Source organism: Saccopteryx bilineata, chromosome 2, assembly GCF_036850765.1.
Source record: "Saccopteryx bilineata isolate mSacBil1 chromosome 2, mSacBil1_pri_phased_curated, whole genome shotgun sequence".
Classification (NCBI taxonomy): domain Eukaryota; kingdom Metazoa; phylum Chordata; class Mammalia; order Chiroptera; family Emballonuridae; genus Saccopteryx; species Saccopteryx bilineata.
This window is the reverse complement of record NC_089491.1, coordinates 65,066,701-65,183,074: the sequence shown is the minus strand read 5'-3', so window position 1 is coordinate 65,183,074 and position 116,374 is coordinate 65,066,701. Positions and strand designations below refer to the sequence as shown.

At 41.7% G+C, this 116,374-nt stretch overlaps 2 protein-coding genes and 1 non-coding gene across 4 annotated transcripts; 1 reads left to right on the top strand and 2 right to left on the bottom strand.

Annotated features, from left to right (window-relative positions):
• Positions 1-42,290: 42,290 nt before the first annotated feature.
• AK3 (adenylate kinase 3) lies at positions 42,291-77,378 on the top strand. The gene is made up of 5 exons (XM_066257191.1): positions 42,291-42,591; positions 60,528-60,647; positions 61,585-61,757; positions 65,123-65,241; positions 76,702-77,378. The coding sequence occupies exons 1-5, from the start codon at positions 42,441-42,443 to the stop codon at positions 76,820-76,822; spliced, it is 684 nt and encodes a 227-aa protein (XP_066113288.1). The 5' UTR covers positions 42,291-42,440; the 3' UTR covers positions 76,823-77,378.
• TRNAS-AGA (transfer RNA serine (anticodon AGA)) lies at positions 74,578-74,653 on the bottom strand. Its single transcript has one exon. It is a non-coding gene; the product is annotated as a tRNA-Ser (tRNA).
• A 638-nt stretch (positions 77,379-78,016) lies between the features above and the next one.
• CDC37L1 (cell division cycle 37 like 1, HSP90 cochaperone) lies at positions 78,017-109,622 on the bottom strand. Of its 2 annotated transcripts, XR_010729085.1 has the most exons (8): positions 109,364-109,622; positions 103,716-103,997; positions 99,878-99,971; positions 92,790-92,905; positions 92,358-92,480; positions 87,890-88,054; positions 79,320-85,028; positions 78,017-79,134 (listed from the first exon to the last, which is right to left on the bottom strand). XR_010729085.1 is itself a non-coding variant. In XM_066257190.1 (7 exons), the coding sequence occupies exons 1-7, from the start codon at positions 109,493-109,495 to the stop codon at positions 84,927-84,929; spliced, it is 1,014 nt and encodes a 337-aa protein (XP_066113287.1). In that variant the 5' UTR covers positions 109,496-109,622; the 3' UTR covers positions 78,017-84,926. The 2 variants fall into 2 exon arrangements, 1 of the variants encoding a protein (XP_066113287.1); XM_066257190.1 differs by having other exon boundaries at positions 78,017-85,028.
• Positions 109,623-116,374: the final 6,752 nt, after the last annotated feature.

Genomic DNA, 116,374 nt, shown 5'->3' with positions numbered 1-116,374 from the left:
TCCGGAACCCACCCACTCTTGCACAGAGCTAATAGATTTCCTTAGCAGACCCCGAGATGGATGATCAGATTCTCCTTTAAAAGATCCAGATCTAATACTCTTTGTAGATGGGAGCTCTGTACAGGGACGACGACGGGCGGCCTATGCGGTGGTCACCACCTCCTCCACCCTAGAAGCCCAACAGCTGCCAGAGGGCACCACCTCCCAGAAAGCAGAGCTGATTGCCCTCACGCGGGCACTCACTCTGGCCCAGGGAAAACGCGTAACCATATATACTGACTCTAAATATGTTTTTCTTATCACCCACAGCCACTCTGCCCTCTGGAAAAAAAGGGCTTCCTCACTACCAAGGGCTCCCCCATAATCAATGCTATCCTCATTTCTAAACTTTTGCAGGCATTACAGCTACCTGCTGAGGTGGCCGTGGTACATTGTAGGGGCCATCAAACCTCTCAGGACCCGGTGGCCTTGGGAAATGCTCGGGCCGAGGCGGTGCTCAAAACCTCACTACGGGGACCTCTCCCTACTCCTCTCATGTTTCTCTCCACCTCCTTGAAACCTTCCTACTCTCCTGAGGGAGAACAGGTCTTCCTCAAAAAGGGTGGAGATGTGTGCAACCAGGGATGGATATTTCTGGGAGATAGAATTGCCCTACCAAAAGAACAGGCTGAAACTCTCCTTTCTGATATTCATTGTTCCTTACAAAAGGATCAAAAACTATCTATTCTTGCAATCACTCTTTTTCTTCCCAGGCCTCCAGCAGATTATCGAAAAGGTACACGCAGCATGCACTATCTGTTCCAAAGCCTCTACACAAGGGGGAGTCTGCCCCCGCTTCCCTACTCATCAGCTGAGGGGACACTTACCAGGCCAAGATTGTAAATCAACTTCACTCACATGCCCCCTCACAGAAAACTCTGTTATCTCTTAACTTTTGTCCACACCTTTTCAGGGTGAGTAGAAGCCTTTCCCACCTCTCTAGAGACGGCAGACACCGTTGCCTCCATTCTCATTGAAAACATCATCCCGAGGTTTGGACTGCCAACTACCATCCAGTCAGACAATAGCCCTGCCTTCACTGCCCAAATAGTCCAGCAGGTTGCCATCTCTCTCAACATTACCTGGAGACTCCTCATACCCTATCACCCTCAATGGTCGGATAAGGTGGAAAGGGCTAATGGCATCCTGAAGGGTCAGCTAACCAAACTTTCCATCGAGACCAGACTCTCCTGGCCAAACCTCCTCCCCCTGGCACTCGCCAGAATCAGAGAAACCCCACTGGACTCAGCCCTTTTGAGCTGGTTTATGGTAGACCATTCCTAATTAATCACAACTTACCTATTAACCCCCCTCCTCTTGCCACATATCTCCCCTTTCTATCCTTACTCCGCCATCTTCTCAAGGAACATGCGGACCAGACCCTTCCTTCCATAAGGGGTCCAGATGAAGTTCACCCATCAATTCCCTTTCAGCCAGGAGATAGGGTTCTTCTGAGGGAGCTCCAGCCCAGCTCCCTACAGCCTAGGTGGACGGGACCCCATACGGTAACATTGACTACTCCTACTGCAGCCCAGCTTTTAGGGCAAACACCTTGGTACCATGTCTCTCGCCTCAAGCTTGCCCCCATGCAGGACCACTGGCAGTCGGAACCACTGGGCCCCACCCGTCTTTGGCTCACCAAAAGGTTGGGCCCTGCAGATCCTCCTGTTACTCCTGTCCCTCCCACCAGGAACCTGCCGCCAAAGTGAATTAAAGCAGGAAGCAATGCTGTTACTATATCAATGAGACTGGCCTGATGGAAGAAAACATCAATGTCCTCAACCGTCTGCAAGAGAAACTGCGCAAGGACCTCTCTTCCTACAACCCGCTTAACTCCTGATGGCAGTCACCCCTCCTCACCTGGGTTGCCCCTATCTTAGGTCCTCTTATAATTATCAGCATATTATTCATGTTTGTTCCTCTTTTTCTTAGATTCTTACAGGGCCACATCCACGAGGTTTCTTGAATCATAGTCAATCAGATGTTCCTAAACCCATATACGTGACTCCCCTCAGAGCTACCACCTTCCGACCTCCCTTCCCCATGACGCCCCTAACCAGCAGGAAGTAGCCAAATAGCGGTGCCCCTATCTAACATAAAAGGTTGGAATGTGAGGTCGGTTGACAATGGAGGAAGGTCACATGAGGAACCACACACGCCCATGTCCGCCAAAAGAAACAGCCCAGGAGCATTTTGAAAAAGAACAACTGTCTGTCAGCAAATGAAATTTCGCCACCCACCACCACCCTACCAATGCTATAAATTACCCCCAGGCAGAAGAAGCTGCATGACTTCCCTGGCCCCTGTCTTGAGGACCAGAGAACCTCACCTGGGAGCACTCTAAATAAAGCTTTTGCTTGTCCACACTTGGTAGCTACGTCCTTCTTTCTTCCTCGATGTAAAATACCTTACACCAACCTCAGCTGCTCTAAACCATAAAGCTTACAACCTGTACAGGGTTGATGGGGTGAGGCCAGTCTGAGCCCAAACTACAGTGTTTTGCCAGAGGCCTCTATGGGAAGACCACACAGCTTCAGGAGGAGGTGGAGCAGCTGAAAAGTAGAGGCAAATCTTACAGAGCTTGGGGCTATTATGGAGCTATGGTCATCTTTAAACAGGAGGAAGCTGATCCCTATACACACGTTGGCCCTTCCCACACTACCAAGGCACAGAAAACACAGACACAGACAGCAAACAGAGCAGTAGCTTCAGACAGGTAGCCCATGGCAGGTTACAAACAATAGCTGATACCAACCCAAGAAGACCCAGAACCAACACAAGGAGTAGTGGGTGGCAGACAGCACCAACACTAGATTCACCTAGCTCTACAAGCAGCAAGCCCAAAGGAGGAGTCCACTGGGGAGCCATTGGGGAAAGTAAATATGCTCAACAGGACAGACACTGCACAGAGTCTAATACATATGATCAAGATTGACCCTTAGAACCAGCCGGTCTGAAGGAATAACCACACCCACAAAAGGGCCAACTGCATTCAATGCTCACATACAACAGGAAGGTAAATACTACCCTCAAGAAGCATTTCTAGAGCAAGGGACTCAGGTGGCTTGAAGGTCAGTACTACTGAGCCCATCTTCCTCATAAAGATACCACAACACATTTTAAAGTCAAGCAGCACTACCTAATACACAGACAAAATAGGAAGACAAAGAAATAGGACCTAAATGAATCAACAGAGGAAATCCCCAGAAAAAGAAATAAATGAAATGGAAGTAACCAAACTACCAGATGCAGAGTTTAAAATAATAATTTTTTAGGATTCTCAAGGTTCTTAGAGCAACACTGGATGGTCATAATAAGAACTCAAACAGGTCCTGGCCGGTTGGCTCAGCGGTAGAGCGTCGGCCTGGCATGCGGTGGACCCGGGTTCGATTCCCGGCCAGGGCACATAGGAGAAGTGCCCATTTGCTTCTCCACCCCTCCCCCTCTCCTTCCTCTCTGTCTCTCTCTTCCCCTCCTGCAGCCAAGGCTCCATTGGAGCAAAGATGGCCCGGGCGCTGGGGATGGCTCCTTGGCCTCTGCCCCAGGCGCTAGAGTGGCTCTGGTCGTGGCAGAGCGACACCCCGGAGGGGCAGAGCATCGCCCCCTGTTGGGCAGAGCATCGCTCCTGGTGGGCAGAGCATCGCCCCTGGTGGGCGTGCCGGGTGGATCCCGGTCAGGCGCATGCGGGAGTCTATCTGACTGTCTCTTCCCGTTTCCAGCTTCAGAAAAATACAAAAAAAAAAAAAAAAAAAAAGAACTCAAACATAAAAAAATAGCAACTATCAAAAAGAACATTGAAATCACAAAAATAATCAGTCATAAATGACAAATACAATATCAGAAATGAAGACTGCACTAGAAGGAATCAACAGGCTGGATGAAGCAAGGAATCAAATTAGTGATTTAGGGGACAAGATAAATAAAAGCACATAAGCAGAGCAGCAAAAAAAAAAAAAAAAAAAGGAAATAAGAGGCTCAAAAAGACTGAGGAAACTCTAAGAGACCTCTGTGACAAAATGAAGAGAAACTACATCTGCATCATAGAGCTTCCTGAAGGAGAAGAGAACAAACAAGGGATAGAGAACCTGTTTGAAGAAATAATTAACTGAAATTTTTTCTAAATTGATGAAGAGAAAAGTCACAAGTTTAAGAAGCACAGAGAGTACCATTAAAGAGGAACCCAAGGAGGCCTACAAGACACATCATAGTTAAAATGCCAGAGTTTAGAGACAAAGAAAGATACTAAAAGCTGCAAGAGAAAAGCAGTTAATTACCTACGGAGGAGCCCCCATAAGGATGACATCTGACTTCTCAACAGAAACACTTGCAGCCTGAAAGGATTGGCAAGAAATATTCAAAGTGATGCAAAACAAGAACCTATAACCAAGACTACTTTAGCCAGAAGGCTATCCTTTAAAATTTAAGAAGAAATAAAAGGCTTCCCAGACAAAAAGAAAAGACTCAAGGAATTCATTACAACCAAACCAATACTGCAAGAAATGTTAAGGGGCCTGCTTTAAAAAGAGCAAAGGAAAAAAGAAATCGAGAGAAAGAGGATTGTAGTTTTAAAGAATAAAATGGCAATGAATGAGCACATATCAATAACATCCTTAAATGTAAATGGATTTAATGCTTCAATCAAAAGACATGCTGCATGGATAAGAAAACAGAACTTGTACATATGTTGTCTACAAGAGACCTACCTCAGAATAAAAGATACACAGAGACTGAAAGTGAAGGGTTGGAAAAAAGTATTTCATACAAATGGAAACGAAAAACAAGCTAAGGTAGCAATACTTATATCTGACAAAATAGCTTTTAAAACAAAGGCTGTAGTAAGGGGTAAAGAAGGTCAAACTACACAAGATAAAGGGAGCAATCAAACAGGAGGATATAATCATTGTAAATATTTCTGCACCTAATATAGGAGCACCTAAATATATAAAGCAGATTTTGATGAACATAAAGGGCAAGATTGACAGCAATATTATAATAGTCGGGGATTTTAATATCCTACTAATATCAATGAATAGGTCCTCCATACAAAAAATTAAAGAAACAGAGGCCTTAAATGACACACTAGATCAACTGGATTTAATTGATATTTTCAGAACCTTTACCTCAAAGCAGTAAAATATACATTCTTTTCAAGTGCTCTTGGTACATTTTCTAGGATAGATACGTTAGGACACAAAACAAGTCTCAATAAATTTAAGAAGATTGAAATCATATCAAGCATCTTCTCTGATCACAATGGCATGAAACTAGAAATTAACTAAAATAGAAAAACTGAAAAAAAAAACACTTGGAGGCAAAATATCATGTTATTAAATAACAGATGGGTTAACAAGGAGATCAAGGAAGAAATAAAAAATTTTCTTGAAACAAATGAAAATGAACATACAACAACCCCAAATCTATGGGACATAGCAAAAGCAGTTCCAAGAGGGAAGTTCATATCATTACACACATACCTTAAAAAGCAAGAAAAAAGGTGGTGCAGCAGATAAAAGTGTCGACCTGAAATGCTGAGGTCACTGTTTGAAACCCTGGCCTTGCCTGGTCAAGGCACATATGGGAGTTGATGTTTCCTGCTCCTTCTCCCCTTCTTTGTCTGTCTATCTCCTCTTTTTAAAATGAATAAATAAAATAATAAAAAAAGAAATCTCAAAAAAATAAAAGATAAGCAAGAAAAAGCTCAAGTAAATAACCTAACCCTGCACCTAAAAGAACTAAAAAAGGAACAACAAATAAAGCCCAGAGGAAGTAAAAGGAAGGAAACAATAAAGGTCAGAGCAGAAATAAATGACATAGAGGTTTAAAAAAATACAAAATATCAATGAAACCAAGAGCTGATTCTTTGAAAAGGCAAACAAGATTGATGAACCTTTAACCAGACTCATTGAGAAAAAAAGAGAGAAGACCCAAATAAATAAAATTAGAAGTGGAGAAGTAACAACTGACACCACAGAAACACAAAGGATTGAAAGAAAATACTATGAAGATCTATATACCAAAAAATTGGACAACCTAGGTGAAATGAATGCATTCCTAGAAACATACAATCTTCAAAAACCAATCTGGAAGAATCGGAAAACCTAAACAGACCAATTACAACAAATGAAATTGAAATAGTTATCAAAAAACTCCTAGCAACCAAAAGTCCTGTACCAAATGGCTTCAAAGGCAAATTTTACCAAATATTCAAAGAAGAATTTTAACACCTATCCTTCTCAAGCTATTTCAAAAAAGTCAATAGGAGGAAAGACTTCAAAGCCCATTTTATGAGGCAAGCATTATCTTCATTCCAAAAGCAGGTAAAGACACTATGAAGAAAGAAAACTATAGGCTGATATCCCTGGTGAACATAGATGCCAAAATTCTCAACAAAATATTAGCAAACCAGATCCAGCAATACATTAAAAAGATCAAGTGGGACTCATTCTGGGGAGGAAAGTCTGGTATAATATTCACAAACTAATAAATGTGACTCATCACATAAATCAAATGAAGGATAAAAACTACACGATTATATCAATAGATGCAGAAAAAAAGCTTTTGATCAAATCCAGTACTGATTTTTTTATCAACACTTGGAGTAAAGTGGGAATACAGAGAACATACCTCAACATAATAAATGCCATATATGACAAACTAACAACCTACATCAGATTCAATGGGTAAAATCAAAAGCAATCCCTTTAATAACAGGAACAAAGCAGGGTGCCCCCTTTCACCTCTCTTATTCAATATAGTTCTGGAAGTCCTAGCCACAACAATCAGACGAGAAGTAGTAAAAGGCATCCAAATTGGAAAAAAAGGAAGTAAAACTGTCATTATTTGCTGATGACATGATACTGTACATAGAAAACCCTAAATAAAGTCTCAGTCAAAAAACTATTAGGGCCTGACCTGTGGTGGCGCAGTGGGATAAAGTGTCAACCTGGAAGTGCTGAGGTTGCTGGTTCAAAACCCCGGGCTTGCCTGGTCAAGGCACATATGGGAGTTGATGCTTCCAGCTCCTCCCCCCCTTCTCTCTCTGTCTCTCCTCTCTCTCTCTCTCTCTCTCTCTCTCTCTCTCTCTGTCTCTCCCTCTCCTCTCTAAAATGAATTAAAAAAGAAATTATTAGACCTGATAAATAAATTCGACAAGGTGGCAGAATATAAAATTAATATTCAGAAATCAGTGACATTTTTATACATCAACAATAAACAGGCAGAAAGACAAATTAAGAAAACAATCGGCCCTGGCCGGTTGGCTCAGTGGTAGAGCATCGGCCTGGCGTGCAAGGGGTCCCGGGTTCGATTCCCAGCCAGGGCACACAGGAGAAGCGCCCATCTGCTTCTCCACCTCTCCCCCTCTCCTTCCTCTCTGTCTCTCTCTTCCCCTCCCACAGCGAGGCTCCATTGGAGCAAAATGGCCCCAGGCGCTGGGGATGGCTCCTCTGCCTCTGCCCCAGGTGCTGGAGTGGCTCTGGTCGCAGCAGAGCGACGCCCCGGAGGGGCAGAGCATCGCCCCCTGGTGGGCAGAGCATTGCCCACTGGTGGGCGTGCCAGGTGGATCCCGGTCGGGCGCATGCGGGAGTCTGTCTGACTGTCTCTCCCGGTTTCCAGCTTCAGAAAAATACAATTCCTATTAAAATACCAATGGCATACTTCACAGATGTAGAACAAATATTCCAAAAATTTATATGGAACCAAAAAAGTACCCGAATAGCCTCAGCAATCTTGAAAATGAAGAACAAAGTAGAACATATCACTCTTCCTGATATCAAACTATACTACAAGTCCAAGTCCATAGTGATCAAAACAACTTGGTATTGGCATAAGAACAGGCATACAAAGACACATGTAGCCCTATGTTCATTGCAGCACTGTTCACAGTGGCCAAGACATGGAAACAACCAAAAAGCCCTTCAATAGAAGACTGGATAAAGAAGATGTGGCACATATACACTATGGAATACTACTCAGCCATAAGAAATGATGACATCAGATCATTTACAGCAAAATGGTGGGATCTTGATAACATCATACGGAGTGAAATAAGTAAATCAGAAAAAAACAAGAACTACATGATTCCATACATTGGTGGAATATAAAAACGAGACTAAGAGACATGGACAAGAGAGTGGTGGTTACCAGGGGTGGGGGGAGGGAGGACGCAGGAGGGAGGGAGGGAGAGAGTTAGGGGGAGGGGGAGGGGCACAGAGAAAACTAGACAGAGGGTGACGGAGGACAATCTGACTCTGGGTGAGGGGTATGCAACATAATTTAATGACAAGATAACCTAGACATGTTTTCTTTGAATATATGTACCCTGAAATATTAATGTCATCCCATTAACATTAATAAAAATTTATTTAAAAAAAAAAAAAAAAAAAAAGAACAGGCATACAGATCAATGGAACAGAACAGAGAACCCAGAAATAAACCCATACCTTTATGGTCAATTGATATTTGACAAAGTAGGTAAGAACATACAATAGAGTGAAGACAGTCTCCTTAATAAATGGTGTTGGAATAATTGGACAGGTGCATATAAAATGAAACTAGACTACCAACTTACACCATTCACAAAAATAAACTTAAAATGAATAAAAGACTTAAAAGTAAGTTGGAAACCATAAAAGTTTTGGAAGAAAACATAGGCAGTAAACTCTCTGATATCTCTCATAGCAATATTTTTGCTGATATATCTCCATGGGCAAGTGAAATAAAGGACCAAATAAACAAATGAACTATATCAAAGTAGAAGGCTTTTGCATAGCAAAAGACTCCATTAACAAAATTAAAAGAAAATCCACACAATGGAAGAACAAATTTGCTGATACGTCTGATGAAGGGCTAATAACCAAAATTTATAAAGAACTTTTAAAACTAAACACCAGGAATGTAAACAATCCAATTAAAAAATGGGCAAAAGGGCCCTGGCCAGTTGGCTCAGCGGTAGAGCGTCGGCCTGGTGTGCGAGGGACCCAGGTTCGATTCCCGGCCAGGGCACACAGGAGAAGCGCCCATTTGCTTCTCCACCCCTCCCCTTCCTCTCTGTCTCTCTCTTCCCCTCCCGCAGCCAAGGCTCCATTGGAGCAAAGATGGCCCAGGCGCTGGGGATGGCTCCTTGGCCTCTTCCCCAGGCGCTAGAGTGGCTCTGGTCGCGGCAGAGCGATGCCCCGGAGGGGCAGAGCATCACCCCCTGGTGGGCAGAGCGTTGCCCCTGGTGGGCGGGCCGAGTGGATCCCAGTCGGGCGCATGGGGGAGTCTGTCTGACTGTCTCTCCCGGTTTCCAGCTTCAGAAAAATACAAAAAAAAAAAAAAAAAAATGGGCAAAGGAACTGAATAGACACTTCTCCAAAGAGGACATACAGATGGCCAATAGGCATGTGAAAAAATGTTCAATGGCACTGATCATCAGAGAAATGCGAATTAAAACCACAATAAGATACCACCTCACACCAGTCAGAATGGTGCTCTTTAACAAATCAACACAAAACAAGTGCTGGCAAGGATGTGGAGAAAAGGGAACCCTCCTGCATTGCTGGTGGGAATGCAGACTGGTGCAGCCATACTGTGGTAAATAGTATGGCATTTCTTCAAAAAATTAAAAATGGAACTGCCTTTGACCCAGCTATCCCACTTTTAAGAATATATCCTAAGAATCCCAAAACACTGATTCAAAAGAAGATATGCACCCCCATGTTTATTGCAGCATTGTTTATAATAGCCAAGATCTGGAAACAGCCCAAATATACATCAGTGGATGATTAGATTAAAAAAGCAGTGGTACATATACACAATAAAATACTATGTGGCCATCTTTCCAAAAAGAAGGAAATCTTACTTACCTCTTGCAATGGAATGATTGGACCTGGATATTATTATGCTAAGTGAAATAAGCCAGGCAGGGAAAGACAAATATAGTATAATCTCACCTATATGTGGTATCTAACGAACACGGTGAACAGAGGAATGGAATAGAGGCAGAGGCAGGGGTCATAGGGAGCAGAGGGACAGTTGTCAGCAGGAAGGGAGATCAGAGAAGGTGAAGGGATTAGTGAAACTATATATACATAACATATAGATACAGATAACAGGACAGCAAATCCCACAGGGAAGTGGAGAGGGAGGCAGGAGTAGGGGGGCAAAGAGGGTATAATGGGGTATGTTGTTTGGGGGTGAGGGTATTTTTTTTCTTTTTCTTTATTTATTTATTTATTTATTTATTTATTTATTTATTACAGAGACAGAGTGAGTCAGAGAGAGGGATAGACAGGGACAGACAGACAGGAACGGAGAGAGACGAGAAGCATCAATCATTAGTTCTTCATTGCGCGTTGCAACACCTCAGTTGTTCATTGACTGCCCTCCCATATGTGCCTTGACCGCGGGCCTTCAGCAGATGGAGTAACCCCCTGCTGGAGCCAGCGACCTTGGGTTCAAGCTGGTGGGCTTTTTGCTCAAACCAGATGAGCCCGCGCTCAAGCTGGCGACCTCGGGGTCTCGAACCTGGGTCATCTGCATCCCAGTCTGATGCTCTATCCACTGCGCCACCGCCTGGTCAGGCGAGGGTATTATATTGAGTGGGATACTTGAATCCATGTTAACGTAATAAATTAAAATTTTTAATTTAAAAAAATGTTTCAGATCAACAATATTACACTACCAACAACAGTATGATTACAGAAAAGAGTTGACAGTATCTTTTGTCTTTAGGGTATACTCTACAGGGGCTATATGCTGAAGTTACTATCGTTTCTTTTTTTAACTACTTGAAATAGTTCCTCTCTGTGTGGTTACATTATCTACTGAATATAGAATTAGACTCATTTGTTTCACCTTGCTCCCAATTTTTAGTAATATTTATTTATTTTTATTTTTTGTTTACAGAGACAGAGAGAGTCAGAGAAAGGGATAGATAGGGACAGACAGACAGGAACGGAGAGATGAGAAGCATCAATCATTAGTTTTTCGTTCCAACACCTTAGTTGTTCATTGATTGCTTTCTCATATGTGTCTAGTCCGTGGGACTACAGCAGACCGAGTAACCTCTTGCTTGAGCCAGCAACCTTGGGTTCAACCCGGTGAGCTTTTGCTCAAACCAGATGAGCCCACACTCAATCTGGCGACCTCGGGGTCTTGAACCTGGGTCCTCCACATCCCAGTCCAATGCTCTATCCATTGCACCACCGCCTGGTCAGGCAGTAATATTTATTTTAATATATTTATTTACTTATTTTTAGTGAATGGTGGAGAGGGACAGACAGGAAGGAAGGGAGAGAGATGAGAAACATCAACTCATAGTTACGGCACCTTAGTTGTTCACTGATTGCTTTCTCATATGTGCCTTGACTGAGGGGCTCTAGCTGAGTCAGTGACTTCTTGCTGAAGCCAGTGACTTTGGGCTTCAAACCAGCAATGATGGGGTCATGTCTATGATCCCACGCTCAAGTCAGCAACCTCGGGGTTTTGAACCTGGGTCCTCAGTGTTCCAGGCTGACGCTCTATCCACTGTGGTGGTCAGGATTTTTTTTTTTAAGTTTTGGGTTAGCCTAAATTTTTTTTAAAGTATATGTGTGTGAGAGAGAGAGAGAGAGAGAGAGATGGGGGTAGGGAGAGAGATGAGAAGCATTAAATCGTACTTGCAGCACTTCAATTGTCTATGGATTGCTTCCCATACGTGCCCTTTTTTTAATTTAAATTTACTTGTTCTTTATTTTAAATATTGTATTTGTTCCCGTTTTGTTTTGTTTTTTTACTTTAAAATAAGATATGTGTAGTATGCATAGGAATTTGTTCATAGTTTGTTTTATAGTCCGGCCCTCCAATGGTCTGATGGACAGTGAACTGGTCCCCTCTGTAAAAAGTTTGGGGACCCCTGCTTTAACCTAATATACAAACAAGGAAGTCTCTGATACTAAGTCACTTATCTGAGGCATAATGGGATTCCTCATGAGAGTGCACCACCCACATCATGCAATCAGTCAAGAGTGTGGGGAAAAGCTTAGTTTTAAAACTAAGCCTTAGGCTGTAACAACCCGACCTGCTTACAGTCTGTTCAACACACACAATGCAAACTATAAGTGAGCAAACATATATGTCATATTTAAAAACTTATTTGACCAACATTCCACCCCTTTTGCTCACTTCACAATCTAAAGCACAGGTATTCCTGCACAAGGAAATTAGGCACATTACACAAATTACAACAACATAACAAATCATACAATTTCAGCAATTACAAAGGTACATTTCACCAGTCTCTGAGCACTTTGCCAAAAGTGCAAAATGTCCTCTGACTTCTTTCTAGCCATGGGAAAAGCTTCCTGAGGCAGAGAGAGGTCCTTCAGCAAAGCCGCTCCCCACCCCCATCAGGGTATTTCACATTGTCCAAAATCCGTAGTTCATCCAACAAAGGAGCCAATGCCCACTCCAGTCATAGTCCAGGAATCAGTCCACACACATGGGGCCTCAGCCTTCCCCCTCATCCCTGCCATCCTGGCAGGTCTTACACTGTCCCAAGGAGGAGCACGTGGCAATGGTAGTCAGCATTTCCACCTCTGCTCCGGAGAGCATGATGTACCCACCCCAATGTCCCCAAATTGCAGACCTACCAGGAGCGTAGAAGGTACTCCTCGCTGCTGGGCTCTCACCTTCTGGAGACTGCAGATTGCAACTCCAGCCCGATTCTCCTCATCCTCCAAAGAGGAACTGAAAACACCAGCTCGCGCTGCCGGGCTTGAGCTCCGGGCCACTGCTGCCTTCTGCTCTGCAGGTCATGCAGCTCCGGCCCCGGCCTCCTGCTGCTGCTGGCTCTCCACAACGTCCAGGGCAATCTGCAACTCACGAACCTATGAATCCTCCTCCAGTAGGTGCTCCATTTCCAGGCGAATCTCACAAACCTGGTCAGTCTCCTTCTCCAGCGCTTCCTCCAGCTGCAGGGTCAGCATATGTTTTTGTTTGTTTGTTTGTTTGTTTTAATTTTTTTATTTTATTTTATTTTTCTGAAGTTGGAAATGGGGAGGCAGTCAGACAGACTCCCGCATGAGCCTGACTGGGATCCACCCGGCATGCCTACCAGGGGGCGATGCTCTGCCCATCTGGGGCACCACTCTGTTGCAACCAGAGCCATTCTAGCACCTGAGGCAGAGGCCATAGAGCCATCCTCAGCGCCCAGGCCAACTTTGCTCCAATGGAGTCTTGGCTATGGGAGGGGAAGAGAGAGACAGAGAGGAAGGAGAGAGGGAAGGGTGGAGAAGCAGATGGGTGCTTCTCCTGTGTGCCCTGGCCGGGAATCGAACCAGGGACTTCTGCACGCCAGGCCGACGCTCTACCACTGAGCCTACCAGCCAGGGCTCAGCATCTGTTTTTCCCACGTTTGCTCCAGCTCCTTCCACTGCTTGGTTTGCAGTTCCCAGGCAGCCTCTTCCACAAAGCTCTCAGTTTCCTCACGCATGGCTGTAAAAGTCAGCCAGCCTACAGCCCCCCAAAAGGACAGCCATGGAGAATGATAACAGCAGCCAGTCCTCTACCCCACCACTCAAAGGTGGTGGTGGCCGCATACTCATCTGTATCGAATCCTGCTACACACTACACCAAATGTGTGGCCAGTTGCCGTGGCCACCATCACAGCCACCTGGCCCATGCAGGTTTGCATTAGATCCAGACAGACAGTAATAAAACAACAGAGCCAAGAACTAGTGGGCCATCATCTTTAATCCTAGCTTGTACCCGGCTGGCAAGTAAAAACACACAGTGGGAAAACACTTCCCTTTCCATTCAGGGCTCCCAAAGCCACTGACTTATCCGAGTTTCCTAGAATCAAAGGTTTCTAGCTCACCAGACTTATTCACCTCTGTTCCCCATCTCCTTGTCTCTGCACAAACTCTGCACAAACTGGCATCTCACTCAGCACTCCACCATCTTGGCTGCTTCTCCTCTCCTCCACGTGGCCTTTTATCTGCCATATGTGCCTTGACCTGGGGGCTCAAGCTGAGCCAATGACCCCTTCCTTGCTCAAGCCAGTGACCTTTAGGCTCAAGCCAGCAACCATGGGATCATTTTGATGATCCCACGCTCAAGCTGGTGAATCTGTGTTCAAGTGGATGAGCCCTCACTCAAGCCAGTGGCCTCCAGGTTTTGAACCTGGGATCTCAGCATCCCAGGTTGATGCTCTATCCATTGTCACCACCAGTCAAACAGGTTAGCTTCATTTTAAAAAAATATAAGCATATATCTGCAATTTTATTCCCCCTACCTTCATCTTTCTTAGGTAAGTAGTAGCATACCACACACAATTTTCTTCCTGTTGGTTTTCAATGGACAAAAACATATTCTAGAATTCACTCAATAACAGTACATACAGTTACTTCTTTTTTCCTTTTCTTTCTTTTTTTCTACCTTTTTTTTTAAGTGAGAAGAGGGAAAATGGCGAGACAGGCTCCCACAAGCAACCTGACCAGGATCCACTCAGCAGCCCTCATCGGGGCCAATACTCGAATCAACTGAGCTATCTTCAGTGCCCCAAGCTTTCCTCAGCACCCTGGGCGAATGCCGAACCATTTGAGCCACTGCTGCGGGAGGGGAAGAGACGCAGATATTTGCTTCTCCTGTGTGCCCTGACCAGGGATTGAACCCAGGGCATCCACATGCTGAGTCAATGCTCTGTATACTGAGCCAACCAGCCAGGGCCTAGTAGTGTATTTTTAATTCACCAAAAATTTTCTTTTCTGGCCCTGGCCGGTTGGCTCAGCGGTAGAGCGGTAGAGACAACAGGCTCAGGAATTTCATCACCCTAAGACTCTGCTCAGCTACCCCAAGGATGAGGCCTTTAATATCTCCATACACTTGGAATCCATACTTGTGATAAAGCCCTGCATTGGAAAATTAACCCCATACATGATGCATGGTTTCTTGTTAATTTCCATCTCAGAAGGTTGCTTTCCCTCACCAGTGAGGTAGAACTAGATCTGACTCTGAGGCCTTCTGTTCTCTAACTGCAATAACACTGAAACTATTTAAGAAAACAAAGAACAAACTGTCCCCAATTCAAGTGAAGCATTTTGCAAGTTCTATCTACATCTGAGTTTTTTTTTAAATTAAATTATATGCTCTTTATATACTGCTCACAAAAATTGCTTTGTATTTATTTTGAAATATCCCCTAATTTTTTGTGAGCGATATATTATAAATCATTTTGATTTTCCCTTTAAAATAAGGCATACACACTTACTGCCCACCCTATTGTAGGTGTGACCACGCATTTTGATTTGGCCAATGGAATGTGAGCAGAAGTTACATGTGTCACTTTCAAGCTAAGGCTCCTTTTTCCCTTTTGCCATGTGACCAGCATTTTTCCAGGTATAGGTGCTTCATCAGCCTGGGTCTGTAGTGAAGATAAATATGATGCAGCAGTCAACCCACCACGGACATGTAGGCTGAGTGAGAAATAAACCTGTGTTGTTTTAAGTTACTGAGATTTAGGGATAGCTTGTCATTGTAACATAACCCAGCCTGCCCTATTATACCAAAGAGTCTAATGTAGTTCTATATTACGGAGACCTGAGGTTTCAATGCAGTTGAAGACATTGGAAAAGTCCACCTCTGAAATCACACAGGAATACCAAATGATTACTCTGTAACTAAAAGAACAATGTAGATCATTGGTGGAATCAAAATCAGTTTACAGACTAATTAAGTAATTAATTATTCCCTTGAAGCATTGAATTTTAGAGCTTGATAGGATCTTAGAGACGACCAAGTCTAATGCTTTATATCCAACGCACAGATTCCTGTACCATTCCCAGAGAGTAGTCTTCCAGGATCTTCTTGAAAACCCACATAGAGAGAAAGCTTATGTCAAATAAAAGCAGCATGATCCATTTCCTAATATCTCTAATTGGTTAAAAGTTCTTTGTATATTGAATTTTTTCTCTCTTACTGCAACGCATTGGTTCTATCAGTAAATTTAATCTCCCTCGCTACAAAGATCTAACATACTCTCTTTTTCTCCTGATGAAACATACCCAGTTTTTGCACTATTCCTCAAAGTGGTTATTTCCAGACCATTCTTTTTCTCAGTCACTCACCTTTGGACCACTCTTCAGTCTAGTAACTGAAAGGCAGAAACTGCTGGATGAACCGAAAACATGAGGCTAGTGTGCCCCAGAAGGAAAGATTATTTTACAAGTGTCTGGATCCTGGATACAAGCAGGCTGAGACTAGCAAAAGGGTGTCAGCACCAAGCTGCGAGAGGGAGTGGGTAGAGATAGTGGGTAGAGATAGGGGTTGGAGGGAGTGGGTAGATGTAGGGCTTCGGGCATTTGCTGGCCTGGGGTTGTCTGCACCTGGACTAGTTAGTTTAGTATGTCGGGGTTGGTTGCCTTCGTTGCCAACCGTCTCCCTTTTCCAACTCTCAGGTTCCTCATGATGGCCTTGTCTCAAGGACATTTTCCAGAACCTTTCCAGGGTAGGGAGAGTTGCTTAAGGAGAGGGGAGGTTGGGCGAGGGAAATGTTTACTGAAGAAGTTGCCCTAATAGGGGTTGGGTGAGGGCAATTTGAGTTTTAAAGGAGCCAATATAACACTAACAATAACCAGGCACTGGATTGGGCATGCACTATTTTCTCTCCCCTCCCCCTGCCATACTCTCCCCACCTACCACCATTACCTTCCCAAACTGGTTGCTGCTGGAATGGAAGCCCTATCATAGAAAAAAATACTATAAAAGACACTTCTGTTCCCATAAAAAACAATTTTGATGTGACAATTCTCTAAGAGATCAAAATCATCTCAAAAAGAATAGCTAATAGTTAGGTCTGGGACTATAATAACAACAACAAAAAGAGACAAATCCCTGAGTTTTGCCTTCAGGAAGAAGCATTAGAACAATGGACTTATTGTATAATTGCAGCCCAGTGATTTTTTGGGACCAAGACAGTCTGAAACCAGAGAAGAAAAACCAGCTGCAAGAAATTCCAAGAAACATCAACATGTGTGTACTTTTTGGAGAGGAATTTCCAGTGATTTCTGGGAACATTTAGTAACTTCTGTGCTTACATATGTTTGGTGTGTAAAGGCAAGTGATTACCTCAAATATCCATTAAAATATTGACATGTTGAATCTTTTATTTTCTTGTTTAAAAAAAGTATTTTTTGCCCTGGCCGGTTGGCTCAGCAGTAGAGCGTCGGCCTAGCGTGCGGAGGACCCGGGTTCGATTCTGGCCAGGGCACACAGGAGAAGCGCCCATTTGCTTCTCCACCCCTCCGCCGCGCTTTCCTCTCTGTCTCTCTCTTCCCCTTCCGCAGCCAAGGCTCCATTGGAGCAAAGATGGCCCGGGCGCTGGGGATGGCTCTGTGGCTTCTGCCCCAGGCGCTAGAGTGGCTCTGGTCGCAACATGGCGACGCCCAGGATGGGCAGAGCATCGCCCCCTGGTGGGCAGAGCATCACGGTCGGGCGCATGCGGGAGTCTGTCTGACTGTCTCTCCCTGTTTCCAGCTTCAGAAAAATGAAAAAAAAAAAAAAAAAAGTATTTTTTAATATAAAAAATATTACATGCTGTCACAGAAATTTTAGAAAACATGAAAAAATAAACCTAAGTAGAAATTAAATCAGCTCTGACAGTTACTCATACAATTAAAATACTTGCATACTCAATAGATAATGGTATACCTATTAGTGGTCATGTTTGGTGTATCAAAATTATGGTTCAATATTATTTGGCTGTGTCATTCAAATTTGTTTAACAGGATTTAAAAATTTTAAAGCTTTAACTTTCTCTTTTCTGCTACAATTATAGAATTTATTTCAATTCCTTGACTTTATAAATAAGGAGATCAAGAATAATATCCCCCTCAAAAAACTAAAAATCTCCATGACTCTTTTATGGTTGACCAAATTTGTCAGAGAAGTTTCCCAGTTTGGCTGTTTTTAGTGGCCCTTTGGAAATATTTATCATTTTAAACTGAACATTTATCTAAAAACTGAACTCATTTTCCACTCAAATTTGAGGTTCTTCCTCACCGAGCAATTCTTTCTTAAAAGAGATGAGGTAATGTTATTTTTCTGGTTCACCAGACTCACGTCATCAATGCTTCTTCTTCCCAACATAATTCACGAAGACAGTGATTTGCTCATTTAAACTCTCTCTAGGATCCCATCTCTTCCACTTGAATTTGATGCCACTACCTTATGACCCACCAACTGTGAAGCTGCTAATAAAGACTTTAATATATGTCCATCCAGCTATCTCCATGTCCCTCACCCCCATGTCCTTGTGTTTTATCAGTCCTTTTTTGTTAAGTGTGAGAGCTCCTCATTGTTTATTGACTCAAAACTAAACTCTTTGGTCTAATATCATTATCTAAAAACTATGTAGTTATCTATTCTCGCCAGGCACTGTGCTGTGTTGGGCAAACAAGTGTGTTAGGCTTGCTTGCCTTGTACTTTGCCTGATTGGTGCTTGCCCTCAGGGTAACAGAATGTAGATTGTGGATTGCCTGTCCCCCATTGGGAGGGGACATTTGTTGCTATTGTTTGCTGGAGAAGGGTGTCTTCCTCCCTGCCTGTTTGCTTGTCAGTCCTGAGATATATATATATCTGCCCCAATTTAATGTGAATCTGCATGACCACGGCCACCAGCCTTACACTCCATTCATCTAAAAACTAGTTATCTACTCCCGCCAGGCACTGTGCTAGGCAGGAAGTGTACAATGATGAACTTGACAGACAAGATTCCCTGCCCTATGGTGCCACAATCTAAAGGGGAGACAGACAATAAAGTGAACAAAATAAACATAACTTTTTTTCTGTTTTGTTTATTACTCAGTGAGAGGAGGGAAGGCAGAGAGACAGACTCCTGCATGTATCCCGACTGGGATCCACCTGGCAAGACCACTAGGGGGCAATGCCCTGCTCATCTAGGGTGTAGATCCATCGCTCAGCAACTGAGCTCTTTCTAGCACCTCAGGTGGAGGCCATGGAGCCATCCTCAGTGCCCAGGGCCAACTCGCTCCAATCGAGCCATGGCTGCAGGAGAGGAAGAGAGAGAGAAGCGAGAGGGGGAGGAGTAGAGAAGCAGATGAGCACTTCTCTTGTGTGCTCTGACCAATAGTCCTGGAACATCCACATGCTGGGCCGAAGAATCACAGGGAAGGTCTATTGGTTGGTGGATGATGTGTAAATTGGAGGTGGAGGGGCTAACAGAGGAAATAGGGAGAATAATAAAAAGGTTCCTCCCATTGTCTAGGCAGCAGATGAGGATGATTTGGATTATTGTGGTGGCAGCAGAGAGGGAAGTGGTCATATTAAAGATATATTTAAGAAGTAGCGCCCTGGCCGGTTGGCTCAGTGGTAGAATGTTGGCCTGGCATGCGGAGGTCCCGGGTTCGATTCCCGGCCAGGGCACACAGGAGAAGCGCCCATCTGCTTCTCCACCCCTCCCCTTCTCCTTCCTCTCTGTCTCTCTCTTCCCCTCCCGCAGCCGAGGCTCTATTGGAGCAAAGATGGCCCGGGCGCTGGGGATGGTTCCTTGGCCTCTGCCCCAGGTGCTAGAGTGGCTCTGGTCGCGACAAAGCGAGGCCCCCGAGGGGCAGAGCATCGCCCCCTGGTGGGCAGAGCGTCGCCCCCTGGTGGGCGTGCGGGTTGGATCCCGGTCGGGCACATGCGGGAGTCTGTCTGACTGTCTCTCCCCGTTTCTAGCTTCAGAAAAATTAAAAAAAAAAGAAGAAGAAGAAGAAGTAGCCTGACCAGGCAGTGGCGCAGTGGATAGAGCGTCGGACTGGGATGCAGAGGGACCCAGGTTCGAGATCCCGAGGTTGCCAGCTTGAGCGCAGGCTCATCTGGTTTGAGCAAAAGCTCACCAGCTTGGACCCAAGGTCACTGGCTCGAGCAAGGAGTTACTCGGTCTACTGAAGGCCCATGGTCAAGGCATATATGAGAAAGCAATCAATGAACAACTAAGGTGTCACAACACGCAATGAAAAACTAATGATTGATGCTTCTCATCTCTCTGTTCCTGTCTGTCCCTGTCTATCCCTCTCTCTGACTCTCTCTGTCTCTGTAAAAAAAATTAATTAATTTAAAAAAAAAGAAAGAAATAGTCTGACCAGGTGGTGGTGCAGTGAATAGAGCGTCGGACTGGGATACGGAAGGACCCAAGTTCGAGACCCCGAGGTTGCCAGCTTGAGCGCAGGCTCATCTGGCTTGAGCCAAAAAAAGCTCACCAGCTTGGACCCAAGTTCGCTGGCTCGAGCAAGGGGTTACTTGGTCTGCTGAAGGCCCGTGGTCAAGGCACATATGAGAAAGCAATCAATAAACAACTAAGAAGTCCAACGAAAAACTGATGATTCATCTCTCTCTGTTCCTGTCTGTCTGTCCCTATCTATCCCTCTCTCTGAACTCTCTCTCTGTCCCTGTTAAAAAAAAAAAAAAGAAAAAAAGAAGTAGAAATGATAGCACTTATTAATGGATTTGATATGAATGGGTAAAGAAAGAGCTGAATTAACGATCATATTCAACCTTGTTTAAACAGTTTAGTAGATGGTGGCACCAGTTCTGAGATGAGGAATATGAGAAGAGTGGATTTGAAGAATTGAAAAGAACAATTCCATGTTGGAGCTAATCAACCATTTAAGAAGGAGAAACCTGTGCTCACAACAATAGTTACAGCACTGGAGAGCAGGCTCCCCTGACCCTTCTCAACTCTCTGGGCACCAGTGGCCAATCCTCATCCCAGCTGGGGACCCAGCCCAGAGCGGCTTTGACCTTGGTCTGTTAAGTTAGATTCTATAGCCTGCAGGACAGGAAAAGTCTGGCTTTCCCCCAGAACACCCACTCATAATGCTCCCTGGCTTGAGTGGAAGGGACAAAGAGAAGGGGATTTGCCCCAAAGATGCCTCCATGTTGCAGAGCCACCCTCTCTAGACTACCTGAGAAATAGAAAGAAGGGGAGCACCTCTCTCTTATCCTTCCAAAGGTGGGGTCCCTTCCAAGAAGAAGCATTGCTCTCCACAATTCCCTGAAGATCAGGAGGAAGCAGATCTGCCTCTCTCTGACCTGGGGGATGTACCCTCCACCCTACGAGCAGAGAGGCAGAATCACCCTCTCCTTAGACCACCACCATCCTGTCTAGTCTTGCGCTGTGGGCTAGAGCTTGTCCTGTGGGGGTGGGACCTCTGGCCGATTGGCTCTGCCTCCCTTTACCCCCAACCAGGTTGCTCTTCCTGTACAAGCTTAACCAGATCTGCCTCCCTGGTCACATATCGTGTATTCTGTGGCCCCTGGCACCTGCCCCTAACTGGCTACTCCCACCTCAGCCACTCATGTCAGGCTCTCACCTTCTTAAAGAGAGAGATTACTGCAGGTGCTTCTGCAAAATGCCTTCTCTGAGTGGTCAGTCTGATCAAAGACCATGGTACTGCCTGCAGCTGGGGGTGGCTTGGCTCTTTTGCTTCCAGGGATCCAGAGCAGCTCTTCTTCCCAGGTTGGGAGAAGAGACACTGGGCAAAGACAGGAACCTCTGTCGCCTGACATACTCCGGCCTGGTTCTCCCCTACCTCCTGGCCACTGATCCCATTCCAAGGTAGCTGTGAGCTAACCCTTCATCACGAGGACAACCAAACCACATGTGGGAAAACCGGATGATGCTCTTGCTGGCAGCTGTGACCAGGAGCAGGCCATGAAGTCCCAACCTTGTTTGGTCCCCACCTAATGACTTTGAATTTGATTGTTCAAGAAATAAAACAGAAAAGGGAAAAGGGAACTGTATCTTCACTCATTCCTTTATGCACTTCCATCTAGTTTATAGTCATTCAGGATTTGATAGTTATTCCTGCCATGTATCATCCTTAATTTGTGTGATGTCTTTAAACTGTGCCTTCACAATATGAGGGAGACCGGGCTGAGAGCAGGGTTTTGCCTCCTCCTTTGTGTCTTCCACTCTTTTCCTTCTGCCCAGAGCTGGTAAGGCTGCCAGCCCCTCCCCTGCTTCCCTGCTGAGGGCCTCTGCCTGAAGCTCTGCTGGAGGGAAACAGCTCAGCCTTAGCTCTGGCTCTGTCTGATAGTCTTCCCAGTGCCCTACACCAGCCCTATCGGTCATTTGCACTTGGATGCCTGGGGGCAGAGGGGTGGGAGGGGAGGCTGGAAGGAAAAGGGACAGTTTTTATGGAGCCCTTGACCTTTAGACTGTGAGCTCACTTCCAACACCTCAGGAAAATAAAGTACTCACCCTAGGAGAAAGACTTAGGCTTTCAGACTTTGGTTTGTAAGGGAGCCGATTTTAAAAGGTTAGCCTCTCAGGCATTTGACAGTGCATAAAGGAAACAGTGGATGACTAACAGAAATTACAGGATGGCTCCACCCTCTTGCTGAAATGACATGTTCTTTTGAATGCTTTGGGTAATTTCAAACACTTAGGGCTTGCTGGGAACAGCTTTCTATCATTGAGGATGGAAATAGGAGTAATTAGAATATCCTCCCCATCTCCTTCATTAACTGCTCAGCTCGCCTCTGTAACCAGTCTCCTTCCACTTGTTTTTCTTCAGAAATAAATTTATTTATGAAAGTAGGACAATGGTAGACAAACTGAATTGAAAAAAATGAGTTCAATTATGCAGTATTTCGGGCTTGAATTTCAGTAAAACAAAACTTCCTGTCTTCCTCCTGCTCCTCAAAGAAAAAGCATTTATGTTGACACCACTCCATCTGCTGGCATCTGGAATCTCTTAACACTTTCACTCGGCACACACTGTGTGCTTACTTTGTGCTTGACACTGTGCTGAGTGCTAGGGACACAAAAAAGCATGGCCACTGCCCTGTCTAGTGTGGTGGTTCTTACAGTTGGTACAAATCAGAATCATCTCGGGAGATGTTTAGAATGCAGATTCCCAGGCTCTGCCCTGCAATATGACTCAGGAGCCTGTATACTAAACAAACATCACAAGTGATTCTGAAACAGTGAGCTCATGAATCACGTTTTGAGAAAAACTAATGATGTTGAAACAGACAGTAGAATCTATTATGGCAATGTAGTCTGGTAAATGCCATAAAGTTTGGACAGGGTCTGCTGAAAGGACAGAAAAAAAGGATATTTAATCAGACTAGAGAAAAATTGGAGAAGATGTCCCAGAAGTAAGACTCAAATAAATAGGAGTTGACCAGATGAAGATGCAGACAGAGGGTGTAGGATATGCAAAGACAAGATTATAAAAGAGTATGAAACTGCAAGGGACATGCAGTGTGGAAAGCTAGAGAAAAGGGAGACCGCCTGACCAGGCGGTGGCCCAGTGGATAGAGTGTCGGACTGGGATGCGGAAAGACCCAGGTTCGAGACCTCGAGGTCGCCAGTGTGAGTGTTGGCTCATCTGGTTTGAGCAAAAGCTCACCAGCGTGGACCCAAGGTCACTGGCTAGAGCAAGGGGTTACTCCGTCTGCTGAAGGCCCGTGGTCAAGGCACATATGAGAAAGCAATCAATGAACAACCAAGGTATCACAATGAAAAACTGATGATTGATGCTTCTCATCTCTCTCTGTTCCTGTCTGTCTGTCCCTATCTATCCCTCTCTCTGACTCTCTCTGTCTCTGTCAAAAAAAATAAAAAATAAAAAATAAATAAGGTGTCGCAACGAGAAAAGGGTGACCAAGCATCAGCAAATGAAGGCCTAGAATACGGTACTAAGCCAATTTTATCTAAAAGGCTCCTGGGAATGTGGAGACTTTTTTTTTTTTTAAACTTTTTTTTTTTTTTTAAGATTTTTATATATTGATTTTACAGAGAGAGGAGAGAGAGAGCAGGGTGGAGCAAGAAGTATCAACTCATAGTTGCTTCACTTTAGTTGTTCACTGATTTCTTGTCCTAGTTGCCTTGACCAGAGAAGCCCAGGGTTTCAAGTTTCAAACTGGAAACCTCAGCATTCCAGGTTGATGGTTTATCCATTGTACCAGGACACGTCAGGCCAGTAGTGTGATCTTAATTCTTCCTTAACTCAGCTGTACCTTGGTTGTTTTAGCTGTAAAATATGGATCACAATAGGATCTACCTTATAGGATTGTATGAGGATTAAATGAATTAATACATGGAAGGTACTTAACAAAAGTACCTAGCATATGGTAAGACAATAAAAGTTAGCTGTTGCTTTATTAATTTTTGATGTTACTTATAATTTTTTGTCAGATTGTTAACTGATTGTGGTAATTTGGACAATTGTTCCCAATGCTTCACTCCCTCCATGTTTTAGTATTTTACCTCCATGTCTTTTACTAAATGATTCTGCAGAGTACATTCCCCAGTTTGGTAGCCATGACTTGCTTTGGTCGATGCAGTGCTGGTGACACTGTGATACACGTAGAGCCTTTTTAAAAAAAAATATTTTATTTATTTATTTTAGAGAGGAGAGAGAGAGAAGGGAGAAGGAGCAGGAAGCATCAACTCTCATATGTGCCTTCACCGGGCAAGCCTAGGGTTTTAAACTGGAGACCTCAGTGTTCTAGGTCAGTGCTTTATCCACTGCGCCACCACAGGTCAGGCAACAGAGCTTTAAATGTGCTCGTGTAGTCTGGCTAGCTTTTGTGTGCTTAAGCCACTCACCAACCATGCCCTTGTTGGTCATTGAGCCTGGAATGATAAAGACCAGATGGCAGGCCTGGGCCAGACCTCTGGCCTTAAACCAGAGGGGGCCCACCCAACTCATAGACTAGTGAGCAAGAAAATAAATGTTTTTGGTTGTGTGTCACTGAGATATGAGTATTCTTACTAAAGAGCATTATGGCAACAATTGCTAACTAACACACTGATATGGAAAAACATTCTCTGATCAAATTTTTACACTGACTCAGAGGCTCTCATGTGTCTACACTAGGCTTCTTGTAAACAGAGGCTGTCTAGGATCTTAGACATCTGACAGTATACCAGGCCTTCTAGCCTTTGTCAAGAGACCTAACTTGTAGCCACTGAGGGGTTCCTTTGGGTGTCTTCATGTCCCTGAGACGAGAGGCATGAGCCAGAAGAGTGGCAGGTGCCCAGCCCACTTCTGCTCATACCCTTCCTTCCCCTTGACCAGATTCAGCTCATGGCCCTGAACACAGAATGGTCCAAAAAAGCTAAATTTAATGATATGGTTGAGACCTAGGAACAGGTTCAGCTTGACCTCCTGCATCCTAAGAGCAGCAGTGTTTGCAAGGCCATTCTCTGCGTGCAACGGCTCCTAGAGTGGATCTTCGTTCCTTTTTCCAGAGAGTTCTTGAGTCTCTGTCCATTACTCAGGTATACGTGACAGCCCTGCTTTATTCTAGATAGCAGAGTGAGAAGGACGCAGGAATCAAAAGACTATCTCTGGCATTAACTGTCTGACATTGAGTAAGTCAAACTGGCTGCCTCTCAGTTTTCCATCTATAAAACGGAGAGAATAGGACCTGCCCCAATTATTACCTAGTTGCTGTAAGGAACAAATGAGAAACAATCTCAAAACTGTAAAATGAAATGTAAGTGGTCCTATCACTAGGCACTTCATTACTGAGCAGCCATGCAGGAATGGCGCCTCCTGCTGGTTTCAGGAACTGTAACACACCACTGAGTGGCAGCCTTAACCCAGAATGGGGAGTTAGGGTCTCAGGCATCACCAGGTTTTGTCCTATTTCAGGTTTCCTCTATCAGTGGCTTTATGACTCACTCTCCTCCTGGTTTCCTTTGTACCACTCTCCCTTTCCTCAGTTTGATATCAGTCTGGTCATGGGATCTTCACAGCAACTTAGAATTTTCCCCCTGACCTATGGTAATTTCTTATTCCATTGCAAGGCCATTCATCACTGTGGGCCTTTTCTGGAAAAAAGAAGATATTTAGAACAGATTAGATTCTAACAGAATTAATTTTTTCCCTTTTTGCTTGTCAGTTAGTGCTCATTAAGAAATAGTCTCTATCTGTTTACCCACATAACCTGTGTTGTAGTCTGGACAAGTGAATTTACAAGCCCAAGGCAAAACTGTAAAGATGGGCAGGTTCAGTCTTGAGGGTCCTTCCATCCGCCTTTCTATATAGGGGTTTTCTTTAAAAGCACCGATAGCCTGGAACCAGGTTGTTCTTGAAGCCCTTCCCATTACATCCAAATCCTCACTGTGCCTCAAGGCATCACAGTTCTGCTATCCACTAGGACTAGTTTAAGTAATTTAAAAAAGTTATCTGCTCGGTGATAGTATTTTAATGTGTTAATATGTCTGTCTTCTAATAGCAATCTTTAAAATCTTGAGCCAAAGTGGGGGGCGAGCCTCACCATCGGCTCTGAGACAGGCTTGACCTCCATTTTACTACTGAGGGGAGTGGAACTCAGAAAGGTTAAGCACTTGCCCAGCTCTACAGAACTAATTAGTGATGGAACCAGGCTCTTCTATTTTACACTTCATTCTGTCACCTCCTTCTGCTGTAGGGAATATCTGATGAGGCAGAAGTTGCACATATTGACTGAAAAAAAGATACTGATATCTAAAGAATTAGCTGCAAATTTAAATTCTCCTTTGCATCTTCCTCCTCATTATTGTTATTAGGCTTCATTATTTTTTTCAGCACCCATTACTTTTTCTCCTCCCAGAAGGAGCATTTTTGTGTTCGACGCTGTATTCCTAGAACTGTCCCTGACCTTCAGTAATTACTAATTGAAACAAAATATGAATCAATCAACACTGAATGAAAAGATGATGTTATCCATTATACCTCAATAGAGCTGAAAAGAAAAATTGAGAAAAATACATTTTTTTAAAAAAAAAAGTGGTATTATATTAAGTGGGATTTATTTTAAATTATTTTTGGAAAAAGAAATTTGGGGATAAAAACTACATATGCTCATTAAATTTTTTTCAAATGAAACAAAGTTTAAAAAAATCAAATCAACATATCACACCCACTATGATGTTACACACAGAGAAAAGAGGCCATTTGAGGACACAGTAAGAAAGTGGCCATCTGCAAACCAGGAAGAGAGCTCTCACCAGACAACAATCCTGATGATAACTTGATCTTGCTTCCAGCCTATACAGCTGTGAAAAATAAAAATGTAAGACACTCATCGATGCCATTGTGTTTATGGCACCCAGAGAAGATTAATACAGGACACATGTTTACATTTCTCTTGAGTAAATACTTAGGAGAAATATTGCTTGGCTTTATGGTAGGCGTGCATTTAACTTTACAAGAAACTATCCAACTGTTTTCCAGAGTAGCTACCATTCTGTATTCACGTCAGCAATGTATGAGAGTTGTAGTTGATTCACATCCTCATCAGTATATTGGGGTGGGGCGGTTGTTTTTAACTGTTTGGTTTTGTTTTGGGTGTTTGTTTTTAATTTTAGACATTTGGTGGTACAGTATTTCTTGTGGTTCTAGTTTACATTTTCCTGATGATCAGTGATGTTAAGCATCTTTCAAGTACTTATTATTTAATCATATATTTTCTTCAGTGAAGTATCTGTTCACATTTTTTTTTGCTTGCTTTGTTATCAGGTTGTAGTGTGTTATTATTATTAAATTGTAATAGATCTTCATATATCACAAATACAAACCTTTTAGAGTATTAGCTATATTTTGTAAAAATTTTCTCCAAGTCTGTGCCTTTACATTTTCTGCATATTGTCTTTCAAAGGGCATAAGGTTTTATTTTATTTTTTATTTTTTTAAATTTATTTATTTATTTTATTTTTTTTATAGGGACAGAGAGAGAGTCAGATAGAGGGATAGATAGGGACAGACAGACAGGAACGGAGAGAGATGAGAAGCATCAATCATCAGTTTTTCATTGTGACACCTTAGTTGTTCATTGATTACTTTCTCATATGTGCCATGACCGCGGTCCTTCAGCAGACTGAGTAACCCCCCACTCGAGCCAGTGACCTTGGGTCCATGCTAGTGAGCTTTTTTGCTCAAGCCAGATGAGCCTGCGCTCAAGCTGGCTATCCTGGGGTCTTGAACCTGGGTCCTTCCGCATCCCAGTCTGACGCTCTATCCATTGCACCACCGCCTGGTCAGGCAGGTTTTATTTTTGATAAAATCCAATTTATAATGTTCTTCTTTTATGGTTTATACCTTTTGTGTGTGTTTTCTTAAGACTTTATTCATTGTATAGAGAGAGACAGAGAGAGAAAGGGGGGAGGAGCAGAAAGCATCAACTCCCATATGTGCCTTGACTGGGCAAGCCCAGGGTTTCAAACCAGCGACCTCAGTGTTCCAGGTCGATGCTTTATCCACTGTGCCACCACAGGTCAGGCAATACCTTTTGTGTTTTAAGAATCTTTGCCTAAAAAGAAGTTACAAAGGTTTTTCTCCTAAGTTTCTTTCAGAAGTTTTATAATTTTTAACTTTTACATTGAGGTATATAGTCCATATGGTATCAAGTAAGAATTGAGTTCATGGGTTTCTGCATGGATATCCTATTATTCCAGCAACATTCTTAAAATGACTATCTTTTCCTCCTTTGTAAAAAGTGAATTGAGCCTTTAAAATAAGTCTATTTTTGGACTCTCTATTCTGTTCCATTGATCCATATATCTATCTTTACGTCATGCTTATCTTTACATCAACACCATACCATCTTATTTCTGTAGTCTTACAGTAAGCTTGAAATCAGGTAAAGTTCTACATTTTTGTTCTTTCTTAAGATTGTTTTGGCTAATCTAGGTTCTTTGTATTTGTCTACAAATTTTAGAGTCAGCTTGTCAATTTCTTCTTTTTTATTTTTATTTTTAATTAAAAATTTTCTTTGAGAGACAGAGAGAGAGAAGAAGGAAGAGAGATGAGAAGCATCAAACTCGTAATTGTGGCACTTTAGTTGTTCATTGATTGCTTCTCATACATGCCTTGACAGGGGTGGGGGGTTTGTGCCAGTGACCTTGGGCTGCAAGTCAGCAACTTTTGGATCATGTTGATGGTCCCATGCTCCAGCCGGTGACCCCGCACTCAAGCTGATGAGCCTGTGCTCACGCCTGTGACCTCAACATTCGAACCGGGAACCTCAGCAGCCCAGGTTGATGCTCTATCCCCTGCACTGCCGCCAGTCAGGCAATCAGCTTGTCAATTTCCATTAAAAAAACCTGCTGAGATGTAACTGAGACTATTTTAATCTATAGATGATCTTGACATTGTAATAATATTGAGTGTTTTGATACCTAAACATGGTATATGTCTCTCCATTTATTTAGGTCTTTTCAAAATTTTCTCAGAAATATTCTGTAGTTTTCAATATTCAGTTCTTGCATTCCAATTTGTTAAATTTACCTATTAATATATTTTTATTTTAATGTTGTTACAAATGTCATTTTGAAAACTTTTTATTTACAAGTATTTGTTGCTACTGTTTAGAAATACCATTGATTCTTTGTATTTTACCTTGATTTCTGTGATTACAACTCATTAGTTCTAGCATCTTTTTCATACACTTCTTAGGATTTTCTATATACATGTTCATTTGTAAATAAGACAGTTTTGTTTCTTTCTTTCCAATCTTCCTTGCCTTACTGCACCTATTAGAACTTCCAGGACAATATTAAAGAGACATGATAAGATCCTGGCTGGGTAGCTCAGTTGGTTAGATAAGCAAGGTTGCAGGTTCAATCCCCTGTCAGGGCACATACAAGAATCAAAAAATGAATGCATAAATAATTTGGAACAACAAATCATTGCTTTTCTGTCTTTCTCTCAAATCAATAAGATAAAAATTCTAATGTCTGAGGAGATATGATGAGAGCAGACATCTTTGTCTTATTTCCACATTTGAGAGAATACATTCACCATTAAGTATGATGTTAGTTTTAGGTTTTGTTTGTTTTCTGTTTATTTATTTATTTTTTTCAGGGGTGAACATTTCTGCTTTTATTTTTATTTATTTACTTATTTATTTTTGTAACAGAGACAGAGAGGGACAGATAGGGACAGACAGGAAGGCAGAGAGATGAGAAACATCAATTCTTTGTTGCAGCTCCTTAGTTGTTCATTGATTGCTTTCTCATACGTGCCTTGACTGGGGAGCTACAGCAGAGTGAGTGAACCCTTGCTCAAGCCAGCACCCTCAGGGTTTCGAACCTGGGTCTTCTGCATGCCAGTCCGACACTCTATCCACTGCACCACCGCCTGGTCAGGCTGTTTGTTTTCTGTATTTATACAGAAACTGTTCTTTGGCATCTTGTTGAACCCTGCTGTGGGTCAGAATGTGGTTATTGTAAATATTCTGCATGTGCATGAAAAGAAAAAATTATAAATATGCACTACATTTTCTCATTTTACTTTAAAACTTTATCTCGTGTCTCTATCTATAGGTATTATGTTAATGTCTTAGAGTCACATCACCCTGATAGATATTTCATTTATTTATTTATTTAGCCTATATCTTGGAATGCATTTAGTATCAGTATAAACAGTCCTCCTCCTTCTGTTTTCCTTCTCCTTCCTTCTGAATGCCACTACATGGCATTTCATTACATGGATGGACCATACCTGAATTAACTAGTGCATTTTTTTTTAATCAGAAAGGCAACCATTTTTGTTTTTAACCTTGACCCCTTCACTCATTTCTCCCACCCTCCACCCCCCACTTCTGGCAACCATGACCAATCTGTTCTCTGTGTCTATGAGCTTGGTTTATTATTATTATTCCACATATGAGAGATCATATGGTATGTGTCTCACGATCTGACATTTTTCACTTAAAATAATGCCCTTGAATCCAAACATGTTGTTGCAAATGACAAGAATTCATTTATTTTTGTGGCTGAACTTTATGTATAATATATGTAATATGAAGTGGGATTGCTGAATCACCTGATAGTTTCATTTATAATATTTTAAGGAACCTCCATACTGTTTTCTATGGTGGTTGTACAAACAGGCATTTCTACCAAGGGTTCCCTTTTCTTTTTTTTTTTTTTTTTTTTAAAAAACACCTTTCCACTGATTTGAGAGAAAGAGAGAGAGAGGAAGGAGGGAGAAAGGGAGAAAAAGAAAGAGAAGCATTGACTCATTGTTGCACTTATAGCTGTTCTCTTTAGTTGTGTATTCACTAGCCAGGGATTGAACCTGCGACCTTAGCACACCAGGACAACACTCCATCTACTGAGCCTCCAGGCCAGGGCTTAAGGGCTCCCTTTCCTCCACACCCTCACCAACACTTTCTATTTCTTATCTTTTTTATATTAGCCATTCTTTTATTTTTTTAATATTTATTGATTGATTTGAGAGAAGAAGGGGGAGTAAGAGAGAAACAGAAATATATGTTTTTGTATGTGCCCTGACCAAGGATTGAACCAGTAACCTCTGTGCTTCGGGATGACGCTCTAACCAAACGATCCCTCTGGCCAGGGCAATAATAGCCATTCTAACAAGTGTGAGGTGATAGCTCATTGTGGTTTCGATTTGTTTTCCCTGATGATGAATGATGTTGAACACCTATTCATGGCCTTGTTGGTCACCTGTATATCTTCTTTGGGAAAATGTCTATTCAGATTTTCTATCCATTTTAAAACTTGGATTTTTTTCCCATTGTTTTGTAAGAATTCTTTATATTTTTTGGATAATATCTTATCAAATATATGAGTTGCAAATATCTTCTTTCATCCAGTAGGTTGCCATTTCATTTTGCTGATGGTTTTCTTTGTGTACAGTTGTTTTTTTTAATTTTAATTTTTTTTTTTAATTTTTAATTTTTTTTTTATAGGGACAGAGAGAGAGTCAGATAGAGGGATAGACAGACAGGAATGGAGAGAGATGAGAAGCATCAATCATCAGTTTTTCGTTGCAACACCATAGCTGTTCATTGATTGCTTTCTCATATGTGCCATGACTGCGGGCCTTCAGCAGACTGAGTAACCCCTTGCTCGAGCCAGTGACCTTGGGTCCAAGCTGGTGAGCTTTTTGCTCAAACCAGATGAGCCCGCGCTCAAGCTGGCGACCTTGGGGTCTCGAACCTGGGTCCTTCCACATCCCAGTCTGACGCTCTATCCACTGCGCCACCGCCTGGTCAGGCTTTAAATTTTTTATTTTATTTTATTTATTTATTCATTTTTAGAGAGGAGAGGGAGAGACAGAGAGAGAGAGAGAGAGAGAGAGAGAGAGAGAGAGAGAGAAGGGGGGGAGGAGCTGGAAGCATCAACTCCCATATGTGCCTTGACCAGGCAAGCCCAGGGTTTCGAACCGGCGACCTCAGCATTTCCAGGTCGACGCTTTATCCACTGCGCCACCACAGGTCAGGCTCAGTTGTTTTTTTTAATAAATGTCCTTTTTCAGATTGAGGTGGTTACCTTCTATTCCTCATCTTCTGAGTTTTAAATCATAAATGGATGTTGAATTTTTTTAAATGATTTTTCTGCATCTATTGAGATAATCACATGGTTTTTCTTTTTAATCTGTTAATATGGAGGATTATGCTGATTTTTAAAAATAGCTTTATTGCGATATATTTCACACAACAACAATTCACTCATCTAATGTATACAATTCAATCATTTTTAGTATAGTCACAGATGGGTGCAAACATTACCGCAGGCTGTCTTAGAATATTTTCATACCTCTAAAAGAAAGTCTTTACCTTTTCACTATTACCAGTCTATTTCCCCTCTATTCCACATGTTCCCCAGCCCTAAGCATCCACTAATCTACTTTCCATCTCTATAGATTACCCTATTCTGATTTATATATAATGGGATCATATAATATGTGGCTCGTTGTGATTGTCTCCTTTTACTTAATATAGTGTTTTCATTGTGGTAAGGCAGAAACTGCAGAACGAACCGAAAACACGAGGAATCTATCATAAAGATACATTGGCAGCCTGACCAGGAGGTGGCGCAGTGGATAGAGCTTCGGACTGGGATGTGGAGGACCCAGGTTTGAAACTCCGAGGTTGCCAGCTTGAGCATGGGCTCATCTGGTTTGAGCAAGGCTCACCAACTTGAGCTCTAGGTCACTGGCTTGAGCAAGGGGTCACTTGGTCTGCTGTAGCCCCCTGGTCAAGCAGATATGAGAAAGCAATCAGTGAACTACTAAGGTGCCATAACAAAGAATTGATGACTCTCATCTTTCTTCCTTCCTGTCTGTCTGTCCCTATCTGTCCCTCTCTCTGTCTCTGACACACACACACACACAAAGATACATTGGCAACAATACAAAAAGATATATTCAACCTGACCAGGCGGTGGCGCAGTGGATAGAGCATCGGACTGGGATGCGGAAGGACCCTGGTTCGAGACCCTGAGGTCGCCAGCTTGAGTGCAGGCTCATCTGGTTTGAGCAAAGCTCACCAGCTTGGACTCAGGGTCACTGGCTCCAGCAAGGGGTTGCTCGGTCTGCTGAAGGCCCGCGGTCAAGGCACATGTGAGAAAGCAATCAATAAACAACTAAGGTGTTGCAACGTGCAATGAAAAACTAATGATTGATGCTTCTCATCTCTCTCTGTTCCTGTCTGTCTGTCCCTCTCTCTGACTCTCTCTTTGTCTCTGTAAAAAAAAAAAAAAAAAAAAAAAAAAAATATATATATATATATATATATATATTCATACAGTTATTCAATGAACACTGCTCACAGTAGCAAAAGACTGGAAACAACCTCAATGCCCATGCATCACAGACTGGTAGAATAAACAAGGATCTGTACACATATTGCATAAGAAATAACTCTGTATATGGATATGACATGATCTCCAATGAAAAAAAGCTAGGTGGTGACTGACCTGTGGTGGTGCAGTGGATAAAGTGTCAACCTGGAATGCTGAGGTCACCTGTTCAAAACCTTAGAGTTATCTGGTCAAGGCACATATGGAAGTTGATGCTTCCTGCTCCTCCCCTTCTTCTCTCTCTCTCTCTCTCTCTCTCTCTCTCTCTTTCTCTCTCTTTTCTCAAAACTTTTTAAAAAGAACAAAGCTAGGTGGTAAAACTGTCAGTATTACAGGGCGGGACAATAATAGGTTTACAGTTGTGAGTATGTGAAACAGTTTATTCCTGTATTATTATTTACTTGTATTATAACTTTAATCCTATTTTTGCCTCACCCTGTATACTACCATTTACTAAAAGGAGAAAAGAATATATGTTTATATTTTAGAAAAATAAAAGGATAAAATAAAAACAAAATACAAACCGCCTGATCAGGCAGTGGCGCAGTGGGTAGAGTGTCAGATAGGGATGCAAAGGATCCAGGTTTGAAACCCTGAAGTTGCTGGCTTGATCACGGGCTCATCTGGCTTGAGCGCAGGCTCACCAGCTTGAGCAAGGGGTCACTGGCTTGACTGGAGCCCCTCAATCAAGGAACATATGAGAAAGCAATCAATGAACAACTAAGGTGCTGACATGAAGAACTGATGCTTCTCATCTCTCTGCCTGTCTGTCTGTCCCTATCTGTCCCTCTCTCTGCCTCTCTCACTAAAAATATACAAACAAACAAATAAATAAATTTTGTGACCAGTGGATGTCATATTGGTTGGTACAGTTGATGTCATCTTGGCAACTTAAAACTTGCTATGGTCATTATATAAATGTCTAATCACTGGGTTGTATATCTGAAATGAATATAATATTGTACATCAAGTGTAACTGAAAAATAAAAAGTTATTTTTAAAAACTTGCTATGGTGGGAGTATTTGTACCATGGTAATTGGCAAATGCTATGTATGAACTGGAGCTCCTCCTCACCCTCCCAAACAGAACACACCTCTCTTAATCCTCTCTTTATAAGTTGGACTATTTTTTCCCAGTTTGTAATTCATCTTTTTATTTTGCTTATAATATGTTTTACTATGCAAATATTTTGTTGTTTTGTATAATCCAAATTTTAGTCTTTTTCTTTATTGCCTCTGCAATGTGGGCTAGTTAGAAAAGTTTCTCCAGCTCCTTGCTTATAGAGCAATCTACTCATACTTTTTTTCTAGTATTTATTTAGCTTTTTAAAATTTATTTATTTATTTATTTTTGTATTTTTGTATTTTTCTGAAGGTGGAAACGGGGAGGCAGTCAGACAGACTCCCGCATGCGCCCGACCAGGATCCACCCAGCACGCCCACCAGGGGGCGATGCTCTGCCCATCAGGGCGTTGCTCTGTTGCGACCAGAACCACTCTAGCGCCTGAGGCAGAGGCCATGGAGCCATCCCCAGCGCCCGGGCCATCTTTGCTCCAATGGAGCCTTGGCTGCAGGAGGAGAAGAGAGAGACAGAGAGGAAGGAGAGGGGGAGGGGTGGAGAAGCAGATGGGCACCTCTCCTGTGTGCCCTGGCCGGGAATCGAACCTGGGACTTCCGCATGCCAGGCCAATGCTCTACCACTGAGCCAACAGACCAGGGCCTAAAATTTAAATCTTTAAGCCATTTGGAATTCATCTTGTGTGGAGAAAGATATCGTTGTATCATTGTATCTTACTCCACCGGTTTTTACTTTTATTCCCACACTATTTATGAGGACAGTCTTTTCCTCTATCGATTTCAAATGCCACCTTTATCACATGTTAAATTTTCAGATGTAATTAGGTTTACATTTGGATTTTCTATTCTATTTTTTTTCTTCTTTTCCAAGTGAAAGGAGGGGAAAAAGAGAGACAGACTCCTACATGCACCCTGACCAGGATCTACCCAGCAACCGCCTTCTGGGGCCAATGCTCTGACTATTTGTGGTCATACTTGCAACCAAACTATTTTTACCTGAGGTGGAGGCTCCATGGAGCTATCCCTCAGCACCTGGGGCCAATGCACTCAAATCAATTGAACCAACTGAGCCATGGACGCAGGAGGGGAAGCAAGAGACAGAGAGAAAGAAAGAGAGGGAGAGGAGGGGGGAGGAGAGAGGGTTGGAGTAGAGAAGCTGATGGTTACTTCTCCTGCGTTCCCTGAATGGAAATCAAACTCAGGACATCCACATGTTGAGACAACTCTATCTTTAAGCCAACTAGCCAGGCTTCTATTCTGTTTTATTGGTTTCTATATTCTTGTGCCAATACCATCTTCTTATTATATTTGTTTTACAATGTTTTACTATCTGGCAGGGCTAGCCTCTGCTCATTTTCTTCTTTTTCAGGGCTTTTCCAGATATTCTTGTTTATTTATCCTTTTAAATGAAAATTACAGTAAAATTGTCTTAGCTCTAGGGCTCCCTCTTCTGTTGCTTTTGCAAAGTGTTAAATATATATATATGGCCTTGTATTTTCTGACTTCAGGCTCTTCTCTTGGGTTTCTCCACTTTTGTCTAGACCAGGGGTCCCCAAACTACGGCCCGCGGGCCGCATGCGGCCCCCTGAGGCCATTTATCCGGCCCCCGCCGCATACCCGGAAGGGGCACCTCTTTCATTGGTGGTCAGTGAGAGGAGCATAGTTCCCATTGAAATACTGGTCAGTTTGTTGATTTAAATTTACTTGTTCTCTATTTTAAATATTGTATTCGTTCTCATTTTGTTTTTTTACTTTAAAATAAGATATGTGTAGTGTGCATAGGGATTTGTTCATAGTTTTTTTATAGTCCGGCCCTCCAACGGTCTGAGGGACAGTGAAATGGCCCCCTGTGTAAAAAGTTTGGGGACCCCTGGTCTAGACCTTCTCTTTCTTTTTCCACTAATATCCTTGTTCCGGACAATTTGAGTCCTTCTCCCAGAAGCTTTTTCTCAAGGAAAGCATTTTCTATAGTTCATCTAGCATTTTTCAAAATCACTAATTCAGTTGCTGAATAGCTATGGAATTTTGGTCAAAACTATCCTCAGATTTCTTTTCAGCTACACATTGTAAATGAAAAATAATCTATTGCATAGGTTATGTGGGGTTTTTTTCAGTTAGAAATAAAAAAATTGTCAGTCAGGTCTCAGTCCTACGTATCAGCAGAATTTGACTAATTTAATCACTTCTTTAAAATACATTCCTTCAACTGATTTCCATAACCCACATATCTTTCTTCTTAAATAACCCGCATTTCCTGTCAGGCTCTTTTAGTGTTTCCTCCTTATCCTCTAAATGTTAGAGAACCCCAGAAGTCAGATTTCAGATTTCACTTTTTCTCATCTAAACTCACTCCTTGAGTTTATACAATCTCATAAATTTAAATACACTAACAACTTCCAAATTTTATATCTCCAGCCTGTGTACTCAAAATTTGCACATCTAACTGCTTCCTTAGCAACTCTGTCTGGAGTATCCGTCCTAAAGGTATCTCTAACTTAACTTACTCCAAAATAACTCTAATATCTCTTCCCCAAACCTGTTTCTCCTGTACTCTTCCCAATCTCAGTTAGTTCTGTTCCTCTAGCAGCTCAGGGAGAAAGTCTTTGTCAACTCTCTCATCCACCTACCCCTGGGCTCACTCATGTGGACACAGCTGGCGGCTCAGCTGGAGTGGCTGAAATGACTGGGACAGCAGGGCCTCTCTTCACGTGGTCTTCTATCTCATGCTTCTTCAGATCCTGGCTTCTTCATAATTCCTAGAGGGCAATTCCCAACACACAAGCACTTCATAAATCTGTTCCTGACTCACACTTTCTAATGTACGTATTCATTAGTGTCTTTACCACTGGAGCAAGTTAAATATAGAAAAACCCACCTGTACAAATATACTGCTCACAAAAATTGGGGAACATTTCAAAATGAATATGAAGTAATAAAAAAAACAACACTTGGGCCTGACCTGTGGTGGCGCAGTGGATAAAGCGTCGACCTGGAAATGCTGAGGTCGCCGATTCAAAACCCTGGGCTTGCCTGGTCAAGGCACATATGGGAGTTGATGCTTCCAGCTCCTCCTCCCCCTTCTCTCTCTCTCTCTGTCTCTCCCTCTCCTCTCTAAAATGAATAAATTAAAAAAAAAAAACACTTGATTTTTATTTTTATTAAACAAGAACATCAGAAAAGCAAACGACAAGTCAAAGAAAGTTGTTCGATTTTGCAAACGAGATGCAAAATCAACTTTAATTTCATTGGTGAAAGCGCACTGTACAAAAGGCTGAAAGTACTGGAGTATCGGCACGTTCCCTGATCCCCTAATTTTTGTGAGCAGTGTACCTATCTATGGTGAAATGATTGTGCTAGGCAGAGTTGCCAGGAGATTTCCCACAGTTTGGCAGTTACTCATTCATAATCAACAAACTTGAGCAAAGCTGCAGTTAGTTGGCATTTTGTGGGGCCTGTTGATGTAACCACAACACTCAGCATTTCCTCCCCAGTGACGGGATGATTCCTCAGCTATTTTTATTTCAACATTCTTTTCTAAGTCAAATTTCCTCAGGGTTTTCTTTCAGGTATCTTTTGCAGCTAAAACCACAGATGTTTCCAGTTTGAGTAATTACAATGGATGTACTTTCCCTATACCTTTAGGTTTTCCAGTGTTTCACAAATTGTAGGCCTCTCCATTCTTTTTGTTAGTTCTGTTTCTTAAATTTTCTAATCCTTTTGCCCTGGCCGGTTGGCTCAGTGGTAGAGCGTCGGCCGGGCGTGCGGGGGACCCGGGTTCGATTCCTGGCCAGGGCACATAGGAGAAGCGCCCATTTGCTTCTCCACCCCCACCCCCCTTCCTCTCTGTCTCTTTCTTCCCCTCCTGCAGCCAAGGCTCCATTGGAGCAAGGATGGCCCGGGCGCTGGGGATGGCTCCTTGGCCTCTGCCCCAGGCGCTAGAGTGGCTCTGGTCGCAGCAGAGCGATGCTCCGGAGGGGCAGAGCATCGCCCCCTGGTGGGCAGAGCATCGCCCCTGGTGGGCGTGCCGGGTGGATCCCGGTCGGGCGCATGCGGGAGTCTGTCTGACTGTCTCTCCCCGTTTCCAGTTTCAGAAAAATACAAACAAAAAAAAAAATTTCTAATCCTTTCATTTATGTTTTTTTTCTTAATCCCTTTCTTTGCTTTCCTTGGATTATGTTGATGTTCTTTTTCTAACTATATGAACTGAATGTTTAATTCACTTTCATTTTTTCTTAGGTATGAGCTATTAAACTTCTAGGTACTACATACTGCACCGTCTACTGATTAAATCCATTCACTTGTCTGACCTGTGGTGGTGCAGTGGATAAAGCACTAACCTGGAATGCTGAGGTCGCTGGTTTGAGACCCTGGGCTTATTTGGTCAAAGCACGCACGGGAAGCAACTATGAGTTGATGTTTCCTGCTCCCCCCTCCTGTCTCTCTCTCTCTAAAATGAATAAATAGCCTGACAAGGCGGTGGCGCAGTGGATAGAGCGTCAGACTGGGATGCGGAAGACCCAGGTTCGAGACCCTGAGGTTGCCAGCTTGAGCGTGGGCTCATCTGGTTTGAGCAAAAATTCACCAGCTTGGACCCAAGGTCGCTGGCTCCAGCAAGGGGTTACTCGGTCTGCTGAAGGCCTATGGTCAAGGCACATATGAGAAAGCAATCAATGAACAACTAAGGTGTTGCAATGCACAATGAAAAACTAATGATTGATGCTTCTCATCTCTCCGTTCCTGTCTGTCTGTCCCTGTCTATCCCTCCCTCACTCTGACTCTCTCTGTCCTGTAAAAAAAATAAAATGAATAAATAAAATATCTTTTAAAAAATCCAGCCTGACCAGGCAGTGGCGCAGTGGATAGAGCATCGGACTGGGATGCAGAGGACCCAGGTTCAAGACCCCGAGGTCACCAGCTTGAGCGCAGGCTCATCTGGTTTGAGCAAAAGCTCACCAGCTTGGACCCAAGGTCGCTGGCTCGAGCAAGGGGTTACTCTGTCTGCTAAAGGCCCGTGGTCAAGGCACATATGAGAAAGTTGATTAATGAACAACTAAGGTGTTGCAAAGCGCAACGAGAAACTAATGATTGATGCTTCTAATCTCTCTGTTCCTGTCTGTTTGTCCCTGTCTATTCCTTTCTCTGACTCTGTCTCTGTAAAGAAAAAAAAAAATCCATTCACCCAGCTCAGATTCACCAGAGAGTAATCTTTCCTTTACCATTCCTCTCTGAAATAATTTCTATCTTTAACATCAAAAGCAGTTTTTGGCTGCTCATTTGGAACCTCTGAGGAGAATGGCATTGTGTTCTGCCTTAGCATAGTGTCCTAGCACAAATAAGTGTTGATAATAATGAATAACCTTTATTGCATTCTTACCCTGTAGCTGGTGTTATATTTGATACACATTATTTTTACAACTCCATACTGACTTTCCATGGCCTTTTTACAGAGGGAATGGGGACTAGAAGTTTGTCTTAGGCTTCTATTCCTGAAACATGCCAAACCTTCAGTTTTAGGACCTTTCCCCCTTATCTGTGACATGCTGTCCTACCTTCTCATTTAGTACACAAAGCAAATACCATTTCTTCAAAGCCTTATGATCCTGGGATGGATTTAAAACAGCCTCCCTTCTCACTTTCACACATTTGCTTTTATTTTGTTCATAGCTCTATCTCATATTATCTTGCTCATTTACAGTTTTCCTTGTTCTGATACCCCTTCACCACTAGACTTTAAATTCCAAGAAGTAGAAATTTTGTCTTGCTCATCACAGAATTTCTGAAGCCCCTTAGAACAATTTCCTACACATAATAAGCACTTAATAAATATTTATAGAATCAGTGCATTGCTGAAGGCAAACCATGGAGCCTGAGGAAGAGCCAGTGCTTTCAGGCTGTGCTGAGTAAAGGAACAGCTAGCTACCCGAGTTGTGAAAGTACCCAGTGGTGAGTCGGCAAGTTTGCACCAGTTCGGCAGACCGATACCTAATTTTTTTGTTGAGTTTGGCAAACCAGTTGTTAGAATGGCACTTGTAATCAGGGTTCTCTCTAAGGTGGGCGCCTGGGCAGCTGCCCAACATGGAAATCACAAATTTACATTCCTTACTCTTTTTTTAATGTTTATCTGTGCAACAGCATATTCTCAGTGCCGTAGTAATAATGTTCATTCCGTTCATAGGTGAAAAAAAATGGACGGAACTATGCTTGCAATATTTATTTATTCACTTCATAAAACTCATTATACCACCTGACCAGGTGGTGGCGCAGTGGATAGAGCATCGGACTGGGATGCAGAGAGCCCGGGTTCGAGACCCCGGGGGTCGCTAGCTTGAGTGCAGGCTCATCTGGTTTAAGGAAAAAGCCCACCAGCTTGAACCCAAGGTCGCTGGCTCCAGCAAGGGTTTACTCGGTTTGCTGAAGGCCCGCGGTCAAGGCACATATGAGAAAGCAATCAATGAACAACTAAGGTGTTAATAATAAAAATAAAAAAATAAAAAAACCCTCATTATACCTTTGAAGAAATACTATATTTTAATGCTCTCACGTTTATTACTTCAGTAAACATGTAACATAAAGAGAAAAAGTGCTAAACGACCAGGGGGTGACAAACTGTCATTTGTTTCAGCTTTGTGTTATGTCCAGAATTCCCCGGAGATATTATGAGTGCACTGGTGTTCCCTGAACGTCAAAACCAATAGGAAGCTGGGATGCAATGAACCAATAGAAATATAGATTTCAAGGGTTATCTTATAGCCCATTTTGGAAGTCGTGGAAGTATTAAATGTATGAAATAGTAAACTACCTTTTGGTATGTCTTTTTTTTATACTTAAAACAGTCATGAGGGCAAAGAACCGGTTATTAAATTATTTTAATCCCACCACTGAAGTCTCCCTTCAATAGATGTGTGACTTAAGGTGCCTCACTCCATTTCAAGTGGGTTTCTTCACTGTGAAATGAGGAGGAAGGCCCCTTCCGCTCCCTTTCACCTACTGGAGTTCCAGATAAGCGTACCTTAAAAACCAGGCGAGAGCAAGAGAGCCGGAGCAGGTCCTTTAAAGGTCGCTCAGCATCAGAGAAGGGGTGGGGTGGGGGGTAAGGGAAGGAGTCCCGACAGTCTGGAGGCGCTGGAAAGCGAAGGGGCAGGGGGGGGGGTGCGCCGGCTCCGGGTGGGGGGCGGTCTGCGCAGTGTGGACTGGGCAGGAGGGGCACCTGGCACGGACCACAGGCAGGCGAGGGGTGCTAGATGTTGGGGGTGTGGTGGGGCAGAGTGGCATCCGGTAACCACTCTGCGCGGAGGGAGGCCATCTACCCCGCAGGACAGAGCGCGGGAGTGGGGCTAAGGAAGTTGGGGGGCAACCGGTGTCGCCGAGGAGGCCTCGGGGGACCCCATTGGGCGGAGGAGAGCAAAGAGTGTGCGAGGACGCGCCTGCTGGAAGCAGACGGAAGCAGGTGGGTGGCTGCGGAGGAGGCGCGTTGGGGCGCAGGTGGGCTCCCCACGGCCCTGAGCCTAGCTGGGGAGGCCGAAGGGGCGCGGCCTGGCAGGCCGGGCGGGTCGCTGAGGGGCGGGCGCTGCGGCCGGGCCCCACGCGAGGGGCGGCCCCATGGCCGTCGCCTCACTTCCGGGAGCGCCTGGCCTCTGGGCGGCCGCTTGCTCGCAGTCCAGTCTGCCCGCGCTGGGGGCTGCGGAGCCGGCAGGCCGCGCAGCCAGGCCGAGTCCCCGCTGCCCGCACAGCCCAGCCTCTCCCTGCGGCTATGGGGGCCACCGGGCGGCTCCTGCGCGCAGTGATTATGGGGGCGCCAGGCTCCGGCAAGGGCACCGTGTCGTCGCGCATTACCAAACACTTCGAGCTGAAGCACCTTTCCAGCGGGGATCTGCTCCGAGACAACATACTTCGGGGCACAGGTGGGAGCCCAGGGTGAAGGGGTGCCGTGCGCTGTCACCCGGCTTGGGCTTTGTGGGCGGAGGGCCCGGGGTAAGGGATGCACGTTCCGGGAACGCGGGTCCAGGGATACGGGTGCAGGTTCTGCTCCCCTTTGCCCCCGGTGGTGGTGGGTGGCTAGACCTCCCGCTGCTGAGCGACTGACTGTTCACTGAAACTTCTGACCTCGGTGGACAGCTTCAAGCGGGCTCCTGGGGGAAGGAACTAGGAAGTAAGGACAAGTTCGAAGTTCAAAGATGAAAGGAAACTGGCTTTGAGAGGCATATCCAGCCGTACTCCCCGGCTCCTGAGTTCATGCTGTGGCTGATTCTCCGCGCGCCTTTGCGCCCTAGACAGTTGTTTGCTCTTGCTCTTTTTCTCTTCTTTCTTTTCCTTTCTCTCTCTCTCTCTCTCTCTCTTTCTTTCTCTTTTCTCTTTCTTCTGACCTTTTCCCCATAATCTGAATGAAGGCCGAGCATTGTTTACTATCGTTGTAGTCACACAGTTGGCATAATAGCCCCAGAGATTTATTAAGACACAAAAGCTATTCTTGTACGCGGTTATCTGAAAGATTATTTTGTTCTCATGCCAAATAAATTTTTATAACTCAGCACGAAATTCAGTCAACAAACTGTATACTTTACAATGGGCGATTTTATGTAAATTATATCTTAAGAAAGTTGTTTTCCAAAAGTCAACATCAGGGTGAGGTTAATGTTTTGTTTTCTTTTCCTCAAATGTGCTGACCTTTATTTTCCAAAATAGAGCTCATTTTGAAACTCCTTTAAAAAAATTATAGAAGTGATGCTTGCACAAATAAAAAAAATGATTGGAAACAGAAGTACATAAAATAAAAGTAAAGCCCTTTCTCATGACCTGTCTCAGCCCTGTTCTTCAGAGGGAAACAGTGTCATGTGTTCCCTTTTAGAATTTTTTTTTGTTGTATTTTTCTGAAGTTGGAAAGAGGAGGCAGTCAGACAGACTCCCGCATGCGCAAACCGGGATCCACCTGGCATGCCCACCAGGGGGCGATGCTCTGCCGTGACCAGAGCCATTCCATCGCCTGAGGCAGAGGCCATGGAGCCATCCTCAGCGCCTAAGCCAACTTTGCTCCAGTGGAGCCTCGGCCGCGGGAGGGGAAGAGAGAGACAGAGAGGAAGGAGAGGGAGAGGGGTGGAGAAGCAGATGGGCGCTTCTCCTGTGTGCCCTGGCCGGGAATCGAACCTGGGACTACTGCACACCAGGCCGACGCTCTACCACTGAGCCAACCGGCCTGGGCCAGAATTATTTTACAAGCGTATATGTGTGTATGTCTTATTTTAAGTAATATGTAATCATATTATACTGATCACAAAATTAGGGGATATTTCAAAATGAATATGAATGTGCAGATACTTCAGTACTTTCAGCCTTTTGTATAGTGCATTTTCATCAATGAAATAAAAGTTGGTTTTGCCTCTCATTTGCATAATTGAACAACTTTCTTTGACTTGTCATTTGCTTTTCTGATATTCTTGTTTAATAAAAAAATCAAATGCTTTTTTTTATCACTTCATATTCATTTTGAAATATCCCCTATTTTTGTAAGAGGTATATATATGTATTCTATACCAGTGTGTTTTCACTTTATGTCTGGTGTATCTTTCCACATGAAACCTAGAAATCCCTTTCATCCTTTTAATGTTTCTATAAGTATTTGCTGAATCTACTATAATTTATTTATTTATTAATTTATTTTAATTAAGTGAGAGCAGGGGAGATAGACTCCCATATGCGCTGTGACAGGGATGACAGGGATCCACCTCCAAGCCACTTATGGACTGATGTTCTGCCCATCTGAAGCCATGCTTGCAACCAAGCTGTTTTTAGTGCCTGAGATTGAGGCCACTGGAGCCATCCTCAGCTCCCAGGGCCAACGTGCTCTAGCCAATTGGGTGATGGCTGCTGGAGTGGTGGGGAGAGAGAGAAAGAAAGAGAAAGGGGGATGGGAAGGATGGAGAAGTAGATGGTCGCTTCTCCTGTGTGCCCTGACTGGTAATCGAACCCAGGACATCCACACACCAGGCTGACTCTCTACCACTGAACCAACCGGCCAAGGCCTACTATATTTATTTACCAATCCCCTATTGATGAGTGTGTAGGTTACTTCTAGGTGGAACTGTTTAGTTGTTTCAAAATACTGACATTTAAATGAAGACGAGAAACACCTCAGTGTTTTTAACTTGTCTCTTGGAGTTCTTCCTTTCAGCACCTGGTTTGGTGAATTACTACTTTTATTTTTCTCTTCTAACATTGATATTTTAAAACAATATATCATAAAGTATTTTGTAGTTAACTCTAGTTCTTCAAAAGGTAAAGTTTTTTGGCTCACTTGCTAAGCGTTCTTGGTGCAACATACTGAAGTAGTTTGGTAACAATAGATAGTTTCCAGAACTGCACCAAGTTGGGTAAGGTTATCTAAAGTGGAAAGGAGTAAAGAGAATCCTTAAGCAACTCTCTGAAAAATAACTCAGCAGTGACACATAACTGGGTGGTTAGGGAACACCTTCAGCTAAGAGTTAAGAATATGTTAATTTGTGAAAGCATAAAACATTTTTAAAAACAACAAATGAGTATACTTTTTATTTATTTACTTACTTAATTAATTTTTTTATCGAGACAGAGAGAGAGTCAGAGAGAGGGATAGATAGGGACAGACAGACAGGAAAGGAGAGAGATGAGAAGCATCAATCATCAGTATTTCATTGCGACACCTTAGTTGTTCATTGATTGCTTTCTCATATGTGCCTTGACTGCAGACCTTCAGCAGACCAAGTAACTCCTTGCTCGAGCCAGTGACCTTGGGTTCAAGCTGGTGAACTTTTGCTCAAACCAGATGAGCTTGCGCTCAAGCTGGCGATCTCGGGGTCTCGAACCTGGGTCCTCCGCATCCCAGTCCGACGCTCTATCCACTGCGCCACTGCCTGGTCAGGCAAATTAGTATACTTTTTTAAAAATTCAGAAACAATGCTCTTTGTTTATTCTTAACATCCCTGACATGACTCCATGTCCTCCTCCACATGAAAAGAGAGGCTAGAGAGGATCATAGGGAAAGACAGTTTACCTCAGGCATCTGTTCTTTCTGGAGTCTTTACAGGTACTTCTTTAACAAGAAAAATAGAAAATGGAGTTTAGGGAGGTGTCATGAGGTTGTTATTACAGATGTTTTCTATTTCAGGGATAAGTACTTATTCTCAATAAATATTTGTAAAGAGAGTGATTATTTCCCACAGGCTAAAAGCCATAGAGAGATGTTGTTGTTTATTTTTAAAAAATACTGCTTAGTGTTTTTTGATACTAAGAGTAAAGTATATTTATTATAAAGGAATAAAAACATGTCATGGTAATATAGAAAAAGAAAATTAAAATTCTTTGTAACTTTATTGCCTAGATATAATTATAATGAACTCTTAGCTGATTTTTTTTTTTTTTTAAGTGAGAGGAGGGGAGATAGTGACAGACTCCCACATGTGCCCCGACCAGATCCACCTGGTAACCCTTGTCTGGGGCTGATGCTTGAATCAACAGAGCTATTTTTACCATCTGAGGCTGACATGCTGGGACCAGTTGAGCTATCTTCAGCACCTGGGGTCCTCACATGAACCAGTTGAGCCACTGGCTACGAGAGGAGAAGAGAGAGAGAAGGGTGAAGGGAGGGGGAGAGAAGTATATGGTCACCTCTTGTATGCCCTGACCAGGATTGAACTCAGCACATTTATACATCGGGTTGATGCTCTGTCCACTGAGCCAACCAGCCAGGGCTTGATTTTTCTTATATATTTTTTCTCTGTTGCATTTATATGTTTGCAATTTTGTTATATTCTAAATTATTGCTTAGATACTCATTTTTCTCACTTACTGTGAACATGTTTATACATCATTAAATAATCTTTAAAGTATTTAGTTTCATCAACATTGCACAATTAGCCTGACCAGGTGGTGGTGCAGTGGATAGAGCATCGGACTGGGATGCAGAGGACCCAGGTTCGAGATCCCGAGGTCGCCAGCTTGAGCGCGGGCTCATCTGGTTTGAGGAAAGCTCACCAGCTTAGACCCAAGGTCGCTGGCTTGAGCAAGGGGTTACTTGGTCTGCTGAAGGTCCACGGTCAAGGCACATATGAGAAAGCAATCAATGAACAACTAAGGCATCGCAACAAAGAACTGATGATTGATGCTTCTCAGCTCTCTCCGTTCCTGTCTCTCTGGTCCTATTTATCTCTCTGTCTGACTCTAAAATAAATAAATAAAAATAAATTCTACACTAAAAAAAAAAAAAAGATTACGCAATTAATTTAAACAATTATCTGTTATTGGACATTTATGTTGTTAACCATTCTTTGCTATAATAAATACTGTAATGACTATTCTTGTACATGAACATTTGGCAGTGTTTTTTCTTCCTTCAGATAAATTCCCTAGTGTGGAATCTTTATAAATATGGTACCATCAAATAGTGCTATAGGATGGCACCAGTTTACTTTCCAAACACTATTTCATGAAGGTATTTTATAAGCCATGGCTGTATTTTATAGTAAAGTTTAAAGTCATCCCAGCAGATGTGATAAACACTGGAAACACGATGTAGCCTGTTGACAGTAGCAAACTTGGAATAGCTTTTAGAGCAGTAGCAACCTTTTTTGGGCCACGGACTGATTTAATGTCAGAAAATATTTTCATGGACTGGCCTTTATGGTGGGACAGATAAATGCACAAAATCAAATTATGCGACCGGCGTAAAACTGTGGTATTTTAAAATATAATTGTTGAACTTACGAGACAAGCATCAAGAGTGAGACTTAGATGGATGTAACAGAGGGAATCTGGTCATTTTTTAAAAAATAAAACATCGTTCAGACTTAAATATAAATAAAACAGAAATAAAGTAAGTTATTTATTCTTTCTCTGTGGACCGGTACCAAATGGCCCACGGACTGGTACCAGTCTGCGGACCGGGGGTTGGGGACCACTGGCTTAGAGCACCACTGGACCCTGGAGTCAGGAAACTGGAATTTGACCCTTAGATATTAGTCCAGCCCTTTCCTTTAAAGACAATGGAATTGAATTCAGGAGAGGTTAAAGAATTTGCACAGTAAAAAATAGCAGTTACGCCTGACCTGTGGTGGCGCAGTGGGATAAAGCGTTGACCTGGAACACTGAGGTCGCCGATTCGAAACCTTGGGCTTGCCCGGTCAAGGCACATATGGGAGTCGAAGCTTCCTGCTCCTCCCCCTTCTCTCTCTCTCTCTCTCTCCTCTCTCTCTAAAAAATCAATAAATAAAATATTAAAAAAAAAGTCTTAAAAAAAATAGCAGTTACTGGGGGACAAAGGTGAACACCCAGGTCTCCTGTGTGCCAATTAAATTATGCATTCCATGCAGCATTTCCCAGATTGAGGTGCATGAGATAATTTTAGTTAATCAAAATATCTCAAATAAAAGTAAAATTCAAAAAAAATTTTTTTCTTAAGTGAGAAGCAGGGAGGCAGAGAGACAGACTCCCACATGTGCCTCAACTGGGATCCACCTGTCAAGCCCCCTATGGGGCGATGCTCTGCCCATCTGGGGCTCCGTTGCTGGGAAACCGAGCTATTTTCATGCCTGAGGCAAGGCCATGGAGCCATCCTCAGTGCCTGGGGCCAGCTTGCTCCAACCAAGCAAGCCATGACTGTGGGAGGGGAAGAAATAGAGAGAGAGAAGGGAGAGGGAGAGGGCTGGAAACACAAATAGTAGCTTCTCCTGTGTGCCTCAACTGGGAATCGAACCTGGGACATCCACATGCCGGGCTGATGCTCTACCACTGAGCCAACTGGCGAGGGCTGTTAAATTCAAATTTAAAAACCAATAAAAATTTCATTTCAAAGGGTATTTGAAAAATAATTAGTATGACAAACCTTTAATTTCGTGAAATTATAGCTTATTAAATTAAAAATCTGAGCCACTTTAAAGAAAAGTATATGGTAAACAATAGTTCAGCTTTGACAGAAATTGTAAACTTGCCAGATGATTGCCCAAAGTTTGAGAAACTGCCCTACAGCTGAGTACTTCTCAGAGAAGTAGCCCTGGACTGGATGCCTAAACCCTTTGTTACTTGTTCTCATCTGTAAATAGGGGAAGTTAAAGTCAGCAGGTATCTTCAAAGTGTCTGTCAGATCCCAAGATTCTATTGCCTAGCAAACCTTTTATTATGTGCTTCCATGTAGCATAGGTGTGCCTAATTAGAATGACAGTGACAGTAAGACAAATTATTTTTATAATGGCAAAGGTTGGTTTATAATAGGCAATACACTACCTGGTTTGGAATTCCAAAAAAACATAAAGCAACGTTTTGTGAAAAGATCCATTCAGAGCTATTTCATGAGCATACAACTGTTTACCCATTTTTTCCTCCTGTTTTTTTCTTTTTTACACAGATGACCACAAAGTGTACATACCGTTCTGTAACTTTAACAGTATCGCTTTCCATAAGGATTGCCTCATATCCTTTTTCTAACGGCTTTACTAAAATATAATTTATATATAATTTACCCATTTAAAGTTTATAACTCAATAGATTTTAGTCTATTCGAAGAGTTCTGCTGCAACCATCACCCCAATCAAATTTATTTATTTATTTATTTATTTATTTATATTTATTTTATTTTATTTTTTTACAGAGACAGAGAGAGAGTCAGAGAGAGGGATAGACAGGGACAGACAGACAGGAACGGAGAGATGAGAAGCATCAATCATTAGTTTTTCTCTGCGCGTTGCAACACCTTAATTGTTCATTGACTGCCCTCTCATACGTGCCTTGACCGTGGGCCTTCAGCAGACTGAGTAACCCCTTGCTCAAGCCAGCGACCTTGGGCTCAAGCTGATAAGCTTTTGCTCAAAGTAGATGAGCCCTCGCTCAAGCTGGCGACCTCGGGGTCTCGAACCTGGGTTTTTCGCATCCCAGTCCGACACTCTATCCACTGCGCCAGCACCCGATCAGGCTTATTTTATTTTTTTTTACAGAGACAGAGTGAGAGTCAGAGAGAGGGATAGATAGAGACAAACAGACAGGAATGGAGAGAGATGAGAAGCATCAATCATTAGTTTTCTGTTGCAACACCTTAGTTGTTCATTGATTGCTTTCTCATATGTGCCTTGACCATGGGCCCTCAGCAGACCTAGTAACCCCTTGCTCAAGCCAGTGACCTTGGGTCCAAGCTGGTGAGCTTTCCTCAAACCAGATGAGCCTGTGCTCAAGCTGGTGACCTTGGGGTCTCAAACCTCGGAATCCCAGTCCGACGCTCTATCCACTATGCCACCGCCTGATCAGGCACCACAATCAATTTTAGAACATTTTTATCACCCCCAAAAGAAACTTCATACCCATTAGCAGTCACTCCCATTCCCTCCTCACCCCCCCAACCCCCCCTCCAGTCTGTTCCACTGGCAACACTAATCTGCTTTCTGTTTTGATTTTCTTACTTGAATATTCCATGCAAATTGTATGACACAGTATGTGGTCTTTCATTCTAGCATTTTCACTTTGCATAATTTTTCCAGGCTTACCCATGTTGTAGTAAGTATTTGTACTTTGTTCCTTTTTATTGCCGAATAATAGACCATTGAATGGATGCACACTACATTTTGTTTATCCATTGAGTAATGGACATTTGGGTTGTTTAGCCCTTTTCTGTTATTTTACGGGTGCACTAAAGTTTGTTTAAATAGTTTACAAAGAGCATTTTAAAAAGATGAACCTGATGGTAAATACCATCTCAAAGAAAACAGTTTTTTACAAGATTTTTTTCCCCAACAAAATAAGTCAGGCCTTTTAAAATTCCATTGCTAGAATCCAGGGAATCCAGGCAGCTCATCTGTCTATCTATGCTGCATGCATCCATGCATGCTCCATCCATCCATGCAGCCATGCATGCATTCATCCATGCTTCTATCCATCCATCCATGCAACTATCCATGCATCTATCCATGCATCCATCAAGCACCTAATGTGTGCTAGGTGCTGAAGATACAGAGACAAATATATTTCAGTGGAGGTGCTCACACTTGGAATGTAGGCATGGAGGATACATGGGCAAGTGGCCATTTGTATTAGTCTGCTCAGTTTGCCATAACTATTACAGACCAGATAGCTTAAACAATAGAAATTTATTTTCTCATAGTTCCAGAGGCTAGAAGTCCAAGATCAAAGTGCTGGCAGGGTTTGTTTCTGGTGTGGCCTTTCTTCCCGGTTTACAGAGGGCTGCCTCCTTCTCATTGTGTCCTCATGTGGCTTTTCCTCTATTGCATACATTCCTGGTGTTTCTTCCTCTTCTTATAAGGACACCAGTCAGATGGGATTAAAGTCCCATATTTATGAACTCATTTAATCTTATTTACCTCCTAAAGACCCTACCTTTAAATACAGCCAAAATGGAGGTTAGGTCTTCAACATATGGATTGGGGTGGGGTACAGTTCAGTCCATTATAATATATAAACAGATAGATTCAGCAGTGTGGCAAGTGCTCCAACAGAGACAAGTCTGTGACATGGAAGTCGAGAGGAGGATTTTCAGTTGCTTAGGAGGATGAAGAACACCTCACTATAAAGTACCCTTTAAGACAGTGGTCCCCAACCCTCTGGCCGCGGACCGGTACTGGTCCGTGGGCCATTTGGTACCGGTCCGCAGAGAAAGAATAAATAACTTACATTATTTCTGTTTTATTTATATTTAAGTTTGAACGATGTTTTATTTTTAAAAAATGACCAGATTCCCTCTGTTACATCCGTCTAAGACTCACTCTTGACGCTTGTCTTGGTCACGTGATACATTTATCCGTCCCACCCTAAAAGCCGGTCCGTGAAAATATTTTCTGACATTAAACCAACCAGTCCGTGGCCCAAAAAAGGTTGGGGACCACTGCTTTAAGATATATCTTGAAAAATGAACAAGAGCCCTGGCTGGAGGGCTCAGTTGGTTAGAACATCATCCCAAAGTGCAGACGTTGCCAGTTTGACCCCCCAGTCAGGGCACATACAGGAACAGATGTTCCTGTCTCTCTCCTCTCTCTCTCTGTCTCTTGTTATCTCCTTTCCACTTTCTAAAATCCATAAAATAAACATTTTAGAAAACCATTATTAAAAAAATGTAAAAAAGAAAGAAAGAAAGAAAGAAAGAAAGAAAGAAAGAAAGAAAGAAAGAAAGAAAGAAAGAAAGAAAGATTAACGAGCTTTTCAGGCAACAGAGAGGACCCAGACTATGTGGAACTCTTTACTAGGGGATATGGTTTGAGTGTTTGGTGAAAATGGTGGGGAGAAGTAGGGTGAGATATGATGAGGCCAGATCCAGGGCCTTTAGACAGTTTTTTAAGGTTAGAGGAGGAAGGGAGATAGTGAGACAGACTCCCTCATGCACCCCGACTGAGATCCACCTGGCAACCCCATATGGGGCTGAGTCTCGAGTACCAAGCTATTTTTAGTGCCTGAGGCTGATGTGCTCCAACAGAGCTATCTTCAGCACTCAGGACCACGTTTGAACCAACTGAGCCACTGGCTGTGGGAGGGGAAGAGGGAGAGAAGGGGGAGGGGGAGAGGGGAGAAGCAGATAGTTTCTTCTCCTGTGTGCCTTGATTGGGAATCGAACCCAGGATATTCATATGTTGGGCTGACACTCTATCCACTGAGCCACCAGCCAGGGCCTAGACAGTTTTTGAGTTGCAATTCTATCCTGAAGCAGAGTTGGAAGGGGAAGAGTATAAACCTAGGATGGAAACTCTCTCTGGGTGTTTCACTGAAGAGAGAGATTGGGTGTTGATTAGAGGGAAGATCAGTGGTCAAAAGAGGTTTTTATTTTTAATATAATCTTGTGATATATCTCATGCATGAAGTATTGTGATTTTTATTTATGGTTAGAAGAGTAATAAAGTGAATGCTCATTTACCCCAGGCAGAAAACCAGTACTTTTAGTGCTACCCACTATAACTTCCTAATATCTCCTTCCTGCCCCCTCCCCCAGAGGTAACCAGTATGCTGACTTGAATCTTGATTATTTGAGAAAGGTTTTTATTTAAAGCCCTTGATTGAGTATAAAGCTATCATTTGTTTCATTTTTTATCATTCTGGTAGTTTTATTTTGTTTTCTTTTGACATGGTTTTATAGTAGTTTTATGTACTTTGCCAAAAGCAGTTTTGGCAGGAACTAGGTTAATGCTCTCTAGTCATTTCTCTTGGCGTATGTAAAAGACAGTTGTAACTTACAGGGCAGCCAGGCCCTCATTTGTATGTCACAGCCTGGAACAAACTGTTGAGAGCTCATTCAGATATGAGGTGTGGTTGGTTTGGGTAATGTTATAAGAATGACAAAACTTCAAGGAAAATGTAGGATTAAAAATGGCTTTTTATATAATACAAACACATCTTTCAAATTAATGCCTGTATGTTTTAGAATTCCTGATTATTATTCTTAATATTAAAAGTTGGTTTTAACTTGCCCTATTTTCCTCTAACCTTACTTTACTATTTTTATTTGTGTATACCTTTATAGAAAACTAGCTTATTTTAAATAATAAACTAGTTGTTTGTGTTACATCACTGTGAAAATTTGTTAATTTTTGAATGAAAAAGAAAATAATATTTTTATAAGGAGTCTACTCGGGTACAATATTAAATTATAGGCAATCAAAGGATTAAAAATTAACCAGTTGTTCAAAGAAAATGCTGGACAAGAGTCCTTGCGTTTAATTTTGGGAGTCAAAAATGTGAAAAGTAATAAACTGCTTAGACTTTGACATAGGGTGTTGAATATTTTTTCTTTTTTTTTTTTAACTTTAAAAAAAAATTTTTTTTTTTTACTTTATTTATTCATTTTTTAGAGAGGAGAGAGACAGAGGAGAGAGAGACAGAGAGAGAGAAGGGGGGAGGAGCTGGAAGCATCAACTCCCATATGTGCCTTGACCAGGCAAGCCCAGGGTTTCGAACCGGCGACCTCAGCATTTCCAGGTCGATGCTTTATCCACGAATATTTTTTCTTTTAAATAAACACCATGGGGAGTATTACAGGAAATATATATATATATATATATTAAAAAATATATATATATATTTTTTTTTTCATTTTAGAGAGTAGAGAGAGAAAGAGGAAAGAGGAGCAGGAAGCATCAACTCTCATATATGCCTTGACCAGATAAGTGCAGGGCTCTGAACCGGCGACCTCAGTGTTCCCAGGTTGACGCTTTATCCACTGCGCCACCACAGGTCAGGCCAGGTTTTATATTTTAATAACTATTCTGTGCAATAGTTTATTGATATAGAAAGTTGTTAGTGATAAATGAAAAATATTATTAGATTATGCATGGGAGTATTTTTTCACAAAACAAAATATTTGGAGGTTTTTATATTATTAGTTTTAACAGTAATTATCTCTGAATAATGATGCAGTTATGAGTGGCTTTTGTTTTGTTTTGTTTTGCTTACCAAAATTTTTCATCTTTCGTTGAAAAAAATCTTGATTGACATAATAATATACAATAAAATTAACCTTCTTAAAATATATGGTTCAGTGTTTCATGTTATATTCAGAGTTGTACAACCATCACCATAATCAATTTTAGAACATTTTTATCACTTCAGAAAGAAAACCTGTTCTCATTAGCAGTCACTCTGCATTTCCCCCCAATGCTCATAACCCTAGACAACTACTAATCTTCCTTCTGTCCATAGATTTGGCTATTCTGAACATTTCTTATAAAGGGAATGATACAATATGTGTCTTCCGTGTTTGCCTTCTGTCACTTAGCATATTTTCAGAGTTCATACATGTTATAACATGTATCAGTACTTGACATCTTTTTATGGCTGAAAATACAATTTTGTATGGATATGCCACATTTTTCTTTTTTTTCTTTTTTGTACTTTTCTGAAGCTGGAAACGAGGAGACAGTCAGACAGACACCCGCACGTGCCTGACTGGGATCCACCCGGCACACTCACCAGGGGGCGATGCTCTGCCCATCCGGGGCGTCCTTCTGTCGTGACCAGAGCCATTCTAGTGCCTGAGGCAGAGGCCACGGAGCCATCCCCAGTGCCCGGGCCATCTTTGCTCCAATGGAGCCTTGGCTGCGGGAGGGGAAGAGAGAGACAGAGAGGAAGGAGAGGGGGAGGGGTGGAGAAGCAGATGGGCGCTTCTCCTGTGTGCCCTGGCCGGGAATCGAACCCAGGACTTCCGCATGCCAGGCCGACGCTCTACCACTGAGCCAACCTGCCAGGGCCGCCACATTTTTCTTATCAATTCATTGCTTGACAGACATTTGGTTAATTCCACTTTGTGGCTGTTGTGAGTAATGTTGCTGTGAACATTCATATATTAATTTTTGTGTAGACATGTTATTTTGTGTGTGACAGAGACAGGACAGAGGGACAGATAGGGGCAGATAAGCAGGAGGGAAGAAAGATGAGAAGCATCATTCTTTGTTGTGGTACCTTAGTTGTTCATTGATTGCTTTCTCATATATGCCTTGACCGGGGGGCTACAGCAGACCGAGTGACCCCTTGCTCAAGCCAGCAACCTTGAGTTCAAGCTGGTGAGCTGTGCTCAAACCATATGAGCCTGCACTCAAGCCGGTGACCTCAGGGTTTTGAACCTGGGTCCTCTGTGTCCGATGCTATTCACTGTGCCACTGCCTTGTCAGGCTGGACATATGTTTTCATTTCACTTGAGTATATACCTTTTAGTGGAATTGCTGGGTCATATGGTAACTGTTTAACCTTTTGAAACTGACACACTTTTTTCCAAATTGGCTACACCATTTATAATGCTATCAGCAATATATGAGGGTTTTAATTTCTCAACATTCTTGTCAACATTATTTGTCATTTTGATTATAGCCATCCTAGTGAGTGTGAAGTGGTTTATCATTGTGGTTACCATTTGTTATTTCCCTAATGACTAATTTTTCATGTGCTTATATCTCCTTTTTGTATTTAAATTCTTTGCTCATTAAAAAAAAACCAGGTTCTCCTTTTGTTGCTGAATTTTAAGAATTCTTTATAGCCTAGATATAAATTCCTTATCAGATATGATTTATATTGATACAAATGTATTTTAATTTCTTCATCAACCAATGAATAATAAATAAGTAGAACAAATTGATGTTTCTCTCTCTCTAAAATCAATCAATAAAAAAGAGATCATCTCGCCTGACCAGGCGGTGGCTCAGTGGATAGAGCGTTGGACTGGGATGTGGAGGACCCAGGTTCAAGACCCCAAGGTCACCAGCTTGAGCGCGGGCTCATCCGGTTTGAGCAAAGCTCACCAGCTTGGACCCAAGGTCTCTGGCTTGAGCAAAGGGTTACTCAGTCTGCTGTAGCCCCACGGTCAAGGCACATATGAGAAAGCAATCAATGAACAACTAAAGTGCCACAACAAAAAACTGATGATTGATGCTTCTCATCTCTCTCCGTTCCTGTCTCTCTGTCCCTATCTATCCCTCTCTCTGACTCTCGCTCTGTCTCTGTAAAAAAAAAATAAAGTACTCTTTAAAAAAAAAAGAGATCATCTTTTCTTAAAGGCTATTCTTTTTTATTTTTTATTTTTTTTCTGTATTTTTCTGAAGCTGGAAACGGGGAGAGACAGTCAGACAGACTCCCGCATGCGCCCGACCGGGATCCACCCGGCACGCCCACCAGGCGCGACGCTCTGCCCACCAGGGGGCGATGCTCTGCCCCTCCGGGGCGTCGCTCTGCAGCGACCAGTGCCTCTCTAGCGCCTGGGGCAGAGGCCAAGGAGCCATCCCCAGCGCCCCGGCCATCTTTGCTCCAATGGAGCCTTGGCTGTGGGAGGGGAAGAGAGAGACAGAGAGGAAGGAGGGGGTGGGGGTGGAGAAGCAAATGGGCGCTTCTCCTGTGTGCCCTGGCCGGGAATCGAACCCAGGTCCCCCGCATGCCAGGCCGACGCTCTACCGCTGAGCCAACCGGCCAGGGCTTTAAAGGCTATTCTTATACTGATAAAATTAGGTACTTCTAAGGTAGTCTCACCATCTCAACCATTTATTGTCAGTAGTTGAGGGTTTAGAAGGAGGCTTGACCTGAAGAGTTAGATGAGGGAAGGAACCAATGCCAGTTTTAGGGACTCAGCCCTGGAAGATTGCAAGTTTTTACATTTTTTTTTCCAAACACTGTTGATAGAATTAAGTTCTACTTTCTCAGAGCAGTGGTAAAAAGCCTGGGAACATATATTATGTATGTGGACCTTCCCAACAGGTTATTCTAGTGAGTCCTGAGTGCTTTCTCACTGAACCCAAGCCCTCTTCCAGATGCAGTTTGTAAACCCAGGCAGTATACCTGTCACATGGCGGCCAGTTTCCAGGCAGTTAATGTGCTTAGATAACATCTAAAGTTCATGAATTTTAGCCTGGCCTGTGGTGGCACAATGGATAGAGAGAGCATCAACCTGGAACATTGAGGTCTCCAGTTGGAAACCCTGGGCTTGCCTGCAAGGTGCAATGACAAGCAACAAACAAGCACTGAACAACTAAAGTGAAACAACTATGAGTCAATACTTCTTTCTCCGCCCCCTTTCTCTCCTCTCTATAAAACTGATAAAAAAAAAAATCTTTAAAGTTCATGAATTTGCTCTGTATTCAGTATAATAATTCATATGAAGAATTATGAAAACAATCATATACTTTGACCCTTTAATCTGACTCCTGGGAATCAGAACTAATTCAGAAGACAAGAAAAAAACAAAACAAAACAGGAGGCCTGGCCAGTGGTACAATGGATAGTGTGTTGTCCTGTTGTCCTGGAGTGCCAAGGTTGCTGGTTCTATCGTGGTATCACTGGCTCCTTGCCTACTCATCCCCAGTTTGATCCCTGGTCAGGGCTTGACCCTTAAGTTTGCTGGTTTGAGCCCCGGTCAGGGCACATATGAGAGGCAATTAATGGCACAGCTAAGTGGAACAACAAGTTGATGCTTCTCTCTTTCTCTCTCTCAAAAAAAAAAAAAAAGAAAGAAAAAGAAAAAGGGGAAACAGAAGAAAAAAAGAAGAGTGTTGCAATCTTTAAAAGTGGTAGTAGGGAAAAACAAAGACATTTAAATAATTTAAATGTCCATCAATACTGCTGTGATAGAGTGTATTTTTATATATCAAATTTGGATATGTTGCCTGACCAGGTGGTGGTGCAGTGGATAGAGCGTTGGACTGGGATTTGGAAGGACCCAAGTTCGAGACCCCAATGTTGCCAGCTTGAGCACGAGCTCATCTGGTTTGAGCAAAAAGCTCACCGGCTTGAGCCCAAGGTTGCTGGCTCGAGCAAGGGGTTACTCGGTCTGCTGAAGGCCCACGGTCATGGCACATATGAGGGGGCAATCGATGAACAACTAAGGTGTCACAACGAAAAAAAAACTGATAATTGATGCTTCTCATCTCTCTCCATTCCTGTCTGTCTGTCCCTATTTATCCCTCTGACTCTCTCTCTGTCCCTGTAAAAAATTAATTAATTTTTTAAAAAAAGAATTGAGAACAAAGTAAGGATTTCTAATGTAATTCAATTAAAAAATTAAAAAAAATTGGATATGTTGATGGAATGCAATATAGTTACCAAAATTACTGTATAAAATCACTGAAAACTTTACAAAATAATGCTGTGAAAAAAGAACACAAAACTATATGTACACATATTACAATGATATTATAATTCTGAATATACAGTGGTCCCTCATCTATCGCGAGGGTTAGGTTCCAGAACCCCCTGCGATAGGCGAAAATCCACGAAGTAGCGACCTTATGTTTATTTTATTATTTAATATATATTTTAAGGCTTTATAAACCCTCCCCACACTCATAAATCTTTCCCACACTGTTATTAACCTTTCCCACATTTATTTTGCTTATTTTACCACAAAAATAATTAAAATAATAAATATGCAAAAATACCTATATACCGCAAAATCCTGCGATATAGTGAAGAATCTGCGATACAAAATTTAATATATACAATTTAAAAAGCCACGATACAGTGAGACCATGAAAAGTGAACTGCGATATGGCGAGGGACGACTGTATATAGTCTGGAAAATGATGAGGAAATTAAAGTACTGTTGCATAAGGGTGCCATACAGTTGTGATTAATATTTTTAAATTGTTTATACAGCCTTTATGGTGTTTTATTCACATTGCAGACCAGTAGTTTTATTGCTAGCTTTACCCAGTGGCCAGATAAGTTTTTACTGAACAAGTACAAAAAAGTTTTACATAAATATTAAAGGCATGCTTTAAAATTAAATACCTATTGCATTTTGAAGTTATTTATTACATGTTCTTACAAGCTAATATCTTCTTAAAGTGTACTTTGTAAAACAAGCCTTACAACAGAAAACGCGAGAATTCTCCTGATCCGTCTGCAATGTGTTAATACAAATGTAATAGGATCACAGTGCTAATCTGGTTAAAAATTGAGTTGTGACAGCATCATCTATTTTAGAGGATTAGAAAAATCTCTACAGTACTTAAACCAGGGGTCCCCAAACTACGGCCCACGGGCCACATGCGGCCCCCTGAGGCCATTTATCCGGCCCCCACCGCACTTCTGAAAGGGGCACCTCTTTCATTGGTGGTCAGTGAGAGGAGCATAGTTCCCATTGAAATACTGGTCAGTTTGTTGATTTAAATTTACTTGTTCTTTATTTTAAATATTGTATTTGTTCCCGTTTTGTTTTTTTACTTTAAAATAAGATATATGCAGTGTGCATAGGGATTTGTTCATAGTTTTTTTTATAGTCCGGCCCTCCAATGGTCTGAGGGACAGTGAACTGGCCCCCTGTGTAAAAAGTTTGGGGACCCCTGACTTAAACCAACCCAGTTAAAGATATTAACTATTTCAAATTCTTATTTAAGAAGAAACTAATTTCAGTAATTCTATATACTTTTTCTAATAAAGAATTTAAGAAACCACACAATTCTATCACAGGAATGGCTACTGTTAACATATTGGTCTAAAGCAGGGGTAGTCAACCTTTTTATACCTACTGCCTACTTTGTATCTCTGTTAGTAGTAAAATTTTCTAACCACCCACCAGTTCCACAGTAATGGTAATTTGTAAAGTAGGGAAGTAACTTTATTTTATAAAATTTGTAAAGCAGAGTTACAGCAAGTTAAAGCATATAATAATAATTACTTACCAAGTACTTTATGTCAGATTTTCACTAAGTTTGGCAGAATAAATCTTTATAAAACAACTTACTATAGTTAAATCTATCTTTTCATTTATACTTTGGTTGCTCCACTACCGTCCACCATGAAAGCTGGAATGCCCACTAGTGGGCGGTAGGGGCCAGGTTGACTATCACTGGTCTATAGCTTTCCATTATTCTCTCTGTCTACATATTTATATATTTTTACAACATGGAGAATTTGAAATAGGTATAGATTACTTTGTAACCTTTTTTTTCCTTTTTTTTTTTTTTTTGCAAGAGAGATAGAAACAGATAGGAAGGGAGAGAGATAAGAAGCATCAACTTGTAGTTGTGGCACTTTAGTTGTTCATTGATTGCTTCTTATATGTGCCAGCCAAGCCAGTGACCCCTTGGTCAAGCCAGCGACCTTGGGCTCAAGCCAGCGATGGTGGGCTTCAAGCCAGTGACCATGGGGTCATGTCTATGATCATGCTCAAGGCAGTGACCCCACGCTCAAGCTGGTGACCTTGCGGTTTCAAACCTGGGTCTCCAGGTCAGTGCTCCATCCACTGCGCCACTACCAGTCTGGCTGTAACCTCTGTTTTTATCACAGAAGTTAATGATACACATTATCGTATGAATGTGCTATCCAAGAGGTCTTTAGGCATCCAGTTTCCTATGGGCCAGGAATGGGATAAAACAGTTGCTGATTGCTCTCCCCCTCCCCCATTCTGCTGTAGAAATTGGTGTGTTAGCCAAGACTTTCATTGAACAAGGGAAGCTCATCCCAGATGATGTCATGACACGGCTGGCCCTTCATGAGCTGAAAAACCTCACCCAATATAGCTGGCTGTTGGATGGTAAGTGAAATGCCCCTAGCATTTCAGCTGCCCAGAATGATGAGCAGCGACAGGAAAAGGAGCATTGCATGGGCTACAGACAGACAACACGAATGGTGGGCAGAGGGCCTGAGTTCTGCCACTGATCACCCGAGTCCTTGAGCCAGTCATCTTCTCTAGGCCTGCTTCTTTATCCAAATGGAAGGAGGGAAGTGGACTGCATGATTTTTAAGACCCCTTCAGATGTGACTTTAGTTCCTTTCCCCTCCATTGAGAGTATTTTATGATGAGTGAGGGTTACCACAAAAGGAAGAAGGAAGGCTGGAGGGTAATTTACAATCAACTGTAAACTGGTAGGGGTGTGGCAGAATGGGCTGATTTTTAGTTTCTGAAGAGAGAGATTTTTATAAGAAGGAATGGGCTCACATGATTTTGGAGGCTGACAAGTCCCAGATCTTCAGGGTGGGTTGACAAACTAGGGATCCAGAAGAGCTGATAGTATACTTCCAGTCTGAGGGCCAGTAGGCCTGCGATCCAGGAAGAACTGTTTCAGTTTGAGCCTGAAGGCCATGCCCATGCCCAGCTCCAACACAGGCAGGAGGAATTCCCCTTTATTCAGGGAAGGGTCAGGCCTTTTGTTCTAGTCAAACCTTCAGTGAATCAGATGAGGCCCACCCACATTACGGAGACAAATCTGCTTTACTCAGTCTACTGATTTAAATGTTAATCTCATCTGAAAACGCCTCACAGACACACCCAAAATGTTTGACTGAAATATCTGGGCACCTCCTGTCCCAGTCAAGTTGACACATGAAATTATCATAGGTGCTATGATCAGCTTGGCTGGTGTTACTGTTTCTGTTCAAATTGCTTTAACATTAATTCTCTTCCTTCTTCCCTTTCTCTCTTCCTCCTGTCACTTCCTTTTCTGTTGTTTTTTGTTTTTGAATTTCTAAAGGTTTTCCAAGGACTCTTCCTCAGGCAGAAGCCCTGGATAGAGCTTATCAAATAGACACAGTGATTAATCTGAATGTGCCCTTTGAGGTCATTAAGCAACGCCTCACTGCTCGCTGGATTCATCCAGCCAGCGGCAGAGTCTACAACATTGAGTTCAACCCTCCCAAAACTGTGGTGAGTACTTGTGGTGCAACTGGCCTTCCACATAGCAGTCTCCAAGACCTCTTACTCTCATAGACAGTTTTATGATCTTGGAAATCCTGCCTGACCAAAACTCCTAATGATATATAGATTAAGGTTATTTGGTGTAGTCTTTGGTCCACTCAGATTGTTAGTAAAGGCATCCCCAGGAATAATGGGTTTGTTATTCCTTCAAAAGCATTTATTGATTTTCTACTCTGCCAGGAAGTGTGTTAGGAGTTGGGGAAATAGGGATTAGTGACACCTTGGTTTATTTAGGGCTTGCAGTTGAGAGTCCCAGTTTGTGGCTAATTCTTTTATATATAAGGTCTACCGGAAAGTTCTGTCCGTTTTTGGAATAAAACAAAATACAACTTTTTCTTACCGTCAATAAACTTTATTAAATAATATAATTGCCATTATTATTAATGATTTCTTGCCAGCGTGAGGGCAATTTGTATATCCCATTTTTGAAAAATGTTTTATCTTTTGAGCAAAAAATTGAACCAGTGCTTGTTTGATATCTTCTTCATTTTTGAATTTTTTGCCCTTCAAAAAATTTTGTAAGGACAAAAACAAGTGATAGTCAAAGGGTGCTAAGTCCGAGGAATAAGGTGGATGCGACAGACATGCTTCTGTAGCATTTCTTCCTTGTTGAAATTTGTAAAAATTACAGTGGCATAAATGAACTTTATCAATAGCCATGGGTACACTATCGCTTCACACATAAGACTAACGTGAATCAACTTTGTTTTAGTTAATTTGCTATGTCAGTATGTATACATTAAGTGATAAAAATAGACACACATGCGCCAAATAAACATGTGCTTACATGTTGAAACTTGTTGTGATAGAAACGGACAGAACTTGGCCCTGGCCGGTTGGCTCAGTGGTAGAGCGTCCTGGCGTGGTAGACTTCCTGGCGTGCAGAAGTCCCGGGTTCGATTCCTGGCCAGGGCACACAGGAGAAGCGCCCATATGCTTCTTCACCTCTCCCCCTCTCCTTCCTCTCTGTCTCTCTCTTCCCCTCCCGCAGCCAAGGCTCCATTGGAGCAAAGATGGCCCGGGCGCTGGGGATGGCTTCTTGGCCTCTGCCCCAGGCACTAGAGTGGCTCTGGTCGCAACAGAGCGACCCCCTGGAGGGGCAGAGCGTAGCCTCTGGTGGGCGTGCCGAGTGGATCCCGGTCGGGCGCATGCGGGAGTCTGTCTGACTGTCTCTTCCCGCTTCCAGCTTCAGAAAAATACAAAAAAAAAGAAAAAAAGAAATGGACAGAACTTTCTGGTAGACCTTATATATAACTAGATTATATATATATAGATTATTTATATAGATATAGATATAGATATAGATATAGATATAGATATAGATATATGCAGAGGACAAAGTGTAGAAAAGAAAATTTATTGCAAATACCTGGGTGCAAGTGAGCTGAGTCTGATAAGGGGGTCAGTGCTAGACAGGGGTGAGAGGGTTAGTTTTTTTTTAATTTTATTTATTCATTTTAGAAAGGGGAGAGAGAGAGAGAGAGAGAGAGAGAGAGAGAGAAGAGAGAGAGACAGAGAGAGAGAAGGGGGGAGAAGCTGGAAGCATCAACTCCCATATGTGCCTTGACCAGGTAAGCCCAGGGTTTCGAACCAGCGACCTCAGCATTCCAGGTTGACGCTTTATCCACTGCGCCACCACAGGTCAGGCAAGAGAGGGTTAGTTTTATACTCTGCTGCCACCCTCTGGCAATTTCTGTTGATGCTGGTTACGAGGCCTCTGGTCCGGGCTTGTATTCTGTTTCAGTCCTTGCCCCCATTGGTAATGGGATCCTTCTGCTGTTTTGCCTGCTGCCTCTGTTGGTAATGGGCTCCTGTTTGGTCAACTTAAAGATTAAGTACAGTTCATCATGTACTGACTGAGGAAGGGTTGGGAGGGGGCAGTTTTGAGCCCTGAAGATACATTTTTCCCTACCAATATCAACTAAGAACGTCCAAACCTGTAGAGAATTTCTGTACAAATTTGAGCCAGACAGAGGTACTCCTGGAAGCAAGATCTCAACAGACTAAAAGAAATGCTCCCTAGAAAGGCAGTTTGCAGCTTCTTTTATTCATTTTGAATTAAGGAAGGGAATATAAGGAAATTACATGAAGGAGGGAGACAGCAAGGCAGGGACTGAATTACAAGATAGTTAAGATTATGTACTCTCTCGAGGGTGGCTTCTGAGGGGTCTGAAAAGAGGCATTTCAAATTTATGTTAACGTAGATGTACAGAAACAATGGACAGGGCTTAAGGCAAAGATAAGACTTTTACTAAGAAGTTATAGGCCCTGGCCAGTTGGCTCAGTGGTAGAGCATCAGCCCAGAGTGTGGAAGTCCCGGGTTCGATTCCCAGTCAGGGCACACAGGAGAAGCGCCCATATGCTTCTCTACCCCTTCCACTTTCTCTCTTCCCCTCCTATAACCATGGCTCAAGTGGTTTGAGCAAAAATTGACCCCAGGTGCTGAGGATGGCTCTATGGCCTCACCTCAGATGCTAGAAAATAGCTCAGTTGCTGAACAACAGAGCAGCAGCCCAGAAGGGCAGAAAATCTCCTGGTAGGGGGCTTGCCAGGTGGATCCTGATTGGGGTGCATGGGGGAGTCTATCTCTACCTCCCTGTCTCTCGCTTAATTAATTAATTAAATAAATAAATAAAAGGCCTGACCAGGCGGTGGCGCAGTGGATAGAGCATCAGACTGGAATGCAGAAGACCCAGGTTTAAGACCCTGAGGTCACCAGCTTTAGTGCGAGCTGGTTTGAGCAAAGCTCACCAGCTTGGACACAAGGTCGCTGGCTTGAGCAAGGAGTTACTTGGTCTGCTGAAGGCCCATGGTCAAGGCACATGAGAAAGCAATCAATGAACAACTAAAGTGTTGCAACAAAAAACTGATGATTGATGCTTCTCATCTCTCTCTGTTCCTGTCTGTCCCTATCTGTCCCTCTCTCTGACTCTGTCTGTATAAAATATAAATGAATGAATGAATGAATGAATAAATGAATGAATGAATGTTATGACCTGCCCAGTTAGGAATTTATGATCCGGTCACCTTGTGAGCTTACTTTCTGTAGAACCCTATTTTTGTTCACAATATGAAATTATTTAGAAGCTGCTTAGAAAACCTTTTCCTCTGAGGAGAAGGTAACTGACACTATAGAAATGATCCCGGGGTCTTATGGCTCTGTGTTGCAATGATCTGGGTTTGCATTTGCTTCCGTTTGTTTAAAAGCACATTTGTGTGCTTGATATTTGCATAGAGAAGGCATCTGTTTTGAAATCATATAACTGTTTATAAAACTAAGATGTTTGATACTAACCTATTCTAACCCCTGTTAGGGCATTGATGACCTGACTGGAGAGCCTCTTGTGCAGCGTGAGGATGACAGACCAGATACGGTTGTCAAGAGACTGAAGGCTTACGAAGCTCAGACAGAGCCAGTCTTGGAATATTACCAGTGAGTTTGTCACTTTTCAGGACTTCTCTTGTGTGATGTCCATGCTTTACTGAAATGCTAAAACATCAGAAGATCCAATTCAAATTGATTTAGACAATAAAGGAGATTTATTAGCACATTAATAAAGAAGTCCAGACAGTGGGTTGGGCTTCAGTCACCCCTTGGTTTGATCAGAGTTTTGCCATTTTCTCAACTTTGTATTGATTTGTCCTCAGACTTCCTACATAGTTGCAGACAGATGCCAGGAACAACCCTTTCATGAGAGGATGAGAAATTATCTTTCCCACAGTGAACAAAAGCCCGAGTATCATGCAGACTGAACCTACTAGAATAGTCACTGTGGTCAGAGAATACCCTGCACTAACTGTTGTAGGCCTAGGTTACTGCCCATTCCTAAGTCACTGGGATGGGAGTGATTACATTGATTGGTCCACACCTGGGGCTGGGAGTGGGTCAGTCTCACCCATATTCTGCTGTCTGATGGAGGAAGGGCTGGAATGAATGCAGGTGACGCAAACCCAACAATGTCCACTACCTGTGCCAATAGGGCAGAAGACTAAAATGGCAACTAATCCTCAGATCCTTTATTTGGCTAATCGTCTTTAAAAGCTTATATTCTAACATAGCTTTGTCTGCTCTTCAGGGAATTCCACAAAAAATATGGGATCTATACTCAATATTTGACTCAAGCTAAAAAACAATCCAGCTTCCTTCTCACCTTTTCCCTCTCCTTACAGAGAATTTGATCACAACCCTATCCTTTTATTCATTCACTTACTGAACGATGATAGTGTCAAGATAGGACAGTTTTGTGGTTAAGGCACAGACTCCGGAGCCGACTGCCTAATTTCAAATCCCAGCTCACCATTTATTTATTTATTTACTTATTTTATTTTTCTGAAGCTGGAAATGGGGAGAGACAGTCAGACAGACTCCCGCATGCGCCCAACCGGGATCCACCCGGTACGCCCACCAGGGGCGACGCTCTGCCCACCAGGGGGCGATGCTCTGCCCCTCCGGGGCGTCGCTCTGCAGCGACCAGAGCCACTCTAGCGCCTGGGGCAGAGGCCAAGGAGCCATCCCCAGCTCCTGGGCCATCTTTGCTCCAATGGAGCCTTGGCTGCAGGAGGGGAAGAGAGAGACAGAGAGGAAGGAGGGGGTGGGGGTGGAGAAGCGAATGGTCGCTTCTCCTATGTGCCCTGGCCGGGAATCGAACCCGGGTCCCCCGCACGCCAGGCCGACGCTCTACCGCTGAGCCAACCGGCCAGGGCCTCCCAGCTCACCATTTATTAACTTGGCCTTAATCTGTTTTCTCCTCTGTACAAGGGGGGGTTGGTGAAGAGAGGGTTGAAAGATTGAGTTAATTTGCATAATTCTTAGAATTGTTTGTGACACATAGTAACCACTTTATAATCATCAGCTATTATTATTGTTGTTGTAATAGAATAAGTGTGTAGTGAAACTAAAGCAGTAGTCTTCAAACTGTTGTAATAGTTATTTCTGGAATGTGAAATTATAAGGGAGTTGGCAATTCACTTTCTACAGTAGCTGTTACTATAATCGTATGATTTGTGTAATGAGCCTGGCTCTGCAGATTGCCAATGCTATGGCCCCTGGGCAAGGGATTTAACCTCTGTGCCATAGAATTTTTCATTTGTAAAATCAGAGCAGTATTAAGTAGTACCTACTTTTTATAGGGGTTATTAAGGGAATTAAGGGAGAGAATCCATGAAAAGACTCACAACAGCCCTGGCACTATTAAATCACTCAGTGTTAGCTATTATTTACTCTGTGGACACTGTGCTAGGTTCTTGATCCACACAGGCAGGGAGACCCAGTCCCTGCCAAACTGCAGGAAACTCACCTTCTATCTGAGGGTAAGGCAGAGGGCTAGGTAAGCAATATTTATCATAAAATGTGTTTATACCAATCAGGAACTAATTCACACCTGTCTGAGCAAAAGGGAAATTTACTGGTCATGTAACTAAAATGTCCAAAGGTAGATGCTGGTTGCAGTTGTTCAGTGTCATCAGGCCGCGTCACTCTCAGCTCCGTTTTCCTGTGTGGGCTTCAATCTCAAGTGGACTCTCCTCGTGTAAGTCCCTCAACACTTCAGCTTATCTTGCTTACCTTCTACCAATTCAGCTACCAACAGCAGAAAAGACAGCCTCTGCCAGCAGAAGTCCTAGAGCCAGCACTGATTAGCTCATTGTGTTCATCCTTGAAGCTGGGAAATGGGACAGTCCCACTGGAATCTATCTCATGGACCCAGTTTCTCATGGTGAAGAAGTTGTTTCCCAAAAGCAGTTTGTTATTCACTTTAAAATAACCAGATGGGAGGCCCTGGCCGGTTGGCTCAGTGGTAGAGCGTTGGCCTGGCGTGTGGAAGTCCCAGGTTCGATTCCCGGCCAGGGCACACAGGAGAAGCGCCCATCTGCTTCTCCACCCCTCCCCCTCTCCTTTCTCTCTGTCTCTCTCTTCCCCTCCTGCAGCCGAGGCTCCATTGGAGCAAAAGATGACCCGGGCGCTGGGGATGGCTCCTTGGCCTCTGCCCCAGGTGCTAGAGTGGCTCTGGTCGCGACAGAGCAAAGCCCTAGATGGGCAGAGCATCGCCCCCTGGTGGGCGTGCCGGGTGGATCCCGGTCAGGCGCATGCGGGAGTCTGACTGCCTCCCCGTTTCCAGCTTCAGAAAGATACAAAACAAACAAACAAACAAACAAAACCCCTTTCCTTTCTCCTCCCAACACACAAAAAAGATGTCCCAACCCCAAAATAATCCCTTTCTCCCGCTTAAAAAATAAGAAAAATAAAGAAAAATTAAAATAACCAGATGGGAGAATGTACTGTTGTTGGACTGATAACAACACTGTAAGGCTATTAATAGAGGTAATCAAGTGCAATCGAACTAACTCTGTCAAAATTGTGGGAAGGGAAGTTGGGGAAGGCTGCAAATATGAAGGCTACAACCTGGGTCCCTATCTTAGGAAATACCCTAGACTTCTTAAGGCTTCTGGCTTTTGCTATTTCTTTTCATTGTTTGAAGCTTTTCCTTCCAAACTCCAGCATGTAGCACTAGGGCTGAACTAACACACACACTCCTTCTCTCTTCTCTTCTTTCTCTCTCTCTCTCTCTCTCTCTCTCTCTCTCTCTCTCTCTCCCCCCTCCCTCTCTCTCGTGCATGCCTGCACCTTTCTCCTCCCACTGTTCTTCCCCTCCAGGCACCATACCCTTGCCCTTTCTTTCTCATAAGTTCCAAGAGCCCTTCTGCCTCTGGAACTTGTTTCTTGAGCCTGCATAGCCCAGCTGGCTCAGTTCTATTACTTCTGTAACTTTCTAAAGGAACGTTGTTATAATTTGAATTCCTAGCTCTGAATTCTTTCTTTGCTGAACTCAAGAACTGAGGTCCAACTTTGCTAGTAACTGGTGCCATTTTACGACCAACATTGCTGGTAACAGTAACCCACTCAGCACAAAATTCTTAAAAAGAGTCACTGAAAATTCTCATGATGATTGTATTAGTTCTCCATTGCCACTGTATCAAATTATCACAAATTTAATGGCTCAAAACAATACAAATTTATCTTACAGTTTCTGAGGTCAGAAATCTGAATTCAGTTTCCCTGGTTAAAATCATATCAGCATGCCTATTCCTTGTCTTTTGTAGGCTGTAGAGGCCACAAGCATCTTTGGCTCATGGCCCTTTCCTTCATCTTCAAATACAAAAAAACAAAACAAACAAAGAAACTAGGGCTGGACTTAACCAAAAATTCAAAGTAGTATTTACAACAAGCTTAGTGATAGTCAGCATTCTTATTTTAAAATATTGACAGCTGTATTGTTGTTTTTAAAACTTTCAGCCCTGGCTGGTAGCTCAGTTGGTTAGAGTGCTGTCCCAATACACCAATGTGTGGGTTCAATCCCTGGTCAGGGCACATACAAGAATCAACCAATGGGCCCTGGCCAGTTGGCTCAGTGGATAGAGTGTTGGCCCAGTGTGCAGAGTTTGATCCCTGGTCAGGGCATACATGAGAAGTGACCATCTGCTTCTCTTTCCCTCCCCCTGCCCTCTCTCTCTTCCCCTCTTGAAGCCAGTGGTTCAATTTTTCCTAGCCACAGACACTGAAGTATATATATATATATAGCTCAGTTGATTTGAGCATCATCCCAGACCCCCCAGATGGAGGTTGCCAGGTGGATCCCAGTCAGGCACATGTGGGAGTCTGTCTCACTATCTCCCCTCTTCTCACTTAAAAAAAAAAAAGAATCAACCAATGAATGCATAAATAAGTGGAACAACAAAAATTGGTGTTTCTCGCCTGACCAGGCAGTGGCGCAGTAGATAGAGCATCGGACTGGGATGCAGAAGGACCCAGGTTCGAGACCCTGAGGTCGCCAGCTTGAGTGCGGGCTCATCTGGTTTAAGCAAAGCTCACCAGCTTGGACCCAAGGTCGCTGGTTCCAGCAAGGGGTTGCTCGGTCTGCTGAAGGCCCGTGGTCAAGGCACATGTGAGAAAGCAATCAATGAAAAAACTAAGGTCAGGGGTCCCCAAACTTTTTACACAGGGGGCCAGCTCACTGTCCCTCAGACCGTTGAAGGGCCGGACTATAAAAAAAAAAACTATGACCAAATCCCTATGAACACTGCACATACCTTATTTTAAAGTAAAAAAACAAAACAGGAACAAAAACAATATTTAAAATAAAGAACAAGTAAATTTAAATCAACAAACTGACCAGTATTTCAATGGGAACTATGCTCCTCTCACTGACCACCAATGAAAGAGGTGCCCCTTCCAGAAGTGCGGCGGGGGCCGGATAAATGGCCTCAGGGGGCCGCATGTGGCCCTCGGGCCGTAGTTTGGGGACCCCTAAGGTGTTGCAACGCGCAATGAAAAACTAATGATTGACGCTTCTCATCTCTCTCCGTTCCTGTCTGTCTGTCCCTGTCTATCCCTCTCTCTGTCTCTGTAAAAAATAAATAAAATAAAATAAAAAATTGGTGTTTCTCTACCTACTCCCGCTTCCTGTCTCTAAAAGTCAATTAAAAAAACCACCTCTTTCAGCTGCAGACATTGATAGCGTATTAGACCTGTGTTTATAAACATCACATTCTTACTCTTTACAGGACCAAATAGTTGAAGCAGGTTTTATTATAAATACGTAAGTTAAAATGTTTGTCCAAAATATAGCCGGAGGATTGACTGGGTGCCTATAGTGGTACCCTGCCCTCAGTAACTAACTCACTGTGACACTGGTTTGACTTTAAAATGTATCTTCTAGCAGGGGTAGTCAATCTTTTTTTTTTTTTTTTTTTTTTTTACAGAGACAGAGAGAGAGTCAGAGTGAGGGATAGACAGGGACAGACAGACAGGAACGGAGAGATGAGAAGCATCAATCATTAGTTTTTCATTGCGCATTGCGACACCTTAATTGTTCATTGATTGCTTTCTCATATGTGCCTTGACCATAGGCCTTCAGCAGACCGAGTAACCCCTTGCTGGAGCCAGCGACCTTGGGTCCAAGCTGGTGAATTTTTGCTCAAACCAGATGAGCCCACGCTCAAGCTGGCAACCTCAGGGTCTCGAACCTGGGTCTTCCGCATCCCAGTCTGACGCTCTATCCATTGCGCCACCGCCTTGTCAGGCTATTTATTCATTTTAGAGAGAGAGAGACAGAAGGGGGGAGCAGGAAACATCAACTCATAGTTGCTTCCTGTGCGTGCTTTGACCAAATAAGCCCAGGGTCTCAAACCAGCGACCTCAGCATTCCAGGTTAGTGCTTTATCCACTGCACCACCACAGGTCAGACAAGTGAATGGATTTAATCAGTAGACAGTGCAGTATGTAGTACCTAGAAGTTTAATAGCTCATACCTAAGAAAAAATGAAAGTCAATCTTTTTATACCTACCGCCCACTTTTGTATCTCTGATAATAGTAAAATTTTCTAACCGCCCACCGGTTCCAGAGTAATGGTGATTTATAAAGTAGGGGAGTAACTTTACTTTATAAAATTTATAAAGCAGAGTTACAGCAAGTTGAAGCATATAATAATAATTACTTACCAAGTACTTTATATGTTGGATTTTCACTGTTTGGCAGAATAAATCTTTATAAAACAACTTACTATAGTTAAATCTATCTTTTTATTTATACTTTGGTTGCTCCGCAACCACCCACCATGAAAGCTGGAATGCCCACTAGTGAGTGGTAGGGACCAGGTTGACTACCACTGGTTTAGTACACAGGTCGCAGAGGCAATGACAGAGCCCATTTTTGAAAGAATAAACGGGAGTTCCTCAGTTGCTCTTACACAGTCTCTAAGCCTGTGTATATGAGTTGGTTGGAGGAGGAGGGTAAGCAAGAGCAGTATCTGTGGAGGGAACCTGTGTGTTTTGATAAGCAACCCCAGGATTCTGATTCTCCTCACCATTCTGCCCCCCAGAAAACAGGAGTAAATGGACTTTGGTTGCTGGTCTGATGACTAGTCAGACAAATCTGCCTGGGGAGAAATGGAGAAACACAATAAAAATAATACCTTTATTTCCCTTCCCCTAAAATTCACAAGAGTAGCATAGAGGAAAAAAAATAAACCTAGGTGAAAAGAAGGAAGCACAATCAAATGTTAGGAAGCTGTTTTGCAAATGGGTAGTGTAAGGTATTTTTCCCCGCCGGGAAGGAAGGAAGAGGGCCGGAGCCGCAAAGTGTGGAATAAGTAAACGGCTTTATTGAGTACAGAGCGCACACCCTGCCCGGCAAGGTTCCCTGGCCCCGAGGAAAGAAAGATGGAGGAGAGATGGAGGTCAGGGAAGTTGCAAAGATTAAACCGCGTGGGAGATATTTAAAGGGTCCCTCTAGGGAAGTGGAGCTACTATGATGTGGTGAAATTTCACTGGCTGGCAGACGATCGCTTCTTTCCAAATGGTTCCTGGGAAGCTTCCTTTGGCGGGCTTGATTGTGGGCGGTCCTAGCCAAAGTGGGCGGGTCTGAGTTCCCCACATGACCATCCCTCTATCCACCGACCTTACATTCTGACCTTTTGTGTTAAATAGAAAAAGGGGCGCCGTTTATTCGTCTGGCTACTTCCTGCTGAATAGGGGCGTCGTGGGGAGGGGGAGATCAGAAGGTGGTGGCTTTGAGGGGTGTCAGGAGGAACATCTGTGTGGCTGTGACTGGAGAAACTTCACGGATGCGGTCCTGTAAGGATTTAAAAAAAGGAGAGGAGTAATAGGGGATTTGCAGGGTCCACCTTTTGGTGAGCTGGAGATGGATGGAGTCCAGCGGTTTCGACTGCCAGTGGTCCTGTAAGGAGGCAAGCTTGAGGTAGAATTGCATGTCAGGAGTGGCATAAAAAGAGAAAAGGAAGAGGGTCCCATCCATTCCCATAACCGAAACCTGTGAGGGAACTAGAGGTCCAGAGTATATAGGCAAAAACAGAGAAGGCAGCCCCCACGTCCACAAGAAATGAGATGGACTTACCCACTTGTTGCAGAACCCTGGGTTCTCCAAATCCAGGACATGTCCTAGGAGTTCGAGCGATGCACCCACCTGGCTGGATTGGCCTTTTCATTTGGGCGGCTTGTCCTCCACGTAGAGGCACTGAGGAAAAAACCTGTTGCCCAAAGGGGCAATCACTCTGCCAGTGACTGGGCTGCTTGCAGTCAGGGCAGGGCTCAGTGGGCAGCCGCGGGCAGGGGCCCTGCCAGGACCAGTGGTCCTGCTTGCCACACTTAAAGCAAGCTGCTGGTGGCTGTGCTGGTCTCAGGGTTGTCACAAGAGTTTGGGTTTGGAGCGTTACTTTCTGCTGCATGCGGGCCTGGCAAACAGCCTTGGCCTGCTTCTACTAGTTGGGACCATTAAAAACTTTAAATGCCGTGTTCACAGGTTCTGGATAGGGATTTGAGGGTTTGAGAATAAGAGGAGGGGGGTTCATGCGGAGCCCAGCATCCAGATCTTGCAGGAAACGCTGTAGCCAAAGGCAAGACAGGGCCAGAACTTCCTGCAAGAAAATTGGAGTTGGACGTCCTGAAAACCGGTGTAAGAGCCAATGCCAGGCTGAGAATGGCCTGACAGAGGAGGGACTAGAGAACACAGTGAAGGGAGGGGCCCCTGGCCAGCAGGGGAGGAGAAAGAGAAGGTAGTAGATGGCGAATAAGAAACAGGTTTTTGCGAAGGGAGGGGAGGAGGCTCTCAGAGGGAAGGGACAGTTTGGAGTCCATGGAGGAAAGATTTGGAGTGGAGGTTTTAGGTGAGGTTTCTCTGGCCAGAAAAGGCCTGTGCAGTTGAATAGGCGGCACAGAGATTAAGGACAGGTGCGTGAATAATTAGAGGCCGTGAATGTAAGAGATCTCCAATCAGTTCCCAGCTTTTTTGGCGATAGTTAAATTGGTGAGGGTGTTAACACCGAAAGTCCCTTCAGGAGGCTAATTGAGTGGGTTCTGTGGCCTGGCCATGGCGGAGAAGAACAGTTTCTTCTTCCTTAGGGAGGGAGATTCCTGTGCCCCAACAGCCGCCCTCAGTCCTCGGAGTGGTCAGACTTGAGCATTAGCGTCCTAAAAACTCAAGGTTCAGCCATGGATGAAAGTGGATGTGCTTGGGGACAAGCACACGCACTCGGACGGACGGAAAAGACTTCCCTGATGTAGCTACGGTTTCAGACAGGGAGTCTCGGAGGAAAGAACCGAGAGGAATGCTGGAGGCAGGGGACTTACCGCACCGTGTGCCGAAGTGGGTGTAAGTCGGAGATCCTGATTCTTTCTCGGAGGAGAGGGGAAAGGAGCGGTCCTTGCGGACTTCTAACTCCTTCCGGGTTTTCGGCACCAAAATGTAAGGTATTTTTCCCCGCCGAGAAGGAAGAGGCTAGAGCCACAAAGTGTGGAATAGCAGACGGCTTTATTGGGTACAGAGCGCACATCCCGCCCGGCAAGGTCCCCTAGCCCCGAGGAAAGAAAGATGGAGGAGAGATGGAGGTCAGGGAAGTTGCAAAGATTAAACCGCATGGGAGATATTTATTTTTTTATTTTTTATTTTTTTCATTTTTCTGAAGCTGGAAACAGGGAGAGACAGTCAGAGAGACTCCCGCATGCGCCTGACCGGGATCCGCCCGGCCCGCCCACCAGGGCGACGCTCTGCCCACCAGGGGGCGATGCTCTGCCCATCCTGGGCGTTGCCATGTTGCGACCAGAGCCACTCTAGCACCTGGGGCAGAGGCCACAGAGCCATCCCCAGCGCCCGGGCCATCTTTGCTCCAATGGAGCCTCGGCTGTGGGAAGGGAAGAGAGAGACAGAGAGGAAAGCACGGCGGAGGGGTGGAGAAGCAAATGGGCGCTTCTCCTGTGTGCCCTGGCCGGGAATCGAACCCGGGTCCTCCGCACTCTAGGCCGACGCTCTACCACTGAGCCAACCGGCCAGGGCCCGCATGGGAGATATTTAAAGGGTCCCTCTAGGGAAGTGGAGCTACTATGACATGGTGAAATTTCACTGGCTGGCAGACGATCGCTTCTTTCCAAATGGTTCCTGGGAAGCTTCCTTTGGCAGGCTTGATTGTGGGCAGTCCTAGCCAAAGTTCATGGGCCTGAGTTCCCCACGTGACCATCCCCCTATCCACCGACCTTATAGGTAGTAGACAACGAAAGCCAAGGGGTGTACTGATGTCTGGCAGGCCCTGTGTTCAAAAACCTTGGTGATTTGAGCTTTACATGTATAACACAGTTTTATCAGCAATATAAGGAACTTGAGCCACGTGTGTGCTTGCCACCAGAGCAGGGCAGCAGATTGCAAATTGCAGATTGCATTCCTGCCTGGGAAGGGCCATTGTTTTTCTAATGTTTGCTGGAGGAAAGGTTTTCTCTCCAGAAAGTTTTGAAAAGGAGAGAGGAGAAGAGGAAAAGAGAGAAGCCATGTTTGCAGAGTGAGAGCAGAGAATGCAGAGTGCTGAGGAAGAAGCCATGTTTGGCAGTGAAAGAGAAGGTGTGCAGATGGGGAACCAGAGGTGAGAGGCTTTGTGAGCCCTGTGGAGACTGGTGAGGCCTTTGTGAGCTCTGAATGAAGAAGGAAGTGTTTTCCCTGTGTGTTTGCTCGTTGGCTGGTGTGAGACTTTAATAAAGGAATGGCCTACCGTTTTTGGCTCCACTGTTTCTTTACTGTCTGTCCAAATTCAATGGGGACCTGCATGTGAAAGGCCACAATGGCAGCGGCCTCTGCCATACACGTGTAAAGCAATTACAAGCTCAATAAATAATAGGTGCTACTTATTTTATTTTACTATTTTGAGAGAAATATCAATTTGTTGTTCCATATATTTATGCATTCATTGGTTGACTCTTGTATATGCCCTACTGGGATTGAACCTGCAATCTTGATGTATTGGGATGATCCTCTAACCAACTGAGGTATCCAGCCAGGGACTGGCTATTATTATTATTATTATTTTATTTTTTTTTAGAAGGAAAGGTATTACTTTTTTTTTTCAAATATTTTATTTATTGATTTTTAGAGAGAGGAGAGAGAGAGAGAGAGAGAGAGGGAGGAGCAGGAAGCATCAACTCCCATATGTGCCTTGACCAGGCAAGCCCAGGGTTTCCAACCGGCAACCTCAGGGTTCCAGGTTGATGCCTTATCCCACTGAGCCACCACAAGTCAGGCTTTAAAAGTCTTGTGTTTTTTTTTTTTTTTAATTTTATTTATTCATTTTAGAGAGGAGAGAGAGAGGGAGAGAGAGAGACAGAGAGGAGAGAGGAGCTGGTAACATCAACTCCCATATGTGCCTTGATCAGGCAAGCCCAGGGTTTTGAACCGGCGACCTCAGCATTTCCAGGTCGACGCTTGCTTTATCCACTGCACCACCACAGGTCAGGCCTGGCTATTATTTTTTAAGTGACCATTTCCATAAGTCAGAGGACACAACTGACACTAAAATCCAGGTTTTCCAATGCCCAGCCAAGTGCCTTTCTCTCTTAATCACACAGACCTATACTTTTGAAACCCTTAAGTCCATATTATTGTTTTTTGTTTGTTTTGTATTTTCCCAAAGTTAGAAGTGGGGAGGCAGTCAGATAGACTCCTGCATGCGCCCAACTGGGATCCACCAGGCATGTCCACCAAGGGGCGATGCTCTGCCCATCTGGGGTGTTGCTCCGTTGCAGCCAGAGCCATTCTAGCACCTGAGGCAGGGGCCATGGAGCTGTCCTCAGCGCCTGGGCCAACTTTGCTCCAATGGAGCCTTGGCTGCAGGAGAGGGAGAGAGAGATAGAGAGGAAGGAGAGGGGGAAAGGTGAAGAAGCAGATGGGCACTTCTCCTGTGTGCCTTGGCCGGAGAATTGAACTCGGGACTTCCATACTCCAGGCCAATGCTCTACCACTGAGCCAACCAGCCAGGACCCATATTATTGTTTTTTAAGAATCACTTTGAAAAAGCTTATGAGGATGACTCAGACTTGTGTTTTTTGTTTTGTCACCTTTAGGAAAAAAGGAGTGTTGGAAACATTCTCCGGAACTGAAACCAACAAGATCTGGCCCTGTGTATATGCCTTTCTACAAACAAAAGTTCCACAAATAAACCAGAAATCATCAGTTTCTCCATGAAGAAAAGTACTTATTAATAATAGAATGAGCAGAAGGTCCTCATCTGTGCATTTAGAAACTCCGTGTTCTGAGACTGACATGTATGAATTCTTTGAAAATTGTATCTTTCATTTCTGATTTTATTTTAGAAATTAAGGATGTGCCAAGTGAGTCAGATACTAAGATTCAGCTTTTGAAATCATCTGGTATATTTCATCCAGGTCTTTCCTATGGGTGCTTATTTTGAAAACATTAGAGATGTCTTAACGAAACTTTTGAAAAATCATTTAGAGATTAAAAGAGAAATTGGTAGTAATCTAACTTTTGTTCGAAGAGTAAGTGGTTGATAAAATTTACTTATTTTTCTAGAGAAGTAAAAAAAAAATTCCATGTCATTTGGGAAAAGTATCGCATCAGAGGCTTTTGCTTAGGCTGATGTCAAAAAAACCTAACCTAGCACTGTGGTACATGGTTTTGTGGTACACTAGTTCTATAAAATCCCAGGAAAAAAGCAACTGGATTTCAGTTGAATGATGCAAATTCACTGCTGCCTCTACACTAAAAAATTTATAAGCTAGCCATATGTATTGTATTTATTTTGTTGTTAAATGGACCTTCAGGTTACTCAGAGTTTTCTAATTGCTATAAAAATTTATCAATTAGCATATAGGAAAGTACTTTCCTTTTTTTTTTTTTTTTTTTTTTTTTGCATTTTTCTGAAGCTGGAAACAGGGAGAGACAGTCAGACAGACTCCCGCATGCGCCCGACCGGGATCCACCCGGCACGCCCACCAGGGGGCGACGCTCTGCCCACCAGGGGGCGATGCTCTGCCCATCCTGGGCGTCGCCATGTTGCGACCCTCCTGGGTGTCGCCATGTTGTGACCAGAGCCACTCTAGCGCCTGGGGCAGAGGCCACAGAGCCATCCCCAGCGCCCGGGCCATCTTTGCTCCAATGGAGCCTTGGCTGCGGGAGGGGAAGAGAGAGACAGAGAGGAAGGTGCGGCGGAGGGGTGGAGAAGCAAATGGGCGCTTCTCCTGTGTGCCCTGGCCGGGAATCGAACCCGGGTCCTCCGCACGCTAGGCCGACGCTCTACCGCTGAGCCAACCGGCCAGGGCCAGGAAAGTACTTTCCTATATGATGATTTGTTAGAAATGGACATTATAAGTCTTGCAAAAGGTCTAGAGTTGAATTTTCAAAGGAAAATGTAAAGACTTATGTTTTCACATGTTACTTGGGTTAGCAGATATACTTTTGGATCTACTTGTAGTTTCTCTTTTAGATCAAAATGTAAGATTTACCTTGATGGGTAACATATTAAAATAGAAAAAAAATAATAAAAAGAAATCCATGGCACTAGGTAAAGCATGTTTTGTCATTAGGAAATAGATTAGGTTTGCTTGGGGAAAATTCCCTTGACAAATACAGCTACCATAATTAGTAAACAGGTTTAGCAATGAAATGGATTTATAAGCCAGGTTAAAAAGGACCAGGAAACTAATTGAGTTTGCTGAAGAGTTTATTCCTGATCAAAGAAGTTGACACTTACTAGCATTGACTGCTGTCCTATCTTGATGGTGAAGAACTCTGTTGTTGAATGTAACCTGAGCAGTCATTTTAAAACCAAAATGATTCCACCTGACCAGGCGGTGGCACAGTGGATAAAGCGTAGGACTGGGATGCGGAAGGACCTAGGTTCGAGACCCCGAGGTCGCCAGCTTGAGCAAGGGCTCATCTGGCTTGAGCAAAAAGCTCACCAGCTTGGACCCAAGGTCCCTGGCTCAAGCAAGGGGTTACTCAGTCTGCTGAAGGCCTGCAGTCAAGGCACATATGAGAAAGCAATCAATGAACAACTAAGGTGTCGCAAAGAAAAACTGATGATTGATGCTTCTCATCTCTCTCCGTTACTGTCGATTGTCTCTATCTATCCCTCTGACACTCTCTCTGTCCCTGTAAAAAAACAAACAAAAAAACCCCCAAATGATTCCTCAGTAGGGCAATAGGGTGCATGCTTATTTACTGTGGCCTGGTAGAAAGAGTAGAGCAAGATGAGAAGTGGAGAAACCTGACTGTATCTTCAGTGGCATACTTACTCTTACTTTACTTGGTGCCAAATCAAATGAAACAAGTCCTTGTATAAACTGTTATTAACTGCCTTTGAAAATCTGGCCCATTTTATTATTCTAGGCATTTAAAATGCAATTGCCAATAAGTGGTTCTTATGTATTTTGTGGGAGGAAAATCTCATTTTCCTTTCGATTTTTAAAAAATTCAATATGATCTTTCAAAACAGACCAATACTTTTAAAAAAGGATTACAGTAAACATCCTGTTCTTTAAAAAACTTTCTATAGCCTGACCTGTGGTGGCGCAGTGGATAAAGCGTCGACCTGGAAATGCTGAGGTCACCGGTTCGAAACCCTGGGCTTGCCTGGTCAAAGCACATATGGGAGTTGATGCTTCCTGCTCCTCCCCCCTTCTCTCTCTCTCTCTCCTTTCTAAAATGAATAAAAACAAACAAACAAAAAACTTTCTATAATTCCTTATTTGAATGTTAATGTTAGGTGCTTTCTAAAAACTTTGTGAACTACTAAACTTATGAATTATCACTAGATTATCAGGCATACATTATATAGAGTACAATTCCGTTGTAGAACTGTGGGTATCACTATCACTGGCAGTTCACAGGGCCCACTCCATTCCACCTTCTGATCTGCTGCCCTGATGACTCACTGGCTTCTGAATCAGTGACAGGTTTCTAATAATTGTCTTAAAACAGTACACAGGCTGGTTTCATTTCATGTTATATATACTTTATCTCCTGATATAGTTATTGCAGCCATACTGGCCTCCTTGACACCCTTAGATTTAGAATTAAAAACAGGGGAACATGACTATGAAATTGAAGACTCTTCTTCCTAGTGACCATTACATTCCCACCTTCAAAACACTTAACTCAAAGTTTTGCATATACATGCATTACACCTGCACGACTGCTTTTTACGTCATTAACTCAAACAAAAGTAACATGCTGAGTTAATGTCACAGACAGCTCTGATGAAGATTATCATTGCTGAGGAGTGCATGTTCTAAAGAAAATGCTGTAATGACCATTATAATGATTTATGTGCCACACGGAAATATGTCTGGAGTTCAGTGCCATGGCTAGAAGCTACTATGTCTTAGTTAAAGGCTCAAGAGAACAGTACTTAAACCCATTACCCTGTTTTCAGGAGTACCATAGTTATTTCGGTACATCTTTCACAAGCAGAGTATGTTATGGGAAATGGAAATTGGCAGTATCATCAGAAATTTTATTTCTCAGTTCCATTTGAAATAGGTTAAATATTGGCTTAAATTTCTGTCAGCCCATAGCTATCCACCCCACCCCAGCTATACACAATGGCATTCCAGCACAGAAAAAAATATTTTGGACACTGATACTTTGTGACAAAACTTACTTATGTTAATAATAAATCATAGTAACTACAGATTAAATTGTTACTACTTGCAACCAATAGCAAGAATAAAATTGTATTTTAAAACGTTTATAAGTTGTATCTTATTGACAAAAGAAAATATTCCCAGACGTTATAAACTGCAGAAATAGTTTTACCGTCTTTGCAACCCAAGATTGAGATTTTGGAAGCTTAAAAAATTTAAGCAGTCAAAATAGTCTAGCTGTGCTTAGAGCTTCTGGGGAAGAGCCAATGTGCTTTCTAGTGTTCATAACCAACTCTACATGCCCCCCATCCCATCCCTTTTAGGCTCACTAGTGGTTATGTGTTTATATCTAGAGCACTGAGTAAAGTTAAACTGTCATGTCAGATTGAGCTTTGGAAGAATTTTACCAAAGTGTAAATCTGGTGATGTGTCATATTTTACCAAAGGACTCTAAATAAGTGAAGAGTAAATAACATGAAGTATCATGCTGTGTAAAGAAACAGTGAAACACATAGGAATTTTTATCATTTTCCTATTTAGAAAAGATCAAACTTAAAGTCTAATTCTTTTTTTTTTTTGCAAGTCTAAGTCTTTTAAGGCTTATGAGAATGGTTGTGACTTATCAGATGGTCAACAATTCATAATCAACTTTTATTCATCTTTGTATCCCCTCCATTAGCTTACACAGTAAGCAAGTAAATATTTAGTCAATCAGCTTCTCAGACCTATGAAACAGTACATACATGTCCATTATAGATGGGAAATGATGCATAGAATTTTAAGACCCTTATACAATTTGTATGATATGGAGGCAAAACTGAAGTTAAAAAGCTTGGCTACAACTCAGACAAGTACATTTCTGTCCCACATCAACTTAATAATTGAAATACATGACAGCCCTTGAGAACAGTAAATTGACATCTTTTAAATTTTCTCTGAAAATATGCCAAGGTTAACTTCAGGAAGGAGCACTTTGTTTGAACCCACCATCAATTAAAAAAAATTTTTTTTCATTTTGTAAGAAAAACCACTTTCCTGACCAGGCAGTAGCACAGTGGATAGAGTGTTGAACTAGAATGCAGAGGGCCCAGGTCCGAGACCCCAAGGTCGCCGGCTTAAGCGTGAGCACATCTGGCTTGAACGCAGACTCACCAGCTTGAGCGCAGGGTCGTTGGCCTGAGCATGGGATCATAGACATGACACATGGTCGCTGGCTTGAGTCCAAAGGTTGCTGACTTGAAGCCCAAAGTCACTGGCTTGAGCAAAGGGTCACTCACTCTGCTGTAGTCTCCACCCCCACCCCTGGTCAAGACACATATGTATATGAGAAAGCAATCAATAAACAACTAGCCTGACCAGGCGGTGGCGCAGTGGATAGAGTGTCGAACTGGGATGAAGAAGGACCCAGGTTCAAGACCCCGAGGTCGCCAGCTTGAGTGCAGGCTCATCTGGTTTGAGCACAGCTCACCAGCCTGGACCCAAGGTCGCTGGCTCGAGCAAGGGGTTACTTGGTCTGCTGTAGCCCCCCAGTCAAGGCACATATGAGAAAGCAATCAATGAACAACTAAGGTGTCGCAACGAAAAACGAATGATTGATGCCTCTCATCTCTCTCTCTTTCTATCTGTCCTTATCTATCCCTCTGACTCTCTGTCTCTGTAAAAATAAATAAATAAATAAAAACAACTAAGGTGCCATAAAGAAGAATCGATGCTTCTCATCTCTCTCCCTTCCTGCCTGTCTGTCTCTATCACATAAAAAAAAGGAAAAAAAATCCACTTACTAGATTCCTGTTCTTTGGGCAATATGTTAATTCACATTTAAAAGGGTAATAGGAATGTTAATCTGAAAGACGACCCAATTTTCCTTAAGAGAAGATATGGATCATTAAGCTCCTTAGGCAAAATTTGAAAGAACTCATGAATGGTATCATTGGATAGAAAAGTTACTTGTCTCTCCTAGAGAGTAATTTTAAATCAGTATTATCTCTACTACCACTGATAAAATAAAAGTTGACAGGGAATAGCCTGACCTGAGGTAGTGCAGTGGGTAAAGCATCAGCCTGGAACGCTGAGGTTCAAAACCCTGGGCTTGCCTGGTCAAGGCACATATGGGAGTTGATGCTTCCAGCTCCTCCTCCCTTCTCTCTCTCTCTCTCTCCCCCCCTCTCTAAAATGAATAAAGTAAAAAAAAAGTTAACAGGGAATAAGTGGATAGATACTTGACTTTTAAAAATCTTTATTAGAATATTAATTTTATCAAATGAAACAAGAATCCTTATTTGTCAACGATGTTTCATTCATCTGGCTCTGGCTGGGTGGTTCAGTGGATAAAGCATCATCCTGGTGCACCAAGAAGCAATCAATGAATGCATAACTAAATGGAATAACTAAGTGGAACAATGAGTTGATTCTCTCTCTCTCTCTCTCTCAAATTAATGGAAAAATTTAAAAAGATATTTCATTCATCTCCTTGGACTTTCCATGGTATGTGTCTAGAGAAAACTGTCCAACCTGAAAAATGAATTATCCCTTTGCTTAGTTTTATTATTTTTTAAGAAACATAAAAGAGGACGTATCTCTAAATAGTAGTTCTTAGTACTAAAGAAAAAGGATGTCAATTTACTGTTCTTAGTACTAAAGTACTGCTAAATATGTAAAAATTAGTTTTTATATGCAAATTATAGCATCAGTCAGTGGCTCCTAAAGTATATATCTAATCACACTTTCACACTCAAAACATAGAACACACTTCCCTTTGAAAGTAAAAAAATATATATAGCTTTTTAAAAGCTCTTCAATAATACCTGTTTTAGAAAAAACACAAAACCCTTCAAGAATAGTTTACTCAGTTTGTTGATCCTTTCTCTCCTGCCACTCTACAGCCATTACTACCTCTAACATAAAGAAGGAAAAATGAAATTCAAAACAATGTGGGTGCTTGTAGGCAAATCCTGGGGAAAAGTAAAGCTTAGGAATGGAAAGTAATGGTTCAAATGTCATTTCTGTGAAATTGGGGATGTCACTCCTATCTATACTCGCTATTTGATAGCGAAAAATGAGAGCTTACTCCAGAACAGGAAAAAAAAAAGAAAACGAAAAAAAAAACCCTTCTATAACTAGGTCATTGTTAAAAATAAATAAAATTACATGTTGATGAATACTACCATATAAATTAACCAAACATTTTATTATAGAGTATATCTTTATATCAAAAGCACAAAAGAGTTTTATTCTGAAAACCAGTAAGATTGTGATGTTACACAAGTATGATTCAATAATTCCAGTCCATTTCTATGGATACTAAGTGCCTAATCACCTCAGTTAGTTAGTTAGTTAGTTAAAACAAGGTGCAAATGAGGCCATGGTTATAGGTCTGATGATCATATAGGTCCCTTAGCAATATTTGGTTTTTCAAGTTGAGACATGTATACCTAATCCCAGTTAGTCATGTTCCAAACATTTGCTACCAGTCTCAATGGGACTGAACCCAAGACTATACCCAATACAAGTCAAAGCTCATGTTCCTGTAAGTCAGAAGATTAATCTTCAAATATGTAATAAGGATAGCATAATTAGCACTGTCATCTAATTCCAAATAAAACAAACCATCAAATATCCTGGCATATTTGAAGTGAATTATATAGGAAGTAGTAAAGCTCAGAAGCATTCTATGGTAACTGAGCTATAGAGAGAAATGACAACTGCAGTAAAAGCCATTATAACCAATAAGGAATACCAAAAGCTTAGAAGTACACAACCCTACAAGATTTCTCTTGCCTTTTAAAAATGTCCTTGGGCTATATCAGAGTGAAATAAACAATGAACTATAATAAACCTAATTTTAAAAAATCAGATTGTTCTTCCTGTTTGTTCTTATAGGCCTCAGAGATCCCAGACTATGTCAAATAAAGAAATTAAGAGTGAGCTTGAAGTTGGTCTTTTAACAAAAAAAATCTGTATTAGCTTTCATCACTTTTAAAATTATATCCCTTACTATTAAAAAGTCAACAGGGTAAAATCAACTTCTAAAGAATACAGTTTTGACAATATTTAAGGGGTTAATTTAGTGTCTATATGAATTTGATATTATAGTCAAGGATTTAACTGATGGTGCCGAAAATACAAATGTAGTATTATAAGGGGAAAGACTTTTAATTTGTATCACCCAGCTTATTGAGTAGATTATCAACTACTGATTTATTGCTCTTAATGTGATAAAACACCAGATCTGACAGCTAAATTAGCAGTAGGATACAAGGACATTTTTATCTTTAATTATTTTGGGAGTAGGGCATGTACATATCCATAAAAAAGATACTGTAGCTGATGCCTCCTAGAATCACCCAGTTCTTGTAAACATTGCATTTGTGCAGATTTTCATACTTTGATTCCAAAGTTGAGAACAATAAGATTAAAGGCAAATTTAGTAGCAAAAAAACAAAGTCCAGTTTGACTTCTTGCAACATATGGTACCACTCCTCTCTTCAGAAAAAACAAACAAACAAAAAAATCTAGCAGCACATAAAAAAAAATTTTACAAAACATTTCAGTACTCTTTTTTTTCCCTCCCATCAAAAACTGAACAAAAATAAAGTGCAGCACCCATAAAAGTGTCAAGAAAATAGCCAAGTTCTTCCTTTCTTTTAACAAAATAGTACTTGGCTTCAGCAGTCTTAACCAAATTATACAGTGTCCATCATTTTGGGTTCATCATCTTCTTTATGTACCACTGAGTTTAAACTGCAGAGAGCTGTATTGATAGAATACTGAAGATAATCTGGATTCTGTAAAAAAAAAAAAAAAAAGTATAGGGAAGAAACAATGGATGATAACTAGTTTTATGCTAGCATATGCAATTACATACTCAGTTTCACATTCTCTGTTTCTCTGCAATGCAGGAGAGTAGGAAGGAAGATGGACTTTGAAGTGAGACTTGGGTTGAAACCCGAGACAGAAAAACAGACCATTACCACTTAAGCCAAAGAGATGTGATAAAGACAGATTTATGTAAGAAATACAAATATAATAAACACTACCTTTTCCCTCCATTTAACAAAACTGTATATAACTTTATTTAATCACACAAGGCTACATCTTTCATGTGATTATATGTAGCTATTAATAATTTAAGATAAAAATATAGCTTTAAGTCAGAAATGTATTTTGAAGATTATCTAATTACAACAATAACTATTAAAAATGCAACACCTGAAAAAGAAAAAAATATTTACTGAGTAAAAATTATAGCTAGTCAAAACTCAAAATTGCATAAACAGAGGTCTTCTGCCAAAATGACTGCAAGGGATGCCTAGCAGCAGATCTCAGTTACTATCTGGTATGCAGAACAAGAACTTATTTCTCTCAAACCAGAAGCAAGTTTTTGATAATAGCTCATGATATATATTTTTTTAATTTATTCACTTTTTTAGAGAGGAGAGAGAGAGAGAGAGAGAAGGGGGGAGGAGCTGGAAGCATCAACTCCCATATGTGCCTTGACCAGGCAAGCCCAGGGTTTCGAACCGGCGACCTCAGCATTTCCAGGTCGACGCTTTATCCACTGCGCCACCACAGGTCAGGCCGCTCATGATATTTTAATCTATATCTTTCCATCTTATGTTAAAATCAATGATATTCTTCAAAATATTTTTTCTTTGCATCCACTATATGACATCTTAATTTTAGGTTATATATTGGACTTGAGAGGGACTTAGCCATAAAATTCCCTTGAAAAGACCAGTTTCCTGTGGGCTACTTCTCAAGGTACTGAAGAGAAAATCATCACTGTTTAAACATAAGAGGTAATCTGTAAGACAAATCAAGGGGCACTATTACGTACTTGTTTACGTATGGGGTAGCATGACTAATTATTTAAAAATCAGACCTTGATTATTTCTATCCTTCAGAATAACATTTTTGCCTGACTTAAATAGGATCAACTGAAAAAAAAAAGGAAAGAAAAAGAAACAACAAAATAAATATGATCAATTGCTTTCCTTAAATTGTCCCTTCGGCTTACAATACATGTAAAACCTGCAATGTGAAATTATAAAGATATAAGGTCAAGATATTGAATATCTCAATTCCTACTTTATGAGACTTAAAAATAAACACAGGGCTCTCCTCACATTGTCTTCTTTCTTTCTTCTTTTTTTTAATTGAGAGGTGGGAGGCAGAGAAACAGACATCCACCCTGCAAATCTCCTATCAGAGGATGCTCTGCCCATCTGGGGGCCTGCTCTGTTGCTTGGCAACCAAGCTATTTTAGTGCCTGAAGCTGGGCCATGAAGCTATCCTCAGCCCCCAGGCCAACTTGCTGGATCACCATTCCAGCAATGGGGGGGGGGGGGCAGAGGAGAGAGAGAGAGAGAGAGAGAGAGAGAGAGAGAAGGAGAGGAGAAGGGAAGGTGTGAAGAAGCAGATTGCTTCTCCTGTGTACCCTGACCAGGAATTGAACCCAGACAATTTACTGCTTCTCACATTGTCTTCTGAATGACACTTCCCTTTTCACTGTGTAGGTAACAGACTAAACTTAAAGTTAAAGCTGGTCTTAAAATGCTGGGGCCTGGAAATGATTACTGGGCTCAATTAAAATGCTACTAAAATCAAAATGGGCAGCAACTTTATAATGATAGCTTAAAATTATAATCCTAAGTATTAGGCAGACCAGTACTCTAACCTCCTCTTCTTTTTGATATAAATTCGTTCATATTAGTGACATCGTTTCATCTTGATCTAACAACAGACTTCAAAAAGACTCAAAGCAGAAAGAACAGCTTAGTATAAGTGATATTAATGTAGAGTAAAAATGTTATATCTGATAGGCAACACCAATGATTAGCAATACTATAATAAACTCATGCAACAGATCACCTTGGCTGCCAATTGGATATATGCTTTGAAGCTAATTCACTTTAATAAATTCTTAAACAGTATAGATCTACTCGGAATGAGATGTTCCTCAAAGCCATCTTGATAAGTTTATGATTAAGATGATCAACAGCTCACACTTGCCTTTAAGAATGTGTAGGCAGCCCTGGCCGGTTGGCTCGGTGGTAGAGCGTCGGCCTGGCGTGCAGGAGTTCCGGGTTTGATTCCCGGCCAGGGCACACAGAAGAGGCGCTCATCTGCTTCTCCACCCCTCCCCCTCTCCTTCCTCTCTATCTCTCTCTTCCCCTCCCGCAGCCAGGGCTCCATTGGAGCAAAGTTTGCCCTAGCGCTGAGGATGGCTCTGTGGCCTCTGCCTCAGGCGCTAGAGTGGCTCTGATTGCAGCAGAGCGATGCCCCAAGATGGGCAGAGCATCGCCCCCTGGTGGGCATGCTGGGTAGATCCCGGTTGGGCGCATGCGGGAGTCTGTCTGACTGCCTCCCCATTTCCAACTTCGGAAAAATACAAAAAAAAAAAAAAAAAAAAAAAAAAAAAAAAGAATGTGTAGGCAAAACTCATCTCTTCTATATTTAAGTAACTCTCTAAATATGTAAGAAATAAAGAGATTTAGTGCCAAATATGGCACAAAAGTCAGGGTTATCTTCTGAGGCAATAATATTTAAAATGGCCACACATATATTACATATAGAAGACAGTCCAAAAGAACAAAAATTATGTGAACTATACATTTATAAATAAACATATACTTTTCCAAATTACCTGTGGTAAGGATTCTAATAAACCTATAGATCCAACACCAGAATGGGGAAAGTGATTCTGAACTGTCATAGGATGAAAACCTGGTGACTGAGAATAAAGTCTGACTCTTGACTTGAAGGCTTCAAGTTCATTTTTGAATGCTTCAAAATAACCTTCTTCCTCTGCCTAGAAAACATAGAACACAAATGTTTTTGAAGACTTCCAGACCACACAGTAAATTCTAAGAAGCATATATCAGGAAGTAAAGATGAGGTCAATAGTTTAAATCACCAAGTTCCGTTAGATTTGTGAAAACTTCCTGTTTTATAGGAGTATTAGTGATTGGTTTGTTCCATTTTCCTCTGCTTCAGCAAAATAAAACAAACTGATAAACCCTTCTTTAAACATACACAAATATAACAAAAGAGAGTACAATTCTTCTGTTCTTCTCTTGATTTATATGAATTCTTGACAGAATCCCAAATAGTGCACATCTACCCTCTCACATTCTTCTCTTCCCATTACCAAGCAACAAAGGATATTCTTAAAACCTTTCAATTCTCCACGAGTTAATGATGGAACACCATTACCTGTTTCTAGTGATTCTCTGATTCTATACTCCCTATCTGTAAAAGCCATGGAAACCAAATAAAACTCAACACTTAATTTCATTATGGAAATATCTAGTGTTTTAGTTAAGCAAGTACTTTCTTTTCAACATTATGGAAATAAAAAGTACGATGAGTTATGTGGAGGTAGGGGAACTTCATCTAATGATTTATAATATATGCAAAATTCCCAATACAAAACACCCTATTGACAGGAGCCTCCATTTATAAATGTTTCCTTTGCAGGTAAAGAATGCAGATCCTACACAAACAGAACATAGGCTTTAAGTTTGAGTGGTGGAAGAGATTTTGTGAAAATCTCATTCCTTAATATCATTGGGCCCATTTCTCTGTCACAGTATTTTTTCTTTAATGTAGTTTAGGTTGTGTAACTAGAAAACCTGTGGATTAATTGTTAGCATCAATATCTATACAAATAATGCAGACATTGTTCTATGCTGCCATTCTATCTTTTTATGAATTTAGCATCATTTCCTTAATTATATTTCACTTTGGTCAATATACAGTGCCTGTGTGGACATATGGAACGTTAGCCTTCATATCCCAAAGTAATCCTTCTGAAATGGTTATGCAACAAACAACGGAATCAAGTGGCACAATTGCTGGTCTCATTGCATGCCTAAGGCCAAACGATTCAGATGCAGAGACTTGACTGATTTTTGTTTAATTAAGTAACCTAAGGGATCACTTGCTTAATTCCTTTATGCTAATTTCCTCATTTGTAAAATAGAATCCTCATAAAATGTTAAAAGGATTTAATGAGTTAATCCATAAAAAGTGCTTATTGGTACCTGGCACAAAGCAAGCACTATAAAAGTTATTCTTCAATTAAAAAAATTATTATGAATACAATGTTAAGACCTAAAGACTTCAGTGCCTTTCAGTTAAATTTTGTCAAAGTAAATTTCAAAGAATATACATAGTGTGGTTATGTTCCGTTAGCCTATTATGCACTAGTTCCAAAATAATCATCAACATAAGATGAAAAAGTATGTTTTGTTTTATGCCTATGTGTTCAGTGAAGTTTTAGGAAGTCATCAGAAACCTAGCTAAAATACCAGCTCAGTTATTTACACATTAAAACTTTACTGTTTTTAAAAAAAATTCCTATTTACGTTACACTTTAAAAGAGTTTGGATTAGAGGTCCTGTCCCATTGGCTAGTGGTAGAGCATTGGCCTGGTGTGTGGGTGTCCTGGGCTCGATTCCTTGTCAGGGCACACAGGAGCAGTGATTATCTGCTTCTCCACCCCTGCCCCTCTCTCTTCTTTCTCTCTCTCTCTACCCTTCCTACAGCCATGGTTTGACTAGAGTGAGTTGGGACCAGGCACTGAGGATGGTTCCATGGCCTTTGCCTCAGGTGCTAAGAGTTCAGTTGCTGAGCAACAGAGCAACGGTCCCAGACGGGTAGAGCAACGGCCCCTAGTGGGCTTGCCAGGTGGGTCCTGGTCAGCGTGCATGTGGGAGTTTGTCTTTCCCTTTTCTCCTCTCACTGAATTAAAAAAAAAAAAGTTTAGAGCATTTAAGGTAGGACTGCTACCACCATGATATATATATATTTTAAATTTAAAATACATTTCCCTCTATTTGTAAAAGGTAATGTGTTCATTGAAAAAGAAAATAGAACCTGACCAGGCAGTGGTACAGTGGATAGAGTGTCAGCCTGGGATGTTGGTGACCCAGGTTTGAAACCCTGAGGTCATCAGCTTGAGCATAGGATCACAGACATGACCCCCTGGTTGCTGGCTTGAGCCCAAGGTTGCGGCTGGTGCCCCCTGGTCAAGGCACATATGAGAAAGCAATCAATGAACAACTAAGGTGCTGCAACTACGAGTTGATGCTTCTTATAGCTCTCCCTTCCTATCTGTCTATCGGTTTGTCTGTCTCTCCCTCAAAAAAAAAAACAAAAACAAAAAACATTTATAATTTCACCACCCAAGTATAATTAAAGTTAAACTTTTGGTATATTTCCTTCTAATTTCAAATTACATGCAAGAGCATGTAAAAATATATGTATACTTTACTGGGCAAAAGCCCACTATATACCCACACAAATTAGGAAATAGATCTTTATTATTTAGTACTTTAGAAATCAGTTCCCCAGAGGCACTGCCTCTCTCTCTGAGGTTACCAATATTGTGTCTTTATTATTGTTACCATTATTATTCCTTTGCCTCAAGTTTTACCATTTATATATTTGTCCCTTAAATGGTACTGGTTATATCACTCTTTAGCTTGTTTGTTTTTCACTCTCTTTTTTCATGCTGATGCTGGTTCATTCCACTATTAATAGACATTTGCGGTGTTCCAGGCTTTTTGCTGTTATGAACACGAACATTATGGTTCTAGTGTCCATCTATAAGACCTTCTCTAGGGCAATAATTCTCAAACTTTATGATCTCAGGACTGCTTCACATTCTTGAAAATTACTGAGGAACCAAAGAGCTCCTGTTTATGTGGGTTAATTCTATTAATATTTACTGTGTTAGAAATTAAAACTCATGAGAATGAAAATGGAAAATAACATTTTAGTATTAATATTATGAAAACAGTTTGACTTGGGGCCTCCTAAAAGGGTCTTGTGTGTCCCTGGATCACATGTTGAGAAATCTATTCTCTTGGATACATACCTAGGAGAATTTCTAGTGTTAGTACTTGTTCAACTTGTACCAATTTATACTTCCACAGGCAGTGAATGCAAATTCTTATTGCTATACTTCTTGTGCAACTTGCTAATTTACTAAACTAGTCAGTGTGAAATGATACTTAATCCTTCTAGACATATCTACTTTAACATGGCCAACATCATCTTGCATGTATACATATGTATTACTTCCTTTGACTTTATAGTAAAGCATTATCTCAGATTAAAAATTCTTCAAACTATGATTTTTTTGTTGTTGCAATTTTTTGAAGTGAGAAGTGAGGAGGCAGAGAGACAGACTCCTGTGTGCGCCCAACCAGGATCCACCCGGCATGCCCATTAGGGGGTGATGTTCTGCCCATCTGAGGGGTTGCTTCATTGTAACCAGAGTCATTTTAGCACCTGAGGCAGAGGCCATGGAGCCATCCTCAGCACCCAGGCCAACTTTGCTCCAGTGGAGCCTTGGCTGTGGGAGGGGAAGAGAGAGACAGAGAGGAAGGAGAGGGGGAAGGGTGGAGAAGCAGATGGGTGCTTCTCCTGTGTGTCCTGGCCGGGAATCAAACCCGGGACTTCCACACACTGGGCTGATGCTCTGCCACTGAGCCAGCCAGCCAGGGCCTCAAAATATAATTTTAATAGCTGCATAATATTCTATGTACCAGTTTGGTTTTTTTAGCCATTCCTCTTTGTTGCATTTTTAAAGTTGTTTCCTATTCTTTTCATTACAAAAGCCTGACACCTCCTTACTCTTTAAAAGTTCTAAACATGGACTTATCTATTTCATTCAACACTGTATCCTCCACTTCTTAAACAGCTGTGCTTTTTTTGCATTAACAGTTACTCAATATTTACTGAATGACTGATGGAACACTCTCATTTTCCTGAATACATACATTTGAGCAAGTCTCCCATCCAAGTACTAACCAGGCCTGACCCTGCTTAGCTTCCGAGATCAAATGAGAATGGGTGCATTCAGGGTGGTATAGCCATAGACTTGAACAAGTCTTTATTTCACATACATGGTATAGTATAGCCCCTTATATAGATTACTTATGTCTAAATTAGCATGATATAAGCAATATAATTTTTCTTTCCACTATAAAATCTATAGAATTTAACCCATAGCATCCTGGTTGAATGGCTTCCTTTGAAGTGTAGCTAAAGAGGTCTCAGCTAAGGCCTAACCTTCCACTTTACAATATCAAATAGCTACTTACTTTGGCTTTCTGGAAAAATAAACGAAAACACCCTCTTGGATCCACATTACAGTTTTTGGCCATTTCCATAATAAACTGCATCACAACAGCTTGATGTGCTACTTGTTCCATTAGGGCCCCTTTCTGAAAATAGATTAAAATGATAATAATTACCTCTGGAAATATATTTTAAAAGAGTTATTATATATGGGAACAAGAGAGATGGGGGCACAGGGAAGGCACATTAGAAAAGTTTCCATGTGCTAAGTGAAATAACTAAAAAATATTCCCACAGTAAACCCAAGTAGATCTAAAAACAAAACTTTTAATCCCATTTAATCACCTTCCTGCTTTCATTTAAAGTAAGGTAAAAAAAGACCAAACCAAAAACAAAACAAAAACATGTATCAGAATTCCACCAAGGTTCCCAGAAATTCAAGGTTTACACAATACCTGTTCAGCTTCTAGATGAAAACACCATAAAATAAGATATTTAGCAGTTTCTTCACACACAAGGTATGGATGGTCAGACAAAAATCTCTGACTATCATCCCACCGACTCAACATACCTGTAGAAAAAGAATTAAAACCATGAATATCAAATACTTTCTTCCTGTAAGTGAAGAAATGGTATTTAAAATGATTTTCTTAACGATGATTCATATTACCATAGCAATTTGTTATGGTAAAAGAGCAAATGAAGAGAAGCCCTGGCCAATTGGCTCAGTGGTAGAGTGTCGGCCTGGCGTGCAGGAGTCCGGGGTTCGATTCCCGGCCAGGGCACACAGGAGAAGCGGCCATCTGCTTCTCTACCCCTCCCCCTCTCCGTCTCTCTCTTCCTCTCCCGCAGCCAAGGCTCCACTGGAGCAAAGTTGGCCCGGGCGCTGAGGATGGCTCCATGGCCTCTGCCTCAGGTGCTAGAATGGCTCTGGTCACAACAGAGCAAGGCCCCAGATGGGCAGAGCATCACCCCCTGGTGGGCATGCTGGATGGATCCTGATTGGGTGCATGCAGGAGTCTGTCTGACTGCCTCCTCGTTTCCAACTTCAGAAAAATTAAAAAAAAAAAAGAGCAAATGAAGAGAGAAAATTATTTTAAAGCAATATACAGTACATTGGAAATAGCTTCCAAAATTCACAGAAAGTTTTATTTCAGGTAATTAGTCAGGCTTAAGTAGAGTGACTGGTTTAGAGCCACAACCCCTGCATCTGGGGAATGCCTGAAGTCCAGGGCAAACTGAAATGGCTGCTCCTCCTGGTGGATACAGATGATTTTAAGAGATTAAACAGTATTTAGTTATAGCACACAATTTTTTCTGTTAGAAAGATGCAAAGGACAGCAAAACCTCAAAAAACTACTCTTAGCAAACAAGATTTAGTAGAAGGCTCAGAAAAGCTACATTCTAATTGATTAAAACACATCTGAGAGGACAGGATTAAATGTTGACAAGCATGGGAAGCCAATTCAGTCAGTGTTATAAAAACAATATACTTTACTCTTTTAAATCATGTTAACCATTTAGTCATAAAGATAGTTTATATATACAAAAAACAAAATCTTTTAAAAATCAGTCAAGCATATTTGCAGAGCGCTGCCACTTTGCTTCAAAATATCAAACTAATCCAAATACTACTTAACATGTACCTTCATTTTTATCCAATCAGTAAAAAATTTAGTTAAAAAGTTGATACCACCCAGGTGATTATGGAAACAGCAAAGTATTGAGCTTTTATTTAACTTTGTCCAGTCAGCTTTACACATGAAGAAATTAGAATAAATTAAGATGCAAACTGGTACATAGAATATTATTACAAGTACACAGTTTCCAGAATAAATTAGGTATAACACTATTAGCTTTAGGTGCTTTAGACTCATCCAAGGAACTCTGGATGTTACTAAATCATGGAAATTTTATACAGTTGTCTTAATAGTTTGACAGTAAATCGTTCCTCCAGATACAAAATAAACCTCTCTATATTAAAGTTCCACATTAGAACACAAGAAAGAACAAAACTAAAAACATGTCTTATTGAAAAATACACCTTTAGCAACATATGGGAATCAATTGAAAATCAGTGATTATTTTTTCCTCATTTTAAATGTTCTTATAAAGAGTTTTACCAACTTGCCCTTGCTGGGTAGCACAGTTGGTTTGAGCATTGTCCTAACATGCCACGGTTGCAGGTTCAATCCCTGGTCAGAGTACATTCAAGAGTCAACCAATGAATGCATAAAGTGGAACAACAAATTGATGCCCCCCTCCCCGCCTTCCTCTCTCTCAATTAAAAAAAAAGTTTTACAAGCTTTATACAGTTATTTCCCCAACACTGAATAGAGTGATTAGGTCATTTTAAATTCTGAGAAGCAGAATGATTACGTTAAGTTACCTGAAACTATTTCTCCAATTATAATTAAAGAGCCTAATAACTTCTGAGGGTCAAATTTAAAAAAAGCATAATCCTTATTTCTTACACATGAAGACATAAAATAAATCTTATAAAGTAGTTCTGCCTTAGCTTCGTGACACTTTTGAAGAGGCAATTTTCTTAACTATCTGCTATCCATTAGGAGAGCACCACTTCTCCATGGCAGTATCACGACTCACTGAGGCACATCCTAATCATTTTGGTTTCTTTTGCAAGAAAGATAATATGAAGGGGTTAGTGACACTTATAGGGGCCATGAGGAAGGGTATCATTAAATGTTTTTTCCTCTGCTCTTTTCACCATGTGAGGATACTAAGAGAGGTTGACTTTCTGTACTCTGGAAAGGGAACCTCACCAAAACCCGACCATGATGGCACCCTGATCTCAAACATCCAGAGCTGTGTAAAGAAACGTTTGTTGTTTAAACCAAAGGAAAAAAAGTAATAGAAATAAGCAATGTTAATTTTTTAAACTATTTAATATCTGAGACAAAATTAACACGAGGCTGACCATCGCTTTTCTTTATACCACAAATTGTGATGTAATTGAGAACTTTACAGGTACTCTATACAGACCTTTGTGGGAAAAGTGTGGAATTTTATGAACAAATGTATCATAGAACCAATAGCTTAGTAGAGCAGAACATACCTAAAAGTGCTAAAGTTAATTTGAAATTTGTAAACAAACTTATAAACAAATGGAGAGTAACACAATCTGGCATGACCACTAAGAAAACAGAATCTAAAGCTTACCTGAATAAGTTCAAATATTGGCCATTTATTACACCTTGGTCAAGTTCCTATATCCTCTGAACCTCCATTTACTCACAGGTAAAACAGGGCTAAAAATAGTATCTAACTCACAGGATTTTTGTGAGGATTAAATGAGTCAATACATATAGAGTACCTAAAACAGTGTTTGACAAAGTAAACACTTGATAAATGTTGCTATTCACACAATATGAACAATTCACTCATCCATCAAATATTAAGCTAATCTTTTGGTTAAAGATAATCTAGTCTTTTAAACTAGCCAACCAATTTCTCTGAACACTTGAAAAATCTTCCTTTGACAAATTAAAATATTTTAACCAAAAATAATTAATTTTGGGCCCTGGCCAGTTTGCTCAGTGGATAGAGCATCAGCCTGGCATGCCACGTCTTAAGTTTTCAATCCCTGGTCAGGGCACACACGAGAAGTGACCATCTGCTTCTGTTCCTCTCCCTCTCCCATTCCTCTCTCTCTTCCCCTCTCACAGCCAGTGGCTCGAATGGTTTGAGTGTGGGCCCTGGCTGGTAAGGAATAGCTGGGATGGTCTAAGCATCAGCATCAGGTACTGAGGATAGCCTGGCTGACTTGAGCAATGGCCCCAGATGAGAGTTGCCAGGTGAATCCAGGTCAGAGCGCATGTGGGAGTCTGTCTATCTCCCCTCCTCTCACACTTAAAAAAAAAAAAAATAGGCCCTGGCTGGTTGCTCAGTAGTTAAGAGCACTAGCCTGGAATATGGACATCCCAGACTGTCTGTTTCTCTCCTCACTTCTCTCCCTCTTCCCCTCCTTCAGCCAATGGCTCGATTGGTGTAATCCACCTGGGTGCGGAGGATAGCTCAGTTGGTCCGAGTGCACCAGCTTCAGGCACTAAAAATAGCTCAATACTCAAGCATCAACCCCAGATGAGGTTGCCAGGTGGATCCCAGTTGGGGTGCATGCAGGAGTCTGCCTCACTATCTCTCTTCCTTTCACCTAAAAAAAAAAAAAGTTTTTCAAGTTTCAAAAGCAATATATGTGATTACATTGAACAGACTGAATAACCACCTTCAGTATAACTGAAAAAGATCCCCTCAAAGTATTCATGCAAATGTTTATAGCTTTTGATAAAATTCCCGGTAACATGCTATACAGATTCAAAAATTGCTGCATCACAACTAAGTTTGGTTGGAAGTGAACAGATGAGTGCCATAAAAAAACTATGTTAGATCTTCAAGACAATGTGAAAGATGCATACGACTTTGAGTAAAACTTGTGAAATATAAAAGACTTTGTTTCTAAATTGATATTTTATATTTATAAAACATGAATTAACTGAATAAGTTAAATACAAACATGGGGGGAGGACTCAAGATTTCAATCCATCACAATACTCCATGATATGGTTGTACCATTTTATCATTAAATAGCAAACTCCATCTAGTTATAATGGTAAAAACAACATAAGTTAGATAGTTAACAAATACTATTATAGAAAGTTAGGAAGAATTTTGAAGAATGTAAGTACACATGAGACAAGAGAAAAACTGGTGTGGAAGCCTCTGAAGTCCTTTTTGTCTCCCATGTACCTGGTCCATGTCTTCCAAGGATCTGGAATGCAATGCAAGTTTGGAAAACCTCCAATGAAAGCTTTCATCACATTTGCTATTCCAGATGTGTTTACTTTGAAGAAGTTTATCAATGTCATTATCCTGGCAAATGCTTTTTTTCCCTTTACCACAATAAGCATACAACACTAGAAACATTCACTTCTACCCAGCAGAGACAACATTAAACTTTCACTGTCTTGCCTTAGGTCTCTGTCAACTCTGCTGTAATTTAGTTCACCAGGACTCTGATTATCTCATCATCCCATGCGACTGTAAGTTTGTCTACTTCACACTGATGAAACTTGGTGAGCAGGAAGTAGTAGGTATCCCAAATGTCTTGGTAAGATATAAACATGCCAGAAAGTTGAAAATAAAATAAGGACATTTTTGGGAGCCTACAACCTTAATAACATTTCTGGGGGATCCAACGGGCTGTAGCAAGTAGGCTATCTTCCTTCTTCAAAGTGAAAAGTCAATGTGCATTTCCACTAAGAAACAGATACAATGTGAATCTGGGAGTGGCTATAAAGTCTGATTGGCTTTGAAGACAGTAAGGCTCTGGTTGTTAGTACTATAGGATGAGACACTGAATACCCACACATACAATGACAAAACAGTTGTTTATTTATTATTTGTAGATATTACCATAGCCACTATTTTCAGCCATGTCATTGCTTACACAATATTTTATACATTAAGGGGGTCATAAAGCAGATTTGCGATTATGTAGAGATTCAACAGCATGGGATTACGCCATCAATATTCCAGAGTAGCCACCAACTACCTAATTTGCTAGTAGCAGAAGCCACTGCTGAAACTTCAATATGGCACTGTATGCCAGAGAGACCAGCCAACCATCAAGTATCAGGTTGATTATATTGATCCCATTTCATCTTGGGGTACCAGTAGTTCCCCACTTGAATAAGACCATTCTAGACTGCTATTGCCTTCTCTCCTTACCATGCTTCTACCAGTAATACATTTTTGATCTTAATAAATGAATTACTTCCTATATCACATTATTTATTGAATGAGAAACTCATTTCACAACAAAAGAAATGAAGGCAGTGGGCTCGTGAAATTCACTGGTTAATTAAACATCACTACTAGAAATGACAAGTGTATTGACTGGTGAAATGTTTTACTGAAGATGCATACATTTATAGTGCCAGGTGGATTATTACGCCTTGTGAGGTTGAGATACTTTCCCACACAAAATTGCTTCTGACCAAGTTTACAGCAAAAATGAGGGAGTGTTTCACACCTACTGGTTTCACATGGCTCCAAAGCAACTAACCTATAATATGCCAACTGAGTAACAACACTGAGGGACGACAGTCTACCAGATGCAGCCATATTCTGAGACAGCAATCAATATGTTACTCTTTTTCAAAGAGCAGAATACACAGGCCTAGGAAGTGAGAACTATAGGTGAGAGTGATAACATATGTTATCATAGGAAAAGTCACATAAGTTTTGCTTTTTGTCGTTATGACTTAGGGCTCTACTCAGGTAAAGATTTTTATATCTATCCAAAGGAGGACAGTTTTTTTCCTATTATAAACAATACCGGAATAGTGGTATATACTATATAAGAATAAACTTCATTTCTTCAGATAGTATTTTTGAATTAAATAGAACACACAGCTTATTTTTTTAAAAAGTAAAAAGTATGAGAAAAATAAGTATATTATGAATAAATTGCATAAAATGGGGAAAAAATCTAAAGTATCTATTGTCATGACATAGCTGAGGACAAATTCAATTCTAAACAGTGCGGGAATGACACCAATAGGAAAAAGATCTCAAAATGCCATTTGAAAAGCTTGTTAACATACTACCAATAAAAGCTGTTTACTAAATTAACATATCACCTGAGCTGACACACTTCCTACTTACAGGAGTCCCTAAACTAAGGCCTACGGGGCTGCATGCGGCCCCCTGAGGTCATTTATCTGCCCCCGCTGCACTTCTGGAAGGGGCACCTCTTTCATTGGTGGTCAGTGAGAGGAACACTGTATGTGGTGGCCCTCCAATGGTCTGAGGGACAGTGAACTAGCCCCCTGTGTAAAATGTTTGGGGACCCGTTAGTAGCATTTTCATTCCAGCAGTATTACATTGCTTCTAAATCTTAGAACATAGCATGCTGTTTCTCAACTCTGCCTTTGCCTATGATGTTGTTTTGTCTTCCTCGTCTACATGAAATTTCCCAAGTGTTCCTCAAAATCCAGTTCAGATGCTACCTCCTCTGGGAAGCCTTCAGTTATACTGATTGTTATCTCACCACATTTCCCTTACAGAGAAAACTATTTTTCAGTTCTTTGTATACATATTTCTATTACTATGTTTTTTTGTTTTAAATTTATTTATTCATTTTAGAGAAGAGAGACAGAGAGAAGGGGGAGGAGGGGCAGGAAGCGTCAACTCCCATATGTGCCTTGACCGGGTAAGCCTAGGGATTTGAACCAGCAACCTCAACGTTCCAGGTCGACGCTTTATCCACTGCGCCACCACAGGCCAGGCTCTATTACTATGTTTATTGTTTATCTGAATAACAGTTTAAGGATCTGCATGAATTATTGAAAAAGCTTCTAAAACAAGAGTTGTATAACTGTGTGAGAAATAGCTACTAGATACTACTTAAGTAAGTGTTAACTAGAGTTTGTCACTTATTATTTCATTTCCATTTTATAAATCCACTTTTTGTCCACATATTTATGATATAAAACTTTAATAGGAAAAGGAAAATAAGACTTACCAAAATGTCTGATTTTTTGCTCATATTTCTGCATAAATGATTCTGATTTATCTTCATCTTCTGTTTCTTTTCCTTTATCTTGATTAATAAAACTCTAAAAAATTTTTGAAAGTTAAAATCAGATTTTATATTCTAATTGACTCTTCTTTCTCAAATACTGAATATATAGCAATTCTTCCTATAGACACTATAAAAAGGTGGTAAAATATTAAACTGATATATTATTAAATTCATCTATTAAACAGTTAAAATTTACTTATACTGGAGTTTCATTAGTTTTATATAAAATGATAGTTGTGTGGAAAATTATAGACTTACTTTAGAAATTATACAGAAAAACAAGTGAATTAACCTTTTTGTTAAACTAAATTTCCCTATAAGAAGTGGGTATGCAGAGATGCTTTACACACATCATTTATGTTTTACAATATTCACTTCCATTAAGTATTTGCAACTGTAGACCAGCTATATTCAACCTTTTTCATCTCATGGCACACATAAATAAAATTCTGTGGCATACCAAAAATATATATTTTATTTTTTGCTGATCTAACAAAAAGAAATAGGTATAACTTTGATTAAAAATACATATAATAGTAATTACCTACCCTTTTTGTTCCAAAGTGAGTTTTTAAAAAATCAGGTGCCAATACTTGCATATAAGGATTTCTGGTATCAAGAATTAACCAATCAGACCCAACCTTATTATGTGATGTGACCAAAAAAACAAAACTCTATTATGTAACTTATATATTTATGGTTCAAGACAGGGCATTCACACTGTGCAGCTATTGTTGTATTGGCTGTTGTCATATTTTTATTTGACAATCTAAGGGAAAGGAGGTCAGTGCCCCCAACTAAATAGTCAAGTATTGCATATTTTAAAAATTCTTGTGGTACACCAGTTGAAAACTACTTCTCTAGACTAATTGTTGGAGTTCTTGCTGGACATAAACTGAGAAATTCAAAGCATTTATAGAATAAAGTATATTAACAATAAATTCTTTGATAAGACATAAACCTAAAATAGACATTTGTTATAAACTTTTCTTAGGAGAAGCCAAATAGCTTGATTCTGAAATCAAGTAAAAATTTCTATTAAGGAAGTGCTTATTTTCAAATAAGTCATAGTACAGACCAAGCTGAAGTTTGTATCTGGCCAGAAAAAATGGCAGAACAATTTTTCAGAACATTCTGTGATCACATTTAAACCTTGAAATCATCACTGCCAAAAATGAAAATTACAAACTAGCTCTCTGCCAATTTATAATAAAAGAGCACCCAAGTTCATACTTTTCAAATAAAAGTATTTTCTGTGTATATTCTGCTATCTAGACCAGCACTGTCCAGTAGAAATATAATCCAAGTCACAAATATAATTAAAGTTTTTATTAGCCACATTAAAAAGCATAAACAGATAACATTAATTTAACGTAACATATCCAACATATCATTTCAACATGTAAGCAAGACAAAAAAATTATTAATGAAATATTTTACTTTTTTGGTACTAAGTCATTGGAATCTGGTGCGTATTTTACACTTACAGCACATCTCAATTCGGACTAGCCACATTTCAAGCTCTCAATAGCACATGTGGCTAGTGGCTATCGAGTTGGACAGCGCAGATCTAGATCAGTCCTCTCAAGTCTCAAGCTCCCAGACAAAATCAATGTACGATTTTGAGCAAATGACTGGAACATAAAAATAGTCCTAATTAATGTGTGGTATAAATGTAGGCCTTGTTAGAACCTAAGTTCAAAAAACAATTAAAAGCAGAGACAAATGAAAATATATTCTTTGTGACCACTGTGTTAAAAGACATTAACTTTATAAAACAAAGAAACATTGTTTTGACAATTCTCTCTGTAGATTATTTTGAATAGTTTTTGTGTATAAATGCAAACCAGAAATAAAATAACACTTAAGAAGACAGTCCTTAGAACAGTATATACTGACATAACGAAACATTCAGATAAAGAATTATCCTGTTGTAGGGGAGTAAAACTATATAAACGTAAGTTGGTACAAGCATAGAAAAACTCTATAGAAAAATATGACTCACTGTTAGCACTGATTATCTGGGAAATGGAACTAGTAGTGAAGGAAGTCTTTCAATTCTGTTTTACATATTTATGATTTTTTTAATGATGTTTTACATATTTATGATGGCTCTGGTTGCAACAGAGCAAGGCCCCAGATGGGCAGAGCATTGCCCCTGGTGGGCATGCCGGGTGGATCCCAGTCGGTTGCATGCGGGAGTCTGTTCACTGCCTCCCTGTTTCCAACTTCAGAAAAATACAAAAAAAAAACAAAAAACCCAAAAAACTACAATATGGAAGTATACTTTCTTTTTCAATTAAAGAATAAAGTACTGATAGGGCTAGGGGTGTCATTTATCTACGTGTATTACTTATTGCTATAGCAGAACTAGAGCTGGTCTAGGGGAAGGACATTAAGAGTCCTTAAAAGGGTCGGGAGTGAATGCCAGAACAAACAAGTAGCTATAGACTGAGAACTCTAGAGAATAATAATGGTTAAAGATAAACTGAGTATGAACTTAGACATGAATGAGCAGTCTATCGCTGAAACTTGAAAAATTTAGTAGAAACAGAAAGAACTGCTACTTTACACATTAGTTGAAAATGACTGAAGTTAACTGCCTATATCTACTATAGCTATGAAAGCCAAAGACTGCCCTCTGAAAAAACCTTAAAGTCTCTTTCATCCCCTCCACAAAAATTAAGTCTCTTTTGTTTCCCCACCAAAAGTAAAAGAATAAGGCCTATATAATCCAGTAAGAAACAGAAAACCATTCTTTTTTTTTTTTTTTTTGTATTTTTCTGAAGTTGGAAACAGGGAGGCAGTCAGACAGACTCCCGCATGCGCCCGACTGGGATCCACCCGGCATGCCCACCAGGGGCGACGCTCTGCCCACCTGGGGCACTGCTCTGTTGCAACCAGAGCCATTCTAGCACCTGAGGCAGAGGCCATAGAGCCATTCTCAGCGCCTGGGCCAACTTTGCTCCAATGGAGCCTTGGCTGCGGGAGGGGAAGAGAGAGACAGAGAGGAAGGAGAGGGGGAGGGGTGGAGAAGCAGATGGGCGCTTCTCCTGTGTGCCCTGGCCAGGAATCGAACCCGGGACTCCTGCACGCCATGCCGATGCTCTACCACTGAGCCAACCGGCCAGGGCCTCAGAAAACCATTCTTAATAAACTACTAACTTGGCATAAGTACTATACTAGTCCCTTCTCTAACAATGCTTGTGATACCAAGTCCAGGCTACTACCTCAGGTTTATTAAATACATACTAGTAAATAATAGTGAAAGACTTTATTTAGTTAATGCAATAACTATACATTAGTGTTACAAAACTAACAGCAAACTAATAACACAGCAACATTAGTAGAAAGCACTCAAAAAATCTTAAGTTTTACCATGTGACAGGCACCACACTACCTGCTTTATGATATTTACATATTTAGTCTGCATACCCACCCCATAAGTTGAGGAAACTGAACTTGGCTTAGAGATATTAAGTGATTTACCCAAGGTCACAACCAGCATATGACAAAGCTAAGATTTGAAAGAGTCTGATTCCAAAGCCCACACTTATAATCACTGTGCTATGGTGCAACCATATATGTATATTTTTGTATGAGAAGCTACCCACATTAACCTCTATTGGGTATACAAGTTTTTGTAACAAGCACTTTTCATAAACTTAAAAATGAATACTGTTTACAGGATTCTATTGCTTTGCTACCAAATATGCACAATGGTTTACGCAAACACTTCAGTTTTTCCTTCTTTCATTAAGGTGCAAAACAGGCATACCTTATTAAAAACATCCTTGCTAATGGCATCCACGTTCCACAGACACATTCTCTCTCTTTGTACGAGAGCCTCTTCTTTCTGCCGCCATTCTTCTTCACGTTGCCTCAGTTCTGATATTGCTGTTTGTGCTTTGGCATGTTCCTGATCCAAGGACTCCGAGTTATGCAGTGCTAAGCTACCAAGTTTCTGCTGAGCTTCAGCGAGATTCCACTTGCATGCCACAGAGCTCTTCACAAACTCTTTCTGCTTTTGGCAAGCCATTTCAATTCCATGGCTATACATCTGCATGAAAAATAATCTTTGTAAGAAATGAAGAAGGCATCAGGTATGTTTACGCAGCACAGTTCAATTTTCTTTTAGTCAGGGATTTCTGTACAATGATTTTTGTGCACAGGTATCTTATCTTCTGTGTATGCAGTTACATTTTTATATTATAGGCCCTGTTTCATCAACTAGACTCTAAGATTCTTTGTTAATCTGTGCCCCTCCCCAACAACTAACAGCAACAAAAGCCTAGCAACTAGCACTGTGCCCTACATAATAGCTGGTGTTCAACAAACATTTGATTTATAGTCTTTATAATCTGAAACAGCAGAATGAGAACAAACATTTAAATCTAGTTCATCACCTTTACCACTCAACATGCTGAAAATCAGACCTTTATAATTTTTCTCTGCAAGTTATTCACTGCAAAGAACCTTTTATTTAAAAATAATCGTTTTCCTAAATACAAGATTTGAAACAATAAATTACATAGAAGAAAACATAGGTACTAAACTCATGGACCTTGGCTGTAAAGAACAATTTATGAATTTGACCCCAAAGGCAAAGGAAGTAAAGGCAAAAATATCCTCAGCGCCCGGGCCATCTTTGCTCCAATGGAGCCTTGGCTGCGGGAGGGGAAGAGAGAGACAGAGAGGAAGGAGGGGGGTGGGGGTGGAGAAGCAAATGGGCGCTTCTCCTATGTGCCCTGGCAGAGAATCGAACCCGGGTCCCCCGCACACCAGTCCGACGCTCTACCGCTGAGCCAACCGGCCAGGGCGGCAAAAATAAATGAATGGGACTATATCAAACTAAAAAGCTTCTGCACAGCAAAAGAAACTGACAACAAAACATATAAGCAGCCAACTAAATGGGAGATACTTACAAACAACAGCTCTGATGAGGGGTTAATATCCAAAATATAATATATAGAGAACTCACAAATTTCAGCAACAAACAAGCAAACAACCCAATTTTGGGGGGAGAGGACGTAAACAGATACTTTTCCCAAGAGGACATACAAACGGCCAAGAGATACATGAAAAGATGCTCATCTTCACTAGCTTTTTGAGAAATGCAAATAAAAACTAAAATGAGATACCACCTCACACCTGTTAGATCGGCTATCATTAACAAGACAGGTAATAAGTGTTGGAGAGGCTGTGAAGAAAAAGGAACCCTCATTCACCGCTGGTGGGAATGCAAATTAGTACAAACCATTATGCAAGAAATATGGTTGTTCCTCAGAAAACTAAGAACAGAACGGTATGACCCAGCAATCCCTCTACTGAGTACCTTCCACAAAACTCAAAAACATTGGTACATAAAACACATGCACCCCCATGTTCATCACAGCATCATTCACAGTGACCAAGACATGGAAATAACCAGTGTCCCTTGACAGAGGATTGGATGAAGAAGATGTGGTACATACATACAATGGAATACTACTCAGCCATAAGAAATGATGACACAGTGCCATTAATGACAATACGGATGGACCTTGAGAACATTATACTGAGTGAAATAAGTAAATTAAAAAAACCCTAAGAAATGGCCCTGGCCACTTGGCTCAGTAGTAGAGTGTTGGCCTGGTGTGTGAAAGGCCTGAGTTCAATTCCCAGACAAGGCACACAGGAGAAATAACCACCTGCTTCTCCCTCCCCCCCCCCCCCCCGCCCTTCCCCTCCTGCAGCCAAGGCTTGAACAAGCAATTTAGCCCCGGGCACTAAAGCTGGCTCCATAGTTTCACCTCAGGCGTTAAAATAGCTCAGCTGCTGAGCAACAGAGCAGTGGCCCCAGATGGGCAGAACATCAGCCCCAGACAGGGGTTGCCGAGTGGATCCTGGTTGGGGCACATGTAGGAAGGAGTCTGTCTCCCTGCCTCTCACTTGATTTAAAAATAAATAAATAAATAAAAAGAAAAAGCTAAGAACTGTATGATTTCACACAGAGGTGGGATATAAAATGGAGACTCACGGACATAGATAAAAGTGAAGTGGTTACCGGGGGAGGGGGACATGGAAAAGGGGGTTGAGGGAAGGCTGTAAAGAGGGACAAATATAAGGTGATGGAAAATGATTTGGTAATGGGTATACAACATAATCAACAGTTCAAACACTATAGAAATGTTTACCTGAAATCTATGTACTTTTATTGATCAATGTCACCCTGTTAAATATAATTTTCTAAATAAAAAATTTTAAAAAGTAGTCATTTCTTGGTTTCTATTTTCTTGCTATTAGCCCAATCCTTAGCAAGCTCAGAAGGTCATAATGTGATTGGTGCCTTATAATGTTCAGCTGTACAAAAGTTGAAGGCACATTCTTTATAATTTCTTAGTATTTATATAAATGTAGGTCAATTTCAAACCAAAAATTAAGAATAATTTTACTCCAGTCTGTTTCCTTTTCTGCATCACTATGCATTCCCTTAATTATATAAACATACCCTTTCTCATCTCAAGCCATTCTCTACTTTGCTAGATTTGGCATGATCTTTCCAAAAACCAAACTTGTTAATTTTACTCCTTCTTAGTCTTGAGATAAAAGCTCAAAGTCTGTGACGTGGCATTATCCCTCATGATCTCACTCCCTATTATCTTTCTGGACTCAGTTCCAGTTATTCTTCCACTTCTTTGCTTATTGTTTCTATCTACCTCTTCAATCCACCTCCCTCCACCCTCTGCCAAACTCCTATCTCCATTCCAGATTCTGGCATCACATCCCTAAGTTTCCTCTTATCCCTTCCCTCCCGACCCAAGTTATGCATACTTCTATAGTGGTGTTTTCACACAATATTGTGTTTATTTGTTTACTCAACTCTCAGCTTCATTAGGAGCTAAAATTCAATAAATCTTAGATGAATAAATGACTCCACTTCATGGAACAGACCAGTGGTGGTAAAAATTCTGAGGCAAGTAGCATGCAAAGCCCCTAGTTCCTAGAATAGTCTTCAAGCAAACTTGGATTTCTACTGGAGCAAATGTGGACATGTTGTTATTCAGATATTCTAGTTAATCATTTAGTAGTAGGTTTGGAGCCCAGCCACCACATGACTATAACTAACCAAGTAAAGTTCTTATTTTTTGCTATCTTAGAATAGAATCAAGAATAAGTGTAGGTTAGCTATTGTTTAAGAAGGGGCCAGGAAAAAGAGAAAAATTAAGATATAAAACATAAGAAAAGACAAAAACATACTAAGAAAGAAGATGTGTACAAACAGATCTTGCATTTCCAAATTGTGGGAGCAAATTCTCAAGTCATTTCTTTTCTGAATTTTTATTAATTTTGAGACAAACTGATGACATGTTAGAAAGCAAGATCTAAAATGCTTTTTTAAGTCATTTCTTAAACACAGAAATTTTATCTCTAAATTCTAAAAATGATTTATCTTTAAATTCTCCACAGACTACACAGACATTTGGCCATTTCAGCAAACTATGCAACACGTATTGAGATGATTAAATTAAGTCTTATTTTATCTGTCAACATACTGAGATTTTAAATGGACATTCAACATAAATTTGAAAAAGGAACTGTTAACATTAAGGTCTACTAATGTAACTTTATTTCTAAATTTCAAACTCCTTTTATATTAATTGGATCTCTGGATTATAAATTACACATGACATTAAGATGTTTAGATTCCCCATATTCAGTAAATTAAACCTAAGCTATTTTTAGAAAGATTATAAAATGCTTATTAATCAAATTAAACATTTTATTCTTTCCATATATTCCAAATCAAAACTTAAGTCCTAAGCCAGCAAGACAAATTAGTTTATAAACACATAAACTAATTTAATATTAGTAATCACTTTACAAATTTTAACACCAAAGGTAGTTTCAGCCAAATAATTTTATAGCACAGGATGTGCACTGTGGTTAAGTGGGGGAAAAATATTGCACTAGGAATCAGAAGTGGGTTCTAGTTTTAATTCTGCCACTTCCTAGCTTCATGGTCTCAGGGAAATCACTTTTAATGAAGGAGATAAGCCTATTCATTTCTAAAATCCCTTTCTGCTAAATAAGCTTATAATTCCAAGTGTATAAGTAAAAAGTTAATATACAGATATTTAAAAATTGAGTTTCCTTAGGTTAGTCTTGTGATTCAACCAAAATGCATTAAAATTCTTTTACCCTTTCCGTATGACTTCAAAATTGACGATGGCAGCTGCTCTTCATTCTTTTCTTTCTCTATGTAACATATTCATTATATAACACATTATATATACAAAGATGACACCAGTGATCCATAATTAGTGGGTGAGTAGTGATCTATCAACTCTCACTCTGACCTCCTAACAAATGTCTTGCACTTGCCCAGTGACTGGCTGGCTGAAGTACAGTCTGTGTTATGAAACAACATTTTTGTGTGTGAAGCCAACTCCGTGAGCTGGGCATAGGATTGATGAGCCTACACTTATTGGCAAACTATGGAAATCGCTCATATTCATTAACAACTGGCAAGATGAGTCTAGAGAAAAACTTGATCAACTCAGTTAAGCTCTTAGGGACCCCATTTTGCATGAAACCTAGAAAACACACGTATAATCCGTTTCATTGAACATGTATTTAGTGTGTGATCCTGAAATATACTTTCAAAACACACTCAGGTTAGAAGAAAAACTTGGACCCGGTGATATGAATACCTAAGCATTCTCTTAAGATAGGACCTTGAAAAATCCTAAATGGTACATCACATTAGGTAAGTTTCAGGGGAAGGAATGCTGTAGTGAAAACCACGAGTAGCATCAGGAATCTCAGGAAGAAATCTAAAGGAAAAGGCAAACGTGTTTTTACTGGAGAACGATGTGGAGCAAAACTAAAAACAACCGTAATGGGTAAAATAGTCACGCTAACGGGAGAGATCTACGCCAGCATCAAAAGCGAGATTTAAAGAATGTGCTCACATGTCAAGTCAGTAAAATTAGCTCAGAAACCTTTGTAAGTCAAGAGCTCAGTGAATTTTTGAAAGACTACCATTTACTGTTCCTAATTATCAACTATGCATAAGTATTACTGTCTTCAACAGAATAAAATGCTAGGATAAAACCCTGCACAAGAGGACAAAGGGTCAATGTTACAGCATGAGCCATCCTCAATGGGGGGTGCTGTCAGGAGAGGGCTGGGGGGGCACCGTCTTCCAAGGGTGCGGAGTATAAGCCAAGGTGAAAAGGTGTGCGTAGAAGTGGAGGTTAGAAATATACAGCCAGCCCCTCTTTGAAGCCCTTAGAAGATGCTACAAAAGCGGTGGGATAGCATCAGGCCCTCGGCCCCCGCGGGTAAGGTGGGGGCTCTGAAGAGGGTCCTAGAGACAGACTCTGGGAGTGTGGCGATGGCAACTGCCCTTCCGCCCGCAGACATGCCCCCACCCCCTCTCACCTGGGCGCCGCCGCCCGGCAGTGGTGGGCAGCGGGGAGAACCGGGAGACACGTCCAAGTCACTCTCTTCCTCAGCCTCACCCTCTGGCCGAGCGAGGCTCCAAGGTCCTGGAGGCGGCCATGGCTGCTCCATGTCCGCCAGCTCCAGGCCCTTACAACCCCCACTGCCAAGGGATTTGGCGTGACTGAAACCTGCTGCGCAGAACCAGCCTCCTCAGCCGGCCGGAGCCGTTACCCAGAATCCCTTTGCTGGCCGCGACGCCGACGCACGCCCCACGCTAGGATTGGCCTGGTCACCGGCGGAAGGCGGAAAATGACGGACTCGACTTGGGACGTTACTTCCGGCTTAGAGGGCTGGGCCGAGGGAGGTGCGTCCCCAACTCTCAGTGGTGTTTGGCTGTGGAAGTCTTTTAAAAAGCCGGTTCTCTAAGAAAACAAACGGACAAAAACCCAACTCGGTTCTCTAATCAAACAAACAAGCAAGCAAAAACCCATCTCGGTTCTCTGAAGCCTTTCAGCGCTGCCGACCTGCTGGTCGTGTAGTATTAAATACTTGTTGTCTAGCGGTCCCTGTACTGTAAACATTGAGTCCTGGATGCTAGGTGATGCTCAGACCTAGGGTCCTCCACTTATTTAAAAACTACGACTCGCTCTGGTGGGCTAGCTCAGTTGATTAGAGCAGCCTAGGAAGTGGAGAGGTTGCAGATTAGATCCCCTGGTCGGAGTGCATGCAGGCACAGATCGATGTTCCTGCCTCTCTTTTAAATAAGTTAACATTAAAAAAAGATGCATTTGCTTTAAACACACACACACACACACACACACACCCCTGCAATTCATTGCAGTACATTGATATGTAAACCAGTATTTCTGAAGCAGGGTTGGGGCTAGAATTTTGAAAAGCAGAGCACATTTTTCTCTAATTTCGATTTACAAGCAATAGGAGTTCTGCGAAACTTGGCTAGGAGGAAGACGCCAAAGATGAAGTACTGGACCAAGCACTGCCTTAAAAAATTAAGATGAGACCCACTAACAGCCAATGGACAGGGAAGGCTTCTTATATTTATGTGTATCTTGTTTAATTCTGAAAATTTGTTTTCTATAGACCCAACATGCAGTAGTGGGATTCAAATAATTTAACAGCCATTTCTCTGTCATAATGACCGTTTTAAGTATAAAAAAAGATATACTGAAAAGTAGTTTATTATTTCACGCATTTAATACTTAAATAAGAACAATAAAAAAAGGCACACAAAACTAGATTATAAGGAAAATTTAAAATATTAATGGAAAAAATTAAGTAATACCTGACAAAAGACAATAAAACTGTTATTTAAGATATTTGCTATTTCCATATTGCTTCTTGATGTCCTCACTTGTAATTTTTTTCACCTATGGACAAAATGAACATTACAAGGGCTTAGAATACACTATTGAACAGATGAATGTTAAAAAAGAGTAAGGAATATAAATTTGTTATTTCTACATCGGGCAGGTAGCTGCTCAGGCACTCGCCTTAGAGAGAACCTTGATTACAAGTGCTATTTTAACAACCTGTTTGCTGAACTCAACAAAAAAGTTAGGTATTGGTTTTGCTGAACAGGTGCGAACTGGCTGAATCCCACCACTGCCAACATGCCCAGGGTCACATATAGTAAGGGGAGGAATTATGATTAATCTAGGAAGCCTGACCTCAAAATGTGCATGTTTAGCAATCAGGTATTGCTGTCCTACTCATAATCAAACTCATAGTAACCAGACATCATTTTTTCAATCTATTAGATTAACATATTTTTTAAGTTAGTCAGTACCGAGTGTTGACAATATGTGAGGAAATACTGTTAGAGAAAATGTGCAATCTTTGGGGGAGGGGCAGTTTGACAGTATCAGAAGATTAAGTGCTTTGATTCAGCAATTTCAATGCCAGGAAATTATCCAGCAGTTATTTTTACACCAATATGCAATGATTTTATCTACAAAGATGTTTATTGCAGATCTTTTTGTGTGACAGAGACAGAGAGAGGAACAGACAGACTGGAAAGGAGAGAGATGAGAAGCATCAATTCTTTGTTGAGGCACCTTAGTTTCTCAGTGATTGCTTTCTCATATGTGCCTTGACCAGGGGACTACAACAGACTGAGTGACCCCTTGCTCAAGCCAGCGACCTTGGGTTTAAGCTGGCGAGCCTTGCTCAAACCAGATGAGCCCACACTCAAACTGGCGACCTCGGGGTCTCGAACCTGTGTCCTCCGTGTCCCAGTCTGACGCTCTATCCACTGTGTCACCTCCTGGTCAGGCAATTTGCAGCATTTTTTGTAGCAAGAAAAAATGTCAAAACAATCTAAGTACCCATCTATAGAGTTACAAATAAATTATGGTCTTTTAATACAACGGGATGTTATCAATCTTTAAAAGAGTAAAAGAGAAGGCCTGACCTGTGGTGGCTCAGTGGATAAAGCATCAACCTGAAACTCCGAGATTGCTGGTTCAAAACCCTGGCCTTGCCCAGTCAAGGCACATACAGGAAGCAACTACTACAAGTTGATGCTTCCTGCTTATCCTCCCCTTCCCCCTGCCCTCTAAGAATCAATAAATAAAATTTAAAAAGAGTAAAGTAGCCTGACCAGGCAGTGGTGCACTGGATGGAGCATCAGACTGGGACGCAGAGGACCCAGGTTCGAGACCCCGAGGTCACCAGCTTGAGCATAGGCTCATCTGGTTTGAGCAAGGCTCACCAGCTTGAGCCTGAGGTCGCTGGCTTGAGTGTGTGTGTGTGTGTGTGTGTGCGCACGCGCGCGTGTGTCACTTGGTCAGCTGTAGCCCCTGGTCGAGGCACATATGAGAAAGCAATCAATGAACAACTAGGATGCTGCAAAGAGGAGTTGATGCTTCTCATCTCTTTCCCTTCCTGTCTGTCCCTATCTGTCCCTCTCTCTAACTCTGTCTCTGTCACAAAAAAAGAGTAAAATAGATATAAATATGCTGATATAGAAATATCTTCAAATGTGATCATAAAAAGCAAGTTGCAAAATTAGTTAAATGTGTGCATGACCATATATCTATGGAGAAAGAGAATGAGCCAATCTGTGCAAAAACTGCATATGTGTGTATGTACATGTACAAGTATGTACCTGGAGGGTAATCTTGTTAATAATTACCCCTGGTGGGTAAGGCTGGGAGGAAAGTTTATGAGCTTCTTTACTTTCCATTCTTAGCTTTCCTGTATTATGCTATTTGAATATTTCCCAATGAGTATCTATTATGTTACAAATAAAGGTTGAGAAACACTGTTTAGCAGTGAAAGCCACAGGAGAAAATATGACAGCAGCTAAAGCACAAAGGGAGAGGAGGCAAAATCAGCTTTATTTACTTGTAACTTTCATTTAACATAAGAAAAGTGATTTCAAATGAAATTACTTTTAAAATATTTCTCAGAAGCTGCCAATGATTTCCCTGTACATATCATTCACCAGAATAATTATGATTCATTTCCTGGAATTAGATGCACTGCCACTCAAGCAAAACTTAGGTTCCATTTAATAAGAAAGAAGAGCTTATGGGTGTCAGATGCTAAATCATATTGTCTGCCATAATTGTTTATGTTCCTGTAGATATGTAGTGCCAACCTAATTCTTGAGTGTCATATCTTAACCTCTTCTACTCCCGGCCCAGGTCTATTTTGGTATGCTCTCGGGCATCCTTTCAGTTCCTCAAACACCAATTTCTTTCCTGACCCATGGCCCTTCATATTTGTTGTTTTCTTTGCCTGGCTATATTTTCTGTTAATTTTTTTTTTTTTTACAGGGACAGAGAGAGAGTCAGAGACAGGGATAGATAGGGACAGACAGACAGGAACGGAGAGAGCTGAGAAGCATCAATCATCAGATTTTTGTTGCAACACCTTAGTTGTTCATTGATTGCTTTCTCATATGTGCCTTGACTGTGGGCCTTCAGCAGAGTGAGTAACCCCTTGCTCGAGCCAGCGACCTTGGGTCCAAGCTGGTGAGTTGTTTTTTTTTTTTTGTATTTTTCCGAAGATGCTCTGCCCATCCGGGGCGTCGCTCTGTTGCTCTGTTGCGACCAGAGCCACTCTAGCGCCTGAGGCAGAGGCCACAGAGCCATCCTCAGCGCCCGGGCCAACTTTGCTCCAATGGAGCCTTGGCTGCGGGAGACGAAGAGAGAGACAGAGAGGAAGGAGAGGGGGAGGGGTGGAGAAGCAGATGGGCGCTTCTCCTGTGTGCCCTGGCCGGGAATCGAACCCGGGACTCCTGCATGCCAGGCCGACGCTCTACCACTAAGCCAACCGGCCAGGGCCTGGTGAGCTTTTTTTTTCTTTTTTTTTGCTCAAGCCAGATGAGCTTGCGCTCAAGCTGGCGACCTTGGTGTCTCGAACCTGTGTCCTCCGCATCCCAGTCCAACACTCTATCCACTGTGCCACTGCCTGGTCAGGCTCTGTTAATTCTTTAAAAGACATGCTAGTAGTCATGCTTTCCTTTTTCCCCTGGGTATTTCCTTCTTAGTATTTATCATTCTATTTTTTTTTTTTAAGTAAGCATGAGAGAAAAAGACAGAGACAGAGACAGGAAGGGAGATGAGAATCATCAGCTTGTAGTTGCTGTATTTTAGTTGTTCATTGATTGCTTCTCATTCGTGCCAGCTGATCCAGTGACCCATAACTTAAGCCAGTGACTTTGGGCTCAAGCCAGCAACCATGGGATCATTTCAATGTCTTGAGCCTGCACTCAAGACAGTGATCTCAGGGTTTCTTTCTTCAGACAGGGACAGATAGGCAGGAAGAGAAAGAGATGAGAAGCATCAATTCTTCATTGCAGCATCTGAGTTGTTCATTGATTGCTTTCTCTTATGTGCCATGACTGGGGGGCTCCAGCTGAGCCAATGACCCCTTGCTCAAGCCATTGACCTTGGGCTTCAAGCCAGCAACCTTTGGGCTCAAGCCAGTGACCATAGTGTCATGTCTATGATCCCACGCTCAAGCTGGTCACCTCATGCTCAAGCTGGTGAGCTTGTGCTCAAGCCGGATGAGCCTGCACTCAAGCCAGTGACCTTGTGGTTTCAAACCTGGGTCCTCTGCATCCCAGGCCGATGCTTTATCCACTGCATCACCGCCTGGTCAGGCGAGCTTGGAGTTTTGAACCTGGGACTTCAGCATCCCAGGTCAATGCTCTATCCAGGGCACCACCACAAGTCAGGCCTGTTACTATCTTATATTCACCCTGAATTAGAATGTAAGGTCCACAAGAGCATAGATTGTTTCTTGTTCACCCTTGTACCTCCATTGTCCACATCAGTACCTAGCACATAGTAGGTACTCCATAAATATATGTGGAAAAGATGAATAGGGAACTAATGAATAGAAACAAGGATAAAAGGAAAGATATAGCATCAAATAAGGACAGACAATGGTTAAAAGAAATGGAAATAGGTATATTTTGGTAGGAGAAGAAAGAGTGGATATAACAACATCAGGAGTAGTCTCATTTTCACTACTGCTGACTTTGGGACCTAAATTCTGTGCCCAGGAAGGGTGGACACTTTTTATAAAATCATACTTTTCTACTTTCTTATATTGGATAATAAATATAATTCCATGGACATCACTTTGGGTCATAATTAAGCTAGTACTCCCATGGACATAGAACTAGCCAGCTGAAAACCAAAGCAGCAAATTAGTTTTTCCTGAATAGAAATTACTTTAAAATGGAAGGCTATGGACTATGTAGTCCAGAATGCCCAAGGGCAGTCCGAGTAGAAGGGTTTGTATGGTATGGTTAAGTAAGTATTGAGCCTACAATACTTTCTGAGTCAAAGCAGAAGCTAAAAAGTAACATGAGTTTGACTCAAGAACTGTGTAATAAAGCTTGTTAAATACATCCCATGTGTGGGCCCAGATTCCAAATGACTCAAAGTTGTTCAATTGCAATATAATTCCTTCCTTTAAAATATTCCTGGTACTTGGGGGAAATTCTAGAGGGGTACAGATACTTAAAGAAATAATACTTAAATTGCCAGCTCCTGTTTTGGACAATCATGAAGAGTCCACTGTACTTTTTTTTTTTTAATTTTATTTTTTTAAATTTTATTTATTCATTTTTAGAGAGGAGAGAGAGACAGAGACAGAGAGAGAGAAGGGTGGAGGAGCTGGAAGCATCAACTCCCATATGTGCCTTGACCAGGCAAGCCCAGGGTTTCAAACCGGTGACCTCAGCATTTCCAGGTCGACGCTTTATCCACTGCGCCACCACAGGTCAGGCTGTACTTTTTTTTATTTTTATTTTTTATTTTTTATTTTTTATTTCTCAGTTAAGCAAGGAGAGTCCAGTTAAGTCTAGGAAGAGTATAGGCTGGAACATGGTATCTCTATGTTACCAGGGCAGCAATGTGGCAGGGTACACCTGGATTCAAGTGTAGCTGCTTCCCTTTAGCTGTGTGGCCTTGGACAAAAGGTTGTCTGACTTCATTCTACAGATTCTACACCTGTAAAATAGGGGTAATAACATCTCCCTCAAAGAGTCATTGCAGGGATGAAATTAATTAGCATATGCAATATGCCTAGAACTTTGCTGGTTCTCAATTAAGATTGATGCCTCCAACACTGGCCAAATGGCTCAGTGGATAGAGTGCTGGCCCAACAGGCGGACATCCAGGTTCGATCCTGGTCCACATGAGAAGGAACCATCTGCTTCTCTCTCCCCCTCCCACTTCTCCGCCTCTTACCCTCTCACAGTCAGTGGCTCAATTGGTTCAAGTGCTGGCCCTGGGTGCTGAGAATAGCTCAGTTGATTTAAGCACTGACCCCAGACGAGGGTTGCCAGGTAGATCCCAGTAGGGGCACTTGCGGGAGTCTATCTTCACTCCTCTCACTTAAAAAATAAAGATTGATTCCTCCCATTATGTCTCTGACCACTTATTTATTCATCTGTTTTGATTGTCACTCTCCTTGATGACTTAGTTTTGGTGTTGATGGTGATTCACTGGTGAGGGTCAACACAGT

What these genes read in the sequence shown, in the direction of transcription:
- AK3 (XM_066257191.1), top strand. Translation starts at nt 42,441, where the DNA reads ATGGGGGCCACCGGGCGGCTCCTGCGCGCAGTGATTATGGGGGCGCCA. An exon ending in TCAACCCTCCCAAAACTGTG is followed by an intron (nt 61,758 to 65,122) that starts GTGAGTACTTGT and finishes AACCCCTGTTAG; the next exon opens with GGCATTGATGACCTGACTGG. An exon ending in CCAGTCTTGGAATATTACCA is followed by an intron (nt 65,242 to 76,701) that starts GTGAGTTTGTCA and finishes TGTCACCTTTAG; the next exon opens with GAAAAAAGGAGTGTTGGAAA.
- CDC37L1 (XM_066257190.1), bottom strand. Translation starts at nt 109,495, where the DNA reads ATGGAGCAGCCATGGCCGCCTCCAGGACCTTGGAGCCTCGCTCGGCCA. An exon ending in GCAAAAAATCAGACATTTTG is followed by an intron (nt 92,906 to 99,877) that starts GTAAGTCTTATT and finishes CTTTTTCTACAG; the next exon opens with GTATGTTGAGTCGGTGGGAT. An exon ending in TATTTTTCCAGAAAGCCAAA is followed by an intron (nt 88,055 to 92,357) that starts GTAAGTAGCTAT and finishes TATGTTTTCTAG; the next exon opens with GCAGAGGAAGAAGGTTATTT.